Genomic DNA, 144,179 nt, shown 5'->3' with positions numbered 1-144,179 from the left:
TGGTACCTGACGGTATTCTACAAATATAACTAGCTCCCGAGCTAAATGGTTGGTTAATCCCGAATCTATAATCTAAAAAGGATAAGCTGACAACATTAAACTAGTAACAAAATACTCAGGAAAAAAATATACTTGGATTTATCTTTTTCAACTCAATGCACTCCCGAGCGAAGTGACTCTTCTTACTATGGTTAAAGTAAGTCAACTTGCTTTTATGTTTCACTCCAGTCTTCTTTCCTTTTATCTTGATTAATTGGATTCTGTCCCACAGTAGTAGTTTTTTTCTTCTTTCCATCCCCCTTCTTGAACTATTTCTTTTTCTTGGATCCAGATGATCCAATAGAACCGACAACCACATAGGTTAGTCCAAAAATTCTTGTTGATTCAACTCTCTTAGCCTCCATTTCTACATAGCATGAGACATTAATGAAAGTCTTGATACTCTCATTGTGAGTTAGAATATGCTTCATGGTCTTCCAAAAATCTAGAAGGAAACGAATAACTGCTTGAACCTGTTGTTCATATGTCAACTCATGATGAGCAGTCTTAAGCTTTCGAATTATGTTCAACATCTTCTGGAGGTGTTGAACCATCGAAACATTCGGACACTTCTTGTAGGTGTCAAATTTGATCATTAGCTGTCGAAGTTTGCTCAAACTTACTCCACTGTATTTCTCCTTAAGGGTACCCACACTGCATGAGTCGAAAGATACGCCTCATACTCAAAATCTAGGTCAGCGACCATTAAACTAATCAATATGTCCTTTACAGTAGAGTCCTTTTTTTTTCCATGCCTTATAGGCATTAGGATCTCGTCTGTTCTGTGTACTGGGATCATCTATAGGTTCTAGGGTTGTAAATGAACCAAGCGTTTGTGAACAAGCTTGATGTTCGACTTGGTAAGAGCTTATTTATTTTCATTCAATATACATAAGATTAATTAAACAAACAAGCTTGAACAACTCGTTAAGCTAAACAAACAAGCTTGAACACATATGTATTCAGCTCGTTAACGTTCGTGAACAATGTTCGCGAAAAACGTTCATGAACAATGTTCACGAACCATATTCATTAATAAACTCTTTTCAATATACTAATAAATAATAAAATAAATAAATATAAATTATCAAGCTCAATAACCAATCAAACAACTAAAAGTTTCAAATAATCAAATAAACTTGAATTGAGAGCTTGATAACATCTAAATGAACCAAACTCGAACCAAGCTCAAACCAAGCTCAAGCCAAGCTTGAACCAAACTAAAGCCAAGCTTGAACCAAGCTAAAGCCAAGCTTGAATTGAGAGCTTGATAACATCTAAATAAACCAAGCTCAACCCAAGCTTCAAACAAGCTCAAGCTCATAAAAAATAAACCAAGCCAAGCTTGAACACTCATTTCAAAAGCTTGGTTCATTTTAAGCTCGGCTCGGCTCGACTTGGTTACCTTATCAAACAAGCTTGAACACCCTAAAGCTCGGCTCGGCTCGGCTTGTTTACAACCCTAATAGGTTCTACCATAACCTGAGTTATAGCTTCTAGAACTTCTTGTTCCTCAAGTACATACTGTATCCTGAAGTGCAATATTTTATAGTTTTCCTCATTAAGTTTTTCTCGATTATTAAGTTCAGCTATAATGTTCTTGGTTGCCATAATCTGCCATAAATAAACAAATTATTTAGATATTCAATGTATATTGTATATATGTAATATCTTATCAACTCAATATAAATCTGATTTGGTTTACAAAATCAAGTGATAACTATGTTTCCACTCATTTATATCTTCCAATATGATCGACATTGATAGATTATATTACATACACCCCATCTAGTGATCTTCATCATTATTCACCTTTTTCTTTAATTAAATGAACACATCATTTAATAAAATGAACTAATCATTTATAATTATACTCATAATGAAATAATGAAAGAGTATTTGCATTGATCATTTATCATGCATCATGTAGAGTAATTAGCATAAATAAACATATGAATGAACATATCATTAACATAAACATGCTGCATATTGTTAACATATAACAAACTCATGTAACCTAAACGGACTAATACTGTTCATACACAATGATGGTAATAATAATGGAACTCTAACAAAATAGATAGGCTAACACGACTTCCATTAGGACATACACTAGTATACTGACCAACATAACCCCTTTCAACCTAAACTCATTTGGGGAAATCTCAGGTAGGACAGTTTCAGGATTCTCCATTGGATCCATAATTGGATTCTCTTCAGGAACTTTCTCAAACTTTTCAGGATCCTCTTCTGACTCATCAAGATCCTCTTCATGCATATGGTGAAGTAGTTCCTCATATAACTATAAATATGTGAGGCATCTTTCATGGCTCCCCCATATATAGTCTGCTACCATCTTGGGATATACCAACAATAAACATATCAAAGCCCATGTCCTGTAATTATCTAGGACTGGAAACTCTTCCCGCTCGAGTTTCCAGAATAATCTAAATTTCCTCCCTCAGCTAGTTCCATCGCACTTCGCGACTAGTCAAGGTAGTAATCATCAGTGTCATCTATAAATTGAAATTAAATAAGTTAATACAAAACCAACTAACCAATGCAAAACTGAATTAATTCAATTTATACAGGCATAGGACTAACATTATTAATCAAGAAAAATAAATCTTCTAAATTTTTAGGAGTCTAAGTCGACTGACCCATTGGACCCATCGATTGAAAATTCAAATCCTAAACTTGGTCATTGTCCCCGTTAGAACTAATCTAATCAGACAAGATTTTTCTATACATATGTTTTATTATTATTTAATCTAAGCACATTTAAATCAATCTTAAACTTATTAATCAAACTCAGATCCGTTTGATCAAATTAATATCTATTAAATTAAGTCTGACTATTAAAATAAATCTAATCTATTTTATCAATTTTAACCTAATAAAATAAATCTGATCATTTGATGAAATTAAGTCCAACCCAATTACTTCAACTTCAACTAAACAGTTAGTCATTAAGCCCATTTCAATTAATTTAACATGCATCCATTAATTAATTAAAAATACTGATGCTTACTCTAACAACATCAAAATAAAAAAAAATATATGAAACATTTTTTTTTAAACATGCAGTCCATGCCATTAAATGATCAAATTTAGTCCAACCCAATTACATCAACTTCAACTAAACAGTTAGTCATTAAGCCCATTTCAATTAATTTAACATGCATCCATTAAATTAATTAAAAATAATGATGCTTACTCTAACAACATCAAAATAAAAAAAAAATATGAAACATTTTTTTAAAACATGCAGTCCATGTCATTCTTCAAAGCATGCATCAAATTCTTTTTTTTAGTTTTTCCCGTGAAACCGTGCCAACAATAGTTTCTCCTTCACTGTCAAACTTGTGTCACCAACAACACCGTGCCCCTCTATTTTGTTGTGCGCTATAAATGGAGACAAACTCATGGAAGTGGTAATTTTTTGGAGCTCGACAACGGTGGTAGATCGTGATATATTCATGATCTTGCCTAGTTACAACGATCGATCTTGATACAGTAGGTTTTGCCCGGTGATAGCTGCATATTGTTAATATATCACGCCACAATTATGATTTCACTAAGGGCAATGACAAAATCACAAATAGAGCAACTCCATTGGCGATTTTTCTTTTCTCGACAGTGAACAGGAGAAAAAGGGCATACCATTTTACTAAGAGATTTGTCAATCGCTAGGTAAGTTTTAGGGTTTTATCATGCATAAGCTCTGATGCCATTGATGACTGAAATGCATGATATAAAAGCCTGTAAAAATTTATAGCGATCTTCATCTAGCCCTCTTTTCTCCACCCGCTCTACTTCGATGTTGATCTAGACACTTGAGGTGAGCATCTAGAGAGGTATTCAGGCGAGTGATTGACAAATGAGGCGTAGTGCTTGGAACAAAATAATAGGAGCAAATAAGGTTGGTCAGTATGGTATAATAGATTTTTCATGTGCATCATATATACCGTAATTAAAATTTTGATATAAAAAAAATCTATAATGATATTGTATTAAAAATTTAATATATCAAAACTTCGGTATATCAAATTTTCAATATAAAACCGTTTATATTTAAAATTTTGATATACTGAAATTTTAATACGTAGAATACAGTCTATTTAGAAATTATAAAAGAAAAAAAATTAGAAATTAAAAAAAATCTTATACCAATTCCAAAAAGTTCAATAGAATATAATACCATATTGAAATTTTTAATATATCATTAATATCGATATATTCAATATATGTCGATCTGACTTATACGATATATCAAAATTTTTAATATTTTCGCATCCCTAGGAATTATCTCTTGTAAAGTTAGGCACTCACTTTAAATGATATGAGTTGAATATGAACTACATCAGTGGCTCTTGTAGTATTAAATCTCTCCATGTAGGTCGAGGTTATGTTAGCTGCATTAACCCTCGATTTCTTTATTTTTCACTCTGGTGGATCGAAAGCTCGTTGATGAACTCAACAGTGGTCCCCTCTCATGAGAATTATAACCCACGGCTATTTGTTGCTGCATTCGTTCTTGCTTTTATGGATAGATGAGTGCAAGCAGCTATGGTTCTAACTCAAAATTCTCGCTTAGAAGAAAAGGTCTTCGGAATGAGGTGAGGAAGATGGGAATCCCATCTTCCTTTTTTCGCCATCTAACTTAGAAGTTTCACTTAGAAGAAAAGGTCTTTGACATGAGGTGAGGAAGATGGGATTAGACCATCTTCCTTTTATCGGCATCTAACTTAGAAGTCTCACTTTGAAGAAAAAATCTTCGGCATGAGATGAAAGTTAGCTGAACTAACCCTCGATTTCTTCATTTTTCACTCAATACTGAAAAGTCAGTTCTCTTACTCCACCTTAGAGTTCGCCAAGGTTGGATCACTGCAGTTTGACATATCAAGCCCCGATAAGATCGTAATACTTTCGATTTTCCTTAATTACTTCCTTAAATGAGTTTCTCCTGTTCAAAGCAGTGCTCCTGATTCTAAGAAGGGGCCTAAACTGCTCAAAAATTCTGGAGAAGATATAAAGATTTCACATAGGTTAGGTTGTTTATAAAGGCACATGCTCTATTATTTGATATTCTATAATTGTCCATGTTCAATAAGATCTAAATCAACCAATGGGGAAGACTTGCAATGGTTGTGGTGTTCAATAACCATATATTACCATAGATGGAATGGAGATGATTGAAAAAAAAGAAGAAATCTGATAAGCAAGAGCAACTTTGAGAACTTGCTGAAAGAAAAATGATCCTTTGCGAGAGAGGTACCTTTTTAAAGATACATATTTGTAGTAATTACAATTCTATAGCAACGATGAACTATGTATCTTAAAAAATGTGTCTCTTTTGATCATTTTTCTTTCAGCATGATCTCGAAGTTGTTCTTGCTCATCAGATTTATTTTTTGCAATCATCTCCATTCCATCTATAGTAATATATGGTTATTGAGCACCACAACCATTACAAGTCTTCCTCATTGGTTCATTTGGATCTCATAAGAGCCTATAACTTTATAAACAACCTAACCTATGTGAAATCTTTAAACCTTCTCCGGAATTTTTGAGCAATTTAGTCAGACGCTTTATAGAATCAGAAGCCTTGAAGAAATGTGGAACAACGACTTTGACTTGATAATATCATGTTGACCACTGTTGACCAATGAAGTATTCATATTGTTACAATTATGAATGATTACCGATACAATTAATTTCAATCGTTAAATTAGCTATTTTAAAATCAATCATTAAATTAGCTATTGATTAAATTTTTGAACGTAAATTAATAATGGATTTTAAAATTGATTATTAAATTAATGATCAATTAATTTTTTGACGGTAAATTAACAATAGATTTTAAAATTATTCATTAAATTAGTGATCGAATAAATTTTTTATCATAAATAAATTATTAATATTAAAAATTGATCATTATAGTTAAATTTTCGGTTGTAAATTAATGATTGATTTTAAAATCGGTCATTAAATTTTCAATTAAAAATTAATGATGAATTTTAAAATTAATAGTTAAATTAATGATCAAATAAATTTTCTCAAAGTTTTTTTAAGAACTTTTAGTCAGGTCATTGTCGCCCTATAACCATGTAATTCTAAATAAATAATAATTTTATATTTTTGATTTTATGAAAATTTATATTTTTGAAGCTTTTAAGTCAATATAGTAATTTTGATATAACTGTTATTTTAACTCATTCTAATTAAATTTCATAAATAAATACTCCTTTGTCCTAATTGAAATTTATCTAGTAATATATGCATTTATTTCTCAAATTTATACTGTTTAAGTTAATATCAAATTGTTGTATTGTATTACTTTAAGTTGTTCTATGCATGTATTTTTAATTTTAAAAAGTAATGTACGAAGTAATTTAAAATTGTCATAGAATTTAAACAATAAGACTAATAGGAAATGAAGGGATGAAAATGATAAAGTGATTTTGTTTGAAATTTTAATAATTTTAGTGTATATAATAATTTTGGCTAAAATTATTATATGAACTTAATTCAATTAAATTTTATAAATAAGTCTTTTAAATTTTGAGAGTCGTTCCACATTTAGCGTTTTAATACTTTTGTCATAAGGTAGAATTGAATCAAACGGAATAGAATCTAATTGAATTGAATTAATCAAAATCAAATAAATTGATTTTTAAAAAAATTAATTGGACTGATTGAATTTTAGAATAAAAATTAAATAAACTGAACTGATTGATAAAACATTAGTTAATTTAGTTAAAATTTTAATTAACTGAATTTTTTTTTTAACAATGATAGAGATTTACCTATTAGTTAATCATTTATATGTTTATTTAGTCAAAAATCTAGAATAGAAAATAAAGGCCAATATAAGTTGAAGTCAAGTTGGAATCAAACTAAGAAAAAAAATATTGTGAGGACTTAGATTAAAAGTATAGATTTGAATATTGAAGACGTTTTAAAATTCCTTTACAAAATATATTTATACCGGCATACTTGCCTTCCAATAATGAATAACTTTCTTTTATTTTATTTTAGTTGAGTCAAATCATCTTCAATCAACTAAAACTAAAAAAAAACTTATTAATACTTTTCCAATATAACTTTATGCAAAAAATAAAAGGAATTAATGACCTCTAAATTGACTTATTATGGACCAATAGAAATAGAAAAAAAATCTAAGTTATTTTCTTAATTTAAATGATTTAGAAGAGAATGAGAGAGATAAATGAGAGAAGATTAAAATTTTGATAATTTTAATGACAATTAATGATTGAATTAGTCACTCTTTATTTCCTTCTTCCTTCTTCATTGATATATATATAATAACTAAATTTAATCTTAAGTTTGTCAATTTTAATATATGGAGGGTTAAATTAGTGATGCAAATTTAATATTTAATTTTTAAATTAGGGATCTTTTTTAAAATATAAGTTACAAAATTAATCGAAATTTTTTACATCAGTTGTTAAATTTGAGAAGCTAATTATATCCGTCTAACTTATAATCCAATACAGTTTATTGAATTTGTAACATTTATAATATTTATACTAAATCCGAATAATATTTAACATCAATATTGTAATCATTAACATTACAATGTAAATATTTATCCAAAAATATTTATAACTAAGTATGTTCCAAATTACATATAAATGTCACACACTGAAATGCATTCAAATATGTTAAAAAGTTTAATCCCACCACACAATTTCAAAAAATACTTAAACAACCATATATATATACTAAAAAAAGATTTATATGTATACTAAAAATTATGTATTATTAATCTTTGAACTTTAAAGTGATATATGAACTATAAATGTATAAAGCATAGTTGTATGAAAAAATATTTTTTCCATATTCCTAAAGCACAGAAAAAAGACTATGAAAATGGATTAGTAATAATATTATTTTTAAATATAATAAAAATAATTATCATTAATTACTTTTAGCACAATTCAATTTAGTCCTGCCAGGAATTACATAATATATAAGTAAAATCTCATCATGAATTGGTATGACATTCATAACATATGAACATGAAAATGAGAAAAAAATGAATTTGGGTGAGGGGGGAGAGGAAGTAAATATATAAATATTCTTAAGTTTTTTTTTATAATTTGAGAATAATGAACATATAATGTATTATAGACATGTAATCATTATGCTTTAAATGGATCATTCTATTCCACTTTAGTTGGGTTTGATATTCTAGTACTTAAGGAGTAATATGGTGGCAACACCTCATGCGCTAGCCACTAGATCCATCCGAGGAGACCACTTCAGGAGCAATATGAGAACTTAAGGAAGGTGATTTTGATAGGGAAGGTGATTTTGATACCAACGTTGATCTAGTACTTAAGGAGCAATATGAGAACTAGCAAAGTTCAACATCAATTATGGTCTAAAAACAATTCATCTCCAGCGACATGCTATATGTCATATGAATATAAATATTGTTATATTTATTTCATTATTTGCATATAGTAGACTATTTACAAGGGCATTCATTGAGTGTTTAATTGAAGTCATGTGGGTTGGCTTTTGATTGTTGCATGAGAGGTTTTATCACTTTTATAGGGAAACTCTGTCAAATACATATATCTATTCAACTAAATAAAAAAGTCTATTATCAAATACATTTATCCAACTAAATAAAAAAGTCCATCGTCAAATACATTTATCCAACTAAATAAAGTCTATTAATTAATCACTGATATGAACAGAGTCCATTTTTTTTAATCTCTACACACATCTCGACGATCTTAGCTGCATTACAACGATATTCATCAACTAAATCTAGCTGACTTTTTATCAACTTCGTTAGTTCTTTAATCTGCTTCATTTTTTCACCAGAACTTGAAGATGGTTGAAGTTGTCCCTGAAGTTGAGCTTGAATTTTTTTGGACAGTAGAGGCAAAGAAAGCATGTTGTTTCTCTTTGTATGAATTAAAAGCTTTAAATGCTCTCTCTTCACTGAGATATGATCTGTGCAATGCACCGCTATATTTGTTAACTTGAGTATGAGTTTCTTCCCAAGTATCATAAACACCGGGATTCCGTCCAACAAAAGCCACCTACATTTTACCATACATTACAATAAACAAACATTTCAAACATAAATTCTACTCATATAATATAGACTTGGAAATTCGAATATAGGAAGCTAAAATCAAATCAAAGGGCTCACCATTTGATTACTGAAATCAAGCTACGTCACCGACCTGTTTAATTTGATATAAAAGTAAAAATTATTCAAATCAAACATATTGCAAACAATAGAATCAGCTTATACATATGTACACCCAAGACTTATCATTCTCTCCCCATAATGTGTATTATAAAACGTCAAAAAAAAAACAAGAAACAAATATGATTTGCATCTGATATATTTATTCAATCTCAATGATATCATAATCCAAAAATGAAATAGAGAATTACATGAGTTCTTGTCCTTCAGGTATCATAGTTCTTAGTGCGATAAATTTCAGTATTTCTTCCCAAATTTTGATTCATTTATAGACACTGCTACAATATCCTGATCTAAGACATCTCAATCACATAAAAAATATCTCAAAAGCCATACACTTCGAGTAACAGAAACAAATCGCACAAAAATCGGCTTTTACCCGAGAAGGATTTTTCAGGTGACAGAAAACCTAGTTGTGTGGTATGGTGCTAAGTGCTAATCGTGGCGTAGGGAGAGCTTGCATCGACAAGTGATGCTGTAGTTCGTCGGCCTATATATCAGACACGAAGGAGAGGGCTTGCATCGAAGGAGAGCTCATTGATCAAGAGAGGACTTGCGAGGCCGAGAACATAGCGAGTCGCCGCAGAGAGAGCTCGCGTCCGAGCTTCAGTGAGAGAGCTGATTCGGTTCACAGATTCAAAGAGGGAGGCGCCAACGCTTTTGCTAGGGTTCGCGGCTTGCTGATCGCGACGAGAGGGACGCAACAGAGACGAACTAAGCTGCGAGAGAGGGAGGGATGTGATGGAGAGGAACCTCGCCAACCCTAGAGGTGCTGTTAGGGATTTTCGGGAGAGGCGCATTATTTTAGTTTCACGTGGATGACGTGGTAAGTGCCACATTAGCTAGCCGCACCAAAACCGCACGTAAGTGCCGGTGGAGAACACTCCTATATATATATATATATATATATATATATCCTACAGACCTTTTTCTGCAGAACCATACGGACAAACTCACGTGGCATATCTTTCTCATTATTTTTTATCGCGTCATCCTAATTTACCTTATTTTCTTTTCCTCTCGTCGCCGAAGCCCCGAGGCCGCGATCCTCCTCACTGCCACACGCCGCGCCTACTCTCTCTCTCGCCGAAGCCTCGCGATCCTCTTCTCTCGCCGAAGCCCCGAAGCCGCGATCCTCTCCTCTCGTCGAAGCCCCGAAGCCGTGATCCTCCTCGCCGCCACACGCCGTGCCTGCTCTCTCTCTCGCCGAAGCCTCGTGATCCTCTCCTCTCACCGAAGCCTCGCGATCCTCCTCGCCGCCACAGCAGTCTCTCGCCGAAGCCTGCTCTCTCTCTCGCCGCGCCTGCTCTCTCTCGCCGCAGCGGATCAAAACTGTGCCCTAGCTTGCCACGAACACGACAGCCTCGCGGCCACATGTGCCGCCCTCTCTTGAGGTCCTCTCGGTGCGCCAAGACTCGCGGCGACAAACTAACAGAGGCGTCGATGAAGCTAGGGATCGCAGAATCGCCTTGCCCTCTCCTGTTGGAGTTTTTGCGAATAATCAGAATATTGAATTAGGTTTGAGATTTTCTTTTCTGTTAGGTTTTCGCTGTTGCACCCTCAAATATCTGTGTTGAAGGTCTCCCTCACCACGCCGCGCCAAGTTTTGCGAGGTATACCTCTGCCAAGTTCCTTCTCATTTAATGCATACACATCTTTTTTTCCTTCCCAATATGCTATAATGAAGATTGATTGAAATAGAGACCCATGCTTGCTAACTTGTATCTACTATATTGTTGCATTTAAATCTACTAGTACACGGATAGATATTCTAATAACATAGAGATATTTTTTTTTTGATGCTCTTTGTTGATATCTTTAGGCATAAGCTATGTGCTAAGGAAAATGGTTTCCTAAAATATGATTAATGCAAGCATATTATTTTGAAAATGCCTGATTGAAGTACAACTAAGGGGCCAACCATAATGATATTTGTAAAACACTTCCTTCTATATCATGGTCCACCAAGTTATTGTTATTACTATTTGATTTGGTCATCATTTTCTAGAAGTCTGATAGTAGTACTAATTAGATATTTTTGATTGAAACAGCTAAAAATTTGACAAATTATTAAATATTAGAAATTGAAATTGAAATAAGTTGTATTTTTTATCAAATGGTTCAATACTTGCAATTTTGAGTTTAAATTGAAATAAGATGTAGTTTTTATATATTTATCTACTTATCTGTTCTCAAATATAATGTGACATTCCCAGAAATGGAAGAAAATAGAGTTGATGATCAGGAATATATTCCCCAAGTTGCAGATGATTGAAAACCAAAAGTTGAGATGAAATTCTCATCACTAGAGGAGGCATATTCGTTCTATAATCAATATGCACGAGAAGCCAGATTTAGTTCACGGATAAACACAAGAAAAATAAGATGACAAATGAAGTGATGTGGAAACAAATTGTATGTTTTAAAGGACATACAAATCTAATACGGAATGCTAAACATACAAAATCTGATCAACTGATAAGGGAAAGAGCACGTGGCACAGTTAGAACGGGTTGTAAATCAAATATTGCATTTGTCAAGAAACAGACAGGACCTAATTGGGTTGTAAGTAACTTCATAGAAATTCATAATCATCCACTCTCAACTCCATCAAAGGTGCATTTGCTACGTTCACATCGTAATGTTTCGGCAGCAAAGAGAACATTGACTAAATAGTTTTCAAAGGTCAATGTACCAACTTGTCAACAAATGCGATTATTGGAGATAGAGTATGGAGGGCCTGAAGGGTAGGTTGCAAAGAAAGAGATATTATAAATTTTGAAACAAAACTAAGGGATGAATAAAAGGGTATTGATGCCGAAACATTGATCGAGTTATTTACATTTGAGCAAGAGAAGAATTCAGCTTTTTTCTTTGATTATAAGACTGTTCAGATAACAAATTTAGTAAGTGTTTTTGGGCTGATCATGTATCAAGGAGGGCATACAGCGTATTTGGTGATGTCGTTGTATTTGATACGACATACAACACCAATAAATATGACCTAATTTTGGCATCATTTGTAGGAGTTAATCATCATCATCAGACAATTATTTTTGGTTGCGGGTTTCTAAGTGATGAGAAAACTGAGTCTTTTGTTTGGTTGCTTAAGAAGTTCATAGAAGTCATGCCTAAAGGCCCACCAAATGTTATCATCACTGATCAAGATCCTGCTATGACGAAAGCCATTGCACAAGTTTTCTCTCAAACAGTGCATCGATATTGTTTGTGGCACATACTGAATAAATTCCCAGATAAATTACACTCTTTGACATTTCAAAATCACTATCAAAGCATAAAGAATGTTATTGTAAATTCTACAACACCTGATGATTTTGAGAAATCATGGGAAGAGGTTATCAAGTGTGCTAACTTGGAGAAAAATGATTGGTTGTCATCGATGTATGAATTGCGACACAAGTGGGTGTCAGTATATTTTAGACATATATTTTATGCTGGAATGTCAAGTAGTCAGAGATCTGAAAGCTCACATTCATTTGTTAAGAGGTATATTTCAAATAAGAACTCATTGATGGATTTTATCACCCGTTTTAATAGAGCACTGAGACACCAAAGACATAATAAGTTAATTGCGGGCCATATTGATATGAATGAGCATCCCAAGATTAAGACAAACTGGCTAATGGAAACTCAAATGGTTAAATTGTACACAAAAAAGAAATGACTGGAGTTTCAAAGTGAAGTGGGTGAGAGTCATGGTTATTATGTGCAACAAGCATTTGCAGGAGTTGACTCAGTGGTTTACCATGTGATGAAATTTCGAAGTTGTTCTTCATCCAAACCAAAGGTTTCCACCCATGACAAACAGAGGGATTATATATTGTGTAGTTGTACAAAATTTGAGTTTGAGAGCATTCCATGCAGGCATATGTTAGCATTTTTTCGTATCAACCAAGTGTTTCATTTGCCTAATATGTATATACTCAAACGATGGACACAAGATGCAAAGGTTGGAGCAATATATGCTTTGGGAGAGCAAAAAGATCCAGATTCAGAAAGGTTTCTGATGTCGAGACATTCGAGATTATCCTATAAAGATTCAGTATTAAGTGATAGTGCATCTTTAACTGATGAGGGGGCAAACTTCTTGGATGAACAATTCGATTGTATCTACAACAAAATTCAAGAGATGAACATTATTAAACCATGTGGTGATGGAAGTAAAAGGAAGAAATCCATAGATGAGGGTCTTGGTATTATTGATCTTTCTTCAGTAAGAACAAAGGGATGCGAGAAGAGATTTAAATCATCCAAGGAGAAGTCAATCTCAAAGTCCAGGATATGTCGTGGATGCGGATATCGAGGTGTGTCACATGACAAGCGCAACTGCCCAATTTTACAGCAAAGGTATGTGTGTCAATTAATTTTGCATTTTTATTATAATTTTACTTGCAAACTCAAATTCTTTTTATTTTATTACATTTTGAAATTATGACGATTTATTGATTGTTAGATCAACTGAAGATAATCAGCATAACAACGTTGACGACACATATGAAGCAAATTTGACATCTATCGCTGGTACTATCGATTTTTTATTTTATTAAATCATAGTGGTTCATTGAGAAAATGAAGTTAATAATTATATTTTTTTGGTTGCAGATTCTAACAACATGCACTAGGATATTCGTAATTAGAAGTGAGTGCCAGCACAGGTTCTAGTTATCATTTTCCTTCTTCAGTGACAAATAGGCTGATACTTGACTCTTGATTTATTCAAGAAATGCTTTAAATATTTTTTGCCTTCTAATTTTGTGATCCTTTTAGAAGTATTTGTATTGCAGTAAACATCATAGAAGTTATTCTAATCACAATTTTTCTGAACCATTTTATCTGAATCATATATCATATATCACATTTCCTTCGTTTGCACAATTGGAAAGTACATTTCATCTTGCTTTTATTGAGCTAGTCAAATATAATTTCTAACTTGCTCTTTGCCAACCTTTGCCATCCAAAGTCTTTTTTATAGTGAAATATTGGAATTGTGGACCATTTATTATAGCTTTATGTTAATCATTTGCAAAATGTCCTTTTAGGTTGTGTGGCAGAACTTGAAGTTGCAGTTGAGAGAATAACACTCACTTCTGATTTTTTTGTCCCTTTTGGAACTTTTTCAGTGGTGTGTTTGAAGTTAATTGCTCGAAGGATGTAAAAGTTCAAGGTATCATAGGTCCCTGTGCTTCTCTTGAAAAAGTGGGCTGATTGTTAATTTAATGGTAGCTCAAAGTAGAGAGGAGACATATGTTATGTTCAGTGGTTGTGTTGTTATTTTTTTTAACCTGAGTTCAAGTTGAAATAATAGCATTGCAAGTGGTGTATCGAATTTGAAACATATGTTATGTTAACTTAATATGTTGTGAAACATTTGTTATGTTTGGAACATTTGTTATCTTAATATGTTATGTTATGTCCCAAAGAAGAAATGGATCAACTTCAGAGAGATAACCGAGTCACAAGTGTAGAGCTATCAGTAGATCAAGCAAGGGATATAAATCGAACTTCTGATTCATGTGAAACTGATTGCTCAGCAATTGAGAAAGAAGCAGATAAACTAGAATCACTTTCCAAAGGCCTGGATGCTTATGAATTTAGTGGAGCTAATTTAACAAATGCAGATTCAGGATCAATATTCTTATGGATTGGATGCCCATATAGACGGGACAAACAATGTGGAGACCATCCTTTTATCTCAGCTGAAGCAGGATGTTCTTTTAACAAGAAAACACTTTATTCGGTCAAGGAGAATATTGAAACATGCAGCATTCGTGCGTTAAGGAGCTTGATGCCAGGTTAGATTTTTAAATCGTGTATGTTGCCTCACAATAATTTCAGTTCAGGTCAAGATTGAGCCTACAATCTGCCCTCTTGTGGTATTAATTTCCACTGAAATTAGATGTGCTATCCATATATTTGATTCCTGAAATTTCATTTCCTTGCTGGATTAGTTATTTACCAACACCTATATTTATGACAAGAAATAAGTGTAATTTAGCAAAACCCCCTATGAAAAATTGTATGCCTTGAAGAACAAGATTTTAGGTTTTTTTTAATCAAAAAAAGAAAATCTGTTCAAATCAGAAGTTTTCCTTTTGAGAATTTGTTTAAAACAAATTGTGGATCTAATTTATTAACAACAAATCTAGCCCACTGTCAACTTTCTTTCAAATTAGTTGTTCATGCTACCCGTGCCGCCTACCTCATCAACGTTACAGTTAGAAAATATTGTGTACAACCTCTTGAATATCGGTGGATCCAATCAATGCATCTAATACTTAATGGACTAAGCTATGATTGAATCTAATACCTAATGTATATAATGGCTTTTAATCAATGGGCCACTTTTCCTTGTTTACATTTGCAGAGGGAGCAATTCCATCCATGGGATGGATATGTAATCGAAGCAGAATCCAATCTCGATGTGGCAGCTTCACCACCTACCAATTCCCTAACAGCGAAGGAGTCACTGTCTTTAACAGCAGTCGATGCTTTTCAAGGCAATGTTGATATCTTTGACATGTTGGAGATATCTTTGACTACACTGGTTGAATCTGGCCGACGATCAGTTACTATGGAGAATGCAACAGTTGAAATCCTCAAACAAGAATTTGCAAAAAGAAACAGTATCGACGAAAACACTGCCAATTTGCTAGACCTGAACTTCGGGCAACCACAAGCTATATTGGAGAATCTCCTAGCTGAAGCACACGTCGAATGAAAACAGAAATTTGCCAGCGGCCGAGACGACACTGCAGTTTTGAGCTCCAAAAGAATAAGTTGGCATACCGAGAATGATGAGCATGCTCTAGAACCTGCAACACTCAAACAGTTTCTAAAAGATCGAATAAGTTCTTGGGCAATCAAGCATATCACAAGAAATGGAACTCACCTGCAGCAAGATTACCCGTCACCAAACACATCAAGAAGAAAGTAAAGCGGAGGCAAACCTGGATACCATTCATTTGTCAATATTCTGATTGTTCACAAAAACTCCAACAGGAGAGGGCAAGGCGATTCTGCGATCCCTAGCTTCGTCGGCGCCTCTGTTAGTTTGTCGCCGCGAGTCTTGGCGCACCGGGAGGACCTCGAGAGAGGGCGGCACACGTGGCCGCGAGCCTGTCATGTTCGTGGCGAGCTAGGGCACAGTTTTGATCCGCTGCGGCGAGAGAGAGCAGGCGCGGCGAGAGAGAGAGAGCAGGCTTCGGCGAGAGACTGCTGTGGCGGCGAGGAGGATCGCGAGGCTTCGGCGAGAGGAGAGGATCGCAAGGCTTCGGCGAGAGAGAGCAGGCGCGACGTGTGGCGCCGAGGAGGATCGCGGCTTCGGGGCTTCGGCGAGAGGAGAGGATCGCGGCTTCGGGGCTTCAGCGAGAGAAGAGGATCGCAAGGCTTCGGCGAGAGAGAGAGCAGGCGCGGCGTGTGGCGGCGAGGAGGATCGCAGCTTCGGTGACGAGAGGAAAAGAAAATAAGGGAAATTAGGACGACGCGATAAAAAATAATGAGAAAGAGCAGGGCATGCACGGCGAGAGAGAGAGCAGGCTTCGGCGAGAGACTGCTGTGGCGGCGAGGAGGATCGCGAGGCTTCGGCGAGAGAGAGCAGGCGCGGCGTGTGCCGGCGAGGAGGATCGCGGCTTCGGGGCTTGGGCAGAGGAGAGGATCGCGGCTTCGGGGCTTGGGCAGAGGAGAGGATCGCGGCTTCGGGGCTTCGGCGAGAGAAGAGGATCGCGAGGCTTCGGCGAGAGAGAGAGCAGGCGTGGCGGCGTGGCGTGTGTCGGCGAGGAGGATCGCAGCCTCGGGGCTTCGGCGACGAGAGGAAAAGAAAATAAGGAAAATTAGGACGACGCGATAAAAAATAACGAGAAAGATATGCCACGTGGAATTCCGTAGAAAAAAGGTCCGTAGGATATATATATATATATAGTTTTGATACTGTGCGCGTCTTCTTATACGCGCCCGTGCGCGTCTTCTGTTTTTTTTTTTTTTTTAAATCCAAGATTTTCTCATCAAAACTATTTCGCTTTGAAGCCGATGACGTTGGCCGTGAGATCTTGAAAGCAGACGTTGGCCGTGGAGACCTTGAAAGCAGACGATTTGAAGCCGAAAACCTGGAATGGATCGGCGAATCCCTTCGTCTCGCTGGAATTCCGAGGCAAGCGCCGCCGCACTGCCACCAAGCTCTACTCCCTTAGCCCCTGCTGGGACGAGACATTGCTCTTCCCTGTCACTGACCCCCTCGACCTCCCACAGAGCAAGATCGAGGTCTCTGTCTACCACGACAACTCCAACTTTAACTCAACCGCCCAACATCGCAACAGCTTCCTCGGCCGCGTCAGCCTGTCGAGTTCTTCCATCGCGCCATGCCGCCTCGACGCTGCGCTCCAGCTTTGTCCTCTCGATAAGCGCAGCTTCTTCTCCAACACCGAGGCGAGCGAGGAAGGCCGAGGAACACCGAGGCGAATACTATATATATATATATATATATATACAGTTTTGTTCCGATGCGGAACAAAACTTGCGCACCTTTGCGGACCGCCCTCGTGGCACCGTCCGCGTCACCTTTTCTCTCCCTTAGAAAAAGCCACAGTCCTCCTGCCTGAGCCCTCACGCAATCTGTTTCCTCCTTCTCAGTCTTTCTTCTCGCCTCCTTCATCGCGGGTTCCGCTGCGGAACAAAACAGATCTTCTCCAACCTCGCGATCCTTCTCGCCTCCGCAAAGGTCGGCTTCCATCCCTCGCGAGGATCTGCAACGCCGCCGCACAGATCTGCCGCCTCGCCCTTCTTCTCGCCTCCGCAAAGGTCGGCTTCCATCCCTCGCGGGTTCTGCAACGTCGCCGCGCACATCTTCTCCACCTTGCCTTCCTCTCGCCTCCGCAAAGGTCGGCTTCCATCCCTCGCGGGTTCTGCAACGAGCATTACAGAGGCCGACCGCAAAACTGATCTGCAACGCCACCTCACCTTCCTCTCGCTTTCGCCGCGAGCATTACAAAGGCCGACGGTCTATCTAGGGTTTCAGGCGCCGCCTCCACTCATCAAACCCAACGATTCTAGGGTTTCTCTCATTGCAGGTAAAACCCTTGCTATAGCACTCCGTCTAGTTTGACGGCCTTCCGTCGAGTGCATATACAATATCCTCTGTTGAACTGAACAGTCATAGGAATTATAAGAAGTTTTTATCAAATCAATTAACAATATCAGTGTGCATGATCAATGTTTTTATAAGAAGTTTTGATGGTTTCTGTTTTTATTTATGAATTTTGTTCTTAGTCTCATTGGCCAAATAACCGAACAGACAAAATTAATTAGCTTCACACTACCTTTATGCATGATATTATAAAGAATTCTGCACCTAATTGTTTATTTATGGTTTCTGTAGCTCTTTAAGTTGCAATCAAAACTTTGGAATGCTCCATATATTGTCACTTCAATACCATATATATTTTCCATTACTTATGCAAATAGTAATGAGGTTGTAATTGTGGTTTTTATCTAATTATATTTTGTCAATTATAATGTGATGGCGCCTAGAAATGGAAGAAAACAGAGTTGATGATCATAAATATATTCCTCAAGTTTCAGAAGATCGAAAGCCACAAATTGGAATGGAATTCTCATCACTAGAGGATGCATATTCATTCTACAACCAATATGCACGAGAAGCTGGATTTAGTTCAAGGATGCACACGAGCAAGAAAAATAAGATAACAAATGAAGTAATATGGAAACAAATTGTATGCTTTAAAGAAGGGCATACAGATCAAATGCGGTGGAATAAACATGCAAACGTTGATCAACTGACAAGGGAAAGAACACGTGGGTCAGTTAGAACGGGATGTAAGTCAAATATTGCATTTGTTAAGAAACAAAATGGACCTAATTGGGTTGTCAGTAATTTTGTAGAAACTCATAATCATCCACTTTCAACTCCATCAAAGGTGCATTTTGTTGGTGCAATCATGCCCTGGAAGTTTCAATGTGTTGACAATTATTTAAGTTTAGGATAATACGGTGGAACTAACATGCATTGTGAGTTTGCAGGAGGAGTTTCTTGCAGGTCAGAAGACCAGATGCAAGAGAAGACCAAGAAGGTCGAGGACTGGATTCTTGGCAAAAAGAGTTCTTGCAGGTCAGAAGACCAGATGCAAGGCAAGAGAAGTCCAAGAAGGTCGGGGACCGGATTCTTGGCAAGAGAAGCTCCTGCAAGTCACAAGATTATGTGTGTGATAGGCTCACTGTCAGAGATCGAATGGAAAATCGATTCAGACATGGCTGTGCGGCAAATTGCCTCTGAATCGATCAGCCGATCGATTGAAGGTAAGGCAATCGATTTGCTGATCGATTGGTAAAGTTCTGCGCAGCACAGAATGCGTCTGGATCGATCAGCCGATCGATTCAAGGTACTGAATCGATCGACCGATCGATCCGTGAACATTCTGTGCGAAGCACAGAATCATTCTGAATCGATCAGCCGATCGATTCAAGTTATTGAATCGATCGGTCGATCGATCCGTGAACATTCTGTGCGAAGCACAGAATCACTCTGAATCGATCAGCCGATCGATTCAAGCAGCTGCAATTTCATGAGCAAGCGGCTGAATCGATTCAAACGCTGCCTCCAATCGATCCAAGTCAAATAAAAGAATCTGCACCGTCGATCTTGACGCGATGGCTTCCAACGGATAGTTGTGAATCGATTGGAATATAACCTCAATCGATCCACGGCGACGACGGCGTGAGAAACGGCTAGTTTTCTCAACGTATAAAACACAGGAAGAAACTGGAAAACAGAAACAACAAAACATATACTGTTCCATTGCTCTCCAAGCCTTTTGAAAGCTCTCAAGTGATAAAGATTCAAAGCAAAGGGTTTAAGCTCCTCTCTACTACGTACTGAAATCTCACCTGCAAAGAAGAAGCTGGTTAAATCTTGTAATCCTTCTCTACTTCTTCTTTGTAGCGTTTGTGATATTTATTTTGAAGAAAAGGGAGAGGTGTATTTCTGTTAAGGTTTCTCCACCTTCGGTGTGATTCCGAGAAGGAGGGTTTTCGATAGTGAAAGAGTGTGAGTGGTGTGGATCCTTGGATTAGTCACCTCCTTGAGGAGGTGGATACCAAGTAAATACCGGTGTTAGCATTGCCTTCAGATTTTCGCTGTGCAAAACAAAGTTGGTCAGCAAAAGAAGTGAGCCATTCACTCCCCCCTCTAGCTCAACCGATCCTAACAAGTGGTATCAGAGCATTGGTTTGCTTTTGAGGATTCATCGTCAAGAAAGCACAAGTTAAAGAGCTACAAGATGTCAATGAAGGAGGGACATAGTACTTCACGACCACCATTCTATGAAGGCAGCAATTTTTCTTATTGGAAGAGCCGCATGGAACACTATCTCATGATCGAAATTGATATGTGGTTCTCAATCACGGAGGGATTCATGGCGCCAACTGAAAATGAAAAAATGCTTGAGTCATCCAAGTGGACTATTGAACAAAAAATGAAGGCTCAAGCAAATGCAAAGGCGATTGTGACTCTTCAATGTGGATTAAGCTCGGAACAACTCAACAAAGTTGGACCCTTTAAGAGTGCCAAGGATTTGTGGGATAAGTTTATTGAACTAAATGAAGGCACCAAGGATTCAAGAATTGCAAAGAGGGATTTGTTGATAAATCAACTTCAAAACTTCACCATGAAGGATGGAGAAACGGTGAGCTCACTACATGGGAGATTCAAGGAACTCCTAAATGGTCTTCATTCAGTTGGAGAGAGTGTGGAGAACCGAGATCTCATAAGGTATGCTTTAAAATCTTTCCCAAGAAACTCTTTATGGTCATCCATGGTGGATGCTTATAAGGTTTCAAGGGATTTGTCAATAGTGAAATTGAATGAATTATTTTGTGAACTTGAATTGCATGAGCAAGCTAACACAAGCCATAAGGAGAAAGGTATAGCATTGGTTGCGGTGAAAAGAGCAAAAAGAAGCACAAGGAAAGAAAAAGGAGAAGAAGGAGTCATCTTGAATCCGAACAAGATAGTGATAGTGATAGTGATGAAGAGTTATCATCAAGTGAAATGGCAAATTCGTTCAAGAATGATGAGACATTCAAGGAAGTTTGACAAAAGGATGTTAAGAAAATCTTCAATGATGAGAAAAGAAAAGGTAAATCTCTTGTGGATTCTAAGAATAAAACTGATGTAATTTGCTATGAATGTAAGAAAAAGGGGCACTACAAAGCGGGTGTCCAAAGTTGAAGAAGCAAGAGGAAAAGATCAAGAAAAAGAAGAAGGCATTGAAAGCCACATGGGATGACTCATCATCAAGCTCATCGGAAGAAGATGAAAGGAAGAGCTCAAAGCACATGGCTCTCATGGCCTTAAGTCATGTAGAAGATAGTGAAGATGAAGATAGTCATGAAGAAGATGTGGAGTCTTCAAGTGAGTCATCTTCTAGTGATGATGAGGTAATTTCTCCCAAGCTTGATAAGATGTATGCCACCATTGCATGCTTAACCAATGCACTAGCTAAATCAAAAGGGAAGGTCAAAAGATTGCAAAATGAATTGAAATCACTCAAAAATAAAATTGTGCCATGTGAAAGTTGCATGCTTCATGAAAATGACAAAAATGATGTTGATGATCTTGAAAAAGAAAATGTATCATTGAAATCACAAGTTGATGATCTTAGATGTGCTCTAGTAAAATTTACTTCAAGCTCAAAATACTTAGACATGATTCTAGGAGCTCAAAGAGGCGTGTACAATAAAGCGGGACTAGATTTCAAATCTCAAGATAAGGAAGTTAAATTCATGTCCCTAATTAGTAGAAATCATGCTTCAAGGGTTAAGGTTGTTCAAGCTTGGGTACCCAAGCAATTTGTTATTGATGCTACCGGACCCAAAGTGTGGGTACCAAAACATTTGGTTCATCGTGTTTAAACAGGCATGCGCAAAGGGGGAGCATCCAACAACATGGTTCGTAGATAGTGGATGCTCTAAGCATATGACGGGAGACTCATCAAAATTTTCATCATTTAGACACAAAAGTAAAGGTACCGTTTCTTTTGGTAATAGTGGTGAACTAAAAGTTTAGGAATTGGAGATATTAGAATTTCCGAGAAATTTGTAATAAAAAATGTGTTACTAGTAAAAGGCATGGCTTTTAATCTCTTGAGTGTTAGTCAACTATGTGACTCGGGGTATAGAGTTGAGTTCAACTCATCTCAATGCCTAGTCAAACATAGTGAACTAAACACCAATGTTCTCATAGGCCATAGAAAAGAAAATATTTATCAAGTTGAACTATTTGGTGCTACTAATGTGTTTGCTAAGTGTCTCATGTCCAAAGAAGAGGAGACGTGGCTTTGGCACCGGAGACTCGCTCACACCAACATGAAGAATATCAAAAATCTCTCAAGGAAGGAGTTGGTGCACGGATTGCCAAAGTTGAAGTTTCAAAAGGACAAAATATGTGATGCATGTCAAATGGGTAAGCAAACCAAAGCTACTCATAAAGGTAAAAATGTTGTAAGTACTTCAAATGCTTTAGAGCTCATTCACATGGATTTATTTGATAGTAGCAAATATAGTTCTTTAAATGGTAGTAGATATTGCTTTGTAATTGTGGATGATTACACTAGATATACATGGGTGTTTTTCTTGAAACATAAGGATCAAACTCTAGATACCTTGATTGCTTTTTGTAATAGAGTAGAAAATGAAAAGGCTCATAAGATAAACAAAATAAGAAGTGATCATGGAGGTGAGTTTGAAAATGATAGATTCACAAGTTTTTGTATGGAAAAAGGCTACAAACATGAGTTTTCAACCCCTAGAACACCTCAACAAAATAGAGTTGTTGAGAGGAAAAATAGGGTGTTACAAGAGGCCGCTAGGAGCATGTTAAATGAATATTCACTACATAGTTTCCTATGGGCCGAAGCAATCAATACGGCTTGTTATGTCCAAAATCGAACTTTAATACATAGGTTTCTACGAAAAATACCTCATGAATTGTGGTTTGGTAAACAACCTACAATTAAGCATCTTAGAGTATTTGGGTGTAAGGTCTATATTCTAAACACCAAGGATCACTTGGGAAAGTTTTCCGCTAAGGCGGATGAGGGGATTCTTGTAGGATACTCAAGTCATAGCAAGGCATACCGAATTTACAACAAAAGATCAAAACTAGTTGAAGAATCACTAAATGTTGTATTTGAAGAAAATCCCTCTTTAAACGCTATAAGAACAAACAATGAAGAATTATAATTTGAGTTAGAGAAACTAACACTAAATGAGGTAAATCATCAAGGAGAAGAAAATCAAGAAAGTGATGGTGAGAAAAATGAACCTTTGCCACTTGAACCCGAAATTATAACAAATCAAGACTCAAGACCTATTAGGACTCATGTAAATTATCCCTTAGATCAAGTAGTAGGAGACATTACTCAAGGAGTGAGAACTCGATCTTACTTTAGAAATGAAGGAAGTCAAGTTGCCCTAATATCTCAAATAGAACCAAAAATCATTGATGATGCCTTGTTTGATCCGGATTGGATTTTAGCAATGCAAGATGAATTATCTCAATTTGAGAGAAGTCAAGTTTGGGATTTAGTTCCTAGGCCTAACAACAAATCAATTATTGATACAAAATGGGTTTTTAGGAACAAACTTGATGATAAAGGGATAGTGGTGAGAAATAAAGCTAGATTGGTCGCTAGGGGTTTCAATCAAGTAGAAGGGTTGGACTATGATGAAACTTATGCACCCGTAGCAAGATTGGAGTCAATTAGAATGATGTTGGCCTTTGCCGCCCACAAGGGCTTCAAATTGTACCAAATGGATGTAAAATCAGCATTTTTAAATGGTGTAATAAAGGAAGAAGCATATGTTGAGCAACCACCGGGATTTGAAAATTTGGAGTGTCCAACCCATGTATATAAACTTAAAAAGGCCTTATATGGACTAAAACAAGCTCCTCGGGCTTGGTATGAACGATTGTCAACATTTCTAGTATCAAAAGGGTTTCATAGAGGAAAAATTGATCCTACTTTATTCTTGAAAAATAATGGTAATGATTTGTTTGTGGCCCAAGTATATGTAGATGACATTATTTGTGGTTCCACAAATAAAGATTTTTTAAATGAATTCATTAATCACATGGAGAGTGAATTCGAAATGAGTTTGGTTGGTGAGTTGACATTTTTCCTAGGATTACAAATTAAGCAAACAAAAGAGGGCATTTACATTCATCAATCCAAATATGTCAAAGAGCTAGCTATTTAAGAAATTTGGAATGGAAAATGCAAAGGAAATATCTACCCCCATGGCCACAAATACTAAGTTGGATAAAGACATTGAGGGGAAAGAAGTTGACTCCAAAGTGTATCGTAGTGCTATAGGAAGTCTTCTCTATCTCACGGCTAGTAGACCGGATATACTTTTCGCCGTAGGTATATGTGCTAGGTATCAATCTTGTGCCAAGGAGTCACATTTGAGTGCCGTTAAGCGAATTCTTCGTTATCTCAAGGGGACTCAAAATGTTGGTCTTTGGTATCCTAGAACCGAAACTTTTGACCTAGTGGGCTATACCGATTCCGATTATGCCGGATGTAAGTTGGATCGCAAAAGCACTAGTGGTAGTTGTCAATTTCTAGGGTCCTCTTTAGTAAGTTGGTCAAGTAGAAAACAACATTGTGTAGCTCTCTCCACAACCGAAGCGGAATATATTGCCATGGGAGAGTGTGTATCGCAATTATTGTGGATGACTCATACTCTAGAAGACTATAAACTTACCTATAACAATGTTCAAGTACTTTGTGATAATGTGAGTACAATCAACTTAAAAAAAAATCCCGTTCATCATTCAAGAACGAAACACATAGAGGTTAAACATCATTTTATCCGTGATCATGTAACTCGAGGTGATATCATTTTAAATTATGTTGGATCAAAATCTAACTTAGCAGATATCTTCACCAAACCTCTTCCCGAAGTTGAATTTAGCTTTCTTAGAAGAGAATTGGGAATGTGTTGTATTGATTAAATCAAATCCTCCATGGTCACTTTATAGGTAGAGCCTTTGGGTTCTTCACCTTAATTTTTGTCTCTCACAAACACATAGGGTTATCTTCTTTGTGTGATTTAGATGGGGGTGAGAGGTTAGGAACATTTATCTTGGTCATAATGCTTGTTATGATGCATTAAGTTGGCCAAGAAAAATGATTTTCACATGAAACATTCATTTGTCCAATCATAGGGAAAGCAAGTGTACAACTCATGTGCCCGTTGCCCTACGATTATGATTGGAAATTTCCAATTGATCATGTCACAACTCACTTCTGAAACATTGGTTGAAGTGTGTTATTGGATGGGGATTATTATGAAAAAGATAGATACAAACTTCCTCATATCTTTGAAGTTTTCAATAATTTGTGGTTTTGTGTAAGTTTTCATTAAGACGAGTTTATTTTTATTAAACTTTATTTTTCCTTGATAATATGGGACATATATAGTGTCTATGCAAAATTTCGTGATTTTTGGAGTAGTGTACAATTAGTTGTGTTTTTCCAAATCTTGGTTCTGAAAGTTTTTCAGACATGCAGAACTATCAGGCTTCCCAATCGATTGGTCAATCGATTGGGAGGCTCGCACTTGGCCACAGAAGGCGCCTGAATCGATCAATGGATCGATTCAGCGTACCTCGATCGATCAATGGATCGATTGAGACGCTCGTCGGTTTTCCACAGAAGGCGTCTGAATCGATCCATGGATAGATTCGGCCTTTTGTTCGACTTTCACAGAAGCATTGTGAATCGATCGACCGATCGATTAAATTACTCTCAATCGATCGGTCGATCGATCGAAGCCCTAAAACCCGTCTTAAACCCGTGGATCCGAATCGATCCCTTAATTTTTTCTTTTCTCTTTCTCTCTCTCGACGCGGTTTTTGCCCTAGGCGACTTCCCAGGCGACGGTTCTGCCTGTCTCGATCGTCACTCCGGCGTTCTTCTCCGGCGAAGAGGAGCTATTCCACTTCTCTTCCAGTTCTCTCTCGACACACTGGGCAGCTCCTTTCCTCTTCTCCGCGTCCTCACACAAAATGCGGACTCAAAACCCTAAACCTAGGTAAAACTCGTTGCTCTACTCCTTGTCTGCTCTTTTTGCTCCTATTTTTGCCCTAATCTGTATTTTTTTTTGTCTTTATACATTGCATTATCCCTCATGCATTGCATTACTTGCATTACCCTTGAATCTTTGCATTACTTGCATTCCTTCCCGTTCACTGTCAACCCTGGGCATGTCGTGCATTTGTTTTCTATCCCACAGAAAGAAACAAAAGGTCCATGAATCGGGCGAAGGGTCGTCTGTCCCTTCCTCACGTCCTCAACCTCCCACTGATCCTAGGTTTCCAAATGCTGCAATGCTACCAAAAATGCTTTCAAACTTATTTCCCCTAGATCAGTGAACTTGCAATATTATAGATCCTCTTGTTTTGATACCTATAATAGGTTCAAACATTATAAACTTGACTCCTTGTTGACTTGTGAGAGGGATATCAATATAGGTCTAGTCTCCGAATTTTATAATAATTTACACACTACAGATGGTGTACATTATCGTACTCGTGTAGCAAAACGGAGCCTAGACTTCTCCTATGAGATTCTTCAATCTTATCTTAAATGTCTACCTTCAGATAATGATTTTGTCTTTTATCCCACTCTTCCCGATGAGCTCCCTCCACCTTTTGAGCGTATTAGCATCACATCCATGCATCAATTTCTCTTTGGTCGTTCGCGTCCGGATGGGCCAGATGCTCATGTCACCAAATTCTCTTCTCTTGAGTTATCGGCTGAAAATGCCGCTTTGTTTAAAGTGATCATCAACTGTCTTTTCCCCATTGCCTCTCGTGCCCTAGCCACTCTACGACCGCCTCATATGTTTGCTCTCTACGCCATTCGTCATTCCCTTGACATCAACATCACTCTGAATATCTTTCATTGCATCATCCATTTCACCCAGCCCGTACAGCAGACGATATATATGCCTTTCGGGCATCTTATCACAGATTGGCTGGCGTCCCAGAAGGTTGATGTCTCCAGGGGACGTTTGGAGCACATGACCGTGGCTTATTCTCGGATTTCTTCACGATCTTTCAAGAAGTCGGGTCTGATTGGTGGTCCAGCTGGAGTTAGATGGATCGATGGCCGTGCTTTTGGGGAGGGACCCCGAGCTCGCCACAGGGGGGAGGCATAGGCCTTGGCTCCTGCGGAGGATGAGGCTGAGGAGGAGTTCCATGGGCCAGCTTCTCCGAGTTTTGAGGAGACGGTTTCCACTCGCCTTGAGGAGCTGACCCTGGAGGTAGCCAGCCTGCGTACCACGATGGATGCAGGCGACCATGACTTCGATGCAGCGGACTCTGGATACACTAGTGGACTTAGTGGGCTCGTGGGTGACGGTTCACCCGTCTCAGTCTGGTCCATCCACCGCCCCTGTTCCTCCTGCTGAGGATGCCCCTGATCCTGACTCTGCGGCGGTTCCTGCTCCGGCTACTACGTCTGCTCCAGCTGCTGATCCTGATCCCACCCCTCCTGGAGACGAGCTTATCGAGTTTTACGTTCCTATTTGATGTATTTTTATCTTGTTGTATGGATGGTTGTTCTGGGGTCCTTTTTGTGAACTCTCTTTTATTTTGAATGTATGATATACTTTTATGCTACGCTCTCCTTTTGATTCTACATTTCAGTGTTGTTCTGTTCTGTTGATATATGTGTGTTTTAGGGGGAGCATTCCTTGGATTTATCGTATTTGTTTTGTGCACTTATTGAGGGGGAGTTATTTGCTTTTGATTTTTGACAAAGGGGGAGATCTATGTTGAAGTTTATGCTTATTGCTTATGACTATCTTAGTAAATTAAAATCAAGCTTACTGCAATTATGCAATTATTATTTCAGCAAGCTACAATCATTATTTATCATTGTATTGAAAATTAGCCTAAACTTAAATAGATTGTCAAACATCAAAAAGGGGGAGATTGTTGGTGCAATCATGCCCTGGAAGTTTCAATGTGTTGACAATTATTTAAGTTTAGGATAATACGGTGGAACTAACATGCATTGTGAGTTTGCAGGAGGAGTTTCTTGCAGGTCAGAAGACCAGATGCAAGAGAAGACCAAGAAGGTCGAGGACTGGATTCTTGGCAAAAAGAGTTCTTGCAGGTCAGAAGACCAGATGCAAGGCAAGAGAAGTCCAAGAAGGTCGGGGACCGGATTCTTGGCAAGAGAAGCTCCTGCAAGTCACAAGATTATGTGTGTGATAGGCTCACTGTCAGAGATCGAATGGAAAATCGATTCAGACATGGCTGTGCGGCAAATTGCCTCTGAATCGATCAGCCGATCGATTGAAGGTAAGACAATCGATTTGCTGATCGATTGATAAAGTTCTGCGCAGCACAGAATGCGTCTGGATCGATCAGCCGATCGATTCAAGGTACTGAATCGATCGGCCGATCGATCCGTGAACATTCTGTACGAAGCACAGAATCATTCTGAATCGATCAGCCGATCGATTCAAGTTATTGAATCGATCGGTCGATCGATCCATGAACATTCTGTGCGAAGCACAGAATCACTCTGAATCGATCAGCCGATCGATTCAATGTATTGAATCGATCGGCCGATCGATTCAAGCAGCTGCGATTTCATGAGCAAGCGGCTGAATCGATTCAAACGCTGCCTCCAATCGATCCAAGTCAAATAAAAGAATCTGCACCGTCGATCTTGACGCGATGGCTTCCAACGGATAGTTGTGAATCGATTGGAATATAACCTCAATCGATCCACGGCGACGACGGCGTGAGAAACGGCTAGTTTTCTCAACGTATAAAACACAGGAAGAAACTGGAAAACAGAAACAACGAAACATATACTGTTCCATTGCTCTCCAAGCCTTTTGAAAGCTCTCAAGTGATAAAGATTCAAAGCAAAGGGTTTAAGCTCCTCTCTACTACGTACTGAAATCTCACCTGCAAAGAAGAAGCTGGTTAAATCTTGTAATCCTTCTCTACTTCTTCTTTGTAGCGTTTGTGATATTTATTTTGAAGAAAAGGGAGAGGTGTATTTCTGTTAAGGTTTCTCCACCTTCGGTGTGATTCCGAGAAGGAGGGTTTTCGATAGTGAAAGAGTGTGAGTGGTGTGGATCCTTGGATTAGTCACCTCCTTGAGGAGGTGGATACCAAGTAAATACCGGTGTTAGCATTGCCTTCAGATTTCCGCTGTGCAAAACAAAGTTGGTCAGCAAAAGAAGTGAGCCATTCACCCCCCCCTCTAGCTCAACCGATCCTAACACATTTGCTACGCTCACATCGTAGTGTTTCTATTGCAAAGAAAGCTTTAACTCAACAATTTTCAGAGGCAAATGTGCCAACTTGTCAACAAATGCGATTATTAGAGATAGAGTATGGAGGACCTGAGGGTGTAGGTTGCACAGAAAGAGATATTAGAAACTTTGAAAGAAATCTAAGGGATGAACAAAAGGGTATTGATGCTGAAACACTCATCGAGTTTTTTACATCTGAGCAAGAGAAGAATTCAGCTTTTTTCTTTGATTACGAGACTGATTCGGATAATAGATTTAGTAGGTGCTTTTGGGCTGATCATGTATCAAGAAGAGCATACAGTGTATTTGGTGATGTAGTGGTATTTGATACGACATATAACACCAACAGATATGACTTGATTTTGGCACCATTTGTAGGAGTTAATCATCATCATCAAACAATTCTTTTTGGCTGCGGGTTTCTTAGTGATGAGAAAACTGATTCGTTTGTTTGGTTGCTTACCAAGTTTTTAGAAGCTATGCCCAAAGGTGCACCCAACATTATCATCATTGACCAGGATCCTGCTATGACAAAAGCTATTGCACAGATTTTCCCTCAAACAGTGCATCGATATTGTTTGTGGCATATATTGAATAAATTCCCAGATAAATTGGACCCTTTGACATTCCGAAACCACTATCAAAACATAAAGAATGTCATTGCAAATTCTACAACACCTGATGAGTTTGAAAAGTCATGGGAAGAAGCTATCAAGTGTGCTAACTTAGGGAATAATGATTGGTTGTCTTTGATGTATGAACTGCGACACAGATGGGTGCCAATATATTTTAGGCATATATTTTGTGCTGGAATGTCAAGTAGTCAAAGATCCGAAGGCTCACATGCATTTTTCAAGAGATATGTCTCAAATAAGAACTCATTGATGGATTTTATCACCCATTTTAATAGAGCACTAAGACACCAAAGGCACAATGAATTGGTTGCAGACCATATTGATATGAATGAGCATCCTAAGATTAATACAAATTGGCCAATGGAAACTCAAATGGTTAAGGTGTACACAAAAAAGAAATGGCTTGAATTTCAAAGTGAGATGACCGAGAGTCATGCTTATTACGTGCAACATGCATTTACAGGTGTTGATTCAGTGGTTTACCATGTGATGAAATTTCAAAGTTTTTCTTCCTCCAAATCAAGGGTGCTCACGCATGATAAACAAAGGGATTACATATCATGTAGTTGCACAAAATTCGAGTTCGAGGGCATTCCATGCAGGCATATGTTAGCTTTTTTTCGTATCAATCAAGTGTTTCATTTGCCTGATACATATATACTTAAGCGATGGACAAGAGATGCAAAAGTTGGAGCAGTATATGGTTTGGGTGAGCAAAATGTGATCGATGATCCAGATTCAGAAAAGTTTTTGATGTCTAGACACTCAAGGTTATCCTATAAAGCTTCAGTATTAATTGATGATGCATCTTTGACTAATGAGGGGACAACCTTCTTGGATGAACAATTTGATTGTATATATAATAAAATTCAAGAGTTGAACATTAGCAGAGCATGCAGTGATAGAAGCCAAAGGAAGAAATCCATGGATGAGGGTCTTGGTATTATTGATCCTTCTTTAGTTAGAACAAAGGGATGTGGGAAGAGATTGAAATCAGCGAAGGAGAAATCAACCTCAAATTTCAGGCTATGTCATGGATGTGGACATCGAGGAGTATCACATGACAAGCGTAATTGTCCAAATTTACAGCAAGGGTAAGTGTCGATTATTTCTGCATTTATATTATACTTTTACTTGCAAGAACAGATTAATTTTATTATATTTTATAAATATGACACTGTGTTAATTATCAGGTCAAGTCAAGATAATTATCATAACAGCGTTGACGATACATATGAACAAGATTTGGCATCTATATCTGGTAATATCAAAGTTTTTTCTGTTGAATTATAGTGGTTTATTGAGAAAATGTAATTAATAATTATTTTTATTGTTACAGGTTCTAATAACATGCGTTAGGATGCTAACTATGGTTGGTATTCATCTATTTGCTTTGTTGGTATGTTTGATTGGTTTATTGTGTTTATTATATTGAGGTGTTTGCTTATTATGATTTAGTGTCATTGGAAACAGTATGTATAGATTTGAGTCTTTATGTGATTATAGATTGACTTTTTAGTGTGGGTGTAAAATTTTGATATTTGATAGATGCTACATTTTTACTTGCTGTAAATTATTTCATTCGTGAATGATTTGTCCATTCACCATTGTCAAAAGTAGTAATGTAGCACAACACACAAATTGTAGTGAATGTAGCACAATGCACAAACCAAATTTGATAGCTTTGAGTCATAATGTGATTGTAGCACAGTATACAAAATGTAATCAACCAATTAGAAAAGTAGTGAAAGCTATATTTTGTTATATTTTACAATCCTAAACATCATATTGTTGCATAAGATAACCTTACAAAGTTCAACTTCTTAACTTGATAGATTAAACAAATTTAGCTACATGGATATCATATTATTTATTTCTTAGATTGTTAATCTGATTCACATACTGTTTTAATTTTTTATTTTATGTTGTGGTATCATATTTTTTATCATTCACATACTGTTTATATTGTTTATCCAATTAGGTTGATATTTTGTTGCGTGGATATCTTGGTTGGAAACTATTTTCTTACTCTTCTCAGCATGGTGATCAAGTGTTTGAAAAGTTTTCCAGATCAAATTTTTGTAAGAGGCACAGAAGATGGCTGTTTGGTACTTGAGTTTGTAATGGTGTTTAATTTCTGTTGCTTCTTTTTTAAACCACGCAGGAGCTGTATTCCTCATTGATGTATTATCTGACATTATAAACTATTCACTTGCTCTTCTGTTCTAATGGCTATATGTATTTACTTATGGATGTTGGATGCAGTTCATGTATTTACTCTTCTCTTCTTTTTTTTCTTAATTCATCGTATTCTTGTTGTTGGATGTTCTGTAGCAGAATGTCAAAAGGAGAAGTATTCTTGTTGTTGTTGAATGTTAAAACCATGCCAGAAGTAGAACTATTACTAAAAAAGTTATCGTTGGATGTTCTGTGAATTAGCTCCAGGGAATTTTCTTGTTGAAAAGAATGCCAGTTGAAAAGAATGATAATACATAATTTTGAATAGAATGCCAGTTCTATAAAGAATGCCAAGGAATCTTCTGTAAATATTAATTTTTAATATTTTTCAAAACATAATTTTCAATACGAAGTCGGAGAGGGCTCGGTAGCTCGTTCTCCGGACTAGGTCAGAGAGGGTTTGATAGCTCATTCTCTGTACCAGGAAGACGTTAGGGGTTAGGGTTTAGGGTTGGGAGGCTCTAAAAAAGTAACTCATTGTCTGGATCGGTCTGGATCGGTCTGCCGACCGATCCAGTGATACCTTAGGTATCTGATCGGTCTGTGGACCGATCAGAAACCACACAGAAGCTTTCTGTGGGTTATCTGATCGGTCTGCGGACCGATCAGTTAACACACAGAAGATTTCTGTGGGATCAGGAATAAGCATCGAACCTCAGAATCGTAGGGGGATCTGTCTGTGGACCGATCCACGCACAGGTTGATCGATCCACAGACCGATCAGACTATTCCAGACCGATCGTAGGGGGATCGGTCTGTGGACCGATCCACGCACAGGCTGATCGGTCCACAGACCGATCAGACTATTCCCAGACCGATCGTAGGGGATCGGTCCACAGACCGATCCACGCACAGGCTGATCGGTCCACAGACCGATCAGACTATTCCCAGACCGATCGTAGCGGGATCGGTCTGTGGACCGATCCACGCACAGGCTGATCGGTCCACAGACCGATCAGACTATTCCAGACCGATCAGACTATTTTGCTGCTCTCTGATATTTCTGATTCTGAGATTTTTAAGTTACAAATCATTACAGGTTGCAGGTATCGTGATATTTCTGATTCTGAGATTTTTAAGTTACAAATCATTACAGGTTGCAGGTATCGTGCCATAGAATAAGAACAAGTACCTTTGATGCAATCACTGCAAGTGATGCAATTCGAGCTTCAACGTTCACTGGCCGCCGCGATCAGTTGGACTCTTGCTCATTGGTTCGAGCTTCAACGTTCACGACCCATTTTGAATGTTAATGGAGTTATGAAATACAAATATTAAGGATACAAAACTAATATCCATCCATAAACAAAAAAAATCAAATGTCGCATCATCCGTCATTACATTTCTGTATCATATTACAACACTAGCATCACTTAACTAGACCAACCAACAAACAAAACAAGTATATAGCCAAAAGAAATAAGTTCACTATCACTAATATCCAAACCATAAGTGGTACATTCCAATTTCTCATATTATGTCTAGGATAAGCAATGTGTTCATTTTCTACTCTTGACTCCACTCTTGGCAACATCCTAAAATGTATATCATTGGTGTCTACATTTAGTCCAGTATCGGGCCTCACCCACTTTAACCATCCATGCTGCCTACATCCATAATATAATCTTCCTGGGTTCTTGATCGATCTTGAGACTAGCACAAATGCTGTTAATCCACAATCCTTGCATCGTACAGTTTCATATTTGGTATGGTTGATGCTACTGTTACTTGATGATGCCATTCAATAACAACCTAAAAGTAAAATTTAACAAAATTAAGTTAAACAATAGCAGTTTGAATAAGTATTGAAAAATATAGATGGTATTCAAATGACAATATATGGAGCATTCAAAAGAAATGATTGCAACTTAAAGCGCTACAAGAATATAACTATAGAAAGATTTGTATATGCATTGTTTAGACAAGAACAAATCATTAGTAAACATATTGCACTTCTTAATCACACTTATGCAAACAGCTATTAAACCCTCCTCTTTAGTAGGTGCACACCATCCATTGACACAATCCTACACTTTAAAGGTTGACTGTGTTTAATAGTAAGTTTCATGATCCATGTTGAATTAGTATCTCAAATATTAGATATAACCGAAATAAGGATATCATTAGAATGACATGCCTAGATATCATGAAACAACTAGTATCCCAAAATTGGTATAAGCTCTGAGAATGGAAGTAGCCTAGAAACAACTAACAGATAGATGTATTTTTGTTTTGTATTAGCATATCACTTTCTCTTTGACTCCTCATACTAAAGGAAGCATATTTGGATGATACATAGCCAAGTTGACTCCTTAGTTATTTGCCCAATGTAATTAAGAACAGAGATCATAAATAAAAACAGAAACCATCAAAAATTGTTTATGCACTTCTTAATCACATTGATATTGCAAATTACAACATAAATAGACACTCAAACAAATCACAGATTCTTGTTAATTGATGTCACATTGATCATGCACTTCTCGGCGTTGCTACAGATTAAAAGCCAAAACCATAAATAAAAACAGAAACAATAACTTTTTTTAAAATGAGGTTTTACCTGCAATGAAATTCGTTGCGCCGAGAGAAACCCTAAAATCGTTGGGTTTGATGAGTGGAGGCGGCGCCTGAAACCCTAGATAGACCGTCGGCCTCTGTAATGCTAGCGGCGAAAGAGAGAGGAAGGTGAGGTGGAGAAGATGTGTGGGGCGGCGTTGCAGAACCTGCGAGGGATGGAAGCCGAGCTTTGCGGAGGCGAGAAGAAGGGCGAGGTGGAGAAGATCTGTGTGGGGCAGCGTTGCAGAACCCGCGAGGGATGGAAGCCGACCTTTGCGGAGGCGAGAGGAAGGCGAGGTGGAGAAGATGTGCGCGGCGGCGTTGCAGAACCCGCGAGGGATGGAAGCCGACCTTTGCGGAGGCGAGAAGAAGGGCGAGGCGGCAGATCTGTGCGGCGGCGTTGCAGATCCTCGCGAGGGATGGAAGCCGACCTTTGCGGAGGCGAGAAGGATCGCGAGGTTGGAGAAGATCTGTTTTGTTCCGCAGCGGAACCCGCGAGGAAGGAGGCGAGAAGAAAGACTGAGAAGGAGGAAACAGATTGCGTGAGGGCTCAGGCAGGAGGACTGTGGCGTTTTCTAAGGGAGAGAAAAGGTGACGCGGACGGTGCCACGAGGGCGGTCCGCAAAGGTGCTCTGATGAACATATATATATATATATATATATATATATATATATATATATATATATATATATATATATATCTATATATATATATATATATATATATATATATATATATATATATGCTAAAAAAAGATTTATATGTATACTAAAAATTATGTATTATTAATCTTTGAAAAGTGATATATGAGCTATAAATGTATTAAGCATAGTTGTATGAAAAATATTTTTCCATATTACTAAAGCACAGAAAAAAATACTATGAAAATGGATTAGTAATAATATTATTTTTAAATATAATAAAAATAATTATCATTAATTATTTTTAGCACAATTCAATTTATTCCTACCAGGAATTACATAATATATAAGTAAAATCTCATTCATGAATTGGTATGACATTCATAACATATGAACATAAAAATGAGAAGAAAATGAATTTGAGTGAGGGGAGAGAGGAAGTAAATATATAAATATTCGTAAGTTTTTTTTATTATTATTTGAGAATAATGAACATATAATATATTATAGACATGTAATCATTATGGATCATTCTATTCCTCTTTGAGATTTGAGAGAATATACTCTTATATTCCTTAAAAAGTTCTACTATGTGGAAACAAAGATTCAAATTCTCACTAGAAATATTCTTTGTACAAATCAAAATTTATTTCATAAAAATATCGTGTCTCAAGTTTTAAAATGTACAGTATTGGTTAACAAACAATTTGTATTTAAAGAGTAAATATAATAAATTAATTCTTTCCTTCTTTCTGAAAAATTCAAAACAGCAACTAAAAATTTACAATCAGTTAAAAATTTAAAAAGAAGAATTCTCGTCAATTAAAACGAAGCTTTAAATAAAATACGAGACCAATTGAGTTATTTAAAACTTAAGTTAATCTTGGTGTTCTATATATCCTAGAAATTGAATAAACTATCGACTTATTCTCTAATTTCATTTTATCACTATCTCTTAATCAAATTAAAGTAACCCGTCCTCTCAAAGAAAGTTATTTTTATCTTTCTTAACCATTTATTAATTTTTCTCTTTTAATTCTTAGCATTCTTTTTATAGTTATGAACCCTAAAATGCTATTTTGTTATAAAATGGCTCCAGAATCAGTTCAAACGCTCCAAAATCACGAATCCAACAATCAAACTCTAATCCAGATCTGTGAGGATCGAACAAATCCTAAAAACAAAATCAATTATTTCGAATATCAACCATACTAAACTTTAATCCACTTTCAACTCATTCTGATATTCAGGAGAACTTACTTATTTGCCATTTTTTTTCTTTTACTTTTATTTACTCTTAAACCTTTAATGCTATCGATAAAAAAACAAAATTAGACTGACGCATCGGGTCAAGTTTATACTTCAAAATTGCTATCACAATAGTAGCTCCATTGCTCAAAGATTACAATAATATGAATTAGCAAAAGACAACACTTTGCAGAAATGAAAACTGATAATCATACTGAAGAGAAAACAGACAGATTTTATGATGGAATACGTCCTTGAGTCAACAGGCTTTTAAGGAGAAATAGAGATGAGTAAACTTACAAGGCTGCTTCAAACTCAGAGTCAGCTTGGGCAGGCTCTATCGCCACCTTCTTAGCCCCGCCTTTTAACCGAGTTGCAACCTTGTCAATGGCGCTATTCAGCTGCCTTATCTTTGCATTGAGTGTTTGACGAGTTTCCTGGTATCAGTATTTACACACAATGAGGACGTTTGATATCCATATATTGACAAAAAGCAATAAAAGATAGTTGAGTGAATTGTGACCTCTAGCCCTAATCCTTCCTCGTAATACAATGGTCGCCTGGCCTTCCGAAATCCATGTTCATCTTCGTTGAGTAGTGATCTCCTTATCTGGACAGTAAAAGCGAAGATATATTTCAGGGAGATTAACAATGAAATGAGTAAATATCAGGAAATGCAAAACCATCCCTTCACATTTCCTGTCAGTGAAATGCGTAACAAATGCAACCAGCAAAGCATGTCAATGCAGAAGTGAGGTATTGTCATGATAATGGAGATTGAATTCGGTAAGTTATCAGAGAAATTCATGGAATGAAAACTGCAGACTGTCCACCTGCGGAGCAAATACATAAGCCAGAGTTCCAAAAACTGCTCCTCCTATAACAAACCCAGCAACAAAATCGCCACCACCACTTCCAGAATCATCACTGCATATAAATGAAACAAGTCCACGAAACTTAAAACAAAATTAAATAGCAAAATAGCATTGTGAAAATGTAATTGAAGCAAGTTATCTTACAATTAGAAGAGGTTGATCAGTTGATGACAATGGAGAATACGAGAAACAATGAGCAAAAGTTATTGAGTAATGGATGATAATAAACATTCATTAGTACATTCACTAAGTTTGAAGCTGATCACAAAATATTTGTGTCTGCGATCTGTAATAATGAGAAAAAAATCTAGAGATGGAAAATAAGAAGTCATATAACACTTAATGGGAGTTGTGCCAGCCAAAATCTTAGATTCAAATCAGTTAGACTAGCTAAGTCTAAGTATGAATCATCGGTACACAGAAATGATGACAACTTAAGTGAAAGATTATACAGATGTTGCCATCAAGCAAAGTCAAACTAGGAAACACGGGCTTTCTTTAGAAACCAAGAAAACCATGCCTTTTGGTAATATATATCATAAGTAGCCATACGAAAAATCTAGCAACCCAAACAAGGTCTAGCTCCAGACCAAAAAGCTGTCAATAACAGTGCTAATTTGATTTAAATCTTTTAGGTCCTAAAGACCTGTAAGAAAATATATCATAAGCATGTAATACTTACCTGTACTTAGCACAGACAGATAATCTCGGGCTGGATTTTAACACCTTTGACTTTTGAGGAACAGCCAACTTAGTTGGATAACTTAAAGGTTTGAGCTTCCCATTCTGTAAACCACCTATAGATGAATTGGAAAAAGAGAAGCATATTTAGCAAGCATCATGAATCCTAAGTTTATATTAACAATTTAAAAAGTTGATAGCATTGAATCACCAATTCTGTTAATGCACATAAAAGTTAATGAAGATTATTTTATTTTCAGGATGCCTTCAATTTCTTTCCTCTCATCATTTTCACACTCTATTTATCAAAGTATTTAGCATCACATAAAGGAAAAAAATTGGTTCTGAAGATGTAACTATTGGCATGATTAGTTGTCATACCCAATTGGCGCACATGCTTAACCAATTAGATGATAACTAGGGATGTGAATGAACTAAACGGTTCCCGAGCTATTCAGAACTTGATTCGGTAAAAAGCTTGTTCGAGTTCGTTCGTTTATCTTATCGAGTCGAGCTCGAGCTCGATTTCGCGCTCGACAATTTTATCGAGCCGAGCTCAAGCTTAAGAACATTCAGCTCGTGAGCTCACGAACATGTTTGTTTATAGGCTAGCGAGCTCGGGCTCGAGCTCGGCTCGTTTAAAGGGCTCGAGAACATGTTCGTTTATAAGCTCGTGAACTCGGGCTCGATTAAAGGGCTCGCGAACATGTTCAATGATGTGTTGAATTTGGAAGTTTAATGTAGTAGTTTGGGATGCTCAATGATGTGTTGAGTTTATATTATTTTAGTTGTTAGGTTTGTTGAATATTTATTTAAATAAGTTTTCGAACTCGCTTAACAAGCTTGCAAAACGAGCTTTAAAAAGAGCTAAAAAATAAGCTCTAAAATGAGCCTGAGCTCGCTTAACGAATTAGACTCGTTAACTATGATAATTGAGCTAATAACGAGCCGAGCTCGAACTATTCGCGAACTTGGTAATTCCAAAACGAGCCGAGCTCGAGCTTTGTGATAGAAGTTCGATTTGAGCTCGAGCCAAGCTCAAGCCAAAATATAACTTAAACGAGCCGAACTCCAGCCTAATATTGTTCGGCTCGGTTCGGCTCGTTTACATCCCTAATGATAACCAAAAAATGGACATGATATGTGTTCTATATAATAGATGAAATTTAATGTAAAGCAACTGCAATGTAAATGTGCTTCCACAGGTTATCTGGGTTATGGATTTAATAGATGTTTATTTTGTACTTTTGAAGAGGTGTATGTTGCAAGTTATGAATATGGAGGATTTTGATATAAAGAAAGTGAAGAAGCAACAAAAATCAGCTAAAAGAAGACTGCAGAATTAAATAAGCTATATCTATAATAAACAATGTAAACAAGAGTTCAGTTCTTTGGATGCATACAAAAGACAACTATCTCATATTTTTTCACATTAATAGGTTCAAAGAGGTTAAGTGTTAGATGCCCAAGCAACACCTCGTACATAAGCAAAAAATGATCTATATATCATTTACTCAATAATGGTGTACTAAAACTTAAAAGAAAGTCTCACATGAGAAAAAAAATAGAACTAATCATAAGAGGAACCTTTTTTAAAGCAATTAAATGACAATGCCTTAGCTAAGTAGAAAAATTGAAGGATAGTGTGGGACAGTAGAAATTTTTTGACGTATAGAAGTGCTAACATGAACATAAGTCAATTTAGCTAATGCGTTTATTTAGTGAGAAACATTCTATTGCATCTAGTGAGGATAAATGAATGCTCGTGATAAAAAACATAGGAAAGCGTTGATTAACAATTAATGAAGAACATTTTAACATCATTTGTAGTTATCAATGCTGCTTCTGAACATAAGAAGTCAAGAATCCTGATTCTAATTGCAAATTATTATATTCAAACCAACTTAACAAAGTTTTACTTGAAATTCCAATAAAAGAAAACATGAATTCTGTTCATAAGATTACTCAGCATATTGAACTCGCAAATGATGGCGTCCTTGATCCCAGTACACATTGGTACACATATAAGATAAAACTTGGTGAAGATTATTGCTCATAAGGGCTTATGAAGTAAGTTAGACAGACCATCAGACAAACTCACTTGTAGATCAAAATTTTTATATTAATTAAACTTTTGCGAAAGAAAATTTCAAGTTTTCCAGCAAATTCAGTCATTTCCAAGTCATCTACTATTCACATAAGTTTGTACTCCAATCATATCTAAAAATCACTCAGGAGAATTTATCGAATTTTTGAACTAGTTCCAAATCATCTACTAGTTCTGTAGTACTACCAAATCATCTGCAAGTTCCACATTAACTCTATTTTACATCATTTTCATCCCTAACTATCAAGTTTTTAGGATAGGTGCATAACTTCCAATAGTCTTCAAATTAAAAAATAAGTTTACAAATTAATCCTAACTACTTCATTAAATCGCAAAGAAAGCAGTGTTATAGAATATGCAGGAATGACTACATTTAAGCATATGACACACGATCGAGAAAATTACACCAAAGAGAGTAAGAAAATAGGTTCGCAAATAATTGCTATCCTTCAATATAATTCGTTCAGAAGTAAAAGGTGTTCAGAAAAACAAGTCATTAAAGTAACTATAATAAAGTACTCAAACTGCACCTAAGATATCAAATCAAGTCAAATTAAGAATCCTAATCTAATCTAAAATCCTTCAAGGAAAATTCAGCCCCATTCCAGAACGTGGAACCGAAGTATCCCTAGAAATAGCACAGCCGAAAAAGATTCCGATTCCTCACCTACTCTCTACACACGAATAGATAAACGTGATTATACAACGGAATCATAAAGTGGGATCGGGTCCGATCCCATAAACCCTAAAATCTACCGAGAAGAACCAGAGACGATCAGTGGCTACCAGTTGGATTCATCAAGAAACGAATCGGTACTCACATATGACGGCCGGAGTAGCGAAGGAGGTCGCCGTCGCCATGAGCAAGGAGGAGTGGAATGGAAGAGTATCGAGCGGAGCTTCCAAGGGAAGAGCCCTCGTCGGTTGTATTAAAAAAGGATGCCGGTGCTCCTCTACATTCCTGTAATTACTAACATACCCTTACTCGTGTCATGAGTGAAGCATTTGGAGACGTTTGATTGTCGTTGGACAGGCAGGAGGTGTGGGTATGATCGTTATTATAATGTGTATTAGAGGTAATATCGAAGCATAAAAATTTTAATCGTCTAATTATTATTCGATTAGCTTCGATGACACCGATGCGGGGACTCGATTTTCTTGCTTTTAGAAAAGTTCGGTACCCGCTTCGCCAGACCGAGTCAAGATGATAGGACGTTCGACCTAGTGACAGGTGTGTCGTTTTGGGAATGGGTAGAAAATTGGGTACATTTAGTCAGTTGGAAATCATCGGTGTCCTTGATTGATCCGCTTTTAATGGCTAAATGCCACGTAAGAATCAGGGGTGCTTGGTTCACATAAGGGAATGTGAATGAGAATGAATTGATAGAAGTGGGAAATGGGAATGTATGGGTTTCCCATACTACTCCTTTTGCTAGGGAATGGTTCATTCCCATGTTTGGGGTAATGAATCCCTGGGATCCATCACTAATCCTCCCAACCAAACATCCACTTTCAATCCTTTTACCATTCCCCACTCTCATTCCCTCCAACCAGATCCGGACACGTACTGCCTTCGAAATTATCTTAAATAATTTTCTTTTTTACAAGTTGTTACTCCGACAGAATAATCAATCCGTGAATCCGGCCCATAGAAATTTTTCCTACCTCAATTAAAAAAAAAAAATCAATTAGATAACACTGATTCGTTCCGTTCAAAAAAAAAAAATTCGTCCACCGTCAAATGATTCAGAAATCTAACACCCCATCCTATAAAATTGTACGCCCCAATTAAAAATTTTTAAAAATGTTTTAAAAAAAAAGATTTTCTTAAAATAACATTAATATGGTGATTGTCTTAGTTTATATATATATAACCATCGTCCTATTTAATTAAGGATCCAGAACATTTAATAATTAATTTTGATGAAATTTAAAATTAAATTATGTTAATATTATTTTTTTACATTAAAAATAAATTTAAGTTGAGTTGTTTTATATATAAAAAATATATACTATTACTACGATTATCTTTAGTCACACATCTTAAGATTGACAACACCAACACAGTGAGCAAAGAAACTTCTATAAATATCTTGAGCCGACGATGTTAGAAAATATATTTTTCTTGATCTTTTAACTAAGATCAAGTATAATATCTATTTTTATCAATTTGATATAAAAAATTAAATTATTTTTTTTTTATAAAGGAGAGTTCATTACAGTAATTTACTACTAGGGCTCTCGCTCTTGCATCATAGCCATATATATATATATATATATATATATATATATATATATATATATATCTTCTCATCCAGTCATTCGCGATTCTCCTCACTGTCGCCGAAGCCCTAGCCCTCCTTGGCTCTCTCGGCCTCGCGGTTCTCTTGGCTGAAGCCCTCCCTCACCGTGCCTTCCCTCCCTCACCGTGATGACTCAACAAGCCCTCTTTGAGGCGCCCTCCCTCAGCGAGACGAGCTCTCTCTCCCCGCCTTCCCTCAGCATGATGAAGCTCCTTGTAATGAAGTTCCCCGCGACCAGTGGCGAATCCAAACAAAAATTTAATGAGATGCTTAAAGAAGGAATTAAAATTTTTTTCTTGCTATCAAATAAATATATAAAAATATATGCATACTAATAAAGTAATTATTTCTTGACATTTGAGCTACTAGTACTAGGTCTAGACGTACAAACAAGAGGAGGCAGATGTATCCTACGAGTGTTCATCTGTTGAAAATGTTCTAAAATTTGTTAATTTTCAATTGTGATAAAAATATCTTTTTCAATGTATACCATCAAACTATCATTCATCCACTCATCGCCCATCCTATTACGCAAATTAGTTTTGATAATTTCCATCGCAAGAAAAACCCTTTCAACAGAAGCAGTTGCAACTGGTAAAACTAATGCTAACTCGAACAAACAATATACCAATGAAAAAAACTGTATTCTTGCCGGTTTAAACTATATTTTTAGCAAGACTTTCTAAATCTTTAATCATAGAAAATTCACCTTGTATATTTTGAATGTAAGTCTTAAGTTGATCCTCAAGTATTATATGATTAGTCAATGAAAAATCCTCCGGATAAAATTTAGTAAAGTAGAGTAGCTTACCAATGTCAAATTGAGAAAAAGAGTCCTTTAGATCTAAGCAAACAATGCAAGTAAGTACCCTTGTATTTGATTCTAAAATGATTATTCATCTCTTGAACCATCATATCAAGAATCTAATATTGTAACAATAAAAAGTGAATAAAAATACTATTAAAAAATTAAAATTTAATAAAATATTTAAAAATAATACCTCATAAAAAATTGCAACATGATAGTGATGAAAATTAGTAATCATTTGCCCATTACGTCTGCTATGACCACTAGTTCTCATCTTTTCTTCCATATTCAGTACTGAGATTATATGATTACTACAAAATTTGTTGACGATGTCCAAAAAATTCTCCCATCCTTCCTCTTTTAATTTTTGTAATCGAACTTTCATCGTCTTAATCAAACTGACAGCCAATATAATATTTTGATCTTTTTGTTGTAAGGCAAGCGATAGTTCATTTATGATTCCCAATAAAGATTTCATCAAATGCATCACAAACACAAATTCATAACTCTCCATCTTATCAATCAAACCAGTGGTGATACCACTATTATTATCATTAGTACCATCATCATGCACGTTTTCAAGTTCTTATAAAACAGAAGTCCACGTAAACATCAAACAGATAATAGTAATGTAATGTAAACCCCAATGAGTATCCCCTATTCGTTTTAAACTAATTTCTTGTTTTTTTTTCTTTACCACTAACAATATCTCCTTTTTCCAAACATTCTACAAATATGTCATGTTTAAGTTGTCTAAACTTGTCTTTTCTTTTACATGAAGCACCAGTAATATTCATAATCATGGTAACATATTGGAAGAAATCACCCACAATTCAATTATTTTTAGCAACTACAACACCAACTAGTTGAAGTTGGTAGGCAAAATAATGAATATACATTGTAGATGAATTTTCCTTCAATATGAGAGTTTTCAATCCATTATACTCAACTCGCATATTTGAAGCCCCGTCGTATCCTTGGCCTCTCAATCTTGATGACAACTTATGTTTTACAAATAATTGATCAATAGTTTTCTTCAAAGAAATAACAGAAGTGTCAGACATATGCACAATAGCAAGAAATCTTTCAATAACACATCCATGTTTATTCACGTATCTTAAAACAACTCCCATTTGCTCTTTAACTGAATGTCTCGACACTCATCAACCATAAGACAAAATATATTGTCTTTTATATCATTAAGAATGACATTTGTGACTTCAGCAGCACGAGCCCATGTTAAATCCTTTTGAACTGTTGGAGACTTCATTTGATTGTTTTCAAGGGCATTTTCATTCATTGTCTTGGTAACCTCGTCATTTCTTTGGGTATACCACTCAATCAATCCAAGAAAGTTATCTTTATTTGAGAAACTCGATGACTCATCATGTCCATGAAAAGACAAACCTTATTTCAAAAGAAAGCGTGTAACATTCAAAGTTACTGTTAATCGAGTGTGATATGCAATCTCTATTCAATGCCCTTGCGCTTGTAGGAAATGTGACACACTTTATCGTTGATTTTGAAAAGCCTCAAGTTGTATTCTTGCATCATTGTGAACATTAGCTACACCACCAACATGTGTATTAAATACTTCGATTACTTTTCTCCATTTATTCATCCTTGAATTAGTAAATGTCTCATTTCCAGCTCGACATCCTCTATGAGATTTTTTAAAGAGATAGCACAAAAAATGAAAAGCTGCATCTTTTGATATGCACTCTAACCATGAAATTTTTTTAAACCAAGTAACTTGAAAACTTTTATGCTCTTTACCAAATTGTCTTTGGGGATAACTATAACCAAATGGTTGACAAGGTCCTCTAATCAAATATTCTCTTCTAATATGATCTCTAATTGAAATACCAAATTTATTAATTGATTTGCATAGCCTTGGGTCACTAACAACATCATCCAGGTTGAATTCAACGCGAGAATATTTTTTCTTAGAAGACTCAATATTTCATTTTAAAAATTTCTCTATAACCTATGCCAATTCATCAAAATTATTGAATTATTAAATAAGAATAATGTGTAAAATAAATAAACATAATGTGTAAAAAAGTCACAAACTCACAATAAAATAAAATTAGTGATAAATCAATACCTTCCAACTCCAATGGGCAAGGGCCAAGGCTGGAGGCCCGATGGGTGGTGGCGGTGTGCTAACGTGCTACGGCAACAAGCTGGCTAGTGGTGGCAACATAAGCTACAGTAGTAGTCGCTAGTTAGTAGAGCATAGGCTGGCCACTGGCGGCAACACAGTAGCTTGGGGGCGGGCGACGGGGCAAGGTTGGGTGCTTCACCACTTCTACTCTTCAGTTTTGGCCCTTGGGGTGGGCGTTGGCCACTACCAGGAGGGTCGCGGGCGAGTAGACGCAGGCAGGGGCGAAGCCACCCTTGGGCCAAGGTGGGCTCCAACCCCACCCATAAAAAAAAACTAAAAAAAAAAAAAAATCAGCCCCACCGTAATATTAATTTCTTTTTAATTTTTTTACCTATTAAAAACTTTTTTTAATTAGATTTGATTTAATTAAAGTTCATGTTTGGAACTTTAATTAAACCAAAAATTTTGCAATGCTTTACCCATCACCCACACGTCGTTTCTGCTGCACGTTCGCAAGAGCAATCGGCGTCGTTTCCTTGTTTGTTCCTCCTCACAGCTACAAAGCCGCAGGTGCGAAAGATTTTGATTTCGATCCTCTTTGTCCTTTTCCTTCACTGGGTTTGAGCAGATCTATTCATCTTTAGAATAAATTTCCTTCAATCTCCTTTCTCAACTATATAATCTCTCTATTTCTTAAAGATATTTACATTATCTTTCACTTGATATTTCATATTCATATCCTATATAGGCGTTGGACAACAACTCGATGAGTACAATCGCGACATCCCTTCTCTCAAATAGCACGCGATATCTGTACGACGATCACCGTAGGTTTATTTTTTTTAATTATCTCTACAAGTTAACTAGTATTATTTTCTTTTGATATATTGATTAAATTTATTAATAGAATAATAGATTTATTAATCAATTTGGTTACTTTTCTTTATTGTTTGCTTGATAGTAAAAGTATGGCTTTGTATCATGTTGTATTAAATTGATCAATAAGGAGCATTTCTTTATTATTGGTTGATGATAATTTTTATATTTATTCACTTTAATACAAAAATTTCTAGGAATGAAGAAAAGAAAACCTATCAACTCATTTTTTAAAGCAAAAGAGCAAATATCGACAAGTTAGGGGAATTCTCCATCTAATATTGATATATCAAATTCCAATGATCATGTTGATGTCAGTTCTTTTGAACCTGATCCAGCATTATATAATCTAATATGGAAATATCCTATTAATCAAAGGGATGAAATTAGACGAACTTATATTAAGATGGGACCATATCAACCTATTAAGCATGAGTATCCACCGACCAAATTTGGAAGTTAAAATCAGCAATTTCAAAGTCATTGGTTTAAAAAATTTACTTGGTTAGAGTACTCTCCCTCGAAAGATGTTACATTTTGCTTTCCATTTTTCTTGTTTGAACATGAGCATCCTCACAATCCTGCATTTCTGATAAATGAATTCAAATATTGGAAGCCAGTTAATGATAGAGATAAATGTGCATTTTTTATGCATATAAGATGCAACACTTCACCACATAATACTGCTATGAAATATCTTGATAATTTGATGAATATTCCTCATCATATTGACAAAATGACAAATGCACAATCTTTACAAGAAAAGCAGAAAAATAGATTATGACTTACAACAACTATTGAAAGCATTTGATGACTTACTTTACAAGTATGTGCATTTAGAGAGCATGATGAGTCTCCATCTTCTAATAATCATGGAAATTTTATCAAGATGATAAAATTTATGGGAAAAATGAATGATAGTATTGGGAGCTGCTAGATTTTGAGGGATGTCCTAAGACAATTGTCTTACGATTTTTACTAAATATAGATTCACTATTTGAGTGCATATTATATGTTTAATTATCTTAAACTCATTTACTGAATATTCACAGTACAATTCATAGCATGAGAGAAATTGTGATTGGATCACAACTAGTGATTATCTCTACATATGAAATTATGAACGTATTAGAATTTCCCTAGTCGTCGAATTAATGCATTTGGATATCATCAATTTTGTAAGACTAGCATGAGTTATACTCCTTGGTTTGTCAAACAGTTGTTTTCTCACAGGCTGGATACATTGGGATGTCGAGAGTTAAATATGGATGCTAGTTATGGTAACTAGTTTATTGGAGTGACTCACTATAAGACTTCATATAGTTATCTATATATATAGATATGTCTGTGAAACTCTTACTGCAGCTCGAGTGCAAGTTTCCTTCGACTTGAGGTATACAAGTCATCTTGGTAATGGAGACTTATACTTTGAAATCTTAAGCAAGTACCTCATTGAGATATAGACCCGGGATGATTGGATATAAGTCAAAATGCCTGAAGATATTTGGATAACCCACATAGGATTCACCGCTCCTTGCGAGGAGACATATACCCTATGACAACTCGTTATTATTATTACTTAAAGTCTTTAGCCAAAGCATCACATGTTAAGAGTACGAGACTCTTGTACACATGTACGAGTAATTTGAATTCATAAAATAATATTACTTGGGCTAGGTGTGACATAGTCAGTCTAGTGGGGACAGACACATAGAACATGTCCTGAACCAAGTAGGTATAAGACGAGTGAAAGGAATAAGACACAACTCGCTGTAGTTGCTAAAGGATTTATAATTAGTTCTAAGATCAACTATGATTTTCCAGCTAATTGGGAATCATGATGTACTACTCGGTGTCACTCATGATCGTTCTATAATTAAATAGTTAATTATGGACGACCAAGATAAATCAGGAACCTATTGGGTCACACACACCAATGAATCTCTAAAAGACGTAAAACAAGTTAAAGAATATGATACTTAGATCAAGAGATAAATATTTGGTTGGACTATACATAAGACAAATATAGAAATATTTGTCATAATGAAAGTGCAGATGAACTACATCTCTTATGGTAGAGTTGAACCATATTTGATTTAATTATGAATTAGTTATGAACCAACTTGATTTAGTTGTGAACCAAACCAAGGGGTTAATGAGCTAATTTTTAGTTAAGGGATAATGAGTTAGATTTGGGCTTTCTAATCCAACTCATTAAAGAAAATTATATATAGATGTAATTGGGAGAGAATTAGATACAAGTTTCATTATTTGGTTGATTGACTTTTGGAAAACTCAATCCTCCTCTCCTTCTCCTCTCTCTCTCCCGCCGCCAGCAAGAGGGCTCTCCCTCTTGTTGTCGTGACCACCATAAGGGAGAAAAACTCTCCCTTGTGTGCTTCTATTCTTGATCCCTCTTCTTCGCTCGTGGCTAGTAACTTTCGAAGGAGAGGCTTGTACTCAAGGAGTTATCTTAAGTAGCTCAGCGTGGATACAAATAGAGGCGAGGTTCGACAATGTTGCTACGGTTGATTCCCTTCTCGTTATAGGTCATCCGTAAGGTATACCTAGCGTAAATTTACTTCCAGTAAAATTTTAATTATGCGATCATGTTTGACATGTTGTATCCTTGTATGCGTGTGGTGTGTGTGATATAATAATTAAGAATTATTATTATTTTATTTTTCATTGTGCATATTTACAAAACGTATTCTAGCACGCACCCGCATCGGACATATCTCAACAAGAGCATCGTCTTAGAGAAAGCTCCAAAAAAATGCAAAGTATACTTTACTAGATATTTAGAAAGATATCTTAAATATTCTTGCCAACCAAGTGAGAACCAAAATTCCTAAAGAAATCGATGATGCAAAATTTTACATTTTAGTCGATGAAATAAGAGATACATCTAACATGGAGTAGATGACTATTATATTAAGATTTATGGATATTGATGGTTTTTTACATAAGCAGTTTTTGGCCGTTGTATATGTAACTAATACAATTGCTGTAACACTTAAGAAAGAATTATCTAATGTTCTTGGTCGTTATGACTGCATATTCACAACATGCAGGGACAAGGATATGATGGTGCTAGAAATATGTGTGGTTCTTGGAATGGATTACAAGCTCTTTTCTTGAAAGATTGTTCATGTGCATATTATGTACATTGTTTCGCTCATCGACTTCAACTAGCATTAATTGTAGCTGCTGAAAAAAAGGAATCCATTTAGTTATTATTTTCAAAATTGAATTCAATTTGTAATCTCATTAATGTATCTCCTAAATGTCATGTTGAGTTACATTTTGATAAAAAAAAAAAAATTAAGTTGCACATATGATAGCTACTAGTGAACATGATACCGGTAGAGATGTAATCAAATTGACAATTTACTATGACTTGGAAAGATTCGCTGGAGTTCTAATTTTAACTCAAGTTGTTGCATGATTGATATGTATAACTTTGTGATTACCGTGTTTGAAAATATGGTGACAGATGGGTCATCTAACTCCATTGTGGTGAAGTTGGTGGTTTGTTGATTGCAATGAAGACTTTTGATTTCATATTCATATTGCACTTGATCCAAAAGATAATGAGTATAACAAATCTGCTTTGTCGAGCATTGCCAGAGAAATCTCTAGATATTTTAAATGCAAGGGACTTTGTTTCAACTACTAAAACTTCACTTCATACATTGAGAGAAGAAGGTTTTGTTATTCTACTTAGTTATATGAAAGAAGTTTGTGACAAGTATGACATTGAGATACCTCATATGGAAGCTCATTATAAATCTATTACAGGTCGTTCTTATCAATAAAATGACTCCATTACAGTTGAGCACCACTATTGATTTGATGTATTTATTGTTGCAATAAATTTTCAAATTTAAAAACTTAATAGTAGATTCAAGGATGAGACAGTCAAACTTCTTTAACTTAGTTGTGCTTTGGAACCTAAAGAAAATTTTAAACTTCGTAATGCTGATCACATTTATAGACTTGTTGAGAAATTCTATCATCTTGATTTTGATACACAAGATTTGCACCACTTGATAATGCAATTAGATTACTATAAGTTTGATATTGTTGGCCATGAAAGATTTCAGAATTTATCAACTATTTCTAAATTATGTCGAAAATTAGTTAAAGTAAATAAGTCAAGAACCTACAATTTGATTGATAGATATTTTTTTCTCATTTGTTATAGTTTATGTATAATTATATCATTTGCTTATATACAGAGACAGATCTACAGCAGGGCAGTCCTAGGCTATAGCCCAGCCCTGCTCCTCTGTCTCCCATGAAGAGCTCTCCTAAATTCTTGGCGCGATCCTTGATTCCATCTTGAGCGTGGCAGAATGGAAGACTGTAGTAGTTGAAATGAAGTTCGTTTCAGCAACAGCCGGTAGGATCTCTCCGATACTCATGATGGTAGCTTCCAAGTAGATAAAATCTGTCGCTGGATCAAAGTAAGACCAGGTAAAACATGGAGCCGCAAAGCAGATCCAAAGAAAGATGTCGTCTTTGTTGCTAGATCCAGAAGCAAAACTCATTTCTGATCTTCTTCCCTTCTTCTCTCGCAGATATAAGGAAAATGAGATGGTAAAATTAGATCTGGAAAGATCTAGTATTTTTCTTTTTAAAACAGGAAGAATCAGATCTCAAAATCTCTAATGAAAATGGACGAAAAATTAAGGAACGGAGTTAGAAGAAAGATCTAACCTTAGTGTGCTTGTGTGCATGGCTTCGATCGGAGATGTGTCTATGCAGACGGAGGTAGCTGATAGGAACTCGAGGAGAGAGCATAGAAGAGTATTTTTGATAAATTAATAAGTGATTTGATATTTTTTTAAAAAAAATAGTGCATAATTTAAATATTTAAAAATATAATTCAAATAACTTAATTCAATGAAATTAGTAATATACGAGGATAACATTTGAAATTAATATACACTATTAATGGATTGTAAGATTAAAATTAATTTTAATAACTTTAACAATTAATTATATAACATAATTTATTTTTTTTTAACTAGTCTAATTAATCTTAAATGATATAATGTATTAGATTACACAAATTTTAAATTTTTTAATAGAAAAATAACATGACAGACAATAAATATATACACAATATATTATTATAAATAGATTAAATAATTATACTAATAATCAATAAAGGAATAATAAATAATAAATTTATTTTAAAATTTAAAATGTTAATCGAAAAGATAAAATAAAATGAAATTTATTAAAGAGAAAATCTTATAAAAGAAAATTACTTTCTATGAACAATTTTTGATAAAATAATATAAAGCATAATGGGAATTTTTTAACTTAGTTTTACCATCATTACCGTGCGAATATTTTTAATAATGAAGTATGTGAAGATAGATATTTTGTAATAAAATAGAAAATAGCTTTCTTAGTAATTGTTTCATCTTTTATATTAAACAAGATAAATTTTATATTTCGCACTTCATTGAATAATGATTTTTTTTTATTGTATAAATGTATTATGTTCAAGCCCTCCTAACTCTAATTTCTGGATCTGTCCTTGCTTATATATTAAAACTAATATATTTATTTAATTAGCAAGTTAATTCGTCTTGTTTTAACTCTTTTCGTTTCTATAACAACAACATAATGAGTATTTTTAACTATGAAATATGTTAAAATAACTCTTCGTAACAATTAATGATATGGTCTATATTGAATGAGAGTTGGTTGAAAAATTTAATAATGAAATCATAATTAATGAGTTTGATTATAAGAAGAATCGAAAAGGACAACTTCAATAGCATTTTTCACTCTATATTTTAATTTTGAATGTATTAAATATTAAATACTTTTGTTTTATAGCTTTGACAAATTAATAATCATATATTTTTAATATTTTTGAATTATTTAATTTATTATATCTCGACAGTCAACCCCAGGTAAATTTAGATCCTGGTTATGCCCCTGGGCGTAGGGCAGGTAGGCAGGCGAAGGCGGGCAGCACTATGACAGGCAGCACTATGGTAGGGGACAGTTAAGGCGAGTAAATGTTGAGATCTGAATTAGGTTATTAATATTTTTTATTTCCTTCTTAACTTAATACAAATGTCATTTTATTAAAAAAAAAATAGTAGCATCTTCTTCTATGACTCTTCTGTTGCTTTTGCAGGGGGAAAATGTACGCGGTTGACAAACAATAGCGACTGCAGGTCTACAACGTTGGACAGTGGATAGTGCTACTCAAGCTCATCTTTCTCCTAACGATCTCGCCCTCGGACTATAGCTTGAAGGTGAAGCGCATTTATGAGAGAAAGGGGGTGCTTTTACACACCCTTACACCCCCTTGCCTCTGTTGGCTTAGAATCGGATAGGATAGCACACCCAAAGCACACAACACACAAGAATATATAAGAAGAATAAGACAAATAGAAATTTAACTTATGAAAGAAAACCTTACATTGAGATACCTTCTACACGTTTTTACGACCCTTTAAATACACCACAAATGATAAGAGCAAAGACTACGAGATCCATAAAAATAGGATTGGCTAACACTAAATCCATAAAAATAGGATCGACTGAGTAATAAGAAATTATCAAGAAAATAAAAAAATAAACTAACGACGTGGGGACTTAACCTTATCATGTCTGGATTATTTTCTCACATTACTCCCCCTAATCCTGACATGGTTGTAAATCACGGACGCCGAGTAGTTGTCGCATGGTAGCTAACTTCACTCCTGGCAATGCTTTAGTTAACGTATTGGCTCGTTGTTCTCCAGTATTAACGAACTCAACCACAATCTGTCCCCTTTCAATACATTCTCTGATAAAATGAAACCTGGTATCTATATACTTGCTTCGATCATGGAATACCGGATTCTTCATGAGAGCTATGGCAGATTTGTTGTCAACAAACAAGGTTACCTGCTTTGGCTCTACACCGGTTAATTCGCTGGCAAGACTCCTCAACCACAAAGCATGGTAGGCCGCATTTGCGGTTGCCATGAACTCTGCCTCACACGATTAAAGTGCCACTGTCTTCTACTTCTGTGAATTCCAGGACACCAAACTTTCATTAAAATAGAAAGTCATTCCACTTGTGTTTTTCCTCCCATCGAGATCGTCGGCTAAATCCTTGTTCAAGTAGCCAAATATACCAATTTCCTGGGGTCCCTTTATGTAAACAAGCCCAAAATAGATTGTACCTTTCAAATACCTGAGAATCTGTTTGACTACCTTGTGATGCATGATTGTAGGCCTCTCCATGTATCTGCTCGCCATTCCGACAGAATATGACAAGTCCGGCCGTGTGTATAGCAGATATCTCAAACAACCAATAATGCGCCTGTACTCCGTGGCGTCAACTGGAGTCCCTTCCAAGTCCTTATGCAAACGTGTCTTGGGTTCCATTGGATGCTTTGTGGTATTGTAGTCTGCCATCTTGAACTGAGATAGAATTTTCTTGGCATAAGCTGATTGTCTAAGTAAAATTCGACTTTTCTGTTGCTTCACTTCAATCCCTAAGTAGTAGGAGAGAATACCCAAATCACTCATCTCAAATTCTATCATCATTTGTTGTTTGAACTTGTTGATTTTCTCTGTGTTACTTCCTATCACGATGAGATCGTCGACATGCACTCCAACAAGTATACTTGCTTCTCCTTCACCTCTTGTATATACTACATGTTCTTGAGCACATTTTTTGAAGCCAAGCTCTTCCAGACTCCTATTAAAACGTATGTTCCAAGCTCGTGGAACTTGCCACAGTCCATAGAGGGCCTTGGACAACCTGTATACCTTATGTTTTTGATTTTGTACTTCAAACCCTTCTGGTTGAGTGACATATATTTCTTTTTCTAACTCTCCATTAAGAAATACTGACTTCACATCTAGATGGCGTACCTCTTAGCTTTGATTTCCCGCAAGCGCAAGAATGACTCAAATAGTGTCAAGTCTAGCGACAGACACAAATACTTCTTCAAAGTCAATGTCTTGTCTTTGTACATAGCCTTTAGCCACTAATCTTACTTTGTGCTTAACGACTTTCCCATCTGAATCTTTCTTTAATTTGAACACCCACTTTAAGCCGATAGGCTTGTGGCCTAATGGGAGCTCAGTTAGGTTCCAAGTATTGTTCATCTCAATAGATTTCAGCTCTTTCTCCATTGCTTCCTACCAGCAAGCCTCGGTTGTAGTTTCTTGATAACATGTCGGCTCTTCGGATATCACCATCATCACCTCACCCTCTTCTTCTTCATCAATACCAATCACTTCCTCAGTATTGACGTAGATATCAGCAATGGATCTAAAATGGACCGGTCCTTCATAAGACTCGGGTGAGTTTGTTATCGAAGGCGAGGAAGCTGTATGGGTGTTCGATGATGGTGTAGATGGACTTGACGCTCCTGTCATGGGTACCACGGCTACTGTCAGTGTTGTGACATCTTCCGTTGCAGCCTCAATGTCTGCTGCAACAATCACCTCGTCGGTGCCGAATGCATCCACCACCATAAACTCTGGTACCTTTTCTTCATTATTGGCACCTACATTCTATGTCCATTCATAATTTTCTCGAAACATCACATCTCTACTTACTTGTAGCTTGCCATGCCTTGGATCAAATAGACGATGAGCTTTGCAGCCTTCCTCGACACCCAAGTATACCATGGGTGAGCTTCTGTCGTCAAGTTTCTTGAGGTGAGAGGATATATTTTTCACATATGTAACACAACCAAACACTCTCAAGTGGGCGAGTTGTGGCTTTCTCCCCATCCAAGCTTCAAATGCCGTGCACTCTCCTAGCGCCTTAGTTGGGAGACGGTTTAACAGATAGATAGCATGTCTAACCGTCTCTCCCCAGAATCTTACCAACATATGTGTACCCTTGAGGAGAGATCTTGCCATGGTCATCACGGTGCGATTACGGCGCTCCACAACACCATTTTGTTAGGGTGTGTAGGGAGTCGTGAGATGTCGCTCGATTCCTTCATTTTCACATAACTGAGTGAACTCCGTGGATAGAAACTCGACGCCCCGGTCTGTCCGAAGTATTTTGATCTTGTATTTAGTCTTGTTCTCCGTCAAGAATTTGAACTTCTTGAATGCTCGGAATGCATCATTCTTTGCTGCCAATATAAACACTCACATCCCCCTTGTGAAATCATTAACAATCAAAAGAAAGTACTTGTTACCAGCTAGTGTACATGGTGAGATTGACCTGCAAATATCAGCATGGAGAAGTTCCAACGACTTCTCTGCTCTATAGTTTGCTTGGCACGAGAATGGCGACCTTGCATGTTTGGCGATGACACACACCTCGCAAAGCTTGTTCGGCTGGGGCAATGGAGGCACATCAACCGCCAATTTCTTCTCCCCTAACAGCTTCAAGTCATGGAAATTGACATGTACGAGCCTTGTATGTCATAACCAGGTTGGGTCTTCTAGGCTTGCTAGCAGACATACTTGCTTGAATGTCTTCAAGGTTATCTTGTACAAGCGATTTTATGTTCGCTTTACCAGCATTAAAAGCTTCCCGCTCCTATCAATCACCTTCATGGTATCTTTTTCCATGTGCACCTTGTTCCCAGTTTTTGTCAATTGATCGAGACTTATGATATTACTACAAAGTTTCGGAATGTAGTATACCTCGTGGAGAGCCTTCCGATCGCCGTTCTTGTATTCGAACACAACCGTCCCCTTGCCCATAATCTCAATGGTTGATCCATCGCCAAACCCCACCCTCCCGGTGATGGTTTCATCTAGTTCTTGAAACTTCTCGCAATGACTAGTCATGTGATTGTTGGCACCGTTGTCAAGGTACCAGACGTCTTTATCTCCTTTATTAACGCAACGGTACATCTCCGGTAGCAACCTATCTTCACTGAGCAGATCATATCCTGCCGCTCACGCCTAGTGTCAGGCTCCTCGTGGGACACGGTCATCATCAGTGCTGACTCTTCATCGGTGGCGCAAGTGAGGTGAGCCTCATCATCACGACGCTTGTTGTAGCATTCGGACGTAAAATGTCCCATTTTCTCACAATTGAAACACTTTATACGACTCTTGTCACTAGTGCCTCTGTCGTTGCTGCTAGTGCCTCCTGCACAGTCTTGGCTCGGCGTACCACGACCACGACCGCACCCCCACCCACGCCATTTGCCATGACTAGGCTTGCTAGACCCACACCCCTTGCCTCCCAATGAAGTGTCCACGTTGCTCTCCTTCTGTCGTATTTGTCATGCGACATGAGTAAATAGGAGCTCACCTTCAGTGTCGTTGGTGTTGCCGTGTAATCGTAGTGTTCGTTCCTCGTACGCCTTCAGTCGTCCAATAGTCTCCTCAAATGGTATCATCTCAAGATCGTGAAACTGCTCAATACTGACAACAATAGGGAAGAACTTATCAGGGACAGAATCAAGCAACTTCTTTACCAAAGAGGAATCTTCAAGCGTGGCACTAAGAGTGGAGAACTTGCTACTCATGGCGCTGAGTTTGCCAGTAAAATCATCAATCGTCTCGGTCTCCTTCATCCGGAGGGCGTCAAACTCGCTCTTCAACATTTGTACGTATGCCTTCTTCACCCAATCACTACAAGGTACCTCGTTTTGAGGTCGCCCCAGACTTCCTTCGCCGTCTTCTTTTTTGCAATCTGGAGAAGGATCTCTTCGGGGATACATTGCAAGATGCATGCACGCACCTTGTTGTCCTTCTTTGTATCTACTTGAGCTCCTTCCATCGGCTCCACCTCCTCCCTAACTCCATGGGCATCAAGAATCACCTCTGTCTTATTGTCCACACAGTGTAATTGTGAGGGCTTAGCATCGGATAGGGAAATGACACTCCGCCGTTCTCCTTTGCAGCAACTTGTGGATGCCAGACATTTTTGTGGAATCGTGGATTCTTGGGTGTTCTATACTACCAAAGCTTTTATACCAGATGTTGGCTTAGAATCGAATAGGATAGCACACCCAAAGCACACAACACACAGGAATATATAAGAAGAATAGGACAAATAGAAATTTAACTTATGAAAGAAAACCTCACATCGAGATACCTTCTGTTGGTGCAATCAACCTAGGTTTTGATGTGTGTGTCAAAGAGTTTAAGTTAGACTTTCATATGTATTTGATATGTGTTTGAGTCTTGCAGGACTTTGTGGAACACATGAGAATTTGGTGCGGCCAAGTGTGGGAAGCTCATCCAAGGGCTCGGATCGTTGAGGCGGTAAAGGGTGGTGTGGAAGACATCCGAAGGACCGCAAGACGAGGAGTAATGGAGTGGAGCCGAGGGAAGTGGACTTCAAGGCAGCGTGAAGGATGGCACGGAGAGGAGCCGCGAGCTCGGGTGCATCTGAGGGACGAAGGCCGAGGAAGAGGACTTCAAAGGCGACTCCGGAAAGGATGAGAGGAGTAAATGTACTGGGACCAGTCGACTGGTCTTAGGACCAGTCGACTGATCCAGCTTCACAGAATGCACAGAAGCATTCTGTGCTTGTCGACTAAGGGGACCAATCGACTGGTCCTAAGACCAGTCGACTGGTACATGACCGTTGGCAGAAAACGGGCTCTAAAGAGAGCCGTTGGCGTTGCCTAACGGCTAGCACCAGTCGATTGGTGCATGGACCAGTCGACTGGTGTCAGGGTTTGAGTTGATTGGTGATCAACTCTTTCCTCTTATTTAAGGGGAGCTTTGGGGCATTGAAGGGGTTACTGATACTCATTGTAAACCTTCTGAATCTTGCCCAAAGCTTCCAAGCCAACTCTCTTCCTTCTAACCCTAAGTTTCATCTTGTAAAGAGGAAGAGAACTTTGTGAGAGGTTTGCTCCACCGAGAAGGAGAAGCTTTAGCCGGAGATTGCCGGGGACTGATCCACCAAGGGATCAAGGGCTCGTCCACCTCAAGGACACGTCGTGGAGTAGGAGCAAGCAATCTCCGAACCACGTTACATCGAGCGTGTTAGCGTTTGTATTCTCGTTTGTGGTTCATTGTTTTAGTTTCTATATTTCCGCTTGCGCAAACTAACGTACTGTAGAGAAGAAATCGATTTGGGGGTGGCCTAGCTATCCAACCCCCCTTCTAGCCGGCCACCGATCCTCCAACACCTTCTACACGTCTCTACGACCCTTTAAATACACCACAAATGATAAGAGCAAAGACTACGAGATCCATAAAAATAGGATCGGCTAACACTAGATCTTTAAAAATAGGATCGGCTGAGTAATAAGAGATTATCAAGAAAATAAAAAAACAAACTAACGACGTGGGGACTTAACCTTATCATGTCTGGATTATTTTCTCACAGCCTCTGCCACTACCCTCGACGATATGACATCGACCCTCACCGCACCCTCCCTTGAGCCTCCCTCATTCGTCGTGAGGCCTGCGACGAAGCTAGGGTTTCACTTTCCCTGTGCCTCCCTCTCTCGCCGCGATGAAGCTCCATTGCCGGTAAACATAAATGTTAGATAGAAAAAACTTTTAGAGGATAATTGAATTTTGATCTGTAAGTTTTCTTTCTAAATTAAATTTGCAGATCGAAAAAGTAGCTTCCCCTATTGATTTTATCCGCTACGTCCTCTCTTGTTACGATGAAGCTCCCTTGTCATTAAATACTCATGTTTTTTATTTTCTTGTTAATCATGTTTTATTTATGTCATTTTATCATTTATCCATATTTTTTATCATAAAATTTACCTTTGGTTGCAAAATCTTGCGTATGTAAACAAAGCCTCCTCTTTGAGTATGTTCGGCATAATATTAACAGAACCACTTACATGGAAATTGGTTAAAGTCAGGTTGCCAGTGAATGTTATATTTATTGGGATGCTTATCACAAGTATGTTCAGGTATGTTACAAGTCTCAAGAGCAGAGATTATTCACTTTATTCTTCTTGAGACAGTTAAATACAGGTTATATCTGCTATCATTTCTTTAGATTAAAATATTTTGAAAAAAAATTGAATATGATACTATTTTCGATGATGCTTTTTTTTAAAAGTGCATCACGAATAGATTTTAAATAAGTTACTTATATTTTTTATAGGCGTAAATATTCTACGATGAACGATGTAAAAATTTATTTTTAAAAATAGTGCTCGGAAGATAAAATTGAAACATAATTTATAGTTTCACTCAGGATCTTTAAATAACATGGCTGACTTTGTCTTACGTTGCACTATTATTTGGATCTAATATATCCTTATGAAATCTAATTTATAAACCTAGATACTAATTTATCTGTATTTATAAATTATATTACCCATGTAAGTCATGTGTGCAATAACTAATAATATGATTAAGATTACATTTTCAATTTCAATTGTGCTCAGATAATTTTAGTGTAAAATTAGTATATATATAATATATTGTTATATTAAAATATTATTATAATTTTTTTTAACTTAGTTCATCACTATTATAATATTTTATTAAATTTATTATATATATTTAATAGTTTTAATGAAAATTACTAATTTTTATCCAAAATTATTATAACACAGACAGCAATTCTACCAAAATAATATTAAAAAAATCTTATATTTTAACATTTAATTAAAATATGCGATATTAAATTAGTACAAGGTGCACATTTTAGTATGTATGAAATCATAAAAAAATACAGAATTATATTCGGCACCTGCATCAATTGTTTCTCTCTCCACCGCCTTCGCCCTCTGCCATGGCTTCCGATCCGAAATCTTCCGGTGAGTAATCTTCTCTCTCGATCATTTCTATCGATCGCGGGCTTTGTCTGCCTTTACTCCTCCTTTTTATGAGTTCCATCTGGCGTTGGCCCTCGATTGTTTATCTGCGTAATAAATTCCCATTAGGTTTGCGATTGAGCTTGTAGCTATATTCTCTCAGGACTAGCATTTGTGATCATGGGAGTTAGCGGCACCGGGAAATCGTGAGATCTTCATCATCATTTTCCTTTCACTGCCGCAAGATGCTATTTTGTTCCATTTATTATGTATCCAGATGCAGATCGCTCTTCTTGCTTACCGCCCTTGCAAATTTCGAGTTTTATCACTCTTTTTTACGGCTACGATCATTCTGATCGAGAGCAGAAGCAAGCCTTTTTGATTTGTTGTATGGAGTATTAGGGATTTCGGTATTGTTAAGACTAAGAAATTCAAAACGTGAAATCTGATGATACAAGTGGTAGGAATATATCACAACTGTTTTTTTTTAATGCCCATCTGAAAGTTTGTATAGATTTATCTTTCTTGTTTCGGTACATTTGTGTTGGAAGTTTAGGCAAACATTGCTGGCATAGAGGTGGTAGACATTTTTTGGAGCTTATAGGGATATGAACGATGCTTCTAATGGAAATTGGGTAGGAGAAGAGTGTCTCTAATACCAAAATTCGTTGGAAGATTTGGGTAGTATAAGATCAAGAAGAGCAAGACAAGTTTAAATGGAAAAACTTGATTTCGTTGCTTTGCACATCACATTCATGTTCCAAATTTGCATCCCCTTAGATAGACCTTTAGGATAATTTTAGAAATCTAGATAGCACAAAAGACTCATCAATGATTACGATTCGCAAGACATGGAGAAGACATCAGGCACACAAATTTCAAAATGCATGGAGTTCTTTGATTCAAATAACCAGTTCTTCCTTTTCAGCTCTCTCATGGATGCTTAGGTATTGGTGAAGTTTGACTTCTTGCAACTGCGAATTACACTTCAATAATTTAGTATCAAGTTCAAGAACAAACCATGGATCATATCGTATATATTGCTTTAAACTTCAAATTCAGTATAAAAGTTATGCTAGACATAAGAAAGAGTTCCAAACACCATAATTTGCACAGTCAAGAAACAAGCTTGCGTGCTAGAAGATATTGCTAAAAAATAACAGAAAGATAAACTAAAATTTCAGGGTTACATGCTTGAAGCTTTATGCAAATAAAACAGTGTTTCTCCTTTTCAGTATTTCTATTTTTAGTTTCTTGTTTGCTAATGTGAACACTTGTATTTGCTATGTCCTAACAGGACTGTTGCTGAGATGCTTGCAAAGACATTAAATTGTAGCTTTCTTGAAGCAGATGACTTCCACTCCAAGGCAAACAAAGGTAAAATCTTCTTTCGTCACAAATACGTTCCTTGTAGCTACACTGAATCATAAGGATATGGAGTTTTATCATGCTTCATCCCATGTATACAAAACTATTTGCTAAGCAAACGATTTCAACTTGGATTTTTTTTCCTCACTGATGGGTATCATAACATCCTTTCTATCTGCAACATAGAGAAGATGAGAAATGGGATTCCACTTACAGACGAAGACCGGTTCCCATGGCTTGAATGTCTTCGAGATGCTATTAGGATCATCATGATCTCTGGCAAAAGCATAGTACTCACTTGCTCTGCGCTGCAGAAGAAGTACAGAGAGATCCTCCGGTCTTCTGACCCAGATTACAAGGCAGGCCAGTATTCTAATTGCAGGGTTAGATTTATATGCTTGGAGGCTCCAGTGGAAGTAATTGCTGATAGGATAAGGAGTAGATCAAAAGAAGGGAAACATTTCATGCCTGTTTCCCTTTTGCAGTCCCAACTGGATTTGCTTCAGATAGATGAAGTTGAAGGAATAACCAAGGTGGATGCCACCACAAGCCTGGAAACCATCATGGATACTTTGCTACAAGCCTTGTCCAAGCACACCGGCAGCCCTCTTCAAGTAGCTACTTCAACTTCACTTCGATGAAGACAAGCTCACAGCTACTCTTTGAAGCTGTCTTGTAAGAATAAAGTTTCACCATTGTAATTCTTGATTAAAGTAATTGACACAGTATACCTGTTAAAGAGGAGTGCCTATTGGCAACCTGGTCATTTCTTGCTCAAGATACACTACTATTGTATGGCAAGGCCTAAACTTCAACAAGGCAGTGGATACAACATCAAGCATTGTTTTGTGAAATTCCAATGTGGTGATGCACCAAGAAGCTCAAGGATGTACAAAATGAAACGTAAAATTGATGGAAAATGAATTTATATTATCTCCTAATCTTCCTAAGTTTTTTTCGAATCATTGTTTAGAATACCCTTCAACACTTGAGGAAACAAACTAATGCTGAAGTGCTGGTGCTAAGTTGATCCAACATCAAAATTGATATAACTAGATAAGTCCAACTCACATGGAAAAAAATAATATTAAACTGAAAGATGATTAATGTAAAAAACTAATATTGTTTTCTTAAAATTTCATTGCAACTAAATGAGAAGACAAACTGAAGTTAGAAATAGTCATATATCTAAACTTTTATTTTAGTCTAGTCTCTCAAACATGAAATTAAACACCTATTCACTAAAGACAATTATCAAATTGAAAATTATGAATAGTTCCATTGTCTATTATATAAAATGATACTCTTCCTCAGCTTTAAGATGTTGTAAGTATCTTTAATTTGTATCAAGCACAAATAATGTTGTCAATAAAGAATTCTTAATGAAAAAAGAATTATTAGTAAATGTTATTAAGAAATTTAGCATCTTTAAAAAAGATAGTCTAGTGTATAAAATTTTTGCCAATGCCACTTTTGGAGAATGATCAAATCATATTGAATGTATTATACAGTCTTATTTTATGTAGAGGTTGTTTTTATGATTCAAATCTTGACCATAAAATCAGACTCTAATTGAAATTACCAATATGAAATAACATTGACAAACATGACAATATTTGGTGAGTTGCTCCCTATTATCATACATGCAAGACTTTTGAACGAAATATCCAAGTAAAAGGTCCAATGGGATACGTCCTAAATGCATAAAAGTACCTCCATTCCCATAATAACTGAAATAATTGAATCAATAAAATAATTTAATGAAAATAAAAATTATTTAGACGGATTCAATTAAGTACAGTAAAATAATATAAACATACAAAAGACTTAACAATTGAACATTCAAGTAATTCATCAACTAAATCAGAAATATAAATATATACAGTAATTATAAAAAAAATATGACTTTTAATTCTAATTTTTTCTTTTCAGAAAACTTCTCGAGGTGAAAAAACTTTATAAAAATATAATCTAAAAAGTTAAGCATAATAAAATAAATATGGTAACACAAAAATAATAAAATGTTACTTTAGTTGTTACTGATTCAAAATGAAATGCGAGTTATAACTTGCCACAACACAAAAGGCGAGAAAACACTTCAATCACAAGGATAAAAATGTATTATGGGTTGATGAGTGATTTGAAAGTTCTGCCTAGATGCTCTTTATATAACCCTTCTTTGGTTGCCTAGACTTGAAAGATATTCTGGTCGCCCATACTATCCGGTCATCCCAACCCAGATAGGGTTGCTTAGACCCTTTGATTTCCATTGTCAAGAGTTATCATCAGCTAATCGTCCGGACTCCCTCCATTTGCCTAGAACCGTCGAACCTTGCTTTCCTGCAATGTTACACATAATGGGTATGATAGAAAATATAAAGTTACTTACACTTAATTTGGATCTAGACATGTTGACTCATCTAGATTGAGTTGTCAACCTATAACTCCAAGCTAATCCCATTTGAACTTGTTTGTCAAGCTTTAGTTCCTAGCTTACTCCACTTGGTCATCTCTGCCAAGCTTCAGCTCCCAGCTTACTCTACTTAATTATGTCCGCCAAACTTTTAGGTATTGTCTGTCAAACTTTCAACTCCCAGCTTACTCCTCTTGGTTTTGTCTGGCAAGCCTTCAACCCCTAACTAGCGCCACTTGGACTTGATTCATTTAACTTAGTTAGGATTTCTTTACTTGGTTTCCCATCAAAACTTAGCTTATGTCTAACTCTCAGGGGGCGTTTGGTTCTTGGTTAGGAATAGGAATCGGAATGAGAATCATTATATAGTAGAATGAGAATGAGTATGAGCATGAATATCACTCTTAAAAGCAATGTTTGGTTAGTTGTATATTTTCTATCGGAATAAATCAAAATTTCCTTTTTTACCCTTAAAAAAAATAAGAGAAAAAATTAGATGTGAGAAAAATATGATGAAAGAGAATGATGAGAGAGAAAGGATGATGAGAGAGAAAGTGTGATGAGAAAGAATGAAGAGAGAGAAAGTGTGATGTGAAAGAATGAAGAGAGAGAAAGTGTGATGAGAGAAAATGAGAAAAGAGAGTGTGGTAGGAGAGAGCATGATGAGAGAAGATGAGATAGAAAAAATGATGTGAGAGAAAGTACGATGGGAGAGGATGAAGAGATAGAAAATATAATGAGAAAAAATGAAGAGAGAGAGTGTGATGAGAGAGATTGAGGAGAGAGAAAGTATGGTGAGAGATAAAGTATGATGAGAGAGAAAGTGTGATGAAAAAAAGAAAACATTGAGTGTGATGGGAGAGATTGAGGAGAGAGAAAGTATGATGAGAGAGAAAGTGTGTTGAGGAAAAAAAAGGAGTGTGACAAGAGAGATTGAGGAGAGAGAAAGTGTTATGAGAGCGAAAGTGTAATGAGAAAAAAAAAGAAAAGGGAGTGTGATGGGAGAGATTGAGGAGAGAGAAAGTATGATGAGAAAAAAAAGGAAGAGAGTACGATGGAAGAGATTGAGGAGAGAGAAAGTATGATGAGAGAGAAAGTGTAATGAGAAAAAAAAAGGAAAGAGAGTGTGATAGGAGAGAGAAAGTGTGTGATAAAATGATGAGAGAGAACAAGGAGAGAGAAGTGATATGAAAGAAAAAATAAATAAATATATTTTGATATTTGATATTAAAGGAGAAAACTTTAGTTTTAGCTCAAGGGTATTTTTGGAATAAGGGAATATTTTGATTGATGAAAATAGGGTAATGACTCATTGAAAGGGAGGTGCATGGGAATGAGTTATTACCCACTTTCAAAGATTCATTCCCTTATTTGCATTCCTATTCCTATAATCCAAACATTAACAATGACAATCAATGATTCTCATTCCCATTCCCCACTCCTATTCCCCTAAACCAAACGCCCCCTCAATCTGATCTTCAGATGTCTAACTCTACTAGAATTTAAGTCATTATTTGATTCACAACTAAGACTTTAATACCACTTATCAAATAATCTACTTCTACACACACTTGACACTAACTTATTAAATTATAACAAATCTACTTTTAATCTTAATCATACAAAACTCTAGATTATATATCGTGCCATCGGCACCAACAACCATGTCGGTTTTACACAGTAGCGTTCATGCAAAGTTGTGCACTCGAGAATCGTTGGAGTGATACGTGGGTGGAAAGTGGGGGTGTGTATGGCCCAAGTAGCTCGAGTGTAGCAAACAGTGTTTGTGAGTGGGCTAACAGAGGAGAAATATACCTTGAGGCGTGTAAGGATATTGTTGTCTTGATATCATCTAGTGGCTAGCGCATTAAATATTATCATCATAAAATTTGATATTTGAATTTCGATAAAATCGAGATAAATACCTCCCTTATATACTAATCAATATTCTAAAAACTAATAACCGACCATAATTTATCTCCTCTATGTTGATCATAAAATAGATTGATGGAGACACATAGGACGAGAGTATTCGCCTTCTGCCATACCGTGTAGGGGCATTGTTAGTCTGCACCAAAACTGCTCAATGTAGGTGCGCAAACATCAATGAATTTCCACACGACAAAGAAAGGAAATGGAGCCGCATGGAAGAGTTTGGGCGTTGTCGTGGAAGCTGGCTCCACTCAAGCGCAAACTGGAATGTTGCGGCAGTCACGAGGCTTGAGTACGCCAAAGGAATATAACTAGATAGCGGAAAAAACCATTGGGATTTACTACCCTTTACAGTCTCCTTTATCAATTTTTATTATTCATCATTGCTAAGTGATACTTAATCTAGTATTATTATTAAAGTTACACTATAAACTGTGTTACATGATAATTACAATTATCTAACATTTTATTGTTCTCAAAGATATTATATCGACAGATATTCATAGAAAGGTAGTTAACAAAGGAAGAATGATCTTGAAACTTTGCCATGGTATGGATTGTCACTTCTGACACTAGTTCCTTGCCTCCATCGCATATCAAAAGCCCAAATTATAGCATCTGAAGCAGGAAAAACAAAGGTAATTATTAGAACTATCTCAACTAATAATAACTATAATAATATCCACGAGCTTTTCCATTTAATTGCGTGCAATATCCATCTGCATTTGCAAATCTGGAGGACAAATTTTGCCAAAAAAATTAGAAACTCACCAACAAATTTGTAGTGTCAGCCTTCGCAGAACTGAGCTAGCTAGTCATCTATGTTCTTCATATATTCTTTCGAAAGTCTGGAATTCGTAATCAAAACCTGCTCGTTGACGAGAGAGTGTCCTGACTCTAGCAAGGCCTCCACTGATTGCTGCATCCAATACGTGTATAGAGGTTTAACTCAGGATACCAATATAAAGTAAAACAATTTGATCCATAAAAGAAAAGAAAAGAAAACTATCATGAACAATTTGATACATTCATCGCAGATGCATGAACAAAATACTACTTGACCCCACAGATCATCCGAGTTGGTATGTAGTGGGATGCTTGCCACATGAGGTCGCGGGGTCGAAACTCAGGGTAGTCGGGGCGTAAATCCCCGGTCCCTGTGCAACTCACCCCACCTGCCACATGCTCACTCAGGATGCTGTGATTTACCTCCCTCGTGATGGCCTTGGGTCGGGTGCGGCGGGGGCGCTGGGGGCGAGCGATTTCGCCTTTTGCCACATGAACAAAATACTACTTTTCATCACTTGCTCAAGAGCTGAAGCTAATGGAGCATTTCATCTCCCACAGGCAAACAGAAAATTTGATTAAACCAATTAGATAGTCCTACAATTGTGTTTGAATCCAAGTTGTCACTAGATTAATTATTATCTGAATTGTTTCCAAAAGCTGATTCTCTAATAATAAAAAAAAGGTAAAAGGAAAATTCCTCTTGACACACTTTAGATGCATGTCGAAGCATGTCGAGACAATACAATGACAAAATTGTACCATCTTGATTGGGGACCTAAACTGTGTAGAATGAATGGCATTTTAAACCTTGATTTGAGTTAATAGGGTATTAGGTATATTTAGTTAATCCCAACTTTACAATTCTAAATTTAAGTTTCTACCAGGAGTCCTATATATATACTAATGTAATTATCATCTCAGATTAATACACAACAACAACAACAATCAAGCATTTTCCCACTAGGTGGGGTCGGCTATATGAATCCTTTTACGCCATTGAGCTCTATCTCCTATTATATCATCATCTATATTTAAATAAATTTTATCTTATTTTATTGTTGCTAACCAAGTCTTTTTGATCTTCCTCTTCCTCGTTTGATATGCATGTTTATCATAGTTTCACATCGCCTAACTGGAGCATTTATTGGTCGTCTAAGTACATGTCCGCACCATCTTAAACGTGTCTCTCGGAGTTTTTCCTTAATAGATGCAACTCCGACTTTCTCTCTAATGCTCTCATTTCTTATTTTGTCCATCTTCGTATGCCCACACATCCACCTTAACATCCTCATCTCTGCAACTCTCATCTTCTGCTCGAGTCATAGCCCAACATTCAGCTCCATATAACATAGCAGGTCTAACTGCGGTTTTATAGAACTTACCTTTAAGTTTAAGAGGTACTTTACGGTCACATAAAACACTCGACGCTCCCCTCCATTTCACCCATCCTGCTTGTATTCTATGTAAGACATCTCTCTCAATCCCTCCATCATTTTGTAAAAATGATCCTAAATATTTAAATCACTCGGTTCCAGGCAACTCGTCCTCTCCTATCTTAACAATTGTTTCATTACTTCTAATATTGCTAAACTTAAATTTCATATATTCTGTTTTTAATCTACTAAGCTTAAAACCTTTCCCTTCTAGTGTTTCCCTCCAAGATTCTAGCTTAGCATTTACTCCTTCACGTGTCTCATCTACCAAAATAATATCATCTGCAAACAACATGCACCACGGTACTGTGTCTTGAATGTGCGCAGTGAGTTCATCCATAATTAGTGTAAAAAGATAGGGACTTAGAGCTGATCCTTGATGTAACCCTATCTTTATTGGAAATGCTTCCACCTGAAGTCTTTACTCTGGTCATTACATCCTCATACATATCCTTAATTAGTTCAATATATGTTACGTTAACGCCTCTCTTTTCTAGAATTCTCCATATAATTTCCCTTAGGACTCTATCATATGTGTTTTCTAGGTCAATGAATATTATGTGTAAGTTTTACTTGTATTTTCGATACTTTTCAATTAGTTGCCTGAGAAGATATATAACTTCTATTATCATCCTTACAAGTATAAATCTAAATTGATTTTAGTCATCGTAGTCACATTTCTTATTCTTTTTTCTATTACTCTTTCTCAAAGTTTCATGGTATAACTCATTAGTTTAATACCCTAGAGTTTGCACAATTTGTACATCTCCTTTATTCTTATATAAGGGTATTTTTAATATCATGTTAAATAATTTTGTAAGTCATTCAATACCTTGTTTCCCTAAGCACTTCCATACCTCTATTGGAATATCATCTGGTCCAACGGCTTTTCCATTGTGCATCTCATTTAAAGTTTGTTTTACTTCTGAAGTTTGAATTCTACGATAAAAATTAAAATTTCGATGCTCATTTGACCTAATTAAATTACCCAAGTTAAGTTGGTCTCCTAAACCTTCATTAAAAAGTTGATGAAAATACCTCTTCCACCGCTCTTTTATTTCTCCATCGCCTACTAATACCCTATTACATTCATCTTTAATACATTTTATTTGGCTAAGATCTCTTGTTTTTCTTTCTCTCACTTTAGCTATTCTATAAATGTTTCTTTCCCCTTCTTTTGTATCCAATTTTTGATATAACCATTCAAAAGTTTCATTTTTTGCTTCACTCACCACTTTCTTAGCTTCTTTCTTGGCTATTGTATATTTTTTTAAGTTTTCCTCATTCTTACAAATATATAATTCCTTATAAGCTATTCGTTTTTCCTTCACTTTCTCTTGTACTTTCTCATTCCACTACCAAGATTCTTTACTTAGCGGTGCATGCCCCTTTGACTCACCGAGGACACTCTTAGCTACTATTTTCAACTTTGATACCATCTTATCCCATGTTGTATTAGAGTCATCGTATATTTCACCTAATGCTTGTACTTCTACCTTCTCCTTAAATATATGTTGCTTCCCATCCTTTAACTTCCACCACTTAATTCTAGGAATTGTATATATTTTCTTTCTATTGATACTATGTTTAAGACGTATATCCAACACTACTACCCTATGTTGGGTAGTTAAGCTTTCTCCAGGGATTAATGCAATACAATATTTCTTTTCCCAAACCTAAACCTTAAAAGATAAAGACACCGTTAATAATATAGCATTCAGAGATCAATGATGGGATAAGATCATAGTTGGGACTATAGATTAAAATCTTGTTCCAACTCGCCCGATATGGGTGAAATGTTTCGGTCTGCTCACGGACCGGGACCGGCACCAAAATGACTCTGGAGCACCGTGCCTCGAGGCCCCGTGGGCGGGGTGCGCTGGCCCAACGACGGGTCCCGAGGCATTGCGCAGGCCTGGTGACATGTCCGGAGGCGTAGCTCAAGTCCGACGATGCATCCGAAGACGTCGCGCAGACCCGACAACGGCGTCTGAAGGCGTCACTTGGGCCCATCGACATGTCCAGAGGCATCGTGTTGGCCCGGCGACGTGTCAGGACGCATCGTGTGCAGGCCGAAACAAGGGGAAATCTTAATTTAATTTATTAGTTTTAATCAACTCCTAGCTATGATCGAGATAATTTAAATAGGTTTAATTAAAGTCTGAGAAAATTATCCCATTAATTTAATATATATATATATATATATATATATATATATATATATATATATATAATTTAATTTTTAAATATTTATATTATTTTTTATTTTTAGTTAATATATTTTATATTTGAAAATATTGAAACTATGTCGGCACGACACGATACGATACCGAAATCGTATCATTCTGATCGAGACCGGAACCTTGGCACGACTCAAGATTTTAAACCATAGTTAGGACTAAATTTTTTGTTTGTATCAATTCTATAGCTTGATTACATACATATCTTTAGCACATGATCTATAATATCATTCCATTTTCCACTTGAACTTATCAAACTAATTATTGCTGGTTAACAAAAATAAGTGATTTTTAACTTGAATTGTCAGCAACAAATAATTCTCACCATGAGTTTCAAATCCAACAATAATTTAGGCGAGATTACTTCCTACTAGCTTCAAACGATACTTATTTCTAAGGCTATTTTTCAAGCAGTAAATGCCACTTTCATACAAATCATTACAAAACCAATTGCTTGATGGATTTGGGTAGTGAGCAATTGAACATCTATAGAAGTAGGCTTCTAGGCAGCAAAGTTAGAATAAAAAGTATATCATTTGCAGTAACATTAGGATAGCTGGACAAAGAAAGTCAAGTCAGTTGTTAATTTGGGTTTCAATCAATTTTACTTTCTGAATTCAATATGCCACTATGAGCTCCTCCAAGCTCATTGGTTTGTGTTGATGGACATGCAAGGAGGATGAAGCCAGGAGTTAGGAATAAAGTATAAAAATAGGGAAGAAAACAGGATTAAACGGGAACCAGGTTGCACCCATTTGTGGCCAACTTAGCTAGCAGCCAATTTGATCTCACAAACATAATAACTAGGGTCAGAGAATGTCAAGTAGAACAATGATTGCTAATAATACTGAACATTTTTGATTGGCAACAAACTAATGAGATTGAACCTCTACTAATGATAAAGGAAAATATCATTCTGCTGCATAACATTAGAAAGTTAGGTGTGCCCATGAGTACTGACCTTGGGGGGAACAAAAGTAGGAAGCTTTGCTTTATTCTTTTCTTTAAGAAGCTTGTCACCAAGTTTTTCATGTCCACCAATCTCACTTACCCACTATAAATTAGAATTAAACTGCAAAAGTCATGCACATTGGTAATGCTAAAAATAAACAATAAGAAAAATATTCAGATTGAAGAATCATGACTGCAGAAGAGATTAACATCACACTAAAAGTCAAAAATGACTAATGGCTTTAGCATGAAGGGAAGCAAGTAGCAAATATCAAATGCTCAAGAAACAAGGCACTGATGTATGATTTGGCACACAACTCGTAATGCCCAAATGTAAAGGCTATCTCTATGTAATTCTTAGAAGAATAGAATAAAGCAGAGATGAAAGTGCACCCCTTTGCATTAAAAAAGTTTCATAACATGAAACTGCAACATAATTGCTGGTATAGATAGTTTAGAACTGCATAATTTGATTGTTCAATAGTTATGTTTGGGTAGTATATATATTGATGTATGAATTGCTTCTCTAATTGAATATTATGACTTGGATGAAACACTAATCAGGAAACTACATATTAATTTATTTCCATGCCTCTACCAATGCAGGTGATTAACCATGCACTTTGTATTGTGTAACTAAGGTGATCTTAGTATTTGCTTTTCTTATGAAAAATTGCTACTACCAATTTCGTAGGGAGTATATCTTTCATGATTCCATTACCACAACCTTATATTCCATGGCAAACTTTTGTGGCTAATACCAAGTAATGCTTGATCACATAAGAAAATTATGATCCCAGGAGAACTTGTAAAGAGTTGTATGCCCATGCTTTAGGAATTATGGTCTTTCCAACCAAGCCCTATGTTGTCAGCAAGTTCAACGTCCCATGTTGGCATGCATATTTTCGTTACTTTTTCTATCATTAATTTGTTTTTATGTAACTTCCATTATTTTTTGCCATACAAATGCTTACTAATTTTTTGTTCTGGTCTTTTTCAAGACAGAAAAAGGAACCATAGGCAATCATCTGGTGCACTTGATTATTTCAGCCATCGCTTGCCATATAACATCTTATTGAAAATTGAAAAGCATGGCATGGGTGATAGTCATTGCAGCATATACACACATGGCACATTTAAGTCATTCAAAAAAGAAAATGCCATTTCTGGTACTAAGGTGTTTGTCTGCCAGCCCAACTCTCTCTTTCTCTCTCCCTCTCTCATTTTCGGTTTTATTTTCTCTGCATTAATTTACCTAATCAATTTGCAAACAAGATAAAGCTTCTCAAAATATGTGAACCTAGAATCCAATACATACTATTTGTTGACGCTAAGATTTTGAATCACAACAGCAATGTCATGAACAACACTTGGTCACCTTTTTGAAGAATAATGTTAATAATTAATACAAAAAAATTTAACAACAGGAGATCATGGCATCTGTTTAAACAATATATAAACTTTAAATATGAACACCTTGGAGATTGCCTGATCATAAGTTCTCGACCTTAGTGCTCCATAAAAATCTAGTGCTGAAAAAGCAAATGTCGATCAACACATTTACTCTATAAAATAAAGCAGAAAAATAAGTTGCACAAATGTGGTGTTAATCTTCAATACTTGATCTCTTCCTTTACCTCCTTTGCACCCTTCCAGGACAATGATAGCCTGAGTGTACACTTATAGTTTTAGAAATAGTTGTGTTGCATACTTAGATTCACAGCTATATCAGATACGCATATCTAATGTGTGTGCTAATTGTATTAGAAAGATTCTCATTGCCAATATTTTCTCTTTTACTCGTCTTTTTTGGAATAAATAGAGAATCAAGCATATTAATCAAGTAAACTTTACAATTGATAGTCATTAAAGTTATTGGAGTTAGTAATTATAAGCCTTAGGGATTTAATCCCACATTGGATATTTAATTATAAGATTATTTTGGAGTTCGTATATATCATACAAAACCTTGTATTCTCTCTGCAGAGTGGATTCTCTCCTGGAATTAAGATGTTTCTCTTTCACCACCATAGGGGATGCCATGGATTGGATATGATGCCCCCATGGTGTAGCACAGCTGGTTGTCGTGTGGCAGCACTGCAGAAATGAATTGGATATGATGGTGCGATCATTCCTTCCACCATTATTATTAAACCTTATTTTTTTCCTCCTCTGACCCTCCTAGCCTTGTCTCCTGTCTATTCAGTGATTCTTCCCTCTTCTTTCTTGCCTATACCTGCCCAGGCAATCAATGTTGTCAAAACCATGTTACATCCTTTGGAAGTCTCCCTTTCTACACTCACATCTATGATCTCTATCCAAGTCCCAATTGGTTATTTTTGTCATTCCCTCACCCTCACTTTTAACATTTGTAACCACATATACTGTGATTCTTCTCATTGATGCCTGTTGATGTCACTGCCACCTTCAGCTGAATTTGAAAGAAACCCCTCCTTGATGCTGCCCAATGACCTGAAATCTTGTTCCTGGACTCCTATTGTTGTTTGCCGCTGCTCCTTCCATATCCAGGGAAATGAGATGGCTTCAGAAAGAAAGGGTTGAGAAACAGATGCATTCAGGAAGAAAATTGGTGAAGCAATAAGTTCAAAAGGGTTTAGGATGAGATAGACAGATTAGGAGAAAAGAGGGAAGTGAAAGGTCAATTGCTTCTCATTTGCATTCACCAATCCCATCCAGATGCACCATCACCAGCAAGTGCACTGTTATCAAATTGCTCCTTTATGGTGGAAGAGTGATATTTGTTTGAGACTCATTCCCTCCATCGCTTTTCCCTTCAAGGACATGACTTTGGCCAACAACAACACCTCTGCTTCCTTGTCTGCCTCCACCAAATTCTCTCCTTTGCTTCAAATTTTGGAATTATAAAATCTTTTATTTCTCTTGAAGAACTTTCTCATATTCATTAATGACTTTCAAAATTATATTAGTTAATGATGCCACCCCTTGATCTTGCAAATGACAATAGAGCAGAGATGGACAATAATATATTGATGATGTAGCATGTAGCATGTATTGAGGAAACTGAAACATTATCACAGATCAGAAAGGAGATTTGCAAGCTGAGGCAAGAAGGGATGAAAATGCACATACGATGGTGAGAGAAGATGCTACTAGTGAGGGGAAGCCAGTTTGTTTGATGACCTATGGCCTCCTGGCCTCCCTAGGATGAAAATGGAACAAGAAAAGCACCCTAATAAACTAGGATATTTTGTGGGGGCTCTTGTATCCAATTTAGAGAAAAAATAACTAGAATTGTATATTTATGTATTGAAGAGCTCCTGTACATAAAAAGTGGAGAATGAAGTCTGCATAGTAGAAAATATACAAATGATAAAAATGCTGAACTAGACTAACATTTGATTCACAGGAAAAAGAAATTACAGATATGTTTCAGTGATATATGCCATGGGTCTTAGAAGAAGAAACAATAAGGGAAATGATCTCTTGTTGTATTGGTGCAAACTATGAAGCTTTTGTTAACAACCTCCACAGAAATTAGTCAATAGAAAAGACACAAAGGGAAGAAGAAAAGGTTTTCAAATTTTCCTACTGGCGGTAGAATTTGGTAATCAGTCAATTGATCCTATTAGAATAATGCCTCAAATAGTGGATGCAACAAATCCACAAGGATATCAACGGAAAAGGGAATAATCATTTTGCCAAAAAAAATCTTAGAGAAAAAATACTTAGGGAGACTCTCTCTCTTACATCCAAAAAATAAGAAAAACAAGAAGAAACATAAATATTTATGCACTTATGAAATTTATGAAGAATGAAAACCTAGAAAGTCAGTTTCAAACTGTTATACTTGTTCTTTCATGTAGTGAATCAAATGCACGCACACTGGAATACCTTGATTTGGAAATGTGTCCACTACTCTTATAACTTCTTCTTGAGATATTCCATCCTTAGCATACATCTGGTGAACAATGTTAATTATATCTTCACGGTCAGGCTGCCTGTTTGAACAGTCATTGTTTTGCATTAACATAGTCATATGCTTTGCTAGATGGTATTGATTTACAACTGGAAAGGTAACATTCTCAGAATAGGAATCAACAATAGCACACAAAGAATTTGACTGTTTATATAATCAAAGATATCATCATGAACAGAGCTGTCATTCCTAAGTATTTGAAATTGGTTGTATGATCTTATACCTCTATTGAATTCTCTCTATATATAGCCAAACATGTCAAGAGGCCAAAAAGACGTGTCAATTTATATTTTTATTCTAGGTAATTAGGAAGAACTGAGTTACGTTCTAGAATGTTAGCGAATGGCTCAAAATCTCTAGTTTGCTAAAATCCTGAAGTGTGCCAACTTGAAGGAGTATGCAATCAACACATAATAGGAAGTGGGTTGTCGACCTAAAATCCAGCAGATCAAATTGAGTTGAAAGCATTATAGCATAAAACTGTATTACCATATGATCCTGTCCGAATCGCTGAATCAATGGACGCTGGGCACGTGGCGCTCTCCTGGTTGCTGACGTAGATCTCCGACCGGTCGTACGGCGAACCTGCAAGGGAGTCGGGTCGGGAGGGGGTTCTCGGCGACGACCCTCCGACGCTCAAGTCAGGCAAGCGGGCAACAAAGAAGTGGCTCCAAAAATCATAGCACGCGTACCTCCGGTGAAGAGTGAGGCCCTTTATATAGGGCTGGCAAGGGACTCACGCACACATATCGAGGCGACTACGTGTCCTCAGCCCATACCTCAATATGGGCTTGTCAGAAAAGCTTACCTGACCCCTTACTGCTACAGTCCGAGCACGTCTTTGATGGGACAACGGACCCCTGTCATAAGATCCTGCGTATGGCCTGCTCTCCGGACATACCCGCTGTCAGAGGATGTTTCCTTGTCCTGTTCTCCTTACTATATGGCGAGTGTCCGGCCGGTCGGCAGTCCCTTTGCGTCCGACCGGTCATACGTGCTGGTCCACTTGGGATATTCCCGGTAGTGTGCTCTGTGGAGACTGATCGCAGTATTGCTACCTTATGCCTTCGGCCGAGTGGGCCACCCGCGCGGCCGTACAATCCTGTTCAACGAGCGTCGGAACCCTGACTCCTCGCCGGGTGCCTTTGACTCCGATGGGACCCCGTTTGGCCGACCGGTCTCCTCTTCTCCGGTAGGTCGTTCGGCCCTTTGACTTCCACGTGGCGTTGACTTCCCTCAGAGGGGGGTCCCTGTTCTTATCGCCGGATCACTTGCCTCCCCTTCAAGTCTAGTCGAAGGAGGCGATTAATCCGACTGACTGGACCATCAGTTGGGCCGAGCGACGTGCTGCAACTACCATCCGCTCGGAAACCAGGGGCAGCCAAAACGCCAGTCAACGCCACCGTTACTCAGCATCTCTTCGAATTTTCCGCCAATCTCCATCATTAAGGTCTAGCATGCGCTCATTAAATGCGTTCCAGTGGTTGAATGCCACGTGGCGATGTTGCCGTCATCGTACGGCGACGGCATGGTGTTCTGATGGGATCGAGGCGGTTCGAAATGAACGGCGCGATGAGTGCTCCGATTCTTGCGACCTGGATCCAACGGTGGAGGCCGCTCGGGCTCCACCCTATAAAAAGCTCCGTTTTCTCCCTTCGCCGCACTCTTGCTCTTGCGTGCCTCCCAACTTCTTGCGTTCCAGCTTTCCGGCGATCTCATTCTTCTGGTTTAGGCGATCTCCGGTGCTCTTTCTTCGATCCGCCTCTTGGTTGCAAGGTTCTCTTTCTTTCCCTCTTCGTTTCCGGTGTTTTCTTTGCATTTCTTTCCCCAGTTTCCATCTTCGGGATACTGTTCCGTTGCCATCTTGCTTTTATCTTCTGCCTTCGTCTTTTTTGATTTCGTCCGCTCGGATAATGGCCCAATCTTCTCAACCCGAAGACCAAACCCTCGACCCATGGTACACTACCATAGAGTCGCGCTTCGATCGGCGTGACGCCGATCTTTTGATCGAAAACTTTGACATCCCTTCTGATTTTGAAGTCATCTTACCTGGTCCCTCCGCTCGGCCTCATAAACCGCCGCGCGGAGCCTTTTGTGTTTTCCGCGACCAGTTCACAGCCGGTCTGCGATTTCCCATTCATCCTTTCCTCGTTGACGTCTGTAACTTTTTCGGCATTCCGCTCGGAAGTCTAGTCCCCAATACCTTCCGCCTTTTATGCAGCGTCGTTGTCCTGTTCAAAATCCATAATATCCCCCTCCGACCGGAGGTTTTCTATTATTTTTATTACCTTAAACAGTCCGAGCTGGGCACATATATGTTCCAGGCTCGGCCTGGCCTAGTTTTCTTCAATAAACTTCCTTCTTCCAATAAGCATTGGAAGGAATTTTATTTCTACCTCCGCATGCCCGAGCGGGCCCCCTTCCTGACGAAGTGGCAGATCGGACCACCCACCTCCCCAGAGCTCAAAAGATTCAAGACCCGGCCGGATTATCTACACGCTGCCAATATGCTTGCCGGTCTGCGGGTCGACATTACCAAATTCCTTCCAGAAGGGGTTATGTACATATTCGGGCTAAGTCCGATCAGAACACCCCTCCCGAGCGGCTTCGGTAAGAATTTTACTTGGAACATTTGCCTTGATTGCTAACTGATTTTCTTCTTTTTCCTTTGCAGCGAATATTGTCATGAAGTCGGTCATGGCGGGTATTCTGAAGAGGAAGGCGGCGGCGCTCGAAGCCGCGGCAGCCAAAGAAATGGAGACGCTCGGCATCCAACCGGTCGGCTCGCATGAAGGGGAGAGCGGGACTCATGAAGAGTCGGCCGCTCAGGCCTCTCAGCAAAACGTGGCAAGCGGAGCCACCCCCAGCGGAGGACCGACTGTTCAAGAGGAAGGTTCCGCCCGGGAAGAGGAACAACCTGGCCAAAAGAGGCGCCGAGTGGAGACTCCACTCCGATCGGCCGCATCCGCGGTCCAACCATCCGAGCGGATTACTGCAACCGCTCGCGGCAAGGCTCCGGAGGTCGAGGCTATTTCCTCTGACCGGACTCCTTCTCAGTTGGACGCGCCGGCGGACCCTCTCGAGGCCTTTCAGCCAGCGTCCTTCCGGCTGCTCCTCGTCAAGTCCGACGTTCAACCATTTTATCCCAGTTTTCGGCGCCGGCCTCCGATCCTCTCCCCTCATCCGCTCGGACGACCCCCGGTCATGGCCGCACTGTCCGGGTTACACTTCATCTTCCGACTGAAGAATTGCTACCCGAGGCCGATCGCCCAACCGCGATCGGAAGCAATGGACGAGGCTGGACGACCGCACTCGGTGATGCTCTCCACAGAGGAGCTCGACGCTTTGATCGAGACAAGAGCCGCTAAACTTGTGGAACAAAGACAAAAGTCGCAAGCCGAGCGGATTGAGCAGCAAGCAACGTCAGCATCAGGTGGCCGAGCGGAAGCACCGCCGGCCACAGTTCCATTCCATCGAGCCCTATTCCGCACTCCTGAAGCCGCAGCAGTTAATCGTAATCGAGGATCTTCTTCAGATGAAGTACCAAGACAAGACAGCAGAAAGGGCAAAGCCCCCCGAGCGGACGCCTCGCCCGAACGGATCAACCGTCAATTCTCAGAGGCTATTCTACAAGACCCTCTGCCAAAGCACTATGTGCCCCCGACGATCGGTGAATACAATGGAACTACCGACCCGGATGATTATTTGGGCAAGTTCGACAACACGGCTACCCTTCATCAATACACAGATGGGGTGAAGTGTCGAGTTTTTCTAACCACCCTCTCGGGATCGGCTCAACGGTGGTTTCGGAGGTTGCCGGACGGACTATCTCAAATTTCAAGGACTTCCGCACGACCTTCCTTCACCACTTTGCAAGCAGTAGGCGCTATCAGAAGACTAGTGTGAGTCTGTTTGCCATCAAACAAGAAGCCCGCGAATCGCTCCGAGCCTATATCCAGCGGTTCAACCGGGTGGCCATGGATATTCCAACGGCCACCTCGGAAACCATGATGAATGCCTTCACGCAAGGCCTCGTGGACGGGGACTTCTTCCGATCGCTCATTCGGAAGTCGCCTCGGGACTACGACCATATGCTACACCGAGCCAATGAATACATCAACGTAGAGGAAGCCCAAGCGGCACGAAGAAAGGAAACTTCCACTGAGCGGGCTCCTCCTGCCGAGCGGAAGCCGCACAATGCTCATCAGCCGCCCAGAGGACCGAGGGCCGAAGCAATCCGCTCCCCCCAGGCTAGGTCCCATGTACAAGAAGTAGCTGCCGAGCGGCTCAAACCAAAGAGGAAGGTATGGACCCCTATGTTCTGCTCTTTCCATCGGACCGACACGCACAATACAAGGGATTGCCGAAGCCTTCCTCTGATTGCCCACCCCGTGCCCCGGGATGGCCACCGCCGATCGCCATCATCCGACAGGCGACAGAGGCCTCGTGAAGCCGATCGGATGGTAGCCGACAGGCGACAACAACAGACTCCCGAGCAACATCATACTCCGAGGCGTGAGAATCCCCAGATATCTCGGGAGCGGCCCCGACCGTCCGCTCGGGAAGAAGAAAATAGAAGTAACACTTCCCGAGGCGAAATCAACATTATAGCTGGCGGGCCGACCTGAGGCGACTCTAATCGAGCAAGAAAGTCGAGCGTCCGACAGCTCCAGATCCATGCGGTCGGCTGCAGCCAGGAACGGGCGAGCGGACTCGAAATCAGCTTCGGGCCCAAGGACTTGGAGGGAGTCGAAGTGCCGCATGACGATGCTCTCCTCATCAAAGCGGTAATAGCCAACTACACTATTCACCGCGTTTTTATTGACACAGGAAGCTCGGTCAATATCATATTCAAAAAGGCCTTCGATCAACTACAAATTGATCGAGCCGAGCTGCTGCCCATGACAACCCCCCTCTATGGGTTTACGAGCAATGAAGGACGCGGACTGCAAACTTCGTCGTGGTGGACTCTCCGTCGGCATACAACGTCATCTTGGGACGACCGGCTCTCAGTGAATTCCGAGCGGCCGTCTCCACCTTCCACCAGAAAATCAAGTTCCCGGTTGAAGACAAAGTGGGAGAAGTACGAGGAGATCAATTAGCAGCTCGGCGATGCTACGTCGAGATGGTCCGAGCAGAAGCCAATTCCGCTCGGAAGACACCACGGATCGAGGTGAACGCTATAACTGAAAAACCTCCCTCTTTGGTTTATGAAGAAAAAGAGGAAGTGCAGATTCACCCGACCCGATCGGAGGCCACCACGTTCATTGCGGCCGATCTGGAGGCAAGCCAGAAAGAGGAAGTGATCAAATGCCTCCAGAGAAACTGTGATGTCTTCGTCTGGTCGACGAATGAACTGCCCGGAATTTCACCGAGTATAGCGCAGCACCGGTGAAGCAGAGAAAAAGGGATTTCAGCGCTGAACAGAATGCCATCATCCGAGCGGAGGTTGAGAAGCTCCTGGAGGCCGACCATATACGCGAGGTTCAGTTCCCGAGCTGGCTGGCGAACGTAGTATTAGTCTCCAAGCCGGGCAACAAGTGGAGGGTGTGCATAGATTTTCGGGATCTCAACAAAGCTTGCCTAAAGGATTTTTATCCTCTGCCTCGGATTGATGAACTGGTGGACTCCACAGCTGGCTGCGAGTTGATATGTATGCTCGACGCTTATCAAGGCTATCACCAAGTGCCGCTCGCCTGAGAAGATCAAGAAAAAGTCAGCTTCGTTACAGCCGACGACACCTATTGCTATAATGTGATGCCGTTCGGACTAAAGAACGCTGGAGCAACTTACCAGCGCTTGATAAATAAAGTGTTCAAGGAGCAGATCGGACGTAATTTGGAAGTATATGTGGACGATATTCTCATCAAATCCGTCCGATCGGCAGATCTCTTTAAAGACATGGAGGAGACTTTCCGAACACTGAGGAGGTATGGAGTTAAGCTCAACCCTCAGAAATGTCTGTTCGGAGCAAAGGGCGGGCGTTTCTTGGGATACATAGTGACCGAGCGGGGCATCGAGGCAAATCCCAGCAACGTGAAAGCATTACAAGATATGTCGCCCCCAAGAAATCTGAGGGAAGTACAGCGCTTGACCGGTCGGATAACTGCTTTGTCCAGATTCATCTCAAAGACAGCCGACCGGAGCTTACCTTTTTTCAAAATCTTGCGCAAAGCCACTAAGTTTCACTGGGCGTTCGAAGATCTGAAAACATACTTGAACTCTCTGCCTGTGCTAGCCAAGCCAGCCACGGGTGAGCCACTTTGTATCTATTTATCTTCAACTGAGCAAGCAGTCGGCTTGACACTAGTAAGGGCGAGCGGAGAAGAACCTGTATATTTTCTAAGTCATATTTTAAAAGATGCTGAAACTCGCTACACTGGGCTCGAGAAGCTAGCTTTCGCTTTGGTCCTCGTCGCTCGGTGCCTCCGTCCCTATTTCTTGGCTCATACTATCATCGTCCGGACGAATAGCCCATTGGGAAGAGTGCTGTTAAATCCAGAAGCGTCCGGGCGGCTCATCAAATGGACAACGGAGTTGAGCGAATTTGACATTCAATACCAGCCCCGTTCGGCGATAAAGGCTCAGTCCTTGGCAGATTTTATCACCGAAGTGCAAAGGCCAGAACCCGAAGCCATGTGGAAAATATTCGTGGACGAATCGTCCACTCGGCTCGGAAGCGAAATTGGCGTACTATTACTCTCTCCTCAAGAAGAAAAGATGCACTTATCCGTCCGGCTGGATTATAGAGCTACAAATAACGAAGCAGAGTATGAGGCCCTTATAGCCGGCTTACAAGCCGCCCGGCATGTTGGAGCCGGACGGGTGACGCTGCATTCAGACTCTCAGTTGGCCGCTCAGCAGCTCTCTGGTACTTTTGAGATTAACAACGCTCGGCTCAAACTCTACGCTGAGGCCTTTGAGAAGCTCAAGGCCAATTTCAGATAAGTCATTATCCAGAAGATACCCCGAGTGGAAAACCAGGCTGCAGATGAGTTAGCCAAACTCGCAAGTTCAATAACGCCGGTCGTCATCCAGCAGCCAATTGAGCAAGTATCTTTGGTGGCGCACGTCGATCGGATGGAGGGCCTCGAGTTTCCGAGCAACTGGAGAACAGCCATCATGGAGTTTCTTCGATCGGGGGCAACACCATCCGATCGGGAAGCAACCCAACAATTAAGGAGGAGAGCCGGTCGGTTCACGCTTATTGGAGACCAACTCTACAAGAAGGCTTTCTCCCGCCCGCTGTTGAAATGCGTGAGCTCGGAAGACGCGGCGTACATCCTCCAAGAAGTGCATCAAGGATCGTGCGGAGGGCATCCGGGCGGACGATCGCTGGCTAAGAAGATCCTGCTGGCCGGATACTTCTGGCCAACCCTACAAGCAGACGGCGCTCGGACCGTTGCAACGTGCCTTTCTTGCCAAAAGTACCATAACTTCTCCCACAGACGACGCCAAATTGATCCTGTCCGAATCGCTGAATCAATGGACGCTGGGCACGTGGCGCTCTCCTGGTTGCTGACGTAGATCTCCGACCGGTCGTACGGTGCTCCGGCGAACCTGCAAGGGAGTCGGGCCGGGAGGGGGTTCCCGGCGACGACCCTCCGACGCTCAAGTCAGGCAAGCAGGCAACAAAGAAGTGGCTCCAAAAATCATAGCACGCGTACCTCCGGTGAAGAGTGAGGCCCTTTATATAGGGTTGGCAAGGGACTCACGCACACATATCGAGGCGACTACGTGTCCTCAGCCCATACCTCAATATGGGCTTGTCAGAAAAGCTTACCTGACCCCTTACTGCTACAGTCCGAGCACGTCTTTGATGGGATAGCGGACCCCTGTCATAAGATCCTGCGTATGGCCTGCTCCCCGGACATACCCGCTGTCAGAGGATGTTTCCTTGTCGTGTTCTCCTTACTATATGGCGAGTGTCCGGCCGGTCGGTAGTCCCTTTGCGTCCGGCCGGTCATACGTGCTGGTCCACTTGGGATATTCCCGGTAGTGTGCTCTGTGGAGACTGATCGCAGTATTGCTACCTTATGCCTTCGGCCGAGTGGGCCACCCGCGCGGCCGTACAATCCTGTTCAATGAGCGTCGGAACCCTGACTCCTCGCCGAGTGCCTTTGACTCCGATGGGATCCCGTTTGGCCGGCCGGTCTCCTCTTCTCCGGTAGGCCGTTCGGCCCTTTGACTTCCACGTGGCGTTGACTTCCCTCAGAGGGGGGTCCCTGTTCTTATCGCCGGATCACCATATAACCATATTAATGTAAAAGCTAAGATGCTGTGACTATTGTACTGTATAACTGTAGAAGCTAGTGATGATTGGCAAAAGGAGGAATATGTAGGAGAGAGAAGTACGATGAAAAGAATAGGAGGAAGGCGGAGAAAATCATGAAACAAAGAATTAGAGAAGACAATTTGACTTACCTAGTAACCACCAAACCCTACAAGAACTAGATGGGGACTTGCTCATTGTCTAATGGTCATTGATCATCCTCCAAGCTGTCTATGTTTCTATAAGTCCAAATGTTCAAGTGGGTATTGGTGTTGGCACAAAGGTGGATCCATCTTGCCTGGTACCTTCAGAAGCAAACAAGATTTTAAACCATGGAACAATGAGATATGGGATCCAGTCTAGTGGATCTTTTGAAGGACAAAGATATTTGTTTGGTACAAATGAACATTACATCAGGAATAAAAATAGAAACATGGAAAAATTTATTGCCAAGGGGTATAATCAAGCAGGAGTTGATTGTAATGATGTGGTCTCCCCAACTAGTGAATCATAATTCATAATGCCATCAAAGTTCATCAAAGAGAACCATTTCCCTTATTATTGATTGATGGTCAATGTACGAGGCACCTACGGAAAGGGAGTCGGAACAATTGAGACTTGTCTGCAATTGATATATATACTCTAAAAAGGTGGCATAATTCGAAATCTTAGTTTATACTACTTTTTTTATTTCTAAGAAAAATTGCCCTTAACTGAATCTCAAACATCTTAAGGCCTAGCAACACATTTGTTCAAGTTCCCAAGGACGATTTAAAATTCCTTGAAAAAGTAAGAAAGCATTAGCCTAGACATGGGTTGATGTGGTCATGGAGAATCTTACCATTTTTTGCACTTTCTATCTTTTTTTTTTCTTTTTTAAAAAATTAGGTTACTCTAATTCAACAACTAAGGTAATCCAACTATGGCGGTCTCTCTAGGTGGTTTCTCTTCATCAATGAACACTTCAGTGTTGTCATTCTGAGTGGTTGAGTGCCTTGCTCAGCGAAGAGGTAGACTCAAACCGTGAGAAATACCAACGACAGAGGATTCTTACGATTATAGCTATTCCGAGATGAAGGATCATCAAGGGTCAACACTATTGCTAAACTACTCTAAAAGAATCGATCATTCTTCTCTCTATGGACCGAAATAGTGAAGTGAAAGCGCGGTCACATTAGGTTATATGTCCACCAGAGAAACCTCAAATACAAGAGGTCAAAGTCAAACAAGTATGAGATCTTCCATTTGCGCTCACAAGATGCTAGAAGAGTAGTCAATTTCAAGTCAAAGAGAACCTTGCTCTACCATGAAGAGGGAAATATTTAGGTTAATTACACTGTAATCCCTCCTATCTTATATATATATATCCATCAACATAATAGTACATTTAGGTCTTTGTAATACATGCTATTTACAAATATCTCCCTGATAGAAACCTCATCATATTCTTATGTTTAACTATAAAGATACACTATTTGAGATAATTTTAATTCATGAGACATATGATGAGACATTTCCCTTTAAGGTCTATGTAATGTCAGTTGCACCAAAAATGGAGACATGTAACTCTTCAAGAATACATTAATAGACAAGTTGATATAAAGAAGAGACAGGTACCAGTAAAACTTCTCCATTCGCCCATCTCGAATAAGAGGAGCATAAAGTGTAGAAAAATCATTGCCAGTTACAATAATAGGAACTCTATGAGTAACATCTGATTCTCTCCATTTCTGCCCAATGCTCACTCTGGTGGGATTATCTGATAAGTTCATCAGAGTTCCAACAACTATTTGGTTGTTGACTGTCATTTGTGTGTTTCCTAGATGCCCAGAAAGTGTGAACAGATTAGATGTTTTAATAAGTAGAACAAAATTACATTTTAATCAGAAAAGATAGGTTCCATATAGTTTAATAGATAATTATGTTTGTGAGCCTTGGGGTCAACCAAGAAAAGTTTAATTGTCGCAGGCAACTGTAATTCGTTAGTAACAAGCTGCGATATATAATAATATAAGACAAAAAAACTGACAATACTAACCAAATCTTCCCAGCCCAGCATCAATATCATTAATCATCAAACAGCTCATTTTACCCTGGGTTTTGGAAGAGAGAAGTCAGCATTCATGTAGAATGTATTGCATTAGAAGCTGAAAGATACATTTCAGAAAACCAAAACATGAATAAAGCTAAGTATTGACAAGCTCGCTGCACTTTGACCTACAGACAATCTACACCCAAACAATATAAACAAGGTTTACTATCTAATGACACTCAAAATTCAGTTTAGTGTATTCACGTGTTGAGTCAACTGAGATGAGAACAGATTCAGTTGACGAACAAGAAGTTTTTAGATCTTGGATTTCAAAGGTAATTGCAGTAAACAACAATAAGCCTAGGAATTGATTCTCTATTAGTAAGGCATAAGGCACATTTTGGTTACAAGACTTTAAAAACTAACTGAGGCCAAATCAAGATTCGAAATCTCGAGCCATACTGTAGTTACTAAAAAAATGTTATTACTATATCTTATTGACGTTCTGATATATAGTGCCAATGATGAATTAGAGGTGGAAGGAGGAAAGAGATAAAAAAGAAATAAAATACAACTATATACTTAAATTCAAATTTTGTTTTTCACCTGAAATGGTACAATTTTGATATTATGTTGTATGAACACAATCCACAAAAATAAATAAAAAAATAAAAAGATTATTTCAACCTATCTTCACTTGCATTGTAACATGTTAAGAGGTGTCGAGTATGACATAAGACAACACTCATTAACTAATTACCGAAATGGCAATGTTAGAACAAGTTTAGTTTAAACCTATCTTATCTTAGCCCAACCTAAAGGCAGATCAAGAAAATTAGACAGGTTTCCTCCAAATGGAGCGCACAACCATGGGATGTTGGGCTTCTGGGCAGTCCACCACAAGCGTTTTTCGATTTACCCTAGCGGCTGGTGGGAAGCTTCCATGGGATTGGGCTGGTCGCCTCAAGTTTGGTGTTACCTTGTTCACCATTTTTTTTAAGAAAATTAGACAGGTTCCAACATCTCCTCCACCAAAGGTAGCTTCTACTAAATGTATTATCTAATCGCAGAGACTATCAATGATCAAGGCACAAGAAGAAACAAAAGTCCATTAGGAGAACCAGTGTATAATTAAATTCTCAGGCTAAGTAACAGTACAACAAGCACCTCCAAACTCATCTATATAGGTGGTCTATCTATCCTCTACCACTTTGAATCCTCACTGTTTAGGAGATCAAAGAGATACCTCAATCAAATTCATAGCATCTTTACCAGAAATAAGGAATAACTATCATTGTAGAAATAAGTCAATTAATTATGTCTAATCAGATAATTGAACATGCATAATCATAGAAAATCAAAATTTGCAGGAGTGCTAGTTCTTACTTGGTTTCCTTAATAAACACCAGGATCATTCAGTCTTTCAAAACACTCGAACATTCTTTTCTGAAGCTTCTCAAAATATTTCAACAGCTACAATTCTCTACATCCATTTAATGGAAGTGTGAAATTTTGGAAATTTTGTGAATTAAATTATTATTCTTAGTTTCTACACACTCACACAAGATGTAGATTGCTATATCTGCTACTTGACAAAAGTTTCTGTATAGCCAAGGATTAAAATTCCATTTTTATTAAACTGGCCTATTTCAAGTGCATTGAATGATAGTTTACTCCCATGGTCTAGCTCTGTAGCCTCCTTATTGAGACTAGTTTTTCTGGACTTTCTTCTTTTAAAGGATGGGTTTTTCCTTTCCCTCCCTATCTCTCACCTCAGATTCATTTAAACCCTTTGGAAATGAATATATTTTCAGTCTTGCCAAGGATGCTCAAAAAGCTAATATTTTTGAGAATTAGCTTTTAGTCACAAACAAAAATAAGTGTCATATCAAAGATTTGCACTGACAAAAGTTGTGTAGGGAAAAATAGAACTAGCCATTCTGAGCGCCAAATAAAATAAAATAGAATGATAATTGTACTCCTCATCTGAACATAAATCATGAGATTATCAATTGAAGACGAATAAAAAGATTGATGTTTTATCCCCACAAACAAATATGTAAAGAAAGAAAAATATTGATTTCTAATGTCTCAAAAATATATACAAGTAGTGAAGATTCTGACTTGGTTTTGGATCACTTGAGAAGCTGTTCTGTAGCGCTCACGTATTAGCTTGCCTGGTTCTCCTAAAAAGAAGAGATATTGCATTTAGAAATAGAGCAACCTCTTAACAGCAAATTATGAAATGATTTTCAACCTTGACCAGATTGGTTTTAAAATTTATTCATTTTTAGTTCTTAAAGCAAAGAACTCAAGGAAGCGGAATCACAGAAGATTGATAATCCATTTAGACAGAGTACACAAATAACATAGGAAGATATCCTTAAGAACCTTCATTTGTTGGCAGTTTGCCAAACCCAAGAAACAGATCCAACTTGACAAGATTATTTGACTGCGAAAGCCATCAAACAACATAATTGCAACATAGAAGGTGCTAGCAGATAATAGGGAAAGGCTGAGAAGGAAATAAACTAGGAAAAGACGGTTTATTGTTTACTAGTTTGACATAGAAATTGAATAAATTTAATTGTTAGAATGGAGACAATACCCGCCCGCTCTGATTCCAGCTCCCCAGCAGACATAATGATAGGCTCCATTCCCATTGCACGAAAAATAAGTTCAGTTTGAAATGTTTTGCCTTGACCTTTTCCTCCCCAAATACCTACAAGACCATGAACTTGATTAGACTTCACTAAGATGGATAATAGCGAGTACAACATGGTCTCACAACAAGCAACTGATAATACCTGATGAAATAAATACAGCAAATAACATGAATTTTGGTGTAGTCTGTAGAGTACATTGGCATGAAAAGTCATTATTTTCAAGATAATTAGAAGTTGATAACTCGTGGAAAATTATTAGGATTAGTTCTCTAGGTAGTCTCCTGTACCTACATATGTTATCTTACTTATCATATTGCATATACAAAATACATCCTTCTTACTGAATCATGGTTTAATTTCTTGTTTCATTTTGGTCTGCACGGGTGAAACCTACCCTTCTGCTCGACAACTGAAACTGGCACTAGATAGTCTCCTGTACCTACATATGTTATCTTACTTATCATACTGCATATACATAATACATCCTTCTTACTGAATCATGGTTTAATTTCTTGTATCATTTTGGTCTGCACGGGTGAAACCTACCCTTCTGCTCGGCAACTGAAACTGGCACTAGATCAGCATGAACGGATCGCTGGTGTCAGGCGAAATTGTTGTTCTACTAGGCAGTACCATCACTTTCTCAATTTATACTGATAAAGATGAAGGCCAACTAGCATTGTGAAGTGTTAAGGAAGGATTTGCTTGAGACAGAAAGATTGCATAGGTGGAGCCAGCCTAGCATTGCAAGGGGACCTGACGCATTCTAGAGGCGAATACTTAAGGTAGGCAGAGTCAAGTGCAGGTGCAATGGTGGTTGGATTAAAGAAGATTTTTTTTTTTGTTGAAATTATAGCCTATGAGAAATATGAATATATTAATTAGACAGATCAATATTACTTAAACACAACATGAATTTAACTTATATACATTCATATAATTATCATTTAGCATAAATTTTACTTATGTTAGATCAATTTTGATTGTATATATAAATAAATCATGTTATCATAAGTAATAATTTAATATTAATAAAATAGAAGAACATCATTGTATATCAAATTATTTATATTTTTAGTACTACTTAATATTAATTTTATTGACGAGTAATTATTATTTATGTTTTATTTAGTACTCATTGATATTAATCTTATTTTTAAATTCATACATTTCTACCTAACTAATACACTATTACTCACAACATTATAAAAAATTAATACCTTATAGTAGAGACGAGATTACCCATGTTTCTCCTGTTAGGACACTCCAGGAGTTAGACAGGAGCTAAAGGGGGGTGATTAGCTCCAGTTGATGATTTGCTGCACCGGAAAACTTGAAGCAATCGCTAACGATAGGATTTACTTGGTATTCACCTCCTTGAGGTGACTAATCCAAGGATCCACACAGTACACACTCCACTATGAAGAACACTCCTTCTCGAAAATAATCCGGAGGTGGAGAAACATCCTACAAGTTGACATACAAGAATACAATGAAAACAAGATGTAAATACACAATACAAATAGAAACCTTGCTTTCTTAAACTCTTGTTGCTTGAAATGCATCTTGTATACTCGAAAATGCAGTAGCATTTCTCTCGGAATCTTCTAGGCACCGACGATGAAAAGTGGAGAAGAAGTTGTGATTTGAATCTTCAAACGCCTTTATATCCCGCGGATTAGGGTTCCCAATTGATTGCCACATTAGATCCAAGCAAATCCAGTCGTCCAAATCTCGCAACGGCTATTTTCTTCTTCTCTCAATCAATTACAAGGCTTCTTAATCGATCACCCAATCGATTCAAAAGCCCACTGTTCGCTTGCGAACTTTCCCCAATCGATCACTTGATCGATTCACGTGGCTCAATCGATCACCTGATTGATTCAGAAGCCCACTATTTATCACGAGCTTCTCCCAATCAATTAAGCACTTTCCCAATCGATTCAGCATAGTAAAATACTTGCTTCGTGAAAAATCTCACTTCAATCGATTACCCAATCGATTGAAGAGGGCTAAATCAATTAGCCAATCGATTTGAGGCCTCTCTGTTCTCGCAACAACAGCCCCAATTGATCACCTGATCGATTGGCTTTAGCCCAATCGATTGTCAAACTTTAAGTCACTTAACCCGAGTTTAGGGTTCCCTTATCCAACATCCGGTCAACCGTGACCTGTTGAGATTTCGTCATCAAGTGTCTAGTCAACTTTTGACCCACTTAGATTTTCCATCTTGTGCCAACTTCTCGTTGGACTTCCGATCACCAAGTGTGGAAAGTGTGGTTCCTTTGACCCACTTGGATTTTCCTTTTACCTAACCGCAGTTAGAACTTTCCTTTTGCCAACATGCGGTCCTCTTTAACCCACTTTGATTTCCTTTTGCCTAACCGTAGTTAAGACTTCCCTTTGTCAACGTGCAGTCCTCCTTGACCTACTTAGACTTTCCTTTGCCTAACCGCAGTTAGGACTTTCCTTTCCAACGTGCGGTCCTCCTTGACCCACTTAGACTTTCCTTTATCTAACAACAGTTAGGCTTTCCCTTTGCCAACGTGTGGTCCTCCTTGACCCACTTGGACTTTCCTTTGCCTAACCCTCAAGTTAAGACTTTGTCTTGCCTAACCTCCGAGTTAGGACTTTGCATAACCTCCAGTTAGGACTTCCCTTGCCAACATGCGATCCTCCTTGACCCACTTGGACTTTTCTTTGCCTAACCGCAGTTAGGACTTCCATTGCCAACGTGTGGTCCTCCTTGACTCACTTGGATTTTTCCTTGCCTAACCCTCGAGGTAGGACTTTGCCTTGCCTAACCTCCAAGTTAGGACTTTGCCTTTGCATAACCTTAGGACTTTACCTTGCCTAACCCTCGAGTTAGAATTTTGACAGTCAAGTATCCGGTCCTCCAAGGCCTACATGACTTTCCTCTCACATATCGTCAAGTATCCGGTCAACCTTGACCTACTTGACCTCTTTCGGATATTTTCCAAACATATTGTCCAAACTTATAAGCAATATGTGACTTTCCTCCCTTATATTCTTCTGTAACCAGTTCATCTTGTTCTTTCCTTCTCCCACCTTAGCAATGCCAAAATGGAAAGGAATCAATTGAATTTTGAATTTCAAATTAAATTTTGACAATTGCTTATTTTGGGCATCATATAGTTTGGTATCTTTTCCTTCAGTTCACATATTGTTAAATTTGGTAAAAATTTAATGAGAATTATAATTCCCGATTTACATTATCTATTTCCTGGTTTGTTTAAAGTCAACTATATAAAAGAGGTGTCGTGTCTAAGTATTATTTAAGTCTTAAATAAGGTATATTTTATGTTATTAATATGAGAATCAAATGTGCAAGAGCTTGATAGATTGCTCATGCATCTTGGAAAATTTGTAATTCAACATGGACAAGTTGGATAATTATTGTACCAATAGGTCAAGGCAGACATTGGCAAGTTGTTCATGAAGCAGGAAAGATAGTGACTTGATGGGATCAAGTTGTGTGCACGTGGTCAAATTGGTTGTTGGTTCAATGGCTTGGAGGCTCAGAACAAGACGAACTCCAAGGTAAGGCAAAGGATGAAATAGAGCAACTTTGGAAGAGTTGGTGCATCCAAAGGACAGAAGGCTTAATAAGATGGACTCAAGAACAATAAGCATTGATGTCATCAAATACTTAAAGATATGTTAGTTGTGAGAGATATGAAGGAATTGTATTTCTGAGTAAAGTCTACCTAGCGTTTAGTAAGACTAACGAAGAGTGGGTTCCTAATGGTAGCCCACATTTGAGTTTGATCTCGACTTAGGGATCTTCAAGCTAATTCAATAATTTGTACATGCTATGCTTAGAAAGGGAAAGGTTTTGTTTCAGCCCTAGTCGACTGCAGCTACTGAGTCAACTAGGAAGTCGATAGTTCGAAGTAGGGTGTTTTTTGTTGGGGTTTTCTAGAACTTTACATATACGTCCCTATGTATTAGAATAATTACAAATGAGCGCCAATCTACCTCAACAATTTATGTCCTGAAGATTCAAAAATCAAACAACATGTCAATTTTTGATACTCAAAGGCAGTGAGACTGAGACTTAAGGCATAATCAGAGACAACATGCACAATACTAACTATCAAAACAAAAGACAATATTCATACAGAATTTTCAACATAAAAGAAAATATTAAGATTCTTCTTCACTACTAAAGATTTTGTCACACAAACATTACACAAAAAGTAGGATTCTTTTGAGTGACATCTTGTGACAAATTAAATTGTTTCCATTATATGGCCTATTGACAACCAAATCAGTAAGGAGTTAGAGATGGATAAGATTAAGAAATATATAATGAATCTAAATTGCATAGGTAGAATGCTAGAGTATCTACATTGTATTTCTTGAAGTCAAAATAATCATTATGCATGTTTGCATTATGCTTAAGATAAGCTATTGAATAGAGCATCTTATCACCAATTCAGGATTTCAGATAAATCTAAGCAAGCACCTTGGTATCACCAAATCAATTTACAAATTTACTAGTTGAAAAATGAAATATCATCTGAAAACGATTCTTCATACAAGAAAACATAACTTTTACCAAGTATTAGGGGAACCTTAGCATTGATGTGATGGGCAAGGTAATTCTTCACAATGTGACAAGCTGCAAAAGAAAAAAAGAACTTCAAGAGTACAAAACCAACTCAAAGGCAAACTTGACAAGTAAAAGGGATAACTACATATGAAAAAAATTGAATCATTAACAATAAGAAATTTTCAGAAATAATAAAAAAAATCAACATACTGTTAAGGACCTAAATGAAATACTAAAGACCTATTTGTAAATACCATATATTACACGGGTGCTAAAATGTGATACTAATGTTATGAAACATTTAGGTAGGAGGAGACTACTAGGGTAAATTTGCCCCTCTTCATGGTATAAGAGCTAGGTCCCTGCTCTCAAAAGGACTAATAAGATTAATATAGCACGATATTTAAAATAGTTTCTCAAATCTAATACATCCTTTCGTTTTCTTCTCAATCTAACTCATATTCAAATCTAGCACCCAACTTCCACCTGCTTAGTTCAGATGGCATAATACAAACTTATTGGGTGCTAGATTTTATCACAAATTATGGATGCCATACTAGATTTATTTTTTTTTTAAAAAAAAATACACTAGATTTGAGAAAACATATAAAGGTCGTGCTATATTATTCTATTAATCCTTCTCGAAATTGATCTCTCTATGTTATAGTCATGCATGACAATGCCTCCAATGAGCTTCTCGAACACGCACATGCATCCATTGCTTGAGTCATTGCTCGCTAATGAGAATCTTTTATAAAGAGATGTTAAGCACCCAAAAACACACTGCTAGCATAATAGAAGACACGAAAAGTACCAATGATGCAAGTTCATCAACTTTAAGTAGAACCACAAGTACATCAACCCTGCACCCACGGGCATAGCCGAGTTGGTACTCAGGTGGTATATTGCCACAAGAGAGCGGAGATCGAATCCTGGAGAATAATTCTGGGGAATAAAATCCCTCCCACCTAAAGAGACGTCGCTCGGTCATTGTGATTTACCTCCCTTCCAAATGCCTTGGGTAGGGCATGGAGGGGCGCCTAGAGTGAGCGCATTACCTTTTGCTACAAGTACATCAACCCCATTTTTGACTACTTATCGTGTGCTCCTTAAGTTGTGGCTGCAACCACCCGGTTATTGACCTCAGTGTGACCATCATTGTAGTGCTTTATTAAATTGATCCATTGCATGCCGACAGACGGTGCACTTCATAAACCTATCATGCCTCCAATCATGACTCACAATTGCAAACCCAAAGTGAATCTTAAGTAGCATGCATCAGAGGTCAACCTCCATTAGTGAGGTCGACACCATCGCTGATATCAAATAATACATTTGGCAAAAGCTACTATTGGCGGAGGAGATGTTGAACCTATCTAATTTTCTTGATTTGCCTTTAGGTTGGGCTAAGGTAAGTTAGGTTTAAACTAAACTTGTTATAGCATTGACATTTTGGTAATTTGTTGATGAGTATTATATTATCTCATACTCGACGCCTCTTGACATGTTATAATACAAGTCAAGATAAGTTGAAATAATCTTTTTATTTTTTGTAAATTGTGTTCATACAATACAATATCAAAATCGTACCATTTTAAGTGAAAAACAAAAAAAATGAGTTTAAGTATATAGTTGTATTATCTTTTTTTCTTTTTTATCTCCTTCCACCTCTAATTCACCACTGGCACAAAGATACCGAAACAATGTTCTAATCAAAGACCAAAACTCCGACATGGCTCAAGATTTTAAATCTTGGTTTGGCCACAACTAGTTTTAAATGTCCTATAACCAACATGTGCCTCATGCCTTACTAATAGAGAAACAATTTCCTAGCCTTATTGTAGTCTTCTGCAATTTAAAATCCAAGGGAATGATCCAAATATGAAGAAGCCTCCAAAAATCTAAAACTAAACTACCTTCAACTCCAACTCCAACTCGGAACAAACAATGTGAAGAAGCATAAAGGTGAGGAGCTTGTCAAATCAATATCGCAAGACCTTAACATCAAAAATGAGTAGAAAGATATCTATGAAATCATCAACAAAATCTTAGAATCATGGGATTTGTGTGGTCAGCTCAGTTTTGATTATTGGAATAAAAGATCCCAAATTATATCATAAGTTCAAGAGAGATATGTTACCAAAGTCTAGATCCAGGTGTCATAGCAGGACATCAATGAAAATGCTCATGAGATTGGATAAGCAGCATTGTTATCAATCCACTTCCAAGAGGCTCTAGTAGACACGGAAATCTAACCCAAGTGAAGGGATCCCACAAGCCTTGGCCCATTAACCAATCTCAAACTGCTACACGAAATCATGAAGTATAGTTCTTCCTATTCATCTTCCCTATGGTGATCCAACTAGCCTTAGCCGATGCATGCAACCCAATACTAGCTCCAGAGTACATACTAGAACTTAAAATCATGATATTGGCTAATCCTTATTCTAAAATGTTAAAAGGGTTGAACTTATATCCAACTTCCTAGTTGGTATCATCCGACAGTCTATGAAGGCTATTGAACCCTATTCAAGCTAGCAAACACTATCAACTACTAGTTGTATAGCAAACAACATCAAGTACAAGTTGCATGGCTCAAGATATTGGACGATGATAGAACCAATTGTAGAATTGATGAACAATCACATCTTGACATGCCTTAAAAGTTAAAACCACGCTCATGACCAAACTATTTTCTAGAGTCATTCAATTTCAAATTGCAATCTTAATCTGAAAAGTTCATATATGCACTCATCAATAGCAATTTTAATTGCTCTTTAGAGGAAGACCATGATTCTAGTGCAATATCAATAAATAATACTTTCCACAGTCCTAACCTGTCAAAAATGAGAAGGAAATTCAAACCATCAAACTTAGTAAAATATAATGACATAATTTAACAACGAAACATACTATAAATACAAAAATCATATCCTATAATAAACTATAAGTCTAAAGTACTATGAATTATAATTGTAAGCCTACAGCACTTTTTCTTCAAGAAAAAAAAAATAAGGAATAAGTAATTTGTCAAATAGGCAAAAAGGTCAGAGGAAATCTGCCCAAAATTTAGTAAACAAATAGTTTTCTATCTTCCAATATTGTAAACACCATGTAAGTATCTGGAAGCAATTGGTCCTACGAAAAGGTTAATCACTCTTCTATGCAAAAAATGATACCTCCTCAAATCCCAAGAATCATAAATCCATAGCAAAGTTTGATAGATCTTACCAACTTTGTCCTGTAAAATAGGATATATTTGTCAAGTTCAGGGTTCATATCGGCAAATATGTCATAAAAGAAATATTGCATAGATAGTTTCAGATTTTCATAAATGAACAACAAATGTTTACTTATCTATTAAATAGAAAAAATATCCTAAAAATGCAATAATTTACATGCTAAGAAATATACATACACGATAGTTTGACATCTACAAGATTAAGATTTAACTACAATTTGAAATCTCATACTGTGTCAGACAAAATGATCAAAACATATCATTCTGATAAATCAAAATACAATACTACTTGGCACCGAGACAATGTCTCTTGTGTCAATCATGTGAACGATTATCATTCTATGCATAGTTTGAAATTTCATATCATGCCAAGCAAAATGGTAAAAACATATTGTTCCAGTAAATTACCGCAACTCGATACTACTCGACACTGGCACTGAGACAAGTTCTCATGTCATTGTATCAATCGTATCAACAAGTATAATTTCATGTTAACACTCTAACACACCCTTGGCATGCTAAAATTGAGATAATTTTATTTTTAAGTTTGTCTCCATACAAGACAATGTTTAAATCTTAGCATTCCATGGAAAAGAAATATTAAGCTTAGTTGTATATAGTTATGTTATTTTTCTTTTTCTTCTTAGTTTCCTTCCTCCTTTCATCTCAGTTTATCATCAACACCATACATCGAAATTTCAGTACAATACCTAAACATTCCCATCAAAAAGAGAACCACCTGCAAGACTCCAGATTTCGAACCCTAATTCTATGTCCACTCACCACCACCCGATTAAAAAACAAAAACACCAGCAATACTCGAGATTTCGAATCCTAATTCCATGTCAACACTCACCACCACTTGGCATGCTAAAATTGAGATAATATTGATATTATATATATATATATATATATATATATATATATATATATATATATATATATATATATATATTGTCTCCATACAAGATAATGTCAAAATCATACCATTTTAAATGGAAAGCATATATTAAACTTAACTATATAGTTGTCTTATCTTTTTTTTTCATTCTCCTTCATCCCTTTTCCCTTTCCACCTCTAATTTACCACTAGCACCATCCATCAAAACGTCAGCACGATACCAAAATAGTATCCAATCAAAGACCGAACTTGAACCGATGAAGATAGATTCTAGGAGAAACTTCCCTGTGTGATTAGCTCCTACCACTCTTGTTCCACCATCTAACCAATATCGGACCAATCTATTCTTGAACTTTAGTTACAGCCTATTCCAAATGGACTTCATAGACGTGTTAGAGGTCATCACAGAGGATGTGGAGGTCGTCAGTGGAGGTTGGCAGCAAGAGCAACTCAAACATACATAGACTCCACCTCCCTCATATATCGCTCACATGACTCAATCTTAACAACCTTCATATCATAAGACGGATTACCTGCTAGTAAACTCCGCAATTCCAACTTAACTACTTGACTTCACTTATCAGTATAGAGAGAGAGTGGAGAGTAGTGGGTGGAAAAAGAAATGATAGACCAAAGTGTCATTAGGTTAGGATTATAATTTTCTAATTGATGTTAAAGCGCATATCAGTCATTTTTTTATTCCCTCCAAGAGGTGTCAAAGAGGTCATGCTAGTCATGGCCCAAATCATGTCAACATGGCATTGAGCTTGATCCATAGGCTAGTTTTTTGGGCACGACTTGGAATAATGTTGGATCAAGCACGACACATCCTGCATGTTAGGCCATGCACATAGGCAAAAGGAATCCTTCTCTACCTATGTAACTTTAATATTTGAATATAACAAAGATGTAAAATATTTCACAAAAAGCCAAGCCAACTACTATTTTGTTTAATTTGCTAAGTTATTCAACAATTTATAATCCTTGATGAATGTTATCATCGACAATCTAAGTTCCTTGGCAACTTTTGTGGAAAGACAAATCAACGATTGCTAATCAGCTAACTAAAATTCCAATGTATTTTCAGAGTGGATACTCCAACTCCTAACTTCATTCATTTCTCCGTGAGAAATGATAACTTCTACCTTTCTAAGATTCTAGAATTTTGAAGGAACAACTAGTCATTCTAACAGTGTTTCTCTTTTGAGTTCCACTCACCCAATTATTTTGTTTAAAATAGAAGGCATCATTCAAAATGTGGCAACAAAAATTATATCTGACTTAGAGCAGTCTCCAAGATGGTGCACATTGAACAAAGTATGTCATTCATTGATAGCATTCCTCATGTACTCCAATTCATACCTCCTAACCAAAGTAACATACATAAAACAAATGACTGAGGATTCAGAAACCAACCAAGAAGGCCGGAGCTATGTAATAATCGCCTTGCAGATACTCAAACGACCTCGTCGCTTTCTGCCGGTAATCAAAGACAATATCCGCTGTGAAAACCAATCAATAAACATGTTGGAGAAAATTTTAAAATAAATAAAACTAAATTACTTTGTACTTTAAGAATTGATAACAAATCATTTTATGTGTAACTCATAATTCATTTTAGTACACATTTTAAATAAAATGTTTAATTGCAATTAAGTTGGTGAGTGAGCACCAAAGTTCCAACCAACTTTTCTGTAGGATTTAATCAAAATATTTAATTGCAAGCTTTTAAAAGCTTGACCAGGGGTCGAATCGAGGAAAAAAATATGAGAGAAAATAAGTGATAGAGAGAAAAAATAAGAAGAGAGAAATCCTCATAATCCTTCACCATCTCCAGGAAAATAAGCTTGACCAGTATGCTATCTTGAAGGTAAGCAAATAAGAGTTTGATTTATTTCTTCCAAAGAAACATCTACAGGAAGAAAATCACTCGAATTCAAAATATGTGTGTGTGTGTGTCACCCTCTTGACAGTCATGTCCACAATGGAGATACCGGTCGTATCTGAGAGAGTTGGATTTCTACTGAAATCACACATACAAAGCAAAAAACATTGTTTAGGCAAGCAATTACGTGTTTCTATAGTTTATTTATCTAATGAATCTAATGATAATTTTTCCATGTATATTCATATAATCTTGCAAGAACAAGGTACACAATGTGATGGAGATAAATAGGGTATTATCTTTCCAACTCAGCATATTTTAGAATTGCATCAAATATACGTCTGTCTCATTGAGGTTCTTATATTTGGAATAGGTTGAAATAATGATCAATCAGAACTAATTTTCCAATATTATTTAACTAGCACAAATAATATAATTTAAATAGCAAGAAATTTCATTGCTTACAGCATGTATATACAGAAAAAAATTATAAGTTATTTCTAGATGATTGTATTATGATATCTGTTTAATTCCTCATATGTTAGCTCATTCCTTATAAAAAATTATTATCAAGTTTTATATATATCAACCTACTTAATAATTTTAGTCATAAATTTCATATACATTAGTGCCTTTCATTTGGACCATCTTTTGTATAAAGAATTTAAATATTAATTGATTATTGGTAGCTAGTACTACTTGTGATCATTGTAGCAAACCAAGATTAATTTATTTATCTAACTGATACTATTAGTCGTTGGTTGGTTGTTCTATATTTGAATATTGCTAAATGTTAAATTAGATTGTCATTTGCAAGTGTTTTTCTAGCATCCTCCAACAAGAATGTCAGTTCATATTTTCCGATTCTTTCATCCATTGGGAAAGATTAACATTATTGGTTTTTGTTTATATTTGATAAATCTAGTATATGCTTTCGAGATGTCATTATTCCTTAAATTAGTTGAGCCAATTGGAAAATTGTATCTTGTCTAGAAAATAGTTAGATTTTAGTTTCAACGAATCTAGCTTGTAACAGATCATGGTTATGAACCATACAACTTTTGTAAATTAGCTATGGTTACTGTGATCGAATCTCAATGTTTTTGTCTTCCTATTCTATTGGAGCAACCTTAGCGGCCCCTCCAGGGCAGCCTCACACTATCTGGAAGAAGGTAAATGCGGGGGCATTTGTCCTCGCGCAACAGCCCTTCGTCTTTCTATTTGAGACCTCCAAGAACATTGAATTGCTATTAACACCCAGTCTTGCATTTTCTCTCAGTACAATAATATAACTCAGTATTTCTATTGATAATAGTGAGTTTTTTGACAAATTCTCAGATTTATTCAAGAAAAAAAAGCTGTTAATGTAAACAACTAATAAACTTGTGATCAAGAGGATTTGTCTTCAACATAGCCTGTTTCCTTTGAAGGAGGTATTCACCAGTATAGAAGACCAACTATGATAATAGCCCAAGGGTTGAGTTGTTGACTGGTATTTATACTAGTACGTCTCAAATTGGTTAAATGGGTAGCACTGTGCTATATTTCTACATCAATTTCTTAATTACCAGTTCACTGTGTATCAATGCAGTGATTAGTTGGGTTGTAAATGAATTGGACGTTCATAAACAAAGCTTGGTGTTCGGTTAAATTAAGCTCATTTGTGTTCATTCAATAGTAAAAGAATATATAAAAGAACAAGCATGAATACCAATAAGCTTGGTTCATCAACATATATGAACAAAGCTCATTAATAATTTATGAATAAACTTATTTATTAATTTAAGCATAATGTAATTATTAATTTATTTCTTAATTTTTTATTTAAATACATAAAATTTAGAAATTTGTATAATCTAAAATTATTTATAATAGGTTAAAAATAAGAAAATAATATAAGTTTCATGAATTAGACAAAGAATTAACTAATTTATAAGGACAACAACGTTATTGGATGAGCTTGATAAAAGGCTCGAGATCGGCTTGAGCTCAATAAAATTTGTAATAAATAAGCTTTAACAAGTTCGGTAAATAAATAAACAAGCTTGAATACTGCTAAACTCAACTTGACTCGTTTACACCCCTAATGATCAATAAGATATCAAGTATCCTATAAGACTTGGTGTCTTGATCAACATTGATAATTGGATTATTGACCATGTATTTCTAATTCCTAATTCTTTACCTTTATTGTAGACAAGATATAAGGTAAATACATGTGCAAAGATTTGCATATTTTAAACACTATTTAAGGGAGGGGGAGTTGATTCCTAATCAATTCACACCCATATGCCTCGTTAGTTCATCCTAATAAACTAATATTTTATGTTAAAAAATTTCCTATATTTTTCAGGTTGAAAGTGACTGTTGGTGATGATACTAACATAGCATGCTATTATATTGGCAATGCACATATTTACTCTACCATTTGATTATTAGACATACTTCCTACACATGCTTTATTACACATACTTACTCTACCAATTTATTCTGGTCAAATATGTAAGTACCCTGTGGTAGTTTTGATGTGATCAACCAAGTCAAAATTAGGTCCTGTTGTCTTTTGATGCCTTGTATCTAAGTGTGCAGGAGGAGCACAAGAAGTCGAGCAAAAGACGCAGCTAACGAGAAGGACGGCATGGGAGAGAGTTGAAGGGTTCGGTGCGTCCGGGACGAGGCGTTGCGGAAGAGTATACTAGCGGACGAGAAGGAGGCACGTGGCGTTTTCGAGGGACAAGAAGCCGGAGCAGAAGGTTGCTCGAGAAGGCTGGAAAGTGGGTTCGGGTGAGTCCTATTCCGGATGGCCGAAATCATCCAAGCGAGCAGAGTCGGAGCGGAAGACCCGGACGAATAGTCAACTTCAAGTTGACTGGAGTCCGGGTGCCCAGAGCCATTCCGAGCGCTCGGAGCTACTCCGGGCGCCCGGATCGGCTTGGTCCAACCGGAGCGCTTTAGCAAGGCGCCCCTATGCTAAAGCAGTTCAAGCGCCTGACACCCTTCCAGGTGTCCGGACCAGAGATTTTATCTAGATTCGTTGCGATATGATCTGTTGCGACGTGGATAAAGTTTTATTCACGCCTAGGAGCCCGAAACCCTTCCAGGCGCTCGGATCAGGGCTATAAATATAGCTCTAATCCTAATAGCTAAACACAACACTTGTAAACGATCTTCTTTCTATTTAGCTTTGTGATCTAGTACTTTAACTGTTGTAAGAGGCTTCTCCGCCAGAAGGAGATTTTAGTGAGTTTTCAACGTGTTGAATTAGTAATCTCCTGATTACAAACTAAGTAAAAGATCTGTCTCTTCTTTTTCTTTTTTAATTAGTTGTTTTTTTTACAAGTATTTTTAATCAAGTTATAAGATCGAGAAAGGTTTGCGTTTTTATTTTCAGGTAATTTACCTCCTCTTACCGGCCACAAGGAACCTACAAGTGGTATCAGAGCCCGACCGCTTCAGAAGGACTAACCGCCGACCGAAGCACAAAAGTCGATGGTCGGACCGAGTATCTATCCACCTAAGTTCGAGGGGGAGTTCGCAAACTGGAAAAAGAAGATGGAGGTATTTTTCAAAATGGATTTTGATTTATTATTAATAATGAAGTTTGGTTTTGTAGAACCAAAAGACAAAGAAGAACATCAGTGGACTAAATAGGAGTAAGCTGACTTTGTAGCAAATGACAAGGCAGAATTCCATCTGCTGAGCGTTTTACCGCCACAAGAAGTCAACTGAATCGAGACCTACGAGTCAACCAAAGATCTCTAGGAAAAATTCCTGGAAATCCACGAAAGAACCTCGGAGGCAAAACTCCGGAACCAGATCAACAACCTCCAGTTAGAAGAAGGCGAACTGTCGCACACCTCCACTTGAGAATCAAAGAACTCATCATCGGACTCACGAATCTCGGAGAAAAGGTAACCAACTGAGATTCACTAAGATACGCGCTTAACGCATTTCCTAGGACTCCTGAATGGACATCCTTAGGAGATGCATATTTCATCTCGAAGGACTTAGAGGTAAGTAATTTAGAAGAACTTTTTACAACGTTTGAAATTCATGAGTCAAGATATGTAGATCTAAAGGAGTCAAGACACAATATTGCCTTAAAAGCAAAAATAGATGAACCAAAATTTGAAACTTCTCTCGATGATGATGAAACGACATTCATGGTAAGGAAGTTCAAAAAATTTTTCAAAGCTAATAAATTTAATCAAGTGCAAGGCAAAAGAAGGAAAAGAAAGGTAAGATGCTACCACTACAATGAAGAAGGGCACATAAAGACAATTATTCAAAACTAAAGAACAAGAACAAGGACAAGGAAAAAGACAAAAGAGCGACCCCAAAGAATCTAAAAATGACATGGGATGAAACATCGTTATCAGATTCGAATGTCGTAGCCTACGCCGAACTTGCATTGATGGCAAGTCACCAAGAAGACAACGAAGCAAGTTTATAAGAGATGAGCATCAAGAGCATCGATGAAGAGGGAGTAACGTCAAAAGAAAGCAGCTCTACAGGAAAGCATCAGAGATCGACAAGGTCTCTACCTCCTGACCAGTTATTTAAGTTTATAAAAATATTGACGAAAAATTCCTGTAAATTAGAAATTAAAAATGAAAATTTTAAAGAGCAAATTGAGAAATTAAAACTAATCTTAGCAACATCCTGTCGATTAGAAGATTTCGACAAAATAAAAATTAAAAATTAAAAATTAAAAATAGAAAATTTGAAGAATTATGCATGCACACATGTTCAACAAATTAGGAATCATTCAGCACTTAATTAGTATTTTAAATATCATAAGGGCCAGATTAGAAAATTGTCACCAAAATATATCCCTAGAAAATTTTTGATTAATCCTATTTTGGATTCCAAAATCGTGCATAAACTAAATTTTTGTGCATATCGTATTTTTAATTTGATTTAATTTTTTTGGGGTTTGTTTACTTAGAATTATCTAAATAAATTATTTCATATAATTTCAGTTGGAAATTAATTTCTTCTTTAATTTTTCCGAGAAAGAGAATTTCATCACTTATCTATAGAAAAATTTTCAAATTTTTCTGACTACTAAATTATTTTTTATGAATTTTTTAACAAATATTATATTTTTCAATTTAAAAATAATTCGCAGAGTAATTTTTGTAAACTTCATTTTTCTATAAAAAGTTATTGAATTTTATATGAATTATTTATCCAAATGCTACCTTTTAATATTAAAAATTTTTAAAAAGTAATTTTCGAAAATTTATTTTTTTCTGCAAAGCTATTTACTATAATATATACTCAGAAAAATTTTCAAGATTTTTCGAGCTTAAAAACTATCTTTAAGAATTTTTTTTATGAAATACATCCATATACAGAAAATAATTAATTACTGCTTAGATTAATTTCAAATTTTTAGTGAAAATTTTATATCTGCTTTAACTATATTTATTTACCAATTCTAAAAAATCTTCAGGATTTTCTTTCACGATTAAAATTATTTTTCAAATTATTTCTTTTACAAGAAAAAAATTGGTTTATAAATTGTGAAAATCCAGATTTTCAAAATTTAAAGTTCATGATTTTCTAGATGATAGTCACTATAATTTTATCCCTTAGACTTTGTTTTAAATTTATTTCAAGTTACTTTAATAGCTTACCCCTCTTTTTAATGTGATCAAAGGGGGAAAATTAGAAATCAAATCTAGGGGGAGGGTACATATTGATTTTTTGAAAATTTTTCTTAATTGCAAAATATGTACTTGTTACCTTACTGTCATTTGTTTTTTGTTACCCTAACTTAACTTGGGTTGCTCACATCAAAAAGGGAGAGATTGTAAGTATCCCGTGGTAGTTTTGATGTGATCAACCAAGTCAGAGTTAAGTCCTATTGTCTTTTGATGCATTGTGTCCAAGTGTGCAAGAACTTAGGAGCACAGGAAGTCGAGCAAAAAATGCAACTAGCAAGAAAGACAGCACTGGAGAGAGTCGAAGGGCTCGATGCGTCCGAGGGACTAGGTGCTGCGGAAGAGTACGCTGACGGACAAGGAGGTGCGTGGAATTTCTGAGGGACAAGAAGCCGGAGCGGAAGGTTGCTCGAGAAGGCCGGAAAGTGGATTCGGGTGAGCCCTATTCCGGATGACCGAAATCATCCAAGCTAGTGGAGCCGGAGCGGAAGACCCGGACAAAAAGTCAACTTCAGGTTGACTGGAGTCCGGGCGCCCAGACCGACTTGGTTCAGCCGGGGCGCCTTGGCGAGGTGCCCTTATGCGAAAGCGGTCCGGGCCGCCCGGAACCCTTTCAGGTGCCCAGACTAGAGATTTTATCCAGATCTGTTGTGATGCGATCCGTTATAACGTGGATAAAGTTTTATCCACGCATAGAAGTCCGGAACCCTTCAGGCGCCTAGATCAAGGCTGTAAATATAGCCTAATCCTAATAGCTAAACACAACACTTGTAATGATCTTATTTCTATTTAGCTATGTGATCTAGTGTTTTAACTATTAAGAGGTTTCTCCGCCAGAAGGAGATTTTAGCGAGCTTTCAACGTCTTGAATTAGCAATCTCCTTATTGCAAACCAATAAAAGATTTGTCTCTTCTTTCTCTTTTTTAATTAGTTGTTTTTTTTTGTACAAGTGTCTTTAATCAAGCTATAAGATCAAGAAAGATATGCATTTTTATTTTCAGGCAATTCACCCCCTCTTGCCGATCACAAGAGACCTACAAAATATAGTCAACAGTCAATTGATTTATACTTATGCACTAAATTTATTGTTAGAAGTTAATTGGAAAAATTAGGTAGAGAAGAAAGAGACTATGACAAGGTTGTTCACGTAAATGATTTACCTTGCCTTATATCATGATATAATATGACAAGGTTGTGCGCATTTACTCAAGAATGATATTTGCTTGCATCAATATACATGTGAAATATATTATGCTTTATAACATTAATAGACAAGCTTGTTCTGTGTGCCTTAGCTGGTTACAAATGCTTGTACACAAATGACTTATTTATATTAACATGCACTTTTGTGTGACCTATAATGTGAATCATTTTACTTGTGCTACAATTATGTTTTCATAATGAAAGTGTATATATGTTGATATGAGCATGTTATAATTAGTGGTGTCATAGTTTGTTGAAATTAAAAGGTTTTGATCAATGCTAGTCATTGATAGTGAGGTAAAAATATTATCAATAAACCAAAGGATATTGAGATCCTAACTCTGTAAATACCCTACTTCATTTTATCATATTTGATTATTTTTGTCCAGAATCACTTAACCCAGCTGCTAACTGTATTTCCTAAACCAAAATCACCCATACACTTTTAAAAAAATGATGAATTTAGTAAGTTAAATAATAAGTATCTCTAAGTGATATTTGGACTGACCATTGACAATCTTATTCTTATATGGGTGTGATTGTCATTGGATTGACAACTCTTGATTAATCGAAAACTGTTTACAAGCATATTGAGTGCTTAATGAAGCACACATCGCTCGTAATATACCTCAATTAATGCCCTTCATTTTAGAAGAATATGAATTACTCTATAGATATTCTCAATATCATTTAATTATACTAATTCTAATACACAAGTATGAAGAAAAATTGTATGGGAACCTGCTATTGGTTGTTTATATTTTCATATTCGATTTGTATGTCATGTTTTAAATTTATGTAGGGGTATTAAAAATGAACCCGAACCCGACCCGACCCGAGTCGATCCAATAAAAAATCAGGTTCGGATGGGGATTTTCGAGTTCGGGTCGGATCCGGGTTGGAGGATTTTCGAGTTGAAAATTTTCGTGTCTAGTTCGGGTTGACCCGAATTTAGGGTTTAGTGGATTTTTTTTTGTTAAATCAAATTTCATTTTAAAAATAAAAATGCTTTTATGTATATTAATAGCAATGTTATATGATTTGAGATAAAAGTGAAGAATTATAGGGAAAATAGCAACAACAACAAAAAAAAAGTTGTTTTCGAGTTGCAAATTTTCGTGTCAAGTTCGGGTTGATTTGGGTTGACCCGAATTTAGGGTTTAGTGGATTTTTTTTTTGTTAAATCAAATTTCATTTTAAAAACAAAGATGCTTTTATGTATATTAATAGCAATGTTATATGATTTGAGATAAAAGTGAAGAATTATAGGGAAAATAGCAACAACAACAACGAAAAGTTGTTTTGAATCTGATTAAGGTCGGATTTGGGTTGGTCGGGTTCGGTTTCGGATTTAGGGGTTTCAGGTTGTATTCGGGTTCGGGTTAGGATTATTTTTAAAAAAAATTCCAACCCGATCTAACCCGTCCAAATTGACACCCCTAAATTTATGTGTGCAAGAAGGATTGAAAACTTTAGAAAATCAAATTAGATCAATTAAAATTGTTATATCTAATTTGCGATCCCGTCCTAATATAATGAAATAATAAGGTAGATTTTATAAAATTAATGGAATGAGACCTAAAAAATTTCTATATAATGCACCAATCAGTTGGAATTTAATGTATAAATTATTATAATATTCATTTCAATATAGAGAATTATTTTGTTTATTTTTTTGCATAGAATGCTAACAATATCAATGTATATCTATTTCCACACCAAAAAATCATATGTAGTAGTATTTGTGAATTCTTAAAAGTATGTGATGATGCAACCAAACAATTATGCAACCTTTATTATCCTACTTCTTATTTAGTTATAATGAATTTTTTTTACAAGATCATACGAAATGTCCACAAGAATCCTGAAGTTCTAAATACGACTTTCTTTGATTCAATAGAACAAATAGCGAGCCACATTTTGATAAAAAGGTAGTCCGATGCACGCTCATCAATTTATAATAATGGTCATAGAAGATCCAAAGTCATCCTATTCTCTCTATCATAGCCGAGAAAATTCTAACTTGTTTGGTGTTAATTGTTGTTGCAGAACAAACATTTAGTTTCAGAGGTAATATTTTGTATTAAAGATGATCTATTTTGGCTTCTGATATTTTACAAGCTCAAGCGTTATTTGATGGTCAGACAACACTAAAAATAATATAAGTAATACAACTTTCTAGCCAAAAGATTTTAATATGGAAGGAACTACCATTACAGGTACAGGAAATGAAAGTGAGTGAACAATATCACTTTCTAAAGTAATTAGGATAGATAGGTAAACAAATTACATGAACTTTGATTCTGCTATGCCTAAGGGAATAGGTAGACGGCTCAAATAAGTTTAAACTCTTATTTTTTTTTATTTTTGAAAAAATAAATATAAATAATAATTGCAACCGGTGGTAAACTGTAATCGGAACTGCAAGTTTCGATCCGTGAATCGTATCCAATTTCAACCTTAAAGTTAAGGTTTAATATTTTTCAAATCGATGAACCATCTATTCCACCCACCCGTGGTCAGGTCTATTTGAATGTGTCACTCTGTTCATGATAAATCCGAGCAAATGTTCCAACAAAACGACAAATGCATTAAAATAAGCAGAATCAATTTGCCACAGAAAAAACACACACACACAGAGACGCCTATGCTAGATGGAAGAGAAGGACGCACAGTCTTTTCCGAGGAAGTTGCCAACGAAGAGATCGTCGATGACGCCCTGACGAGCTCCGACGGAGATGTTCACGTTGTCGGCCTCCTGGCCGAGGCGGTAGAGGTAGTCTTTTCCCTCCGAATCCTTGGACTCCCAGGACGACTGCTCCGAGATCCTCTTGGGGTCATCGGGGGAGGAGGAGCAGCTCCGGAGGAAGAGCGAGGAAGATGGCGGCCGCCTCTTTCCTAAGTTCCAACGAGTGGATTTATTATGGCTCGAAGAGGAGGGTAACGGGCAGAGGGAGAAGCGGAAGCTGCCGCTGGCGACTGCCATCCGGTGCTAGTACTAACTGGATGAAGAGAGAGAGGGCCGCCGAACCAAGTAAATGTCCAGCTAAAAACAAAACGGCAATTTCTCGAAATACTCACGCTTTAAAAGGGTTTTTTTTAAAAAAAAATGCTCCACCCAGTTCAAACATTCGATTTCATTTCATCTCATTTCATTTACGTTTGATTTTAAATAAAACTAAATTTAATCGAGTAAATAAAATCAAACTAAATTTTATTGGATCAAATTTTATTTCATTTAAATTATCACCCAAATACTCACGATTATGACGAATTTACAGAAATTTTTTCTTCAAATAAATCACGTAATTAAAGGATACTGAGCTCCTACACTACTCGCTGTGAGCGCTTCTCGATTTATCATGTGTTGGGTTTTTCGGGCCGCGAAAACCGCTTTTTCACGTCGCGGAAATCCCGAAAGCCCCTAGCCAACGGATCCGTGCAAAGAAAAATTTGAAAACATACGAATACGAGTTTCTACCTAAATCTACACTTAGATCTACAAAAGAAAATGTTATACCTTCGATGCGTGCCCTTTTTCGTATCCCGCTCGTCCAAGATTCGCCGGATCTCGAAGTTGTCAACGTAGACAACTCTCTATACGTATCCACACGAACACACTAGGTGGAGATGACCAAAACAAGGTGTGCTAGCACCTTATGGGATTCGGCCAAGGAGAGGAGAGGAGAGCAAAATTGGAGCAAGGAAGAAGATGAAGGAATGAATGAGATTAACTCACCAAAATGAAAACTCATCATCCTATTGATGTGGCCGACCACATTAAGAGATGTGTAACCTCCATGGAATGCCAAGAGTCACAACTCTTGGTAACTCCCATGAGGTGGCATCCTACTTAAGCAACCATGATGATGTGGAGCATCATCATTGGTCCAATCAATGTCAACTCACCAATGAGGTGGCATAAAGTCAAGTCAAACTTGACTCTTCATCTTCCTCTCAAGTCAAGTCAAACTTGACTTAATCTCTCTCATGGTTGATCTAATCCAACCATTTAATTCAAGCCAATTTAATATAATGAATCTAATTCATTTAATTAAATTGATTCAATGAGTCATAATCCAAATTAGACTCATTAAACACATGAATCAACTTGAGTCTAACTCAATTAGCCCAATTAGGATTACTCTTAATCCAATTTGATTCATCAAATGAATCTAATCCTCTTGGTTCATCATATGAACCTAATCTCCATCTAATTGTCCTTAGTGTGTGACCCTATAGGTTCTTGTAACGTTGGCAATGCCCCTAAACCTATTTAGGAGCATAAGTAATGAGCGGTATCTAGCAACACATCATTACTACCTAATATTACAAGAATGTTGAGATCCAACATCACCTTTATGACTATTAATTGTGACTCCTCACAAAATATGACAAGTGTCCTTCTATCCTAGATATCTAGATTGATCAATGTGAGGCATAGACCGTGTCATCTTCTAATCAATCTAAATCTTGAACTCCAAGTAGACTCACTCAATCAAATGAGCTCAATATCTCATATTGACTCATTTGGGCATGGTCATACACTTCGTGGTCTCACTCTATCAAGAATATCGATGTCGCTCCCGTCATATAGGAGGGATAGATCCCATCTACATCACTCACATCCCTCCGCATAATTTGTTACATACCCAGTAATCGCCTTTATAGTCCACCCAGTTACGGGTGACGTTTGACGAAACCAAAGTACATAACTCCTTATGTAGGGAACCATGGTGACTTCAGGTCTAAGGACTAGTAGTCATACTAATATCCACATGAGAAAGTATATGACACTCATATAACGATCCATGATACTTTCTCATGGCGGGTCATTCAGTATACATTCTCTAATGCATACCCATGTGTCAACTTGATATCTCTATATCCATGACTTGTGAGATCAAGTCATCGAGTTGACCTACATGCTAGTCTTATTGCATTAACATTGTCCCTGAATGTTAATACTCGACTAGGAATGATTAAGAGTAGTGTTCCCTATATCATCTCACTATCGATTCAACCAATCGATTGATATAGGTAAGAACCTTCTGTAGGACCGTTAGATTCAATAGAGGGGGGGTGAATATCGATTCGAAAAAGACGAGTATAAACGCAGCGGAAAAAGATAAAGTAGACACAAATATTTTTACTTCGTTCGGATCCTGTAACGACTCCTACTCGAAGGCCCGTGGTCCTTGACCACTTTCATTGGGCAATCACTAGCAAGTCGAAATATGATTACAGAAAAAGTACAGGAGATGCTAGTAATAATAAAGCAATACCGACAAAGAGAAAATTAAGCAAAAACCGGAAGAGCACTTTTGTCGGAGCGTTGTTGACGTCGCACTTGAACGTCGAGCAGCAAGATCAGCAGAAGAGTTCTCAGTCAAAGTTAATTCTGAAGCTCCTGTCTGGGGCTTCTTTTATATGCTGTTCCGGGCGCCTGGATCCCTTCCGGGCGCCTGGAGTGTGACGTAACTGCTCAAATCAAGATGCTCCATGTAGCGACGAGTCGTCTGGATAAAATTTGCCTTCCGGGCGCCCGGATCCCTTCCGGGCGCCCGGATCCCCTCCGGGCGCCCGGACCACCTTGTTCCAGAAAGACTCCTTTTTCCTGCAAAACAAGGTTAGTCCGAGGCAAATATATATCCTGTTAAACAAATGGTTAGCACAGTTAAAGTTCAACAGATAAATAAAGAGAGTATGACTTAGATTCCGTCTTTACGAGACCGGAATCTAGTCACGATCTCGACTTAGACATCCGAAATGGATCTAAGCCGGATCAACGCCTAATGTCCCCTTCCCGGGAACGCGTCCTCACAGTTACTCCCCTCCAGTGACTTACCTCACTTACCTGCCAGACGTCCGGTCAGCCCGTCGACCCGTCTGGACTTCTCGCCAAGCGTCCGGTCAGCCCGTCGACCCGCTTGGACTTCTCGCCAACTATCCGGTCAGCCCGTCGACCCAGCTGGACTTCTTGCCAAGCGTCCGATCAGCCCGTCGACCCGCTTGGACTTCTCGCCAGCTATCCGGTCAGCCCGTCGACCTAGCTGGACTTCTTCCACACCTTGATCAAAGTGTCAGACAACAACACAACTAACTTAACCTATTTGTCATTCATCAAAACCTGGGTTAGACCGTTAGTGCTACCCGCACCAACAATCTCCCCATTTTTGATGGAATGACAACCTGGTTAAGTTAGTGAAAGCATATGTACGAAACAACATGCATTTGTGTGGTTTTAAAGTTAGTTTGTGTTTTCAAATTGGTTTAGCTAACTTAACCACCTAACCCTCCTCCCCCTTTGGCATTCATCAAAAAAAACAAGGGAGACAATCATAGTGTAGAGTTACTGAAAACAATAACACTTAATCTTAAAAAATAACTGAGTTTGGTTCAGAATTCAAGGGAAAACAAATACAATTTTTAAATCCAAGAAAAGATCAAGTTGACTTGGGGGAGTATAAAGTTTTGAAAACTTGTATAAAGCAGTAGCTTTTAGCGTTTAGAAAAATTGCTAAGTTTTAATTTTCAAACATAAGTGTATAAGGTCTAAATTTCAAAATTAAATATTCAAAACAAGTTTCAACTTTGAAACGCTTTTCAAACATAAGTTTTCAAAACCAAAATTCCAAAACTAAGTTTGAAAAATCTATTGTTCAAAACTAATTGAAATTTATTTTTCAACACTAAGTTTGTAAAAGATTCAATTTTCAAAATCAAGGAAAATTAGTTTGAGAAGCTTAGTTTTTTTTTTTGTAAAATTTAACCTTCAAATCAAAATGTCAAAATTAAGTAAAATCAAATTTTAAGAACTGGATTCAGGACAATTTTCAAAGTAAAGTTAAATTAAATTTAAATTTTTACTTTTAGTTTTCAAAGGAGTTTGGTAAAAGTAAGATCATATTTTTAGAATGTTTTTGTAAAATTTGTTTTTCAAAATCAAATTTTCAAAGTTTAAAAGTGTTAGATTCAAAACCTTTCAAACTTTCAAATTTTTGTAAAAAATTTCATAATTTTAAACAAGTTGTTTTTAAACTTTGATTTTCAAAATTAAGTTTAAAATTCAATTTGGAAAACTAAAGTAGTTTTATTTCTCCCCCTGAATTGGATACTTAACTTTAACCAGCTGTCTAACCAATTAGGTATTAACTAACTATCAAAAGATAGTAGCTTTCACTTGGTTAGTCAGATTAAGTTAATTATAATCAGTCAGTGTTTGACTTGACTGATGAACTTTAATCTGATTAATATCTGAATTGTATTTAACGTCCAGACTTATGCTGATGCACTGAAATAAGCATCTTCAGTCCAGACAGGTGGCCTATGCATCTCACCCCGTTCTATGTTTATCAAACACAAGCAAGGTAAACCTAAGGTGTTGGTGAGATGCTCAAAAAACTAGTCCTATGGGTACATGCTTTCTAAGGATGTAAAACTAGTCTAAGGCCAAAACTATTTTCGAAAGTCTAAAAATGGAAAGTTTGAAAACAAACAAGTTTAGCCTATAAGTTGGTGAAATCAATTTTGAAAGTATTTTTGAAAAATCCTAGTCTATTAAGATAGAACATATTCAGTGTAAGGTTGAAATGCTACTAGATAAATCCACAATATTTTATAAGTAGTGTAGCTACAGAAGTAGGTCATCACTAAAGCTATTGAGATGATGAAGGGGGTGGTCCAGATCCCAAGGATCGAAGAAGTGCCATCAGCTCAGTGTGTCGGGTGTCCCCGGCAGCTCGTAACTCGGCAACCTCTCGCCGTATGTCCCGATGAAAATCAGAGTTCTCCTGCTGGAGACTCGCCATAGCTCTCTCTAGTCCGGTCATACGGTCGGCTAGAGTGCGGGGACCGTGTCGTGGTGCTCGAGCTGGGGGTGGTGGTGGAGCCGGTGCGGCTTCCTCCGGAAATAGTGCGAGCATGAACTCGTCCACCTGTGCGTCTGGATCGGGCTGGTGCTGTGCCCCCCTCCGCCAAGACATAGTCCCGTCATTTCTATCTATCTGGATGCCGGCTAGGGAAAAGTTCCGAGAGGATATAACATCGAACTCGGTCATATGGGCAACGTCTCCTCTAGTGACATCAATGTGCAACGAGGACATATAGGCTGTCAGAATGTGACCAAATGGCATATGGACTCGACTGTCAGTCACGAATCCGGCTGAGTAGATGATGGTGGAGAAGATATGTAGGCTGATGTCAATTTCTAACCTATGAATCAGGGCATAAAGTAAGAACGAATGGAATGGGCGCATCACAGCGATGTCCCGAGTAGTCAGTGGTAAAATGCAAAGAGCTACAACCCTATAAAGAGCGTAGTCCTAGACTCGAAGTTCTACTGACCTAAACCGTGTCACAGTGGGATCTCTCTCTCCCTCAAAAAAATATGAATACATCGTATCGAGAGTAATATGTGAGTAGGGATCTTCGAACGGTAGATCCCTCGGAGGATAGCACAAAAAGGAGCAAGTAGATGGACGCAACTCTAAAAAGTCTCGGATAGTCGTAGGGGAAAATACGATATCAGTGCCCGCTGCCCTAGTGGTATAGGTGAAATCGTCTACTTTTACTAGGTTATTGCAAAATTCGGCACACAGACTTATGTTTATTGGACTGGTACATTCGACAAGGTTCCTTAAATTATAGTGGCCTATAACCTCTAAAGTAGAGGGACATGACCTTAGGAAGAACGATCTATCTATGCAGGTAGTCCTAATGGCCTTATAAATGGTGGACTCAAATTTAACCCTAAGTTCGTCTGTGGGAAACCTAGGGTCTGTACTAGCATTGGAGGGTCCAGCACCAGTATTTGTTCGTTTCCTACTGTATATAAATAAAAGAATATTCAAAAAAATTGAGAAGACAAAAAATACAATTTTAGAGAGGGGAAGAATTTTTTACCGAGGAGCCATCGAAAAATATAGATTTGACGACCTCGGTTGAATCACAACAGCGTCTTCACCGTAAGAAAATTTTGATTTAGAGTACTTTCGCACTGAGGTTCAAAGTGAACGTTGGCAAAAGTGAGAATGAGTGGGGCAGAGGTTGGGGGCGCCTGCTGCCCCTTATTTATAGGGGACTCCGGGCGCCCGGGGTTGCTGGGGCAGGGCGCCCGGAACCCCTTCCGGGCGCCCCCGAGGAGAATACCAGGGGCGCCCGCCCCTGGTTTTTGACCTTTTTTTTTTTTTAATGTTTAAAATTTTGAAAATTTTTTTTTAAGTTTAAAATTTTGAAATTAATTTAAGTTTTAAAATTAAAATTTTGAAATTAATTTAAGTTTTAAAATTAAAATTTTGAAGTTAACTTTTTAAGTTTAAAATTGAATTTAAGTTTTAAAATTAAAATTTTGAAGTTAAATTTTTTTTTTAAGTTTAAAATTAAATTTTGAGATTAATTTAAGTTTTGAAAATTAAAATTTTGAAGTTAATTTTTTAAGTTTTAAAATTAAATTTTAAAATTAATTTTTTAAGTTTAAAATTAAATTTTGAGATTAATTTAAGTTTTAAAATTAAAATTTTGAAGTTAATTTTTTTTAAGTTTAAAATTAAATTTTGAGATTAATTTAAGTTTTAAAATTAAAATTTTGAAATTAATTTAAGTTTTAAAAATTAAAATTTTGAAGTTAATTTTTTAAGTTTAAAATTAAATTTTAAAATTAAATTTTTTTTTTTTGGTTTAAAATTAAATTTTGAAATTCATTTAAGTTTTAAAATTAAAATTTTGAAATTAATTTAAGTTTTAAAAATTAAAATTTTGAAGTTAATTTTTTTTTTAAGTTTAAAATTAAATTTTGAGATTATTTAAGTTTTAAAATTAAAATTTTGAAATTAATTAAAAAAAATTGAAAATATTTTTTTTTAAGTTTAAAATTAAAATTAACTTTTAAGCCTTATTCATCTCACCCGATCTATATTATCAATCAGGGAATCCTATGGTTTTGTGAGATGAAATTGGTTTGATTACAGAGTTTTGGTTTAACTAGTGTTAGATTCAGACTTAGCTTTGGTTTCCACAAATAGGCATTCTTCGGATAAACTTCTAAGCTTGGTGAGTCACAAGGACATCATTAGAAGTAACCAACCTTTCGAGGTTTTCCGAATAGTCCTATCCACGGAACTTAGTACTAAACCTTGGTCTAACTGGTTAGGATTCGTTTAAGGGTAGTTTCGGTCAGTTCCACTTGGCCAAATGCACCAGATCGAAACCATATCTTTCTAGACATGCGATGCCCAAGTTTCCCTAACGTACTATCATCCAAAAATTTCACCAATACCATGTTTCAAGTTAAACTTGGTCTCTTTTTTAACTAATCCTAATTACCCTGCCGGGTTGGTACATTTTGGGTTACCCTATCGGGTAAGTTAGTTTTGGAGGTGCCAGCTATTCTGGAGCCTCCCCCTGAATTATTGGCCATTAATTTAAGTTTTGATTTTAGGCTTGTGTCGATTCTTTTTATAGTTATAGTTAACTTGGTGATAATTCTGTTTAGATTTTGAATTTGATTTAAGTTTGTATTTTGGATTTTGGTTTGGTTTATTTAATTTTATATAATATATTTTTTCTTTAGGTATATAATATTGATTAAGTCCTACTTGCGTGGTCAGACACGCTTTCGGAACCCAAGCTAGATTGGTTGACTTGTATTGGGTTATTAATGATTTGAAGGTTTTATTTGAATTCGACTTATATCCTAGTCCGGTTTTATTATAACATGCTTTTTGATTATTTAGGATTAAATCTAAATTTTGATCTTATTGTAAATTTTTCTAACATCTCTTTTAAGTTGTTTATTTCATTTTTTAATGATAAATTCTCCTCCTCAAGTGTTAGATCTTGAGTTGGATTTGAATTCTTTAATTGTTCCTTGAGGTTTTGATTTTCCTCAGGAAGTGATTTGTTTTTATTTTCTAATTTAGTTAATTTACTATTTAGACAGGAAATAATTCTAAAAAAAATTTTGTTTAAATTAAAGTATACCTCATTCGGTACGGACTCGTGGCTTGTTTCGGGTTCAGACCCGTCGTCATCTTCCGACTCGTTATCTGTTTCGGCTTCGCGGGCCATCAGTGCGAGGTGGCTTTGATGTTTCTGCTCTTCTTCCTTCGATTCGTCCGAGGAGTCGTCCCACATTGCTTTGAGTGCCTTCTTTTTGGTTGGCTTTGGTTTGTCGAACTTTAGTTTTGGACATTCGTTCTTGTAATGTCCCTTTTTGTTGCAGCCGTAGCAAGTCACGTTCTTTTGTTCTGAGGGAGAGCTGATCTTTTGAAGATCCTTTTTGCTGAAGCTCCTCTTTTTCCTGGTGAACATTTTTCTTACCAAGTTCACTAGGTGTTCTTCGTCTTCGGAGTCTTGGTCGGAGTCTTCTTCAAGTTCAAGCTTGCCTTTCTTTTCTTTGGAGGAACCTGCAAATAGTGCTATACCTTTCTCGGCTCCGGCATTAGTTTGTTCGTGTAATTCTAATTCACAAAACAGCTCGTCTAATTTTAAGTTAGAAAGATTCTTAGAAATTTTGTAGGCATCCACTATTGATGCCCACAAACTATTACGTGGAAAAGCGTTTAAAGCGTACCTTATTAGGTCTCTGTTCTCCATTTGGTGGCCTATTGCATGAAGCCCGTTGAGGATGTCCTTGATCCTCGCGTGTAGTTGATTCGCTGTTTCTCCTTCCTGCATTTTTATATTAAAGATTTTGTTTAGAAGCATGTCTCGTTTTGTTACCTTAGCGTCGCTCGTTCCCTCGTGCAGTTTGATCAGCTTGTCCCATAGCTCTTTAGCGTTTTTGTGTGGACCGACTCTGTTCAGTTCTTCTCTTGTCAATCCACACTGTAGAGTGTTGATCGCTTTATTTTCTGTTGATGCTTTTTTCTTGAGATCTGCTGTCCAGTCTTCAGGATCCACTAGATTCCCGGCATTGTCCACTGGAATTTTGTAAGGTTTCGTAATACTCATCCACTGGTCGAAGTCTGTTTTAAGGTAGACCTCCATGCGCTTCTTCCAGTAAGGGAAGTCGTCCCCGTTGAAGAGTGGAGGTCGCACTGTGCTGAATCCTTCTTGTTGGGACATTCTGTGCACAGGTAAATAACCAAAAAATATCCCAAGACTTGGTCTTGGATTAGTAGTGCGGGAAGAAAAAGATAGAAAAAGAAATCTAAATTTGTGTTGAACTAATTTAAATTGATTAGTGAAATATTAAGTTAACGAAACACCAGTTTTTAAAATTAATTAAAACAACAATTCACCCCCTGTCTGATTGGTGGTTGCACCAAATCAGAGCGGAACCTGGCTCTGATACCACTTGTAGGACCGTTAGATTCGATAGAGGGGGGGTGAATATCGATTCGAAAAAGACGAGTATAAACGCAGCGGAAAAAGATAAAGTAGACACAAATATTTTTACTTCGTTCGGAGCCTGTAACGACTCCTACTCGAAGGCCCGTGGTCCTTGACAACTTTCGTTGGGCAATCACTAGCAAGTCGAAATATGATTACAGAAAAAGTACAGGAGATGCTAGTAATAATAAAGCAATACCGACAAAGAGAAAATTAAGCAAAAACCGGAAGAGCACTTTTGTCGGAGCGTTGTTGACGTCGCACTTGAACGTCGAGCAGCAAGATCAGCAGAAGAGTACTCAGTCAAAGTTAATTCTGAAGCTCCTGGCGCCTGGAGTGTGACGTAACTGCTCAAATCAAGATGCTCCACGTAGCGACGAGTCGTCTGGATAAAATTCGCCTTCCGGGAGCCCGGATCCCTTCCAGAAAGACTCCTTTTTCCTGCAAAACAAGGTTAGTCCGAGGCAAATATATATCCTGTTAAACAAATGGTTAGCACAGTTAAAGTTCAACAGATAAATAAAGAGAGTATGACTTAGATTCCGTCTTTCCGAGACCGGAATCTAGTCACGATCTCGACTTAGACATCCGAAATGGATCTAAGCCGGATCGACGCCTAATGTCCCCTTCCCGGGAACGCGTCCTCACAGTCACTCCCCTCCAGTGACTTACCTCACTTACCTGCCAGACGTCCAGTCAGCCCGTCGACCCGTCTGGACTTCTCGCCAAGCGTCCGGTCAGCCCGTCGACCCGCTTGGACTTCTCGCCAGCTATCCGGTCAGCCCGTCGACCTAGCTGGACTTCTTGCCAAGCGTCCGGTCAGCCCGTCGACCCGCTTGGACTTCTCGCCAGCTATCCGGTCAGCCTGTCGACCTAGCTGGACTTTTCCTGCACACTTGATCAAAGTGTCAGACAACAACACAACTAACTTAACTTATTTGTCATTCATCAAAACCTGGGTTAGACCGTTAGTGCTACCCGCACCAACACCTTCTACTCAAGGACGTTATTATACTTAGTTTATTTGACACCAATACAAGTAAGTATAATAACCAAAAACCAAATGCCTTTATTTATATAGAATATGATACAACAAGTCCAAAAATATAATTATCAAATGATTGACTCTAGGGCTCTAGCTAACATCATGATGGTTGATAGAAAATTTTTACGAAATCAGATCGATCATCTAGACTCGATATTACCCAGTCTGATTAATAATTATTTTTTATCAACATCATCTATCCTTGCAAAAAGCTTAGTAACTAGAATTCGTCTACCATATGTGAGCAACTATCACAACGGAAAATAAGAGAGAAGTAGAAATTATGAAATTAATATGATTGAATATATCTATTGTTGGAAAAAGTAACTGAAAATGAGCAAATTCCTCTAATACAAAAAATCCCTTACCTGTCGACCGATGTCCTCAACATCAAAGTCAGTTATTTATGATACAGTTTGAAAACTAACTTTTCACATGAATTAAAACACTAGCCAATATATTACATAATCAATAACAATTATATAACATCTAGGAGGCTGCAACAGAGCAAATTGTTATAGGTTCCCACGGTATGATCTGACTTTACGTGTGAGTATCAAAATAGAACTTTAATTAAACTAGCATATGCCTCAATGTCACATAAGCATCTACGGATACCTGAGTGTGTCACTAACGAGATAATAGAATAGAACCTTATCCTGAGTGTGTCACTAACGAGATAATAGAATAGAACCTCCAGAAGTTGAAAATGAAAAGTGAATTCTAAGAATGAACATATATATATATATATATTTTAAACAAGATCAAATTAAACCAAACTAAATTTAATCACTGGAACAAAATCAAACTAAACTAAATCAAATCAAATTTTACTAAATCGAATAAAATTAATCACCAAGTTTGCATAAATAATAGTTGACTACCAAGTTTAGCCTGTTTAGGAAATTACAAGTTTAACTTGCCCAAAGAAATGACAATAAAACCTACAAGTCTATCTCAAATATCTCCACTCAATAATGTTTTCACAAAAACTTCTTTCTCATTATCTGGTATGGTGAAGAAAATATCTGTAGTCTCATGATCACAACCAATTTTTCTTGTCAGCCCAGATAACTTTGTTAACCTCATTGATTTTCAGTCTTTTTTCGGTGCCTTCATCATATTTCAATGCTTTACTTAATCGGTTACTTGCATTGTTAAGTTCTTCCCCAAGAATAGTTGTCGCCTCTCTAATAACTCGAGACAAATCTTTAGTGCTCTCAGTCTTTTTCCTTTTTGGCTTAGAAATCCCTTCGTTTGATCCAAATATGAAATCTTGGCCATATGAAGCATAATCCCCATTAACGCCTATACTTTCATCATTTTCAACTGCAACTTTGTCTAATTCTTCCATAATATCAGCAGGAACTTGAGCATCTTTTCCAGATGCACTGTCTCCACCAAAGATGACATAAAGTTCCTCATAGTAAGCCAAGGACTTGTATCTAAATTGTTATGCATCTCTATGAGTATATAAAATAAATTTTATATTACTAACTAAACAAAGAAAATAAAAATAAAATATTTTACTAATAAAATAAATTACCTTAATATATTTATCCCACACGAAATTCTAAGTCGTAACAAGTTTTTTTCTGAATCTCAACCAAAACCATTGATACCAACTCTATATAACATGTCATGCACAACAATGTGGAGCTTCTAGAAAGTTCTTAACCTTGATTCAATGTATGGTTTTTGTAAGTACCCTGTAGTAGTTTTGATGTATCAACCAAGTCAAGTTAGGTCCTGTTATATTTTGATGCCCTATATTTAAGTGTACAAGAACTTAGGAGTACAGAAAGTCGAGCGAAAGACACAGCTAGCAAGAAGGACGACATGGGAGAGAGTCGACGGACTCGGTGCGTCCGATGGATGAGATGTTGCAGAAGAGTACATTGGCAAACGAGAAGGAAGCATGAGGCATTTCTGAGGGACGAGAAGCCGAAACAGAAGCTTGCTTGAGGAGAAGGTCGGAAGATGGGTCCGGCTGAGCCCAATTTCGGATGGATGAAATCACTCAGGCGATCGGCATAGCGGAAGAGCCAACGAGGAGTTGTGGAGCTACTAGAGGCGCCCTTAATATGGTTGGAGGCTCCTCCGTGCCTTTTTGTGGGAGGGTTGAAGACGCCTTCAACCACCCATGGAAGACGCCTTTAACCCTTTGAAGGTGCCTTAAACTGACAAAATTAACCGTTAGCAAAGATAAAACCTTATCTTCACTTGCCTTGCTGGAGGCGCCTTCGACCTTGTTGGAGGTGTATTTCAGCATCGGATAAGATTTTCCAGGGGCTATAAAAAGATTCTTGGACCTAGGAAATATTCAACAACACTTGTAGTTAATTCTAATTGAGTTTAGCTTTGTAATTGAGTATTTCAACTACTGTAAGAGGCTTCTCCGCCTGAAAGAGATTTTTAGTGAACTTTACTTGCCTTAGATTAACAACCACCTAGGTTGTAACCAAATAAATGATCTATCTCTTTCTTTCTTTAATTAAGTTTCTATTTATACAAGTGTTTCTTAATTTAGGTTGAAAAGACGAGAAATGTTTTATTTTTATTTCAGGTTATTTACCCCCCCCCCCCCCTTAGCCAACTGTCAAGGGACCTACAGTTTTGCCTTAATTCCATGTCTAGGCAAGCTAACCTCATGCATTTGTTGTAGCTTTAGTCCATGTCCTGGACTAAAACCTTTCTCATTCTTGTTTCTAAGCTCTCCGACATTATTTAATTGCAGCATTTCTACAATAAGTGCAACATCTTCTATAGTAGACCATTGATGTTTGTTTTTCCCTGATCTTTTTGAGTTGTAATATTCTCCTGAAGGATTAGAAGCCATGTTCACCATAGCAAAAAAAATTAATAGCTCAAATAAAAAAAATAGCAACCAACCTTCTATTGAGGAAAGATTACCAATTGCTAGCAAACTATTGGTACTGCTTTTATGTACATACATATGAGAAAAAATTATAGAAATATAGTTTATCATTTGTCAAAGCTTTACATGGCATGACCTAGCATGGACCATTTTAATTATTGAGAATCTTAAAAATAGATAACATAATAGTTCAGTGTTGGTTCATATTGTGTTTCTTAATGGGTTGTCAGAAAATGCAAGCTTGAAACATTGTAACTCATACTCAAAATAAGCTAAAACATAAAATTAAAAATCATAAGACGTGTCACATGTAAATTACAAAGAAACAGAATAAGGACGATGGTCTTTGTCCATTTACAAAAATCTAATAATTCATAAGAATTACACAAATGATCTCATCTAGATATTTTCCATTCATTAAGCATGTTATTGGCTAAATTATCTTGCCAATCGCTAAATTCACTCGAAGTCTCAATGGTTAACACCATATTTTCACAAATGTCATCAACTTCATCTGGTTGACTATCCAACCTTCTTTCTGTAAGATTTTCAGCCATTTCTCTCCTTATAAAATTGTGAAGAAAGCAACATACCATAATAATTCAATTGTGAGTTTGGATCAGATAATAAGCTGGACTTCTAAGTATTGCCCAACGTATTTTAAGTAGCCTAAAGCATCTCTCTATCATATTTCTAGCAGCCGAATGCTTCATATTGAAAAACTCTTGAGGACTTCTAGGTACTCGCCCTTCTTTCCACTCATTTAAATGATATATTTTGTTGGTGCAACCTTAGGTCAAGGTTGACCTGGTTGACCAGACTCGAGTTGACTTGACTCGAGTTGTGTTTTGATGTTTGACGAGTTATGTTTGACGATATTTGACAATACAGAAAGACATGTAGACATGGACAATGCAGGTGCAGTTGTCCATGCGGAGAGATACTGATCAGGGTCTGATCAGGTTGGATGAAGAAGAGTCAAGTAGGTCAAGGTTGACCGGATACTTGACTGGGAAGTCCTAACTGGGATGTTAGGCAGTTCGGAAAGTCCTGGTGAGTGAAGTCAGGCAGTTCGGAAAGTCCTGGTGAGTGAAGCCAGGCAGTCAGGAAATCCTGGTGAGTGAAGCCAGGTGAAAACCCTAGTGAGTGAAGCTAGGTGAAAGTGAAAGTCCCGGTGAGTGAAGCCAGGCAGTTGGAGAAAGTCCTGGTGAGTGAAGCTAGGCAGTTGGGAAAGACCTGGTGAGTGAAGCCAGGCAGGGGAAAGACCTAGTGAGTGAAGCTAGGCAGTTTGGAAGCCCTGGTGAGTGAAGCCAGGCAAGGGAAATCCAGATGGGTCAAGGTTGACCAGACATCTGGTGAAAAGTCCAAGCAGGGAGCTTGGCACGGGAAAAGTCCAAGTATGGAGACTTAGCACGGAGAAGACCAAGTTGAAGACTTGGCACGGAAAGTCGGAGAGGGCTCGGTAGCTCGGTAGCTCGTAGCTCGGCAGCTCGCTCTCCGGACTAGGTCAGAGAGGGCTCGGTAGCTCGTTCTCTGGTCCGGACGAAGTCGGAGAGAGCTCGTTAGCTCGGTAGCTCGGTAGCTCGGTAGCTCGGTAGCTCGTAGCTCGGCAGCTCGCTCTCCGGACTAGGTCAGAGAGGGCTCGGTAGCTCGTTCTCTGGACCGGATGGAGTCGGAGAGGGCTCGGTAGCTCGTTCTCCGGACGAAGTCGGAGAGAGCTCGGTAGCTCGGTAGCTCGTTAGCTCGGTAGCCCGGTAGCTCGGTAGCTCGGTAACTTTGACTAGGTCAGAGAGGGCTCGGTAGCTCGTTCTCAGGACCAGGCAGGATTTAGGGCTGGGAGCTCTAAACCTGGATCAGTCTGGTGACCGATCAGATAACAAACAGAAGGGTTCTGTAAGTCATCTGATCGGTCTGGAGACCGATCAGAGGAGTTGAGCCAACTTTCTGTGAGTGAACTGATCGGTCTGGGGACCGATCAGATTGGGGCCTGATCGGTCACCAGGACCGATCAGGCTTCAGCCTGATCGGTCCAGAACTATCCGTTGGCTCACAACGGCTAGTCTTCTGTCTTCTGTTCTTCGCAGGTGCAGTGCAGGTTATAAAAGGAGATCGAGGGCTTCTACTGCTTTACTCTTCCTCCTCTCTGTTTCTTCTTGCTTCTGCAAGTTCTTCCTGGTTTCTTCTCTAGAGCTTTGCTGAGCTCTCGTCTAAGCTTCGCGTGAGCTTCCTTTCGGTTGGGTTCCTGCTGTTGTAGGCGTCGCTTGAAGCTGCTGCTTCATCCAGTCGAAGAGAAGGCTTCCTCCACCTTACGGACACGCCGAGGAGTAGGAGTTTCATCTCCGAACCTCGTTACATCGACGAGTTTGAGGTTTGCTATTCTCCGCTTTCGTTTCTATTTAGTTATTTCCGCTGCGCTAACCCTAATCGTAGGAAGAAACGAAAGAATTTGGGGCGGCTATTCACACCCCCCCTCTCTAGCCGCGATCATCGATCCTAACATATTTGACCCTTATATGGTGCTAAAAAGCCTTCACAGTTTGTGTAACCGGCATCGATAAGGTAATAATATCCTATAAATTGAATAAATATATTAAAATAGACCAAAAACTCAAAACACAGTAAAGTATTTAGGATATTTTAAAAAATTAATTAGTAAACCATGTGAGACTTTTAATTCATTTTTCCTTGTGATTGCATCTTGTAGTACTTTACTATCTGCTGCTAAACCTTCCCATCCTAACAATATATATGTAAATTGCATATATTGGGAACAAGTAGCAAGCACATTAGTAGAAATCTCACCATTTATTGTCCGATGTCTAGGTCTATCCTCTACTGGTACTCTAACTTTAATGTGTGTCCCATTTAAAGCTCCCAAACAATTCTAAAAGGAACACCAAGAAGAAAATAAGAAAAAAAATCATAAATCATTACTTTAAAAACAAATATAATAATTATCTTAAACCATTTTCATCTCCAATCTATTGAGTCTTTTGCAATTAGCTCTGGATTTTCGAAAAACATATTTTGTAGACGACATCATTCAAAAATAGGGGAAAATGTCTACTTATTGTTTCACCAGACCTTTTAAATCAAAATTATATAGTTCTATTCTTGACATAATGAGCTAGAAAATGTAATGACATTGCTACTTGCTCATCTACCTCCATATATCTTATTCCTTTCAGGCTCCATTCACTTTCGAGCATACAACACAACTTTATAAAACTACTCCTATTCATTCTCAGTTGTGTTATGCAAGTAGTGTCACATTCATATGTTAAATTATATATCATCCCTCTCCTAGCAAAAACATCATTCACATATCGTCTTTTCAAGCAATAAGATTTATTACGTCATTCCACTAAAATACAACACATTTAAAAAAACCAATTCACTATTCAAGATCTCCAATCAATTCATTAACACAACAACTAGTTTTCTTTTTTTCATTATATTCCTGGTCTTTAAACTAAGATGAGTCATGACTGGAAAAGAAAAAGACAAGATATTTTAGAGGGGAAATAAAAGCATGTTTACTTTAGGAGGAAAAAAAATACATGACTAGTTGATGCATAAAAGACCCACTCGATATAGATAATATATAAAGCGATAATCGAAAAAAGTGGGAGTAATGGTTGCAACTATTATTATACCATTTCTGAGTATAGTATATACAAAAAATTATGAGAAAATAATACAACATTCTATTTATACCTTGTAATGTTACGTATAGATCATATACAGATGGCGAGACGTGGGATGATATAAGTTCAAACAGTACTTTAGAAGATGTTAGAAAATATTCTCTTCATAGTCTGGTATATGAAATAAACGAGGTTTATGCTGTCTTTAAGCAGAATAGTGATGGCTATGAACTTACAGATGTAGATATTCCGATGTTGATGGAGGCAGCAGTGGATCAAAGCCTTGGACAGACTTTAATGGGAAGCAGAGACAAGGGTGGTGTCGGTGTCGGTGTCGATGCTGGTGTCAACGTCGATGCACATAGAGGGGTTGGATGGAGGTGGTGTCGGCGCTGATGCTGATGGAGGCACTAGGATGAGTGCATGAGGCAAGGGAGAGGTGGTGTCGGCATCGTTGCTAATGGAGGCGTTGGGATGAGTGCGTGAGGCAAGGGAAGCGCGAGGCAAGGGATGCACGAGGTGAGGGAGAGGTGGTGTCAGAGTTGCTGATGGAGGTGCTGAGATGAGTGCGTGAGGCGAGGGATGCGTGAGGCGAGGGAGAGTTGTGTCGGTAATTTTGTTGAGGAATTAGTTTGATGAGATGAGATTAGGGTTAGATTTGGTATTAAAATTTTTTGGGTTGTAATGTAATCAGATTACATGCTGTTAGGTTTGTAATTTAGATAAGAAAAGATAATAACCTTTTGTAATCCAGATTACATTACATTACAAGTTTAGAATTATACCAAACAAAATAATCAACCTTATAATGTAATCCTGATTACATTACAGGGTTGATTACCCCACATTTAATGTCATCGAAGCTAATTTAGCGATCGATCAACTATAAACTAATTTTATAATTTATCTTCTTTTATATAATTTAGAATGGACGATAAAAAATGTCTAAGTTGAAGGTAATCAACTTTGAGAATCTCTAATGGTGAGAGGTTTTTTTTTTTTACTTTCGTTTTTTATCCCTCATGAAAAAAAAGTGATTAAGAAATTGGGTTCGAAATTAGCTCTTTATTTTTGTTGACACATCATCACAAAAAAATCAAGAAAATTAAGAACCTCACAAAAAAGTTTGCATTAGAGATGCTTAATTGGTAGGGTTGTAAGTGAACTAAGCGTTTGTGAAAAAGTTTAATGTTTGACTTGGTAAGAGCTTATTTATGTTTGTTCAATATACATAAGATTAATTAAACAAACAAACTTGAACAACTCATTAAATAAAAAAAACAAACTTGAACATATATGTGTTCTGTTGGTGCAACCTTAGGTCAAGGTTGACCTGGTTGACCTGACTCGAGTTGACCTGACTCGAGTTGTATTTTGATGTTTGACTTAGGAAGATTGTTGGTGCAACCTTAGGTCAAGGTTGACCTAGTTGAGTTGTATTTTGATGTTTGACACTCGTGGAAGAGTTGTATTCTTGATATGGGACAAGAATAGATGTTTGGGAGATTATTGGTGCAACCGTAGGTCAAGGTTGACCTGGTTGACCTGATTCGGGAAAAAGTCCAAGTATGGAGACTTGGCAACGGAAAAGTCCAAGCAGGGAGCTTGGCACTGGAAAAGTCCAAGTATGGAGACTTGGCTGGAAAAGTCCAAGGGAGCTTGGCGAAAAGTCCAAGTATGGAGACTTGGCACGGAAAAGTCCAAGTATGGAGACTTGCTGGAAAAGTCCAAGTATGGAGACTTGGCACGGAGAAGTCCAAGCAGGAGCTTGGCACGAGGGAAAGTCCTAACTGGGATGTTAGGCGGTTGGAAAGTCCCGTGAGTGAAGCCAAAGAAAGTCCTAATCGGGATGTTAGGCGGTGTAGAAAGTCCCGGTGAGTGAAGCCAGGCGGTGGAAAAGTCCTAACGGGATGTTAGGCAATGGGAAAGTCCTAACCGGATGTTAGGCAGTTGGAAAGTCCCGTGAGTGAAGCCGAGCAGTGAGACTAACTGGGATGTTAGGCGGTGTGGAAAGTCCTGGTGAGTGCCAGGCACAGGAAAAATCCAGATGGATCAAGGGTGATCGGACATCCGGTGTGGAGAAGTCTAAGTGGGTCAAAAGGATTGACCGGACAATTAGCGGAAGTGCTAGCCGGTCAAGGGAGTGACCGGATGCTAGAATGATGTACCAACAGTCAAGGTTGACCGAATGTTGGTGTGGAAGCCTTAGGTCTAGGGTGAGAAGTTTGGATCGGTGCGGTGACCGATCCGGATATCTGCGTTTGCCACGATCGGTGGTGACCGATCGAATCGATCGATGGCTCATCGATAATCGATCGGCCGAGACCGATCGAGGCAACGCAACCTCGCGAGAAGAAGGCCTGGATCGGTCTGCGACCGATCCACCCATGGCTCGATCGGTGGCAAGACCGATCGTGGCTTGATCGCGACACCGATCGGTCCGGGACCGATCGGTGACAAAAGCTTTATGCGCTTAGGCCGACGGCCCGATCGATCAGGTTCTAGCGTTGCGACGCAACGGCTAGTTTCTTCGCTGTCTTCTTCGCAGGTATAAAGGGGTCGAGGGCTGCTACTGCACGACTACTTCTTCTTCTTCCTTCCTGTTGCGAAGTGCTGTTGTGCTTGAGCTTTGTTGAGCTCCTCCTTGTCGAAGCTTCGCGTGAGCTTCATTCCACGACTGGATTAGCTGCTGCTGAGTTGCTTGTTGCATCTGTCCGTGAAGTTGCTACTTCATCCGGGACCCCAGTCGACGAGAAGGCAAGCTACTGTGTTTACATTCCTGTTGTATTTTGTTCTTGCTATTCTCTTGTACTCTTAGCTTGCTGTTGCAAGTGATTGTGGCGAGGTTTCTCCACCCACAAGGAGTTTGATTTAGCCGATTTTCCGGAGACTCATCCACCGACGGATTGATAGGCTTCGTCTACCTTACGGACACGCCGAGGAGTAGGAGTTTCATCTCCGAACCTCGTTACATCCTTGCGTAGAGGTTTGATTTCTTCTCCTGTTTTCTTTCTGCATTTAGTTTCCGCTGCGCTAACCCTAGTTTGTAGAAAGAAACGCGAGCAATTGGGGTCGGCTATTCACACCCCCCCTCTCTAGCCGTACGAAGAGATCCTAACATGTTCAACTCGTTAACATTCTGAATAACATTCGTGAACAACATTCTTGAACAGTGTTCATGAACCATATTCATTAATAAAACTCTTATCAATATACTAAATAAATAATAAAATAAAATAAATAAATAAGTTTAAATTATCAAACTCAATAATCAATAAGCTAACTAAAATTTTCAAACAATCAAATAAGCTTTGATTGAGAGCTCGATAGCATTTAAACTAACCAAACTCGAACCAAGCTCAAGCCAAATTTGAATTGAGAGCTCGATAACATCTGAACGAACCAAGTCAAGCCAAGTTTCAAATAAGCTCAAGCTCATAAAATATAAAGCAAGCCAAGGTTGAACAATCATTTCAAAAGTTTAGTTCATTTTAAGCTCGTCTATACTCAGTTTAGTTACCTTATCAAACAAACTTGAACACCCCAAAGATCGGTTCAATTCGGTTCAGCTCAGCTCGGCTCAGCTCGTTTACAACCCTACTAATTGGGATCGAATTTTACGAAAAAAGTGATACAATACTTTAAATAGTTTAGTAAAATTACTTTAAAAAAACATAGGTCAGTTAGTCTAAAAAGAATAAAAACATGTGCCTTAGGAGATTGCATGTTGTTTGTCACGCCCCAGAGGAGTCTCTGTCCGAAGAAATTTCGGCAACATCTCCCCTGTACGGCGGACAATCTGAAACTTTTCTACAAGCACTATATACCTCAGCCACATGCGGCTGGAATAACAACAATAAAAGAAAACAAACACCACGCAGTTAATATCAAATTCAGCCTCTGGCTGACACAACCACGCAGTAAAAAAAATAAAGCAGCCCACTCGGCTGTACCAAAATCAAAACACAAAACTGCTAGCCGGCTAGGCTTACACAACCAACAACAAATACAAAATACCACATAACGACATCAACACTCCAAAAACAAAACCGGAGTACAGAGCTAAACAAACTGATACATAAACAAACAAAACATACGTGAAATCGATAAGTCTTCTGATGTGACGTGGGGACCAGCAGACAGGATGCTCCAAGCGACACCATAAATAACCTGGTACCTGAAAAATATAGAGTCCACGGGGGTGAGTTCAACAACTCAGCGAATACCAATAGACATGCCTAGTAAGATATATCTAATAGCAATAAACATGGAATACAGCTTCCTAATCATATATCTAGGAAAGATGCAAAACCGAAGGTAACTAAGGAAGCAGTACTCACCAGAACTCCTATCCAAACAAAAGGGTCATCAAACCAAGTCCTAAATCCTGGATGCATGTCAAACATATGCATCCAACCAAATGCAGGAAACACAATCACAAGAAATAAATGCATATGATGTCAATGATGCGTCTTGGTCACCCCGATCGATCATCTCACACACAAATGGCGAGACCGAGTGGGTAGGTGTGACAACCAGTACACTCTGTCACCGCCCGATGAGTGGACCGAGTGGACGGATCTTGTCGAGTACTCTGTCCCTGTGACCCCAAATCATAAATGGGGAGCTCAATGCTCTCAACTCCCAGTACACGATGACGGGAGGAATCCCTACCGGCTAACACGTTGTGTCACACTACCCATGAGCGGACCAACGTAGCCAAACAAAGTCCCTGCTGCAACACACACCCGAATCGACCACTAACCCATGAGTGGTGGTGTGTGCGAATCCATGTAATGGCGATGTGCTCAACAACAATGGAGTCGACTATCGCAAAGATGCAATCATGATGCATGACACTAAGCATGGCAAAAACTGATCAACATAACCATATCCATACATACAAAATGGGTACTGTAAAAGCGATGGTCACATACCAAGATCTAGAGTACACAGGTCAGATAAAATATCAAAAATCCTATGTCCTGAACATAATAAGTATGGAATATCCTGATCAGCATAGAAAAAATCCATATATACATAATATGGGTACCACAGTATCAGTAAGTCAAATCCACGGATCTAGGGTATACAAGTCCTCTAAGGTATAACAACCTAGACCCAAATCATATCCCTCTTCCATAGCATATGTACCAACAATATACACAAATCAAAGAATCAGGGTCTAAACACCCGAATCATATATGATACACAAATAGAGGTACACAAATCTGATATGGCCCAAAAACCTAAGTATCAGATAATCTAGATACACAGGCCAGAAACAATAATCCAAATCCTAGTCCTAACCTCAGTAAGCATGGTATGTCACTCTAGAAACTAAGATACTCATAGTAACAAGATAATCATGACAACAAATCACGAGATATAATTACGGATACATCATAGGTGACAAACCTAACATGCTATGGATATCAAACAGTGACATACCAAAGGCAAACATGTTCATTGCATGTAGTTATAAAATACTATACATATCCAATGACAATATCATAAAAGATAAGTCAAGAGGTACCCGCCTCCAAATAGCAGGTCCAATCCAATCAAATCCAACGTCGAGATGCTCGTCTCGCGTCAAAGTCCTGTGACACATAGTATCCAGATTTAGTTAATTACATATAAATAAATTAGCTAAATCAAATCCTCGAGAAGCTAACGAAAATCCAGATCCAATTATAAACCCTAATTGGATCATCTAACTCCTCAATCGATTCGAACAAATCTATTTGAATTAGGATTTACAATAAGCCTAATCAATCAAATCATCTTACCCAAATTCACAGCCGAAAAGGTTGCTGCCGGTATGATGTAGCTGCTGCTGGAAACACCACAACTCTTGTCGAACACCTCTTCATTGCCCGGATCCAAAAAGGAAACACCCAATCAACACAATACCGTAATGAGATACACAAATCACCACTAGAAAGCGTACACACTGACCTTACGTCTGCTTATAGCCACTGCTTATCCACAGCTAGGGATCGTAACTGCTGAAATTCCTCGGAAGAACACAACTACTCTTGTTGGGAACCTCCGCATTGCCTAGACAAAAGAGGATCAGAGAAACAACCATAAAGTTATTTATTACCAAAAATCCAGTAGCAACCTTACCTATCCAAAACTTACCAAATGCCAACAACTTGGACCAAGCAAAGCACTGATGATGGATCTAGGGCATGGATTGCAACAAGAACACAACCACAGCGAGAAAGCAGATTCGATTGCCTACCCTCAACGCCCTAAGGCATCTCCACGCAACGATTTGGTGGCACGGCTTGTCATCGCGATGACTGATCGAAGCTGATGAAGGATCTAGGGCACAATTGCACACGGAAAAAAAGAAGAAGATAGTCGAAGATATTTCCTCACCTCTGTGCTCCGAGCCCTAATCTGCACCGGCGATCGATCAAGGGCAGAGGGAACCGTAGACCGTGCTAGGGCACAGATCGGAGAACATCCAGAGAAGAAGAAATCGAAGCTAGCCTCGAAGCCCTAATTGCCTCTTCATTCCGGCGATCGAATGGATCGGGCTCGATTCAATAGCGTCGGCTCGTCCCCGTGAGAGAACCAGTGGCGAGGAGAAGAGATCAGAGCTAGAACGAGAAGGGCCTTGGCTAGATCTGGGCTTACTAGGCGTCGATGCCGGCAGAGGAAGATCGCCGGAGCTCCGTTTCTGTCGGCGCCGATTCGTCCGTGAGCGAGAGGCAGCGTGAGCAGAGGGTATCGGGGAAGGAGAGAAAATCGCAGTGGAGAGGAGGGTCGAGTTCGGCGTTTGGGGAAAATAAAAAGAAAAGGGAAATGTTTTATAAATAAAACATTTCCTCCATTAAACGGGTATCCCAAACAAGTTTAACCCGAACCCGAAATTGATCCCCTCAAAACATGTCTTACGAGATCCGAAAAATTCCCAGAAAATTTCTAAAAATTCCAAAAAAATTCTATAAGGCTATTTCTCAAATAACCCTATTAATTAAATTTTTCCGAGATCTCACATTGTTAGGGTGTTGAACGAGATTAGGGATGATAATTTTCTCCGGATCTAATAAGGAATCTAACATCCGACCTGAATGGAGGAGGATATATAGGAAATTTTTATACCCGATTATAATAGTTGGGTATTTGGGTATGGGTATGAAGGCGGATATGGTAAAATCTTATATATATATATATATATAATCCTTTTTTTATTTGAAAAAGGAAATAACCTTAGTCCATTTTCCACCTCATAAAAAAGTTTAATTTATAATTTACCTCTTTATCCGATCACCAACACATATCTAATCTTCTTTTCCATAAGAAATGTTCACTATATCGAAAGAGCACAAGATGAGGAAGATCAGAAAAGTACATTGAAATAATTTATTTATTTATTTATTTTAAAAATTAGTAGGTAGTAATAGAATGATAGGTAGGATATAGACACTTGATCCTCTGACGAGTATATGGATGGATATGAAAGTTAAATACCCAATGAGTATGAGAACAAATATGAGTATGGATATAACAAATAGGGATGGATACAGAGGATATAAAATCATACCCATTGTCATCCCTAAACGAGATTACTAAATTAAATTTTATACTGTTCAAATTTATTTAATAAGATAATCGAATTTAAAATAAATTAAGATATTAAAATGATTATTTAAACTTGACTTTATTTCTTTTTATAAGCTTGAGCTTGATTAAGTTTAACTTGAACTTGATTTGTTTAGATGTTATTGACCTTTCAATTTAAGATTGTTTGAAATTTTTATATTTTAAACTTTTTAATTGGCTATTGAGCATAATAATACAAACTTATTTGTTAAAGTTTCTTTGTTTATTTAGCATGTTGATAATAATTTTATTCATAAATAATGTTCATGAATATTATTCATAAATATTAACGAGTTGAGCACATATGTATTTAAACTTTTTCATTTAATTTAATGAGTTGTTTAGATATGTTGATTTAATTGATCTTGTGTTGTGTGTATTGAACTATCATAAATAAGTTCTTATTAAGTCAAATACCAAATTTATTTATGAACATTCAATTTATTTACAATCATACATATTGTAGGAGGGTCCCGAGTTAATTAATGAGGGGAACAAACATAATTCCGAGATTTGATTTTTCCACTCAACCCAAGATTATTAAATGTTAATTGTTCTTTGGATGTTCATCAAAAACATCTTCATTCAAAGTCCAAGAGCTAATTTCACTTTGGTATTATAAAAATGTTACCAAATACAATAAAAATATATGATCATATTCCTATTTTTTAAAAGAAAAAAATTACTGAAATAAGAAGGTTGTATCTCAATCTAGCTTTTTTAGTTTTGGCATAAAAGAACCAAAAGAAAACATAAAATCTGAACATTAAGCGAGAACTAACAATTTTCTAATTTTATGAAATTTACACTCTCTGTGTTCGTAATTTCGAAATTAATCTAATTGTACATATAGATAGAGAACTTAAAGTATATTTGTATACTTTTAAACAAGGCCTTTTGATTAGTAAACACCCATTTCTTATTTGACTATGAACATTCTCTTCTTCAACCATCAAGCATTTGGATGCGAACCAAAAGAGAGTCAAGGGAGGCAATAAAACTCCAAGAACATCCCTCAAAATTATAGTGATTCTGGTGTTTCAGCAAGAACTTGAACATGCAACCATAGAAAAATTGCAACAAGAAAATGGATGTGGAAATCATATGGCCTTTTTATAGATGATCGCTCATCTTTCCTGCAACAAGTGCTTTCAAAGGGGCTGTCTGAAAGCAGAACTCAGCTTCTTCACAACATCCTTTGCAGTTATGTGGAACCCCTCTTCCATCTGTTGGCCACCACCCAAGCAAGCACCGATCAGATGGGTTAATTAAGCAGAGACAATTGAATTCCTTTGTCGCAAATTGTTCCTAACCTGAGCCATCACGGTAATATCAAGGGAAGAACTTGTGAAAAGTATGACGCTAGTGTTGACGACGGATAGATGGATCTTTTCGATCTCCGAAAGCGCTTTCACTACCACACCTTTGTGCTTCTCGCAATGAATCTTTACGAGGACGGTGTTCTCGAACATCTTGGCTTCGATCTTCGGAAGCAATTCGGAGATGCCATCATCGTGACGTAGATGAGCTTTCTTGACCCAAACAGCCGACTCAATGGTCTTCTTCGCGGTTTGGTCTTCGAGGAAACTCACCTTCTCTTGGAGTTGTTTCAAGTGCTTGATGGTATCGCTGAGAACAGAGGCCTTGTCCGTCTACAAGAAATTGTTCCTACTTAGAATTTGGAGATTCAGACTGCAATGTGGTACTGGAGAAATGGAACGAACCTTCTTGAGGCCTGGAACTATAGCTGCCAAGGCTATGAATCTCTGATTAAGCTTCTCCCTCCTCTTCCTCTCGGCGATGATGTGCTCTTTGTTGCTGTAGCTCGGCTTCTTCACCACGTTCACTCCGAAGTTGGATGCCTGATGCTGCTGCCCGAACATGGTCTCAAAGTGCCTCTTGGACCCGTACTGTGCCAGAACATCCATCTCTTTCTTTGGACTCGCCGCCCCAACAAAGCTGTCATGATTCTCAGGTTTGCCGAAAGAAAGGATGCTCGGGGAGGAGGTACTTAATCTGGCGTTGAGAGAGTTCGCTGGCTCCGGGGACATCAGGGAATGGTGGTTCTCTGAGGAGACAGATTGGTGCAGGTCTGCAATTTGCTGTGCAGTGAGCTGCTCCATCACCTCCCATTGATCGAACACGTCTCCTTCCACTCCCTATCAATCGCCAAAAAGGGGATTATAATTATAATTATAATTATAATTCTTGTAGATGCCTTGCGGTTTTTCAAAATTTGATGATCCCCTAGCTCACCGCATGAGAGTTCCACCCTGCTGCAGCTGCTGCTTCCATGCTGATTCGACTTTGTTCTGCGGATTGCAGAAGGCAGCAAAGGTGGCCGATTACTTTAGAGATGAAACCAAAGTTTTGAAGGAACAGATACAAGTTCATACCAGAAAGTTAAAAAGCCTAGTGTATCTTTCTCCGAGAAACTCTTCGTCTTGTTGATGCATGAGGTTTGATTGTTTGCCTTGGTTCATCTTATAAGCTTTCAGAATCCTTTCTCTGTTTCACTGGGACTGGTCATTAATCCCTTTTAATTAATAGAACTCCTGTTAATAGATACAGATGATTGGTAGTCAAAGTGTTTTACCATCGGTGGTGGATTTGTGGAGCTGTTGCTTTGGAACGGAGCACGAAGTGAAAATCTAGCAGGTGGGGACCACAATGACCAGAAATGAAATGTTGTTGTGACAGTTTATTTGGTCGTGTATGTTTCATTAGCAGAGTACACTTAGACTAATTATTCCAGGGTTTAAGAAATGTAAGCTTTTTAAATTATTACATTGACTTTGATTATTGGAGATTTTTATTTATATAATAGAGTATTTTAGAGCACTTAATATTCAAAACATGCTCTAATTAGTGTTGGGCCATTTACCGTGGCTCATCTATATTTTTCTGATTTATCGGATGATTAATAAAAAAATTTCATGGGATTAAAATTTGATAGGACTAAATCAATCATCTCCCAATTATCTCTAGGATTTCTTTCCCCCTTCTCCCCTACCACTTCTTCCAATAATATTATTATAATTAATTAGTGTGGTAATTTTAGATAAAAAATAATAGGTAATAATTTTAATCAAAATTGCTACGTGTAGTAATTTTTAACTAAAATGATTATATGAGTTTAAATTGATTTGCGTGTTTGATAAATTATTGAATCGTATTCCTTTTGTAGCAAATTACTTTTATCTCATATGTTATTTATAATTCATCCTCAGATTATATGAAGTAAAATAAATTATGAGATCATCTTATTACTCCCATCGATCTATTTCTAGGCCAATATAAAAGAGATAAATTACGGATGACTACTAGCCATTAGTATAGTTGGTCAAGATATGAAAAAAGACATACTCAAATATATCAAATTTCAATCCCAATACCTTATATCTTAATCACACTGCACCATCCTGAAGGACAACAAATCGTATTACATGATGTGTTCGTCGTCCACATAAGATTTCTATCATATAACAGTTCAAGATTTATACACAACAGTTTTAGGCCAAAAGTGATACAAAATTGTTGGACCGGCTAAGCAGAGAGAGGTAATTAGGAAAGAAAACTTAGGGTGAGGTGTTATTTTCATATTTTTCAGCCCGTGTCATTTTAACAATAATAAAATTAGAATTGCCCTTTATTTATTTATTTTTAATTGAGTTTTCGGTCCAACACTTTAACTAATTCTAGATATGAATGACCTGAATTCACACATAAATTATTAGACAAATTTGGAAGGACAAGCGGATTCTCACATTAGGCGGGATCCTCTAATCCGTAAATTATGGACAAGAAGATAATCCACTATTTTTAATTGATGAATTATGATGGACCTCAATTATTTAATAAGTAGGGTCCATCAAAATAAACCAATTGATATAATGGACCACCGGTCTATCATTTGCACACCAAAGATCTGTGCACCTAGCTTCCCTTTTAATTTTTCTCTGTATAATACTAATTAAGATGTCACACTATCAAAGAGGATCAAATGGTTCAGAGAATCAGCCTGAACCAAGTAAGTTAGTTAACCAAATGAGCTAAATATGACAAACAACCACAAGCATGACATCTATTTAGCCCCCTAAGGTAGGTTAGTTCGTCCATGGCATTCTTCGCTTCTTAGGGACTTTGTTTTTTTAATACATAATTTTTCACCCATCACATCTGTCAAGTGAAAATTGTTTGATCAAATGGCCTAATTGCCTACTACAAAATATAATAAGTAAAAAGATGCACAATTACATAGGAGGAAACTATATATTTTCCCCATCATATATCTATAGTAAATTAGAAAAAAATCTTTAATCATAATTTTAATTTTACATGCAGTCCCCATATCTAAAAAAAATTATTCTCACTCTCTACATATAAAGTTTTATTTGTTTCAACTCTCTCATGCAAATATCATTATCTAATTGTCCCTCATATTTTTTAGGTACAAAAAGTCAAAAAAATGAGTATAATTTCTTTGAAATTCAGTACTTTAAACTAGAATCGAGTATATTTTCTATCAAATTATCCCTCATATTTTTTAGGTAAAAAAAATCTAAAAACGAGTATAATTTCTGTTAAATTCAACACTTTAAACTAGAATCGAGTATATTTTCTATCAAATTGAACACAACTTTTTTCCTACTTAATATAATTCCTCCTAAATTCAGTATCATTTAAAGAAAATCTAGTATACTTTCCATTCAATTGAGTACTATTTAAAAAAAAATCTAATATATATTACATCCAATTGAGGTAGAAAAAGAGTTATGCCCAATTTGGTAGAAAATATGCTATATTCTAGTTTAATGTATTGAATTTAAGAAGAATTATATTATTTTTAGGATAAAAAATTTAGCTGTTACGGATTCCATCCGATAATGGATATAGATCTTTGAGAGAGCTATAATTGAAAAAAAAAAATAGATCCTCATTTTGATTTTAGAGTTAAATGTTATGATCCTTTAAAATTCGAGAGGTCTCTTGGATCGATCCAGCATCACATACTTCCCCATTTGATTATGTTGACCCCTCACCAATTGGTCTTAAAATGTATTAATAATGCCTTCATGTTGTTGTAGTGTATTCTCCTACTCCCTTCTTGCATTGATATAGAAAACTCCTTCGGTTGAACAAGGTACTTTCATTCAATAACTCTACTTGGGAGAGTCTTCCAACTAGTATCTTCTTTGCTTTTCCAATTACAACTTGGTTAGTGGGGAATACCCTAGTAGGAATGTTGTGCTCTTCTTGTAGCAACTAGCCAACTCATATGGAATACTAAGGGGATTTGAAACTACCTTAGTATACTTGTAACTTACAAGGTACCTCCCCCACCTTCTTAATGACAAGAAAGGGCATTTGCATTTGTCCACCAACCGCTTGTAGTGTCTCTAAAACACCTAGAGGCAAATAGGCTGAAGCTTCAACAAGATCTTAATCCCAACACTGAAGCTCATATGTTCCCTTTCTAAATCTACCCACTTCATCTTCCTAGCTACTTATTTGAAATATGCTCTCGTAATTTCTGGATTCTTTTCAACAGTCCTTGGCCATCAAGCATGTGACAGACTATTTCCACTGTCAATGAGCAAAGGATGTTCCATTCAACCCGTTTACAATTTTGAACAAACTCTTATTGGTCGTTAAACTCTATTACAAGTTATAAGAGTGTTAGAGCAATCGATCTTTGGTCAAAGTTGATCAAGTTTGAGTTGGCTTGAGTTCAATTTCGATGCTGATCAATAGAGAGATTTAGTGGAAACCTTGTCTACACTAGGTGAAAATTATTCAACTGGCTGAATTGGACTGGTCGAACTGTAGTTTTGTACAAGGGAAGAAGTTAACATATTTTCTATAGGACTTATTTCTCAAATCTGTAATGTTAGGAAGCAGTGTTGGATGATCCATCTAATAGTTTCCTCTTTCATTTTCACTTCCTAAACTCATGCCAATCTTTCTAATAGCATACAACAAGAAGTTGTTGGTTTGTTCTACCAAGAAAAAACAAAATAAAAATGGTGGTTTGAATACACTGAACTATTGTTGGAGGAAGAAAAAAAATCCCTGAATTAAGTTTTTCAAATAATAATTTAGTATTTTTTGAGTTCTTCAGTAAAGGTTTTCAGTTTATGATATATTTATCTTCCTCTATGATGAAAACCTCTGAAGCCAATCTTTTACTAAATATTTGGATTGCTTTAAGTTACAATTTATCTGATTATGAAAGGGAGAAAAAAACAGAAGGTTAAACTAAAGAACTCCATTGCAGTTCTGCTGTTTATGCCAAAAAAAAAAGTTGTTTGAATCAAAATAAGATCATAAAATCTGCCATTGACTAGAAACGAGCAGTCAAACAAATTCCTGGCGAAGCAACTCAAATCATTGAATGCTTCTATTGTGAGAAATGATTGAAGGAAGAAGCCACCTAAGAATTGATATTTCTTTCCCAAAGGGGAACACAATAATTACAGTAGAAGTGGTTAAGAAGCCAACTCCTTCTATTTGCAAATTATTTAAAGAGCACATGACCAATTATTTTAGCAATCACCATCTATCATTCATTCTATTTGGAAAGATAAAGGGAAAGCCACCATTCATTATTTTAGGTACTTGATATTCTCATTTGTTGTTGTATTGTGTCTCAGTAACTGACCAGAGTTCTTCATTAGATTAGACTTTAATTTCTTATTTTAATTAATATGGTAAAAAAATCAAAAAGAGTTTCCTTTTATAATTTTTTGATAATCCAAATATCTAAATCTTCATGGTATTTTTCATCTCTAATTAGAGGAAAATGCTTACGGTGCAGCCTTGCAAAATTTTGATGTTTTTTTACTAAAGTTTCCCCTCAAAAGTAGCCTAAATAGTTGCACTTTTACTTTCCCATATAAATAAATTGGATCAAAAGCCAACTAGCAAGAAGATCTATCATCCAAATTAAAACTATGACAAATAGTCCTTGCAATCATCTTCCGAGAGATTCTCTTAATTTTACAACATAAAAAAAAAAATAAACTGAGGAATCTGAATTTCATGAATTTTTAAAATTCCTTTGGTGAGATACACTTTGTAAATATTTTTTATTTTATAAACTTAAATTCCTTTATTGAGATTTCCTAAGCAATATTTATACTTTGCAAATTTTAGTTTTTAGATATATTTTCTAAGTAGATTTGATTTGACGATCCACTAACATTTGTGAATACTTGCAGTACAATTTATCATCCTTTATCAATATCAATTATTTGAATCATAATTAATTCTTTTTTTATTCAATATTTTATTAAAAAAATAAAAGGCTATTGGTCAATAACCATGAAATTTTACCATCCAACTTGTACGTTTTTTTCATAATCGTATTAAACGTGAGTTGAAATCTTTTGTAATGAAATAGTATAAAAATTATTTAATGAAATTGTTTTGTAATATTTCAAAAACTATACATTTTGAAGAAAAAACGTGTAATTCAGGTTGAATTTGCTGGGAGTTCAAAATAATGGAAAAAAATTATACATTTAAAAATATAAAAGATATCGTTATGGGTACGAGACCGTGATAGAATCAAAAAAATAAATTTATAAAGGTTTAGACTTAAAATAAATAATATAATATTATTATAAAAATATATGAATTATTTTGATCCTAATAATTAGTATCAAAACTATACTCTTAAAAAATGAACTTTAAGTAAAAAGGTCAAGAAGTAAATTAAGGGTGACTAGATATTTGACGAAAATTCTAAGAAGTGAATTTTAGGTGGTGAAAAGTCCAAATAGATCAACGATAACTGAATGTTTAGCAAAAAAAACCTAAGGAGTAAAATCTAAGTGGTAAAAAAGTCTCAAATGACCAAAGCAGGTCAATAGTAACCGAACACTTGAGGGAGGTCTGGAGCGGTCAATAATGACCAAATACTTGAGGGGAGATTTAGAGCAAACAAGAGTAATTTTGAAGGAAGACTCGTATGAAAATAATGATGATCCTTCATTCGAGGAACGAATGAAATATTGTTAGGAGTTCCATGTTAAAAAATATATAAAATTTGGTAATATAAACATGGCGATTGAAATAATGTGAATTTAAACCGATTGATTAGGACTTATTTTATCAGTTTAGGGTCAAAATAAATTCCTATTTGGGATAGATAGGATTGAATTAGTGTAAATTCTCTTCCATTCTCTCTCATTAATGTTTTCTCCTCTCTCAGCCAGACCTTCTCATCCACCTTACCATGTGGCGCCACTACCTTGGCCTTTCTCGTGCCACCCAACTCAATCATCAACGTCACATCCTCATTCGTTACACTTGACGCCCAATTGCAACCGACTATAGTCCTTCCACATCCCTTTTGTTCTCTTCTTCGGCATCGCCCTCTCCACACAAGGACATCAAAGGGCAAGCCAATTTTTCCCCTATGTGTCCGACCAATCCAAACTAATTTTAAATGATGGTGGATATTAAAATTAAAATTAAAATATTGTCTCTTCGTGAGTGGACATCGTTATTTTTTAATTAACATCATATATTCAATTTTTTGGATAAATTAATTCTAAGGTATCAACTTGATTTTATAAAAAATTTCAACTAATCATCGTGATAAATTCAAAAGTACTCTTAACAAGACAACCCACTAATTCAATATCTCATGTTTATCATCCCATTAAAAAAAATATCATATAATGTATTGTAATTGAGAATCATGAGTATTTGAGAGACTACATAGATACCCTACAATTGTACCGTAGTCTAATAATATGAGCGGACACCATTGTGCTTCAACTCTTAGTAAATGCCTCCTCATCACTATAAAGAGGCTACATTCATTTCATTTTGTACTTAGAAGATCTTAGTATAAATTGCATTCCTTTCCTTTCTTGGCTATTAATCATTGTTTTTTCTGTTAGTGAGTGAGTTTTGAAACGTGAAGGGTTTGATTGTTCATGGGATTTGGAGTACTATTATTCTAAAAAATTTAAAAATAAATGTCTTTGCATTTTGGGAGACAATGTTATTCCATCTGTCGGGTAAAATAGTAATTATCCTACTGTCTAATGAAAGCGAAGAATTGAAAAAAAAAAAAAAAAAAACAAACAAACAAGGAGATAAGAGAAGTAAGTGAAACTCACTATTTACCAAAGAAAAAAAAAATTTGTTAATAGTAGAGGTTGAATTCTTAAACAGTTAAATAGGTATTTATACATACTCTAACCTAAGTTAAATAGGTATTTATATATACTCTAACTTAAGACTAAAGAAAGAAAGAAATTTTAATATATGAACCTCAATTTTAGAAAGAAAAGAAATCGTACTAGAAAATAATTTTTTTAACAGAAATTCTAATAAAAAAAATAACAAAATAGGACGCACAAATTTTAACTCATAAATATCAGAAATACAAATATCCTAAATACTATAAAAATAAAAATTATTAAAAATAATAAAAAGATTTTTGGAGGCTCTTATAATGACTTAAACGGTGTTTTTTGGGTCTAAAATTTAACGACTATGGTTTTCCAATTGATCCTGTCCGAATGAAGGAAGTTGGAAAGCCGGGAATAGGGTGACCACTGACAGGAAGAAGACTTCGATGATCATGCAAAACAAAACCAAGACCAGGAAAGGGGTCCCTGGTGTTGGTCTTCAGACGCTCAAGTTAGAACAGGGGAAGAGAGTAAGAAAGTAGAGAATCGTAGAACTCCGAAATGTTTTTTCTTTTCTTGTTCCTTATACCTGTAGACCCTTTTTATACATTTCTGGATGACCTTTCATATTTCCTTATTTAATGGTGTGGTTTAATGACACAACCAAGCATTGGTTGTTCATGGCGAACTAAGAATGCACATGAGTGCTATTACGAGTAGTTCAGCCTAACGGATGCACGATTAACAGGAAAGAATCGGGGAACGAAGGTAGATGAATTATTTTGCTATTGCTCTTGCTTTCACTTTCACATATCTTCTGCTTATCTTCACTTTGCTCAAGATCCAGTCTCCTTATATAGGAGCTCTCACCTTACCTACAATGAATGACCAAATTATGGTCATTTAATGTTGTCATTAATGAGTTTAATATCATCATTAATGTTGAGACGTTATAAAATCATCATTAATGATTTTAATATTATCATTAATGCTGAGATGCTATGAAATCATCATTAATATTGAAACGTTAAAGAACCACTATTAACTTCATATTAATGTTTTTGCTATACTTATGAGCAAAAAGAAATTTAGATGACAAAACGTTGGTTCATTTGTTTGGGCAAATTTTGCCTCGATCTATCTGATATTCAACGTGCACAGGTCATGCTCATACACCAGTTAACTTGGTACAGTGCAATCTGGGCCATGGATTTACACTCCTGCGCACCCATGCGTGAGAGAGAGCATCTCTCCATATATTTGTTCATATCATACATGCATGTGAACAATATAAATCAACCAATATGTCTTGAAACTCCTAATGTTGAACTAAAGTCTCATTCACAATAGAGTCTCTTTCTTTTCCACCTCTTCTCCATTCACATATATCCAACAATCCCCCACATGAATGGAGACAGGGTATGTGATAGCATTCAACAGTTGAGTCTAGTATAGGACAGGTAGGTTTTACCCATTGAACTTTTCCTTGTGAAGATTTGTTTGTTTACTGGCTAACAGTAGAAGCGA

The 144,179-nt window shown here is 37.3% G+C and overlaps 4 protein-coding genes across 8 annotated transcripts; 1 reads left to right on the top strand and 3 right to left on the bottom strand.

Moving 5' to 3' along the window:
* Positions 1–37,089: 37,089 nt before the first annotated feature.
* Positions 37,090–41,631, bottom strand: LOC121993253. Its single transcript, XM_042547973.1, has 5 exons — positions 41,478–41,631; positions 38,551–38,665; positions 37,827–37,920; positions 37,517–37,603; positions 37,090–37,430 (listed from the first exon to the last, which is right to left on the bottom strand). The coding sequence occupies exons 1-5, from the start codon at positions 41,515–41,517 to the stop codon at positions 37,290–37,292; spliced, it is 477 nt and encodes a 158-aa protein (XP_042403907.1). The 5' UTR covers positions 41,518–41,631; the 3' UTR covers positions 37,090–37,289.
* Positions 41,632–60,330: 18,699 nt separating this feature from the next.
* LOC121993252 (gluconokinase-like) lies at positions 60,331–62,656 on the top strand. 2 transcript variants are annotated; one of them, XM_042547971.1, is made up of 4 exons: positions 60,331–60,453; positions 60,614–60,656; positions 61,748–61,827; positions 62,005–62,656. In XM_042547971.1, exons 1-4 carry the CDS (start codon positions 60,429–60,431, stop codon positions 62,457–62,459), a joined length of 603 nt encoding a protein of 200 aa, XP_042403905.1. In that variant the 5' UTR covers positions 60,331–60,428; the 3' UTR covers positions 62,460–62,656. The 2 variants fall into 2 exon arrangements, with proteins under 2 accessions (XP_042403905.1, XP_042403906.1); XM_042547972.1 differs by lacking the exon at positions 60,614–60,656 and having other exon boundaries at positions 60,350–60,453.
* A 3,898-nt stretch (positions 62,657–66,554) lies between these two features.
* LOC121993250 (ribulose bisphosphate carboxylase/oxygenase activase 1, chloroplastic-like) lies at positions 66,555–109,033 on the bottom strand. 4 transcript variants are annotated; one of them, XM_042547970.1, is made up of 13 exons: positions 108,654–109,033; positions 98,639–98,724; positions 96,312–96,321; positions 93,087–93,149; positions 88,447–88,560; positions 87,963–88,024; positions 85,845–85,899; positions 85,424–85,625; positions 75,450–75,556; positions 73,053–73,108; positions 71,587–71,679; positions 66,935–67,082; positions 66,555–66,781 (listed from the first exon to the last, which is right to left on the bottom strand). In XM_042547970.1, exons 1-12 carry the CDS (start codon positions 108,964–108,966, stop codon positions 66,975–66,977), a joined length of 1,269 nt encoding a protein of 422 aa, XP_042403904.1. In that variant the 5' UTR covers positions 108,967–109,033; the 3' UTR covers positions 66,555–66,781; positions 66,935–66,974. The 4 variants fall into 4 exon arrangements, 1 of the variants encoding a protein (XP_042403904.1); XR_006115141.1 differs by lacking the exon at positions 66,555–66,781 and having other exon boundaries at positions 67,002–67,082; positions 71,587–71,697; XR_006115143.1 differs by lacking the exons at positions 66,555–66,781; positions 73,053–73,108 and having other exon boundaries at positions 67,002–67,082; positions 71,587–71,697.
* A 25,466-nt stretch (positions 109,034–134,499) lies between these two features.
* On the bottom strand, positions 134,500–135,959 carry LOC121990448 (transcription factor bHLH25-like). Its single transcript, XM_042544582.1, has 5 exons — positions 135,900–135,959; positions 135,760–135,815; positions 135,228–135,662; positions 134,817–135,155; positions 134,500–134,729 (listed from the first exon to the last, which is right to left on the bottom strand). Exons 2-5 carry the CDS (start codon positions 135,796–135,798, stop codon positions 134,655–134,657), a joined length of 888 nt encoding a protein of 295 aa, XP_042400516.1. The 5' UTR covers positions 135,799–135,815; positions 135,900–135,959; the 3' UTR covers positions 134,500–134,654.
* Between the last annotated feature and the right edge of the window lie 8,220 nt (positions 135,960–144,179).

This window comes from Zingiber officinale, chromosome 6B, assembly GCF_018446385.1.
Source record: "Zingiber officinale cultivar Zhangliang chromosome 6B, Zo_v1.1, whole genome shotgun sequence".
NCBI classification, from domain to species: Eukaryota; Viridiplantae; Streptophyta; class Magnoliopsida; order Zingiberales; family Zingiberaceae; genus Zingiber; species Zingiber officinale.
Note: the sequence above shows the minus strand (reverse complement) of the source record. Positions and strands in the feature narration are given on the sequence as shown.

What these genes read in the sequence shown, in the direction of transcription:
- LOC121993253 (XM_042547973.1), bottom strand. Translation starts at nt 41,517, where the DNA reads ATGGCGACGGCGACCTCCTTCGCTACTCCGGCCGTCATAT. An exon ending in CGCTACTCCGGCCGTCATAT is followed by an intron (nt 38,666 to 41,477) that starts GTGAGTACCGAT and finishes ATTCATCTATAG; the next exon opens with GTGGTTTACAGAATGGGAAG. An exon ending in TCTGTCTGTGCTAAGTACAG is followed by an intron (nt 37,921 to 38,550) that starts GTAAGTATTACA and finishes ATTTATATGCAG; the next exon opens with TGATGATTCTGGAAGTGGTG.
- LOC121993252 (XM_042547971.1), top strand. Translation starts at nt 60,429, where the DNA reads ATGGCTTCCGATCCGAAATCTTCCG. An exon ending in TTCCGATCCGAAATCTTCCG is followed by an intron (nt 60,454 to 60,613) that starts GTGAGTAATCTT and finishes ATATTCTCTCAG; the next exon opens with GACTAGCATTTGTGATCATG. An exon ending in CCACTCCAAGGCAAACAAAG is followed by an intron (nt 61,828 to 62,004) that starts GTAAAATCTTCT and finishes TCTGCAACATAG; the next exon opens with AGAAGATGAGAAATGGGATT.
- LOC121993250 (XM_042547970.1), bottom strand. Translation starts at nt 108,966, where the DNA reads ATGGCAGTCGCCAGCGGCAGCTTCCGCTTCTCCCTCTGCCCGTTACCC. An exon ending in CGAATGGAGAAGTTTTACTG is followed by an intron (nt 75,557 to 85,423) that starts GTACCTGTCTCT and finishes CTGTTCAAACAG; the next exon opens with GCAGCCTGACCGTGAAGATA. An exon ending in GGACACATTTCCAAATCAAG is followed by an intron (nt 73,109 to 75,449) that starts GTATTCCAGTGT and finishes TTGCTTTTTCAG; the next exon opens with CACTAGATTTTTATGGAGCA.
- LOC121990448 (XM_042544582.1), bottom strand. Translation starts at nt 135,798, where the DNA reads ATGGAAGCAGCAGCTGCAGCAGGGTGGAACTCTCATGCG. An exon ending in CAGGGTGGAACTCTCATGCG is followed by an intron (nt 135,663 to 135,759) that starts GTGAGCTAGGGG and finishes GGCGATTGATAG; the next exon opens with GGAGTGGAAGGAGACGTGTT. An exon ending in ATATTACCGTGATGGCTCAG is followed by an intron (nt 134,730 to 134,816) that starts GTTAGGAACAAT and finishes GGTGGCCAACAG; the next exon opens with ATGGAAGAGGGGTTCCACAT.